General features: G+C 42.3%; 1 protein-coding gene and 1 non-coding gene across 2 annotated transcripts; one reads left to right on the top strand and one right to left on the bottom strand.

Moving 5' to 3' along the window:
• The first annotated feature begins 48,725 nt into the window (after positions 1-48,725).
• On the top strand, positions 48,726-112,745 carry LOC124619649. The gene is made up of 3 exons (XM_047146179.1): positions 48,726-48,876; positions 90,240-90,372; positions 112,497-112,745. The coding sequence occupies exons 1-3, from the start codon at positions 48,774-48,776 to the stop codon at positions 112,588-112,590; spliced, it is 330 nt and encodes a 109-aa protein (XP_047002135.1). The 5' UTR covers positions 48,726-48,773; the 3' UTR covers positions 112,591-112,745.
• Positions 62,633-62,707, bottom strand: Trnaa-ugc. The gene has a single exon. It is a non-coding gene; the product is annotated as a tRNA-Ala (tRNA).
• Positions 112,746-144,179: the final 31,434 nt, after the last annotated feature.

Here is a 144,179-nt window from a genome sequence, read left to right as displayed (position 1 = left end):
TATTCAGGTACGGGGGTCAATGTGTCATGAATGTTTCTATGAACCTTACCTATGTAAACGCACATACGTGATGGATGTTTGTTGCGTGTTAGTTAGTGTGTTTGTCTGTATACGCATTCGGTCTGTTTGGAGCAGCCGGCCGGTGTGGCCGTGCGGTTCTAGGCGCTACAGTCTGGAGCCGGGCGACCGCTACGGTCGCAGGTTCGAATCGTGCCTCGGGCATGGGTGTGTGTGATGTCCTTAGGTTAGTTAGGTTTAATTCGTTCTAAGTTCTAGGCGACTGATGACCTTAGAAGTTAAGTCGCATAGTGCTCAGAGCCATTTGAACCATTTTTTTGTTTGGAGCATTTTCTTTTTGTGTATCGTTTTGGGTACGTTTTCCTTATGCTGTTATCTTTGCCGTTTGCTCTCGTGTGCTTTTCTCTTTTGAGGTGAACCGAACATGGGCATCTCTCCGATCATCTGCTAATAATTCTAACAATAATATGAATGAATGAGTATAAATGAACATAAATAAAAGTACGCCATCAAATATGGAAATATACTGGTATGTATAGAGTTCGATAATGATCCTATGGTCAGAACAATGTAGAGGATTCCATCTTGACATTTTTTCTGACAGTATATGGTCTTTGCTATCATGATATTACAATATGGAACAATGTGAACATGAACAAGGATCATTTCCTTGTAAAGTGTCAGTTGCGTAGAAGATTGTCTGTTGTGTGGCTTATGAAACACTATCGGTAATCAAGACGATGAAGCATGTCTCACAAGGACTGTGAAAGTCTAGTGGACGCGTGAAAAACTGTGAGTTCCTTTAAGGAAAGTGATGAACAGTGATTATAACTGTGATCAGTGAACATATGAATGCTCATAGAGTGTTAATGTTAGCAGCAACGACATGTATGTTAAAAAACTGTTAACAGTAAGAAATTGGTATAAAATTCCAGATATCTAATAAAGCTGTTACGAGTCATTTTCACATTTCAAATATTATGAGACAGACTGTACTGCCAGCCTCGCAACATCAATACAATGCAACGCTGGTTCCGTAGCGTCAAGTGCAAATGTTTGCATACCGCAGAAAATAAACAAAGCACACGATGGACACTAAACTGAAAAACGGTCCAGCGTCGTATATGTGCACAGCTAATTACAGTAGACAATGAATCACGACATTCTATAACATTAACTGGCCACAAGTGTGCTATCGTTTACCAAATTGGTTTACTACGCAATATGCCCCAACAGAACAAATAGTCCTGCCACGGGAAAAGTCACGTATAACACTATTCTGCACCGTTTGGTATACAGATGTAATATTTGTAACCAACTGTGGTATTTAGATGAAGCTAAAGTTGCCCTCTGGGAGGATTTTTACATATTTAACCGTGAAATTCTTAAAGGATTTTGCTTGTCGGAATTGAAATTAAATTTACGAAAACGTACAGAAAGTAACAGATCTAATTTAGAAACTGTTTTAACTACTCAACCTTACTCAAATGAAATAGAATACGGTCGCCAGCCAAATTAGGCATAGAAGTATGTAACATCTCCTTTAAAAGAAAAGTAAACAGTTTTAGTGGACAAACACACTCTATACTTCTTTCATACAAAAGTGCAATGAACCCAATCACGAGCAGAAACAGTGGTAAAATGGATACTAACAGTTATTGTAAAACATGCCTGTTTTCACTAATGCAAAAGATTCTGTTACACTCATCAATTTTAAATACTTGGTCAAACTTGAGTAACTTCATCAACACAACAAATGCAAGCCAATACTAACTGGAAATTGGGCATGGGTCTAGAGTTCTTTTGTCAGATATTTTCTACACAGTACAAATTTAAATTAATTTCTCTTGCATAAATATTCACACTTATCTTTAAAAGCAAAAAAGTAACTGTATTCATGGATAATTTTATTCATTGCAACTTTATCTTCAGTGAGAATAAACAGTAAGTGGATGCTCATAAACTGATATTACACTTTTTAGCACACAATGTGCTCAAAACACAACATGAACTTCAAGAGCAGTGAGGATATTCATTAATCCAGTAACTTTATGTATTTTTAGCAACTTTCAATGGTGGGTCCCCTAATCTTGACTATTATAATAAAGCAAACTACACACACTTTCATGAACAATCTAAAGAATGCCAACTTAGGAAAACAGTTCACTGTTAATTGACTTACCTTGTGTGCATTTTTTACATGTCAATATGTTAACTAGGTACTACTTTTCAAACCAATCATTCAGAACATTTACTTCAAACTGACCTCAAAATGGTTTGTTATCTGTTTGTTATCATCCCAGTTGTTTACTTTTGAAACCATAGGTTAAGCAGTAATTTTAAGAGATCACAAACTTTAAAATGAAGAAGTTCAGTTACTGGGAGGCTTTCACAAAAGCTACACGTACTTCCTCCCCTGACTTCACCAAAATCCACAATAACTTTAGATAACTTACTTCACTCAATTCTGAACAAATTTAATCAAATATTTGTCTTTCTTTTTTTGATAATCATTTCTTGCAGTCTGGGCACTCGGAAATGATAGTTCAAAAGGAGAGGATCCTGATAGGTGTTATCATAGGGAAAAATCAAGGTAGGCACATAAATTTTGGTATGAGGTACCTTGTATTTGCACATTCTAAATGTGCTGATCCATCACTTAACAAATCTATGATTCCTCTTCTCTGTTACAGTGAGCGCGCCATATTGGTGGCGAGTATATGATGGCAGATGAACTTGCATTTGGAATCGAAATGCTCTGTTATTTCTTCATGGCGACTACCATCCGATTTTACAATACTTTCAGGTCATAGAGCATCATGTTAAATCCATTAACCCACCCGAGGCTTTGGCGTAACAAATCCAGGCACTAAAAGCTTCACTCGGCACCTGCGTAATGCACTTTTCAATCACTAGCTGCCAACTGTACGGTAGCTAGGCTCCGACTGATTGTCATGTCCACCTTTCCACTAGCACCAACCGCAATTTGCGCGCGCTAAATAACTTCCGTTTTAGAGGGGAAAAATTCCATCTTTCACCATAACATGAACCAAGAGCCCTACGTGTGGATTGTGCATCAGCGGTTACAAAGTAGCAACATTTTTAAGCAAAGATTGCGTTTACCCTTACTAACAAATCAATGCAAAATGATCCCTTTCTGAATATTGAAACACGTATGTAACGTAGCAGCGATGGCGAGGCATTGCAGAGTCTCTGACCAGAGAACCATTTATCGTGGCTAGTCTGCGCTTGACCGCGCGAGTGTTGCGAGCAGTAGTCAGTGGGCAGTCTGTGAGCAGTGCAGTCTGTCGGTAGTAGCAGCCCAGTGCAGTTGTGTGATGTAGTCTGTCGGCAGTAGTGGTCTAGTCCTGTCACGGTCGCTAGCGGGACGCAGTCGCAGGCGTCGACATGGGTCTCTGGTCAAGATGCTGAATGAGGTATATTGTCAATTAAGCTGCATTGCGCACATCAGATAATGTAAAGTTTATTTATTGTAATTAATTTTCAACAAGTGCCCCAATAATAATTTTGATTTCAAAGCAATATTTTTAACAAAAGAACTATTTAATTGAACGAACGATTTCCTTCCATTTCCTTTAAAGAAAAGTTTCAATTAAATTTCAAAAAAAAAAAAATATATATTACTTGCGATGCAGTTCCTCCAAGCAGTGGCCAACAATAAGAGCAGAAATTTGACATGCAGTTTCAATGAGGTAAGAAATTAATTATGATTTTTTTTTGCACAGGGCCAAAGACTGATATTTCGGTCTAATTGAGTTTACATTGTCAGTGAAGTTTCATTAGCATTGAATTTTTTTTTATTATTTTTGTGGGAGCTTACATCTTGAGTCAGATTGCGATTTTTCACATTTAATTGACATTGTCAGTAGATTTAATTGCAGGGAGGTTACGCTTGGCACCCAATTATTAATATTGTCTTTGAAATTTCGGTGGGGAGGGTACACTTGGCGACACCCAGTCCAGGATCGTATTTCGTTGAGAATCTTTTGAAAAACAGTCAGATATCTGCTCTTATTTGCTTAGATATAATTAGGATTTGGCGCAACGCTTTTACTAATCTTGTGACTTTCTTTCTACACGTCAACGGCAATTCGTTGCTCTGTTGTATTTGTGTGTTGTTTTTGCATTGTGCTTATTTGTTTTGTGAATAATTGTGACTATTGTAAAAATGCCGCGAAAGACTGTGAACAGTGTATCGCGAGGTATTATGAATGAAATTACCGACTCAAACAACTTGACCGATAGTAATTGTGACACGCAGTGTAATGATGACAATCCTGCGTTCACTGACAATCAATGCGTTCCAACCATTAATAATGATGTAGACCTTAATGATGAACAAACGAACTCGATTGTGTCTTGTGTTGATTTGACGACAATTGATGACGCGGGGCGCACTATTGTAATGAGCGCTGCCCAGCTTAACACAACCGGTTTACTAAATTCACGTGACGAACAGACAAATTTGTCTAATGAAAATGGACAGTGTTCTGAAAGTACGACGGATCCATTTAATTCAGAAATAATGACCGACAGTGTACATTCGACTGACAAACCTTTTGGTAAATCTCAAAATAACCAAATGGTTACAGAAAGCGAAACAATTCCAGATCCACCATTAAACAGCACAGAGAATAGAAATGCTGACTTCGAGTCGAATCCAATTATGGCATTGTTGCTACAAATGACTAAGCAGTTTAATGAAAGATTTGATAACAATTCCAAACAACAGAGTGAACAGGCCAAACACTTAAATGAAAAATTTGACAATAATAACGAAAAACTCAAACAACATTTAAATGAAAAATTAGACGACAATTCCAGACAGTTAAATGAAAAATTAGACGACAATTCCAGACAGCTTAGTGAACAAATTAGAGCCGTTGCCGCGCAGTGCCATGACACTAAGGAACAGTTGCGCGTGGAAATTGAGGCTTGTTCAAAAAAAAGTAGCGAAGAAATTAGGTCTGTTGCTCAGGAATTAAGGGAAATGCAAACAGCCGCAACAGAAACACTTAGAGACGAAATTAACGGAGTCGCTAAACAATGCTCTGAAAAAGCTACACAATTACGCGACAAGTTTAAAGCAATGACAGCAGAACTTTCGCGCACAATGGATGAAAAAATTGACGCGAAATTTGAACAGCAGAACACTCAAATTGACGAGCGATTTAGTCACCACATACAAAACAGTGATACGCGTTTCCGCAAATTTATTCAGGATCAAAATAAAATAAAACGTCAAGTCATGGAAACAATCACTGCTCAAAGACAAGAAGACAAACGTAAAATGTTCGCGAAAGCGAAGACATATGTAGACAACAATATTGCTACAGTGTCCGACGAAATTAATTCCATCAAACAGTCGAACACAGAATTACGTGACGAAATTTCTGACCTTAAATCGAAAACAGACACATACACAACCGATTTTCAAACAGTGACCGACAGACTCGAACAATTAGAACTAACACAGGATTCAGATGTCGTCAAAACACGTTAAAAAACTGAATGAAACTACGCGTAAATTGCAAAAACAGATTGATGCCTCTGACACTAAAACTGATGAGCAGGTAAAAATACTGACTGAAAATGATGAATTGGCCAGTCGTATTGACGTTATAGAAAGTAGTAATGACAACAAATCAGACGATACTTCACCGGTTTCATTCAGTCAAACACCGGAATTTCAAAATCTACAACAGACAGTCAATGAGATCGATTCAGCTAATCACTCATTACGGAGAAATTTGTCAAATTTACAGCAAGAGGTAACAGATATGAAAAATATTTCAGTTAATAACTCAACACAGCAGACGCCACTTAGTGAACATTTGCCAGACTTACGCAGCGCGTATAATTTGGGCAATCTGCAAAGAGTACGGGACTTAGATTCAGAACGGACACAGACAAATAGATTCTCTTACAATACTGAACCTGTTCCGTCATACAGAGATGATAATTTCGATTATAAACATTTTCTATCGGTGAGGAAATTTAAAGTGTTTAGGAATGACAGAACACAGATTCATCCGCTTGATTGGATACAACAGTTTAGTTTTGCTTTTCCACAGACTTGGCCTGTAACACACAAACTTGAATTTATTTGCAGTTTTTTGGAAGGCGAACCGGCAACTCGTATGAGACCGATCGCGAGGCAATGCTATTCAGTAGAAGAGTTTCAGAATGCTTTTCTGTCAGCGTATTGGTCGAAGACGACACAGCGCGGAATTAAAGATCAGTTAATTAGTTTGCCAAATTACGAGAACTCAAATTTTCCCAGTGTGACGCAATTTTTTGAGCACATGGTGCAACAAAACCAGTACCTAAGTGAACCGTACAGTGAATCCGCACTTATACAATTATGCATCTCTAAATTGCCACGGTCATTAAGGGTGTCACTTCTAACGGGCCAGCAAAAAGAAAACATTTCAGCATTCAGAGATTTTTTACAGTTTTTAGAAGTGCAGCAATCATACTATTCTTTCGTAAACAAAAACTTCACATATAACAACCAAGGCCAACAAACGTACAGCAATTATGATCAGACGCGTAATTTTAATAGAAAAGGTAACAGACGCTTTAGGAACGACAACTACCAAAACTTTAATAACAGCCAAAATTCTAATTATCAATATCGTCAAAATTTTCAGCAACAGGAACCACACTTTAGTAACAATAGAGGTGTTTCACGACAACAACATCAAAACCAGCCGGTTAGCATACCTAACCAACAATGGAATGCACAAGGTCAACCAGGCTTTAACGTTCCGCCGCGTGCACGTATAGTCCCAGATCCAACAAATAGTAACGCACGGCAGCAAGGAAAAAACTACGTACAGAGAAGACAGTACTTCAATTCCTATCGCAATACACCGTATAGGAATGACTATTACGACAGACGTAAAAATAATGAGAACAATTTTCAGCGTACATCTAACAACAGTCGGACATACCAACAGCAAAATTATACACAAGAACCTATTCTCATGAAGGAACCCGACAGTAGGTATCATCCAGAGCGGAATACGTCTGGAAGAAGTAATAGAACTGTTCAAATAGTAGAAATGCCACAGCATCCTCCTGATAACAATAACACGTCAGATAGAATCTGACTAGATACTGTACAGGTCGCATCTTCCAGTAACACGAGCACTACTTTAGACACGCAGAATGTTGTTCACGAAAATGTAATTACTTTTGACGATATCAGAGACACTCTTTTGCAGGAAAGACCAGTTGTTCAGAAGACTATTTCACATCCTGTCATCGAAATTAAAATAGGTTCATCGAAATTTTCAGCAGTAATCGATTCTGGATCACCTATGTCAGTTATAAATGAGGAGACTTTCAACGAATGTAACAAAGAGAATACGTATCCTACATTACCATTAGGCAAAACAAAAGTAAAAGGAGCAGTATCGAGTAAAGGTGTAGACGTTAAATTACAGACGCATTTATCATTTTGTATTGCAGGTCACACATTTCACTCAAATTTTTGGATTGTTCCTTTATTGACAACAGACGTTATTTTAGGTACGAATTTTCTCGTACAACACGACGCAGTGGTTGATTTTCAAAGTTCCTACTTGATGCTGAAGGATGAAAATGTACAATTGGCTTTGGAGTTTCAGCATTCATTGTCTGCGGAGGAACAAACAACCGCCCGCATCTCGTGGTCGTGCGGTAGCGTTCTCGCTTCCCACGCCCGGGTTCCCGGGTTCGATTCCCGGTGGGGTCAGGGATTTTCTCTGCCTCGTGATGGCTGGGTGTTGTGTGCTGTCCTTAGGTTAGTTAGGTTTAAGTAGTTCTAAGTTCTAGGGGACTTATGACCACAGCAGTTGAGTCCCATAGTGCTCAGAGCCATTTGAACCATTTTTGAACAAACAACCGCACAGAGGTCGTTTCCGCAACACGTAACATAGACTGTAATTCTGCATTGTTCACGGATGCGTGCGTACACAACTGTAATACTCCAGACGAGACTGACTACAACGTGATGCAGATGATTTCCGATAAGGTTAGACAGAGCAGTGCAACTACAGACGACGAACGAGCGCAATTGCGCGAAGTTCTTTTACAGCGGGCGCCAGGTTTCGACAACATTCCTGGTGCTGTGTCCGGTTTTGTGTATGAATTTCAAGTGAAACAGCGCGACACATTTGGAGCAGAGCATTGTCCCATTCCATATATCCACGGAGGGCGCGTTGGGGGAGAATTGCAGGATATGCTTGATCAAGGAATTATAGAGCCCGCGGTTGGTCCGTACATGGACCCGCTACATATTGTTGGGAAGGGGGATGGCTCACTTCGCCTTGTACTTGATTCGCGTCACATTAATGACATTGTTATTGATGAGACTGATCAACCACGGACATTGGAGGAACTTCTACAGAAATTTCGCGGTACAGCTGTTTATTCCACATTAGATTTGAAATCGGGATTTTGGCGGGTTCAGCTTCATCCGGATTGCAGAAAATACACGGCATTTCTTTGTTTTGGCGACTGTTATCAATTTTGCAAATTGCCGTTCGGCTTAGCTGTTTCTTCTGCAGCTTTTGTTCGCGGTTTGAACACAGTACTTCCGACGGAACTTAAGGACAGAATTACGACGTATGTAGACGACATTCTTGTCGCAAAGGCTAACTGGTCTGAACACAATCTGATTCTTGAACAACTGTTACAAACTTTTCGTGCACAAGGACTTACAGTTAATCTTAGTAAATCGCACTTTGGCAAAACTTCTATAAAATTTCTTGGACACGTAATTTCAGCAGAAGGCATTGCGCCTGATCCGGAAAAACTTCAAGCTCTACGTGACATTACTATTCCTACGACAAAAAAACAACTACGCAGTTTTTTGGGCTTAATTAACTTTTTTCGTAAATTTATTCATCACTCTGCTTTAGACACACCCAGATTATGCCAATTAACAGGTAAAAACACTATTTGGTCTTGGGATAAGCAAGCACATTCTGAATTTGTGAACCTGAAACATGCTTTGTTGAATGCACCACTTTTATCGCACCCAGACCTTACCAGAAATTTTTCCATTGCCACCGACAGTTCTAACACCGCTTTAGAGGTACATATTTTCCAGGAAATTGAAGAAGATGGCTCAACAGTAATTAAAAACATCGCATTTGCAAGCCGCATTCTGTCACCTGCTGAACGAAATTATTCCGTTACAGAACTGGAAACATTATGTGTTGTATGGGCTTTCATGAGATTTAGGCACTTTCTTTATGGCAGACATACCACCGTCTACACAGACCACAGAGTGATACAATTTTTACTTTCGGCTAAATTCACTCACGACAGATTAAGCAGATGGAAACTTTATTTACAGGAATTTAATTTTACAATAGTTCACATTCCCGGCACACAAAATGTTATAGAAGACGCACTGTCGCGTTCTCTGAGCAACAATCAGCAAGACGTAGCAACCAACTTCTGCAAAGCAAATTTCAGTGTCATGTACATTCAACAAGTTGCATTTGAAAATTTTATTTCGTCGTCATTACAGGACATAGCACAAGAACAAAATAAAGACAATGTGTGGAAAGAAATTAAACACCTTTGGCAAGATAGGAATAATGTTACGATTAGAAACCATTACACAGTAGGCAATGACATTCTGTTTCGCCGCTCTCATCCTGACAGCAACAACTGGTTATTATGCATTCCTGACGAACTGGTTAACAAATTAATCTGGTACACTCATTTAAGTTACGCACATTACGGAGCAAGAAAATGTTTTCTTATACTGAGACAGAACTGTTATTTTACCAACATGGAAAAACGTATACGACGAGTTTTAGCGTCATGTAAAATTTGCCAGAAAGCTAAGTCAGACACCACTTCACATGTTCCTCCATTATATCCCATTATACCTGTTAAATTAAGACATATGGCCGCAGTAGACATTTTTGGTCCAATTCCGAGAACTAATAGAGGTTACTGCCACATCTTTGTCGCTGTTGAACTCACTTCAAAATTTGTTACTTTCACTCCGTTACGCAAAGCTACTGCTAAAGCCGTTTCGAAAGCATTTGTAAAACATTTTCTATTTCATGTAGGCCATGTGATGAAAGTAATTTCTGACAATGGATCACAATTTCGTTCTGCTACATGGACACGTATGTTACGAGCTAGAAACATTTCTCCGACTTATATATCCAAGTACCATGCTTCTTCGAACCCCTGTGAAAGATTAATGAAAGAAATTGGTAAACTGTGTAGAATATACTGCCACAAAAGACATATTGATTGGGACACACACATATTCTCATTCCAAGATGTAATTAATTCCATTCCAAATGAATCCACTATGCTATCTCCGTATGTTATACTGAAAAACGTTGAACCACCAAACAAAATTAAAGAATTAGTAAACTTCCCTACCTGTCGTCGACTAAGACACCACGAAATAATTGACATTGCGCTGAACAACATCAAACGTGCCGCAGAGCGCCGGAGAAGACAGCAAAAACAGGTTTGTACACGCCGCGACTTTCACGTTGGACAGAAGATATTAGTACGTACACACTATTTATCCAGCAGAATAAAAGGTAAGTGCAGTAAATTTGAACTTCTATACGCAGGTCCATATCGGATTCGCAGCATCCCTCACCCCAATGTTGTACACGTCGAAACTTTGAGAACCAGAAAATCGAAAGGCAACCACCATTGGTCAAATATTAAACCCTTTATTGAATGAAGACACTTTATGATTCAACACACTATGATGCCATTTACTAATTTTTTATGACCACTTATGCAATTATATTCACATGACTAATTACTGATGATTATCGTATTTTTTCTTGGCAAGTGCCCGGCAAGGTAAGGTTAGCAGGTCGCTCTTCTTGTCGTTACACATCAGACCGTGCACATTTCCCATTTTTTTGTGTGTGTATGATTGTTTTCATGTTTTGTTTATATGCACTGTGAAATAGTTAAGTTATAACACACCAGTTGATTTGACATTCTTTTTGCCCTATGACATCTCAAGATCGTGACTGTTTTACGTTTTTTTGCTGCTGCATTGTATTATTCTGTGTACATTTTTGCATCTGAACACTGTCAATGTCTTTGACATATTACGTTTTCTGTCATGTTATGCTGTATGGTTAATTATGTCACCATAAACCAGTCATTATTTAATGAGTATATGATTTAAATGTAAGACATTAATCTCTGTTCATCAATTTCAGAAAGAAATGATGCGTGTAAGAAATAAATTCAACAGAAATGGGAATTTCACCTACGGAATAAACGAAAGAAGATGCAATAACTTTATGAGGAAGAGTAAATGGATCAGGATTAACAAGCATTAACAACAATATACTATACTCATCGTAGAACTACACATCTTAGTTTTTAGTGATGAAATATGCTAGAGATAAGGAATAGTTGTGTAATGAGTAATGAAGTGATTTTTTGCAGATGATAATGAATGCTGATGAATAATGATGAAGAATATGCTACTAAGAATAATGAAGTTTTTCTTTACAGGTGATGATGATAATGGAGTTTTGATGATATGGATAATGAAGTTTTCTTTGCAGATGAGGATAATGTTGAAGTTATATTTATGCTATGTAGTTATTTAAGTATTTGTTGCAGTTCGTTTTGACAGCAGATGTTATATTGCACAGTATAATGACTGAAGATTTTGGAAAGGACAGCTATGGAACACATTTTTTATACACATTTCACTACCTGTTAATTCGAAGTTCACTACTTTTCAGCATAAAATGCATTTCTCTTTTCAGCTTAATAATCCATTTTTATATATTTTTTGCAGGAGAAATTATTTATGCGATTAATGTGTTATAAGCATTTGTTCATTAAATCTATGAATGTGGTTACATATACTCTACTTGTTTCGTAATCTTGCCACAGCTGACTTATAACGGATGACGTTACACATTTTCATTTATACCAACAACCCAGAAGCAAATTCTTCTCTCTTGCTTTCCCCGACGCAATGCATTGCTAACAAAAAAATTTATTAACAGACCCAAATAATGATACCAGTTTAAGAGAGTTCTGAGTAATGCTGCTCAGCAATGAATAATATGTCACTTGGAAAATGATTAATTAACCATGCCATACTTTGTAACTGGAAAAGAATGTTATTATTTAATAATGCTTTGTAACTAGGAAAAGAAGGCTACTGATTCTATGTAAAACAATTAATGAACATTTTTCTGTAATACTACATACTTGGTACAGAAATGTTCAATAACTGGGCTATGAATGCCGCAAACTACTACTGTAATTCTCAATGAAGCCTATTATGTGACTTAATGTCCTTCCACTACTGACCTAACTACCCTGGATTACTGCAATATCCATTTTGTCCTGTCTATCCTAGTGATCATGGAGCACTATATTTGGTTTTTGCACTAATTCTACGTTGGTGTGCCTTGTAAGAGCGTGGTGTTGACACGACATGCTGTCCACCACCGTGAGCGATGAAGACGTTATTATGGTCCCACTGTTTGGTGTACTTAATGTACTGCCAAAATGAAAACATGGAACATTACTACGACAGTTCAGTGTCTTGGCTACGCTGATAAATTCTGATGGGAAAAGAACTTCAAATTGTGTCACTTGGTGTTGTACTTCTGTGGAAAGATATGGACTTTCAGAACAGCTGTGTGCAATCTAAAGTGCTACAACCATGATGCAATCCTTCCCTTTCCTATCCTAATAGTGAAAATCATTTTTTTTGCTAACATCATTTATGTTCATGGGCTATACATTTTTTCGATTTGCTGAACTCCAGTGCGAGTACACTTATGTCACTTGTCGACATGATTTTTTTGCCATTATGTTTATTTGTTGTGAAAATGCTAAAGACATTTTTTCGATTTGTTCTGAAGTACAGTATATGTGCACTCTTGTCTTTTATATTGTATATACATTTTTATTTTGATGATATGTTCAAAAGTTTTTCAGTGCATGTGCACTTATGTTATGTGTTAATATGTTTTCTACTGAACTTCAGTGCCTGTGCACTTTTCTCATTTTTCAATATGATTTGTACTCATTCTGTATGTTCAATACTTCAGTGCGTATGCACTTATGTCATTTGTTACTCACTGTATATACATTTCGTCATTTGCTGATGTGTTCTGAACTGCAGTGCATGTGCACTCATGTCACTTGTCAACATGATTTTTTGCCATTCTATTTATTTGTTCTGAAAATCCTAAAGAATTTTTTAGTGCGTGTGCACGTTATTATCCATCAAATAATTTGTATATACATTTTTCTGATCTGCGAATATGTTTTGTACTCATATCTTGTCTTTGTCTGAAATGTTTTGTACTCGGTGCATATGCACAACATTTAATTCATGTACTACATCTAAATATTCTGTAAATTGTAGAAGTTTATTAATTAAAGAAAAATTTTGCCGCGCTTGGCAAGTCCAAATGACTCACCATCGCTGCCAAATTTTTGCCCCCCCAGTGGAGGGTTATGAAACACGTATGTTGTGTGGCGGCGATGGTGAGGCATTGCAGAGTCTCTGACCAGAGAACCATTTATCGTGGCTAGTCTGCGCTTGACCGCGCAAGTGTTGCGAGCAGTAGTCAGTGGGCAGTCTGTGAGCAGTGCAGTCTGTCGGTAGTAGCAGCCCAGTGCAGTTGTGTGATGTAGTCTGTCGGCAGTAGTGGTCTAGTCCTGTCACGGTCGCTAGTGGGACGCAGTCGAAGGCGTCGACATGGGTCTCTGGTCAAGATGCTGAATGAGGTATATTGTCAATTAAGCTGCATTGCGCACATCAGATAATGTAAAGTTTATTTATTGTAATTAATTTTCAACAAGTGCCCCAATAATAATTTTGATTTCAAAGCAATATTTTTAACAAAAGAACTATTTAATTGAACGAACGATTTCCTTCCATTTCCTTTAAAGAAAAGTTTCAATTAAATTTCAAAAATAAAAAAAATTACTTGCGATGCAGTTCCTCCAAGCAGTGGCCAACAATAAGAGCAGAAATTTGACATGCAGTTTCAATGAGGTAAGAAATTAATTATGATTTTTTGCACAGGGCCAAAGACCGATATTTCGGTTTAATAGAGTTTACATTGTCACTGAAGTCTCATTAGCATTGAATTGTTTTTCATTATTTTCGTGACAGCTTACACCAGGAGTCAGATTGCGATTCTCATTTTTATTGTCATTAAATTTAATTGCTAGGGACCTTACGCTTGGCTCCCATTCATTTATTATTTCTGTCTTTTAAAATTTCGGTGGGGAGGTTACAATATAACAAAAGCAATTAGTCAGTAAAGAGGAAACATAGTACAACATATCAAAGAACACATATAAAAGAAAATACACTTTATGCAAAGCATAATTAATTAGAAGAAAAAAATTACATAACATCTTACTATGGTGTTACAATTCAAATAAACATGTTGAGATTTAGAACGTCGTCCGAAAATAGCCAGTACGAATCCGTGTGAATGAAAGTGAACTTGAAACTAACACTTCTTCCACAGGATGAATTTAATAATTACATTGTTACGGACAATCCTTTCCGACATTTCACGTACCCACCTCGTAGGAGAGGGAAGTGGAACGAGGGAAGCCAGACCTGCTGCAGTAATACTTCCAGACAGCAACAGATCCAGACTGGGGTGCGGCGACGGAAGCTGACGCTCCATCCAAGCGGTCGGGGGCATTCCAGCAGCGGTCTCCACCTACCTTAGATCCAGCGGCTCGACGTGGGGGCGGCTACACGACGTCGTCGGGGAATGGTCATATGAAGTTTTGTTACTTTGAACTACATTAACTTTTCATTTTCGTGTTAAACCCCGCTGAAAGAATCCTTTTACCACTGATACAACTAAACAGAAACATAAATACTTGTCGCTATTTTGTCGAAAGTCGACATGTTAAGAAACGTGGCTGTTGTACTTAAGGTTTATAATTTATGTAAAAAACAGGTACCAGCCACATGTATGGTTTAAAAAGGTTTATTATCTTCAGACCATGACCGGTTTCGGATTTTTCTTTACAAATACATCTTCAGATGGCAGATTACAAGCATTCTTAGTTGGACCTAGTTTTGTTTATGTTATTGTGTTCAAAATATTTTCTGTTATAATCATGTCAAGCCTGACACATAAGAGTAGGTAACAGTATTCTCTTGAAAACCCTTTGACGGTTTTGTTTCCGGTTTTCCGGCTCCAGCGAGCCCATAGGGGTGGGGGAATAAGTTAATCTGGGAAGTCTCAACGCATGTTACAAGATCTCACAGTTACTGAACTCATGTACACAAGCACATCAACACTAATTGTGTCATACGTTACTCAATGTTAGATCTGAAAATTTTCACAATGAGAACAGTGTGTTAATGAAGTGAAAGTGAATAATAAGTAACAGGGATGTGGCGGTATGGAAAAAAAATTATGTACAATACCATATACTGGGCCAAATATCTCACGAAATAAGCGTCAAACGAAAAAACTACAAACAACGAAACTTGTCTAGCTTGAAGGGGGAAACCAGATGGCGCTATGGTTGGCCCTCTACATGGCGCTGCCATAGGTCAAACAGATATCAACTGCGTTTTTTCTAAAAATAGGAACCCTAATTTTTTATTACATGTTCGTGTAGTAGGTAAATAAATATGAATGTTTTAGATGAACCACTTGTTTCGTTTTGTGATAGACGGCGCTGTAATAGTCACAAACATATGGCTCACGGTTTTAGACGAACACTTGGTAACAGGTAGGTTTTTTAAACTGAAATACAGAACTTAGGTACGTTTGAACATTTTATTTCGGTTGTTCCAATGTGATACATGTACCTTATCATTTCTGAGAACGCATGCTGTTACAGCATGATTACCTGTAAATACCCCATTAATGCAATAAATGCTCAAAATGACGTCCGCCAACCTCAATGCGTTTGTCAATACGTGCAACGACATTCCTCTCAACAGCGAGTAGTTCCCTTCCGTAATGTTCGCACATGCATTGAGAATGCGCTGGCGCATGTTGTCAGACGTTGTCGGTGGACCACGATGGCAAATATCCTTCAACTTTCCCCACAGAAAGAAATCCGGGGACGTCAGATCCGGCGAACATGCGGGCCATGGTGCTTCGACGACCAATCCACCTGTCATGAAATATGCTATTCAATACCGCTTCAACCGCACGCGAGCTATGTGACGGACATCCATCATGCAGTGAAACATCTTGTAGTAACATCGGTAGAACATTACGTAGGAAATCAGCATACATTGCACCATTGAGATTGCCATCGATAAAATGGAGGCCAATTAACCTTCCTCCGCAGGCCGGAGTGGCCGAGCGGTTCTAGGCGCTGCAGTCTGGAACCACGCGACCGCTACGGCGCAGGTTCGAATCCTGCCTCGGACGTGGATGTGTGTGATGTCCTTAGGTTAGTTAGGTTTAACTACTTCTAAGTTCCAGGGGACTGATGACCTCAGAAGTTAAGTCCCATAGTGCTCAGAGCAATCTGAACCATATCCTTCCTCCCACAATGCCGCACCATACAGTAACCCGCCAAGGTCGCTGATGTTCCACTTGTCTCAGCCATCGTGGATTTTCCGTTGCCCAGTAGTGCTTATTATGCTGGTTTACGTTACCGCTGTTGGTGAATGACGCTTCGTCGCTAAATAGAACGCGTGCAAAAAATCTGTCTTCGTCCCTTAATTTCTCTTATGCCAGTGGCAGAACTGTACATGACGTTCAAAGTCGTTGCCCGCAATTCCTGGTGCATAGAAATATGGTAGGGTGCAATCGATGTTGATGTAGCATTCTCAACACCCACGTTTTTGAGATTCTCACTCAGTTTGTCTGCTACTGATGTGCGGATTAGCCGCGACAGCAGCTGAAACACCTACTTGGGCATCATCATTTGTTGCAGGTCGTGGTTGACGTTTCACATGTGTCTGAACACTCCCTGTTTCCTTAAATAATGTAACTATTCGGCGAACGGTCAGGACACTTGGCTGATGTCGTTCAGGATACCGAGCAGGATACACAGAACACGCCCGTTGCGTATTTTGATCACAACAGCCATACATCAACACGATATCGACCTTTTCCGCAATTGTTAAACGGTCCGTTTTAACACGGGTAATATATCACGAAGCAAATACCGTCAGCACTGGCGGAATGTTACGTGATAACACGTACTTATACGTTTGTGACTATTACAGCGCCATCTATCACAAAGCGGAAAAAGTGGTCCAACTAAAACATTCATATCTATTTACGTACTACACGAATATGTAATAAAAAATGGGGGTTCCTGTTTTTAAAAACGCAGTTGATATCCGTTTGACCTATGGCAGCGCCATCTAGCGGGCCAGCCATAGCGCCGTCTGGTTTCCCCCTTTGTAGTTTTTTCGTTTGATGCTTATTTCGTGAGATATTTGGCCCGGTCACTATCAATGGACCACCCTGTATATTAAATTACTCAGTCCTAAGAATAGTAAAATGCCTAAGTGGGGAATATTCAGATTTTAATATTTTCAACATTTCGCGGCCATGTCAGCAACTGTATAAATATTAATTTTAAATTAACAACAGCTTCAGTTGCAATGTTCACCTAGATTTACCTAGGTCTCAGTTAGGATAACACAAACTTCTTCAGAATAAAAGGAATAGGGCGTCTTCTAAAGAACCAGGGGTTCAAGACAATTTTTTCTACGGATAATAGCCTGCAGAAGAACCTGATTCACACTTTAAAAAAGCCTAAAGATAAGTTGTCATTATCCGCAGTTTACAAGATTACATGTGGCAATTGCCGAAATTTTACATCGTCCAAACAGGATAGCCTTACTACCAAGATACAGTGAACATACCCCTACTAAAGTTGGAGATGTCACGCGTGGTTCGACATTCGCTGAACACTTAGTGCAAATGGATCATGCACCTAACCCTCCGGATAATAATCAGCTCTTGCACTGAGAAGTGAAGGATACGAGGTTGGATATTTTGGAAGAATTGCAAATTTTTAAACCCTTACTATATGACAAAAATAACCTTCTTAACGACCAGCTGCAGCTGCGAAACAAAAACTTTTTTGAAGGTTTACAACCGTTGCTCCATCCGCCATAATTTTAGGTAGTAATCATTATACCCTTGCCAACATGTTTTTAGCAGTCCCGTTTGTTGAATAGCTGGGATTATCTGGTATTTCAAACCAGTAGTTATTTGTCCTCATGCATTCAATTTCGATTATTGGCCCGAATAATCAAGGTTGGCTTCAAATAGTAAACGCATTGCTCCCTTCACTTTTGACGTCCAACAAAAAAAAAAAAAAATAAATAAATAAAAAATAAAAATAAAAATTACAAATGTTAAGACAATCGATATATCTTTGTTCCTTGAAGGATGACGTACACTTCAATTTCGTTAGTCGCACCTGGTTATTCATAAAAATTTTTAAGTTTAGGAGTACATGTTGGTACCAGTGTTAACAAGTACGCATGACACACTATCGCGCATGCGCTCTCGAGACTGCAGCCAGTTTCAGAACAACACCCGTTTCTGCCGTACTGCGGTCGCGAAGTGGGGCGTAGGCTGTTTCCCAGATAAGTTATTGCAATATGACGATGTATTACTATATTAGTCTGAAGTTTTTAGTTTTTGACGTTGTCCATTATGGACAAATCGTAGTTCCTTTTATTCCGAAGAAGGTTGGGTTATCCCAACGAAAACCTAGGTAAATCTAGGTAAACATTGCAACTGAGGCTGTTGTTAATTTAAAATTAATATTCAGATTTTGTCAGAAAGACAGCTTAGAAACCGCTTGTCCATATTTATATATACTCTTGGCATCTTTGGTTTTATATGAGTTTTCTGCGGGGAATAAACTGTCTTTCGTTTTTTAATTCAGAAAACTCGTAAACTGTAAGCCAGTCGCGTCGTGAACTTACTTCTGGTGTCCTTGGCTATATTCATCTTCTTCCGCCATAAGTATTTATCTATTGACCGTGTCTATAATTGCTAAAAATCGGGCTTCCTCTTCCATTTAAGGTTGCTGACATTGAGATGATGCGCGGAAGAAAGGAAAAACTTTCGTGGTTTTGCACAAAGTTCGGTGGCAGGAGGAACAAGAATTTTGGTCAGATGAATACAGGGTTAAAAATACAAAATCAAATAGGGGTAATGCAGGAGTAGGTTTAATAATGATTAAAGAAATAGGAGTCCGGGTAAGCTACTGCAAACAGCATAGTGAACGCATTGTTGTGGCCAAGATAGACACGAAGCCCATGCCTACTACAGTAATACAAGTTCATATGCCACCTAGCTCTGCAGATGACGAAGAAATTGATGAAATGTATGATGAGATAAAAGAAATTATTCAGATAGTGAAGAGAGACGAAAATTTAATAGTCATGGGTGACTGGAATTCGATAGTAGGAAAAGGGAGAGAAGGAAAGCAGTAGGTGAATATGGACTGGGGGAAAGAAATGAAAGAGGAAGCCGCCTGGTAGAATTTTGCACAGAGCATAACTTAATCATTGCTAACACTTCGTTCAAGACTCATGAAAGAAGGTTGTATACATGGAAGAACCCTGGAGATACTAAAGGATTTCAGATAGATTATATAATGGTAAGACAGAGATTTAGGAACCAGACTTTAAATTGTAAGACATTTCTGGGGGCATATGTGGGATCTGACCACAATCTATTGGTTACGAACTGTCGATTAAAACTGAAGAAACTGCAAAAAGGTGGGAGTTTAAGGAGATGGGACGTGGATAAACTGAAAGAACCAGAGGTTGTACAGAGTTTCAGGGAGACATAAGGGAACAATTGACAGGAATGGGAGAAAGAAATACAGTAGAAGAAGAATGGGTAGCCTCGAGGGAAGAAGTAGTGAAGGCATCAGAGAAACAAGTAGGTAGAGGACGAGGGCTAATAGAAATCCTTGGGTAACAGAAGAAATATTGAATTTAAGTGATGAAAGGAGAAAATATAAAAATGCAGTAAATGAGGTAGGCAAAAAGGAATACAAACGTCTCAAGAATGAGATCGACAGGAAGTGCAAAATGGCTAAGCAGGGATGGCTAGAGGCCCATATCACTAGGGGTAAGATAGATACTACCTACAGGAAAATTAAAGAGACCTTTGGAGAAAAGAGAACCACTTGTACGAATATCAAGAGCTCAGATGGGAACCCAGTTCTAAGCAAAGAAAACAGAAAGGTGGAAGGAGTATATAGAGAGTCTATACAAGGTCGATGTACTTCAGGACAATATTATGGAAAGGAAGAGGATCTAGATGAAGATGAAATGGGAAATACGATACTGCGTGAAGAGTTTGACAGAGCACTGAAAGACCTGAGTCGAAACAAGGCCACGGGAGTAGACAACATTCCATTAGAACTACTGACAGCCTTGAGATAGCCAGTCCTGACAAAACTCTACCACCTGGTGAGCAAGATGTATGAGACAGGCGAAATATCCTCAAACTTCAAGACGAATGTAATTCCAATCCTAAAGAAAGCAGGTGTCGATAGATGTGAAAATTACCGAACTATCAGTTTAATAAGTCATGGCTGCAAAATAAGAACGCGAATTCTATACAGATGAATGGAAAAACTGGTAAAAGCCGACCTCGGGGAAGATCAGTTTGGTTCCGTAGAAATATTGGAACACGTGAGGCAATACTGATCCTACGACGTGTCTTAGAAGATAGATTAAGGAAAGGCAAACCTATGTTTCTAGCATTTGTAGACTTAAAGCTTTTTACAATGTTGACTGGAATACTCTCTTTCAAATTCTGAAGGTGGCAGGGGTAAAATACAGTGAGCGAAAGGCTATTTACAATTGGTACAGAAACCAGATGGCAGTTATAAGAGTCGAGGGACATGAAAGGGAAACAGTGGTTGGGAAGGTAGTGAGACAGGGTTGTAGCCTCTCCCCACTGTTATTCAATCTGTATATTGAACAAGCAGTAAAGGAAATAAAAGAAAAATTCGGAGTAGGTATTAAAATCCATGGAGAAGAAATAAAAACTTTAAGGTTCGCCGATGACATTGTAACTCTGTCAGAGACAGAAAAGGACTTGGAAGAGCAGTTGAATCTTGAAAGGAGGATATAAGACGAACATCAACAATAGCAAAACGAGGATAATGGAATGTAGTCGAATTAAGTCGGGTGATGCTGAGGAAATTAGATTAGGAAATGAGACACTTAAAGTAGTGGATGAGTTTTGCTATTTGGTGAGCAAATTAACTAATGGGGGTAAAGTAGAGATGATGTAAAACGTAGACTGGCGATGACAAGGAAAGTGTTTCTGAAGAAGAGAAATTTGCTAACATCGAATATAGATTTAAGTGTCAGGAAGTCGTTTCTGAAAGTATTTGTATGGAGTGTAGCGATGTGTGGAAGTGAAACATGGACGATAAATAGTTTGGACAAGAAGAGAATAGAAGTTTTCGAAATATGGTACTACAGAAGAATGCTGAAGATTAGATGGGTAGATCACGTAACTAGTGAGGAGGTATTGAACAGAATTGGGGAGAAGAGAAATTTGTGGCTCAACTTGACTAGAAGAAGGGATCGGTTGGTAGGACATTTCTGAGGCATCAAGGGACCAGCGATTTAGTATTGGAGGGCAGCGTGGAGGGTAAAACTCGTAGAGGGAGACCAAGAGATGAATACACTAAGCAGATTCAGAAGGATGTAGGCTGCAGTAGGTACTGGGAGATGAAGAAGCTTGTACAGGATAGAGTAACACGGAGAGCTGCATCAAACCAGTCTCAGGACTGAAGACCACAACAACAATTCCTGGTTAACTTCAGAGTCGGTCTCGCGATCGTTATCGCATTTGTTCACAAAATACACCGTGGAATATGAATACTGTACTATGACACGGTGTTCTGGGTTTACTTTGTCATACCTTTTCGATGTGGTAATCAGGCTGATAGAAAGTCTTTGGTCCGTCACAAAGAAATGGCAGTTACCATTACCTATGTCTATTTGAGTTTTGTAGGTTCTAAGTGTGTCCATACCTACCAAGCAGTTGACTATAAGTTTGTCTACTATTAAAAAATTACACTGCACAGAAAATTGTTCAATGTTGACGGTGGTAAGAGCTTGGTATTCTACTAATTTTGTTTTGCCACCTGTAGCGGTTTGTAGTTTGCAGTTTTGCACTGGCAGAACAGGTTATTTATTCCGTCTTTTTAATTCAGTTAAAAATGCTTCATACATTAAATGAGTAGTGGACCCTGTCTCAAGTATTAACTGTATGTCTACACCAAACATTTTCACTCTGATTACTGCTTGCACTTGTTCTTCCAGTGTATTTTTCGCCTATATTAGTTCATATTGGTATAGTACGTCCTTTATGTCTTCTTATTCATCGAATCGTACGAAACATGTTTGCAAATCTGGTTTGCCCCCATCGCTTATAAGGACTATAGTATGCGGCTCAACTACGACCTATTCGGGTTTTCCTGCGGGCTAGTCTGATCTACTTCGATACACGGGACGTTTTCTGTCAGTTGTACTGTGTGATTGTTTCTCCAGTGTGTATCATTTCCAGTTCGCAACAGTTCTCGTGTGTTCATATGGCTGTTGTGAAATGTTGCCGTATTGTGATTTTGCTGCACAAACGTTGGCTGCGGTTCAGCGTGTTGTATGTTATTGTTGTTGTAGCACGCCGGGCACCGATGCTCGAAGTCAAATGGCTCTGAGCACTATGGGACTCAACATCTTAGGTCATAAGTCCCCTAGAACTTAGAACTACTTAAACCTAACTAACCTAAGGAAATCACACACACCCATGCCCGAGGCAGGATTCGAACCCGCGACCGTAGCAGTCCCGCGGTTCCGGACTGAGCGCCTAGAAGCGCACGGCCACCGCGGCCGGCGGCACCGATGCTGCTGACTGTTTTCATTTACACGCGGTGCATAATTTTGAGAGGAAGGACTGAAATTAGCTTGTGGATTTTAATAGTTACTGTTACACGGGAAGTTTTGTTTAAATCTCTTGTTCCTACCATTTCCATTCCCGCATCCATTACCACGGTTAATGTATCCTTTCGGTTGAGCGTACCAGCTTTCCTATGGGTTCGTGTCTGGCTTTTTGTATTGACCATTCAAGTTACGTTGTTGTGGTGTTTGGCTGTCTGACGCCCTTTTTGTTACTACTTTCTCTTCATATATTAGGTAGATTGAATTTAAAATGGATAGAAAATATTCTGTGTCGTGCTCAGGTGTAGTAATTAATTTTTCACAAATGTGTGATAGCAAACGACTTTTTAAAATTTTTAAAACATCCACATGAGAAATGGTTTTCGCCCAATAACGGGTTTTGTTGAGATACTTCTGAAAATACCTTCGCAAGCTACCATATTTGCTATTAAAAGGTGCGGGGTTAAAAAGCTCTCGCCAAAGTCTCTCCTGTACGGCTTCTGACCGCCGGGCATTGTGGCCGAGCGGTTCTAGGCGCTTCAGTCTGGGACCGCGCGACCGCTACGGTCGCAGGTTCCAATCCTGCCTCGGGCATGGATGTGTGTGATGTCCTTAGGTTAGTTAGGTTTAAGTAGTTCTAAGTTCTAGGGGACTGATGATCTCAGATGTAAAGTCCCATAGTGCTCAGAGCCATTTGAGCTTCTAACCAGTATTTGTCAACAAATGCCCGTTCAAATTGTAAATATCTGGTACAACGCTCAGCTACCTCGGTCACCCACGAAAGTACACCGCCTTGCATGTACCCTACAACAAACCTGATCTTTTGTGCTTCCGTCCAATTTCTAGGAAACACATGTCGAAAAGCACTAATAAACACAACAGTATTCAACTTCTTACCTTCACTCGGAAATGTTGGAAATTGACGGTGTCTTAATAGACCTTCCTCAGAAAATATAGTGGACAAGCTGTTTACATTTTGTGCTGTGTTTACAGAACTGTCATAATTATTTACACTTCTCGTAGGTACTGGTTCTGGTGTTATGCCATGTAAACTTACACTCTGCGTTCTGTCATTACTACTGGCATTGTTTGTAGGGTTCGCAATGATCTGTCTGCATACATTACTTTGGTTTGATGTGGCTGGCAATTTGTTTATGTGTACAACTTGTGTCTCTGCATCACTTTCACCTAAGTAGTTGCGTATCCTGTGCTCTGTAGCTTCCAAATTGGTGTTCACTTTGTCGATAATGTCATTTTCCTTTTGTTGAATAACCCTTTCAACTACATCATTGATTAATTTACATCCCTTCACTACCGTTTCCGCTGCGGTACTGGTTTTGTCTAAAGTACCTGCTTCAGTTTGTGAAATTATACGTCAGATAAATTTTCATTAATTTTGTCTCTTTCCTTTTTATCACAGACTGATTCGATTTCAAGTGATGCTATATTTAAAGTGAGTTCATCTATTGCTGCTTGTATATTTTCGTAATCCTTGTGCAGTTTGTTTACTACGGTAGAGATGTTCTTTACTGTGGAAGTTAACTGTGTTTGTGTAGCTTCCAGGTTCATATGTATGTGTGTCTTTCATCGCTTATATTTGCTGCTCTACTGTATCATTCTGCTCGTTAAGTGTGTCTAATTTCTGTTTTATACCCGTAATGTCATTGTTTACTTTGGAAAGCTCATCTTGTTTTAGGTATTTTTCCGTGTCTTTAGAATTTACATTCTTCTCCCCGCCAAAATTCTGTGTCTAATCACTGATCTGCTGTGTGAATGTATCCTCAAAATCTCTTAACACTTGTTTCTGCTCTTGCTTTATTTTGTTTATGTCTGTGTGAGTAAGGTAAGGTTTGGCGACAAATGTCAAATTGCTGTTCATATTTTTTATTTCTGCACGCAAACTGCTGTTTGTATTTTGTATGTCTGCACGCAAATTGCTGTAATTGGTGTTCATACTACCTAGTTTTTGAAGTATTACGGCAAGTGCGTCATTTTGGTTGCTTTTTAACGTATTTTGGTTGTCTGTACTGTACTGTACTGTACTCTGCAAATCAATATTTGACCTTCGTGTGATGGGTGATGGTAAGTGTCGTCAAAAATCATGTTATCTGCGCTTTCTGTTTTCCTGTGCGAACAGAATGTTGCTCGCAGAGATACGTGATGTAATTTCATCTATTGTCATCAACGTATCATCAATGTTAGAGCTCTGTGTAAGCTCACTAGCATTTGTCATTTCGGTTATGTTCATCTCTGAACTATGTAATACGACTAATTGTGGAAGACATGGCGCTGGTACTTCTGATGTTCTGTCCTGAAATGGTAAGCCATCTTGGCTCATTGCGTTTTCGCCATTGTCAACAATAATGGAAACTGACTTTTGTGCCATTTTGTTTGTTTGGAAAACAGAAGATTTAAATATATTATTTTTGTGAATTTAAACATATGATTTACGTGTCGTCAAGCGTTATTTACATCCTTTTATGACGCACGAAATGTTCTAACACAAAAAAACTTCAAACTCTTCTCTCGTTACTCATTATGTAAAATTTCTAAAAAATTGACCACAATGGATTTAGGAAGGGAAATTAAGGAAAGGGAAGTCTAATTACAACGCAGGAGGCGCTACCAGGCATAGCTGAGCAAGCGGTTGCGTAGCGGTCTTACCTTTGTTGCCATGAAACAAATAGAGTATATCCAAAATTTTCCGCAAATCCCGGTTTCTTTTTGATTCCTTTTTGAATTGGTTTTCTTCACAAGAATTTTTTGTTCTGGTTCTTTTACTCTCAGTCGTGATGTTGCACATGAAAATTTGAAAATAATTAATACATGCAAAAAAATCTCGTAGAATGTCATAAATAAGTTTGAATAATTTACACAACTGGTTTCATGGCCTTCTCAATGTCACGTCACAAGGTCGCCAGTTGTGCAAATTTAAATACCGTATACAGGGTGTTACAAAAAGGTACGGCCAAACTTTCAGGAAACATTCCTCACACACAAAGAAAGAAAATATGTTATGTGGACATGTGTCCGGAAACGATTACTTTCCATATTAGAGCTCCTTTTATTACTTCTCTTCAAATCACATTAATCATGGAATGGAAACACACAGCAACAGAACGTACCAGCCTGACTTCAAACACTTTGTTACAGGAAATGTTCAAAATGTCCTCCGTTAGCGAGGATACATGCATTCACCCTCCGTCGCATGGAATCCCTGATGCGCTGATGCAGCCCTGGAGAATGGCGTATTGTATCACAGCCGTCCACAATACGAGCACGAAGAGTCTCTACATTTGGTACCGGTGAAGCGTAGACAAGAGCTTTCAAATGCCCCCATAAATGAAAGTCAACAGGGTTGAGGTCAGGAGAGTGTGGAGGCCATGGAATTGGTCCGCCTCTACCAATCCATCGGTCACCGAATCTGTTGTAGAGAAACGTACGAAAACTTCGACCGAAATGTGCAGGAGCTCCATCGTGCATGAACCACATGTTGTGTCGTACTTGTAAAGGCACATTTTCTAGCAGCACAGGTAGAGTATCCCGTATGAAATCATGATAACGTGCTCCATTGAGCGTAGGTGGACGAAACTAAAATGAGCTCTAACATGGAAATTAAGCGTTTCCGGACACATGTCCACGTAAGATCTTTTCTTTATTTATGTGTGAGGAATGTTTCCTGAAAGTTTGGCCGTACCTTTTTGTAACACCCTGTATATATAAAATATATATATAATTAAACAAATTGCTTGTATATTCTTGGCATATTTGATTTTTTATGAGTTTTTTGCTGGGAATAAATTGTCTTTCGTTTTTAATTCATAAATCTCGTAAATTGTGAGCCAGTCGTGTCGTGAACTTGCTTCTGGTGTCCTTGGTTATATTCATCTTCTTCTGCCGTGAGTATTTCTCTCTTGACCGTGTCTATAACAGTTCTGAATCGGGCTTCTTCTTCCGATGCAGGCTGCTGACATTGAGATGATGCGCGAAAGAAAGGAAAACTTTCGTGGTTTTGCACAAATAATAATTATTATTCAAACAAGACAAATGGCTCCCACACACATCTTACAAAAATACGTCATCTCCACTCGAGAACTAAAGACAGAGTCTCTCTACTAATTGACAAAAAAATTGAATGAGGTTACCCTCATTTGTTACCGCCTTCCGTCGTAGTAAAATACACCTTTTGCTGACGCTTACAGCGGTCGCGCAAATTTTTTGTGCAAGTGATTTTCTTACGTACCAACACAAGCTGCTGAAAGAGAGGCGTGTGAAATACACTACTGCCCATTAAAATTGCTACACCACGAAGATGACGTGCTACAGATGCGAAGTTAACCGACAGGAAAAAGATGCTGTGATATGCAAATGATTAGCTTTTCAGAGCATTCACACAAGGTCCTCGCCGGTGGCGACACCTACAACGTGCTGATATGAGGAAAGTTTCCAACCGATTTCTCATACACAAACAGTAGTTCACCGGCGCTGCCTGGTGAAACGTTATTGTGATTGCCTCGTGTAAGGAGGAAAAATGCGTACCATCACGTTTCCGACTTCGATAAAGGTCGGATTGTAGCCTATCGCGATTGCGGTTTATCGTATCGCGACATTGCTGCTCGCGTTGGTCGAGATCCAATGACTGTTAGCATAATATGGAATCGGTGGGTTCAGGACGGTAATACGGAACGCCGTGCTGGATCCCAACGGCCTCGTATCACTGGCAGTCGAGATGACAGACACCTTATCCGCATGGCTGTAACGGATCGTGCAGCCACGTCTCGATCCCTGAGTCAACAGATGGGGACGTTTGCAAGGCAACAACCTTCTGCACGAACAGTTCGACGACGTTTGCAGCAGCATGGACTATCAGCTCGGAGACCATGGCTGCGGTTACCCTTGACACTGCACTACAGACAGGAGCGCCTGCGATGGTGTACTCAACGACGAACCTGGGTGCACGAATGGCAAAACGTCATTTTTTTCGGTGAATCCAGTTTCTGTTTACAGTATCATGATGGTCGCATCCGTGTTTGGCGACATTGCTGTGAACACACATTGGAAGCGTGTATTCGCCATCGCCATAGTGGCATATCACCCGGCGTGATGATATGGGGTGCCATTGGTTACACGTCTCTGTCACCTCTTCTTCGCATCGACGGCACTCTGAACAGTGGACGTTACATTTCAGATGTGTTACGACCCGTGGCTCTACCCTTTATTCGATCCCTGCGAAACCCTACATTTCAGCATGGTAATACACGACCGCATGTTGCAGGTCCTGTAGGGGCCTTTCTGCATACAGAAAATGTTCGACTGCTGTCCTGGCCAGCACATTCTCCAGATCTCTCACCAATTGAAAACGTCTGGTCAATGGTGGCCGAGCAACTGGCTCGTCACAATACACCAGTCACTACTCTTTATGAATTGTGGTATCGTGTTTAAGCTGCATGGGCAGCTGTACCTGTACACGCTATCCAAGCTCTGTTCGACTCAATGCCCAGGCGTATCAAGGCCGTTATTACGGCCAGATGTGGTTGTTCTGGGTACTGATTTCTCAGAATCTACGCACCCAAATTGCGTTAAAATGTAATCACATGTCAGTTCTAGTGTAATATATTTGTCCAATGAATACCCGTTTATCATCTGCATTTCTTCTTGGTGTAGCAATTTTAATGGCCAGTAGTGTATTTAGGAAGTGTGCCATGGGGGACTTCCAGGGAAAATAACTACTCGTCTTCGAGTAGATGACTTGCATCCTCTAACAGACCAGATTCCTACCGACTTCCCCACTCTACACTTGTCAATAGACTATTTTTCAGTCGATTTTGGGGCTACCGTAGGCTGCCCAAGAGCAGGGCATCATCGGAATCGCCAACTGAGGTAGGTTCTGCGGCCTCACTCTGCGATTCTCTGTCTTACTCCCTCTTAAAACTCGACAGGGTGCGCTAGAAGTGTGGTCCCAGGTGTGGGGAGACTAGTTAATTAATCGATAATAGAGGCAATTCCGAGTGGAGGAATAGGTAGAACGAGAGTGACGCAACACTCCATCGCAGTATCGAGAGGGACGTCACCGAGCGTCCTTGTAGCACAGCTCCAAGAAGGCATCACAACGCGCCATCGCTGAACCACAGAGCCATCGCAGCACGCCAGCACAGCTCCGAGACGGCGCTGCACCGTGCTGCCGCCGTGGCGTCACTTCACGCTGGCACTGCCACACGACCGTGAGCATTCGACTCCCACATCAGAGGGAACACATCAGGCCGGCAACATGAGCACCAAGTCCACCACGCCAACGACAATCGACAAGGTTAATGACAATGGAAGACAGCGATAATCCCTGTAGCACAACCGCCAGGGACGTGACAGACGAAAATGCTCTTGATAGTGCTCCAGCAACCGAGAGGGGTCAGGTGTACCTGAGTTACAGTGAAGCAGCTAAAACAGTTCTGAGAAAATTTGATGGAGATAGGGACCAATTTTCTGAATTTATAGACAACTGTGATAATGCCTATAGTTTAATAGAATCTAACGCTAGGACAGTTTTCTTAAAATATACACTACTGGCCATTAAAATTGCTACACCAAAAAGAAATGCAGATGATCAACGGGGATTCATTGGACAAATATATTATACTAGAACTGATATGTGATTACATTATCACGCAATATGGGTGCATAGATCCTGAGAAAACAGTACCCAGAACAACCACCTCTGGCCGTAATAAAGGCCATGATACGCCTGGGCATTGAGTCAAACAGAGCTTGGATGGCGTGTACAGGTACAGCTGCCCACGTAGCTTCAATACCATACCACAGTTCATCAAGAGTAGTGACTGGCGTATTGAGAACAACAGTAAGTGAATGTTCACAGTAACTCACGCTCTGTCCTTCCTTCCTATTGATATCGAATCGTGCTCCCATTCTACCGTTTTCTGCTGCTGTTGATATTACCTTACATTCATTTGACCTTTCCATTTTACTTCACTGACCCTTACCATATATAGAATGATCTTGAGTATTTTCCTTTTCAGATATTCTTCCTTCCCTACCACGTTCAAATTTCTGACATTCACGTCCCGGTTCTTAGACTGTGACTCTTTCCATAGTCACCTCTCCATTGGCAGTCCCCTCTCAGAGATCAGAATTTCTTGTCAATGGACAGGTCATCATGACAGTTGTTCAAGTACAGGCCACATATCGTGTGGATACACGTTATGCAGCTGTTGCACTGTAGCTAAAATACACTTGGGGCAGAAAGACATAGGCGGAGAGGATCATATTGTGCACACTTTATCTATTACAAATTACGTCAGTTCTATTACGTCATTCGAGGTACCTCGTAGCTGGGTAAGTACTCCTAATAATTTTATGTATTTTTTTCCACAACAAAAATCCTGTAAGCAACTCTGTGAGAGTTTGTGCTAGTCTGTACGACAATACTGAGCCAGCAGCAGCCACGAATTACTAACGGTAACAACTGTTCCAAAAAGGGACACTCCGGAGCGGGACGGCATGGAGGAAAAAGGATCAGTTTGTGACTACAACAATGTCATTCGAGGCACCAGACACACATATATATATATATATATATATATATATATATATATATATATATATATATATATATATATAACTGCCAGGACAAGTTTTTCGTATTTATCGATAGCAAACTTCTATAATCATTACTGATTTCTAACCAAAGATAACGTATAAGAACTACCAATCCCTGATTTTTCTTGCAAAGCCATCCCTAAAATGCTAGATTGGGTGACATCGAATTCAGATCTTTAGCGAGTTACCTATTGTCAAACAAAGGTGCTGCGTAGCACTGCACTAGAGAGAAATACACACCTTCTATTCTCTGTCAAATTACGTTCAGTAACACCACTCAAGTTCTGTTACATCATTCGAGGCACCAACCAGATGTCTCACAATATTTATTTACGTATTTATCCGCGTTTCCGTATTATTTTCCATGATTCTAAAAAAAAAATCCACCGATAAACAGGAAGAAACACTGCAAGTCGTCGCTTGCTTTAATCATAAATATACATCCTAGTGATGGTTAATCTTATTATCTTTACATAAAGAAAAGTCTTATCTTCTCAATAACCTTCAAATCGTGAGCTACACCCTTAGTTTTTGTATATGAAATTAGATAACTTACTCATGGCAGTTTTGTTGCCTATATCTGCGGTCACTTTCAGAACTAAAATTAATAAACAAATTAACTCATTTAATAAAATTGAACCTTTAACTGCTGGTGTACCCATGTATCAGCACAATAAAATAAAAACAGTGAATAGTTGAGGGGGTAAGAATGAGAGCAGTGTCGTTATTAAATTTATTAAAATAATGACAAGTCTTTATTAATCCTTTTATAACTACAACGAGCTGATAAATCTTACAAAAAATGAGAAACATGAATCAGGAAAGGGATGGTACTTTACTGGCAAAGCATTCATTGGGGTGGAAGCTATACCCGGAATTAATCCCTTTTACAACGCAATCTCACTTTGTTTAAGTGAATCCACTGTGAACCCGAATTCCATTCAAAGGGAATCAACTACGACCAAGTACACCACAAACTGCGGTTCACTGGAGAACAGGGAGTGGTGAATCTCATTTAACAACCCTACGCCGCTGCAGCAGTATTTTACTCTTCCACTTTGATTCAGGCGGCAGCAGAAAAAAGCGTGCCGTGAGCTAGTGGTGACGCGCTACGGCAGCTGTAACGTTCTGACGCGTCCACTAAAACTCACAGACTATGCGGACTGGTGATCTGATTACTAGAGCGCGGGAAACTTTCAGAGCCCTGATATTCCTGCACATTTCAGCGTGAAGTGCACCCGTTCGCTGGTGTGGTTAAACCAATTTGACTCACAGGCACAACGGTGCGTGCTGGAATTGTCAAATGTCAGACTGTCGACTCAGGACGAATAAATTCACTATCGTGACGTCTAACATGTCCGAGATGACTTGCGGATACACTGTCGGTACAGCTGGAAACTGCCACTGGCTCTTAGTTCACCACAAGTTGCATACCACAATTCACGCCCACCAGCGAAACACCTGAAGTTCTCCACCAGGGGAGGACCGGAAGACGAAGAAAGGCAAAGAATCACAACCACTTTTCACCAAGCCTCGGTACGGGAGCCGAATTAGCAAAAACGAAACGGCTTCCACATTGTACACACCAACTGAACTGTCACCTACACACTGAATCTCCCTTTTTGGCAGTTCTGTTGGCCCGGTAGCCAATCCAGACACAGCACTGGTGTTCTTACGCTGGGGGAGCAAGCCTACACTTCCCATGGCCTAAGAGGAGCCAACCAAAGATTCAGAATTTCTCTTGTCTGAAAAAGAAACATTTTAAAGTAGGGAGGCTTCATTGTCACGGTAAACATGACCATCTTTCGGCAAAAAAAGTCTGCCTAGACGGGACCGCAGTCCCTCATAGGAGATTTTAATCTTTCCAGGTCGACCTTCGAGTTTCTGAAAGAAGGCTGTTAAGCTTCCAGACAGTCGTACCCGTGAAATACATATTTTTGCCGCTCGCTAAAAGGACTTGACGACTTCCTAGCGTCAGGGGAGTTACAGCCTTGTCTCCACTAAACATGTCCAACAACTGCTCTGTCCGTATTGTCCCACGTTCTAACGTGAGAATGCACAGAGTTTTATAGCCTGCCCACAACAGTCCCTCTTAAATGACTTCCTCCACCCACTTTTCACCAACTGATCATCTTCGCAGCAGACTGTTGCCTGGCGCAGGTAAAATGTTTTGCGAACTGGCACCCTCCAGCTCTGACAGTAAGTGGAAAGCAGAGAATGCCATGGCCCAAGGTCCCTCTGCAGGTACAATCCACAGATCTCCGCTTCCCAGAATCACTCGCACAGCCAAGTCGTTGGCTTCAGCATATATGGCCCGCAATCCATCACCCCCCCCCCCCCCCCCCTGTTCTCTGTCGCCGCCCCTATGGCCCCTAAGGTACAAGTTCCGTATAGACTAAACATGCAGTTATATGAACATTCTTGCCACAATTTCCTAATGTAAAAATGGTCGTAAACCACAGATGCCAAAAGTAGTGCTGGGGAACACAGGAACCATGATCCAAAATACGAATGTTAATCCGACTGACAGTGTTTTTAAAGTGAAAGAGTGGTGCGGCACCTCTTTACACAGTATCACAAACACTATAAGTAAAGTACCACGAGACTGTGTCCTATGGTCTGCCCAGGACCACAATGCAATAGCACTGCCGCGTACTCCGCTGTAGCCGTAGTTATGCTATTATGTATCCCAACCATAGAATAGGGTGTGAAATGCACTTCATTTTAAAAAAGAATATATGTGTCGCAGTCCACAGACGACTCTGGCGGCATCTGGCTGTAGAAACAAAGAGAGAAGCAGTCACTGTAGGCTTCGGCTGAAAAAAAAGAGGAAGCACAGAGTCACAAAACAATACAAGCAATGAATCAAAATACGCACATGCTACTTTCTCCGTGGATTATACGTCAGTTGCCCTCTCTGCCCAGCCACAGTGTAGAATAGGAAATGTACTTCATTTAAAAAATACGGTGTGAGGCAATTAAAAGTGGCCTGGAGAACAGAGTTCCAGGGAAAGGAAACAGAGTACTATTTATTTTTATTTTTTTTATTTATTTATTGCCAAATTATAGACCTGTTACCTGATGTTTAAAACAGATCGTACATCTTACAATTTTCGTTTTTCATCTTTTTACAGTTTTCTTTCCTTTTATTTTATCTACAACATTTACACAGAATGATACTTTTCAAAATAACAATAATTTAAGGTTGAAATATAAATAAAATTTCGTTGTTTATGACTGACGGTGAATACCTCGGAATGGTTTCTTCGAGCCGTTGACCGCCAGTCACACACACACACACACACACACACACACACACACACACACACACACACGCAAATGGTTTTTAGTAGAGAAATTATGTTGCTTATCCTATTTATTACTAACCCTATGTATTAACTACTTTAGGTGCCCATCCATGTACAGCATTTGGTGTTTTCTTTGCTAGATTTCCAGCACTTTTGCTTATTTACTGTCACATCTCAGCTTCCTCCTCCTGTTCCTCCTCATTGTCACTATTTTCGTTGTCACTGTGGGTATCGCTGTCCATCCTCTGGAGACTGCTGTTACGCTGCACATAGGCATGTCTGTAATGTCGTGTCCGCCTATATTCTTCATGTGTTGTTTTTGAAATACTGTTTGTCAGTGCGTTTAATTGTGCCCATTGTTCTTCGTCTCTTATTGCTGCATATATATCTATGTCTGTATCTGTGTAATCTAAGAGTAGTGTATGTCTATTGTTCGCGTATTGCCCGCAGAAAAAGACAGTGTGTTCTGGGGAACCTTCTTCCCCGCATGTGCATGTAGGTGTCTGCCTCAGACTCACGCGGTTTAAGTGCGTGGGATAAGGTCCGTGTCAGGGTTAAGAAATGTACCATGCCGCGGCTGGGATCGATATGTTTCATTCTCAACCGCTCCCTTATGTCAGGGAGGAAGTTGTGCAGTCTACGTCCCTTATCACTGACATCCCACTTACCTTGCCATGTATCCTAACGCCAACTTTTAAGGTGACGTATCGTCTCTATGGGCACACCGGTTATTGTGTGTACCTTATCTAGTCTCCCCACCTTTAACCAGTACCTTGCAGCTCTGTATTTGATCGTGATATCTATGGGGCATATTCCGAGCACCACACACAGTGCATCTGCTGAGGTGGTACCGAAGGCTCCAGATAGCCTAAGTAGGACACTTCTCTGAATTCGTCTGGCGGATGCTTTGTTGGTGACCACGTTCAGTCTAAGTGCCCACGTGTTAGCTGCGAAGCTGAGTACTGATTCGAAGAGCGCACAGTGGTATGTACGTATGACTGGTAGAGGTAGTCTGTACTGTTTTGAATTTATCCTCATCAGTTTGTGGAGTATTTTTTCTGCTTTGTCTGTTGTTAGCCTTATGTGTTCGTGGAAATTCAAAAAAAAAATGGCTCTGAGCACTATGGGACTTAACATCTTAGGTCATCAGTCCCCTAGAACTTAGAACTACTTAAACCTAAGTAACCTAAGGACAGCACACAACACCCAGTCATCACGAGGCAGAGCGTGGAAATTCAATTTTTCATCTATGTGTACCCCAAGATAGCGCGAAATGAGTGCTCGTTTGATGTTTGTGTCCCCAATTTTAACCGAAGGATTCCTTTGGAGTGATCCTTTCAGTATAGTGTATGTTGTTTTGTTTTCGGCTATCCTGAGTTTGTTGTTGTGACACCACTGAGTAATTGTTTGTAGTATTCCACTGGCTGTCTCTTCTAACTGGGCTCTGTTGTTTGCAGTGACTACAACTAACAGGTCATCTGCGTAGGCGAAAATTCCGTCTGACCTGTCATCCCCATTCAGAAGTTGTAGGAGGGGTTCGATTGTTATGTCCCAGAAGATGGGGCCGCAGATCGACCCCTGAGGACAGCATTTTGTAATTCTTTTAATTACTTTCCGGCTGTCCATCTGCCATTCGACTACTCGGTCTTTACAGTAGTCTAGAAAACTGTTGTACAGTGACTGCGGTACCTCCAGATGTCTTAGCCTCTGAAACAGTGCGGGCCACCAAAGATTATCAAATGCTCCGGCAAGAGTACTAACCAGACTTTGGCAGATGTTGAAAGTGACCTGCCGGCCGGGGTGGCCTAGCGGTTCTAGGCGCTACAGTCTAGAACCGCGCGACCGCTACGGTCGCCGGTTCGAATCCTGCCTCGAGCACGGATGTGGTTGATGTCCTTATCTTAGTTAGGTTTAAGTAGTTCTGAGTTCTACTGGACTATTGACCTCTGAAGTTAAGTCCCATAGTGCTCAGAGACATTTGAACCATTTTTTTGAAAGTGACCACCATTCGTCTCTTGGCACTTTTGGGCCCTGGTCAGCAAGTTGCCGAAGGTGGATCGAAGTTGGGCTGCTGGAATTGCTGCAGTCTCATCCGAAATGTTCTGCTGCAATTCATGAAGAGTATGAGATCTGTTGCCGTACGCCTCAAACTTGAGAGCTCCCCACACAAAGTAATCGCACACTGAGACATCAGGTGACCTGGGTGGTAAGCTAGGGCCGCGACCAGACTGACCTCAGCTAACAACTTTGTCAGGCGTGAAGACTGTGTAAACGTTGTCCGAGGTTCGGCCGGCTGCATAGGCAATTCCTCCATCGTGTTGGAAATAACTATAGGTCTTTCTTTCCTCCGTAATGCTCCCACAAATTCACGTCCAATCGCATCCACTCGTGCAGGCCACTTTTATTTGACCCATCTCGTATGTACGTCGCAGTCCTCGCCTGGTCCTTTTGGCAAGCTGATTGTAGAGAAACTGATGCAGTCTGCTCCGTCCGTGGACGAAGAACTCTCTGCTACCTGACAGTGGGCACGAAGCTGCCAGTCATAAGAAGCACAACGCTACAGACGTTAACATAAACTGTATGAAAACGTTAGTAACTTCTTATTGCAGAAATCTGTTTGTCACACAAAATGAAACGGTGAGAGGGAGAGAGGCAGCCTACGCGCAATAAAAATGTCATTTTTTGCAACAGAATCTACGTATGTGTATTTATCCTTTAACTGAGTTTGCTTTTTAAACGTACGATCCGTTCTCTGTATCGTTGTAAGATTCAACTGTGGAACAAACTGGTTAGCATCGATTCATTAGAACATCAAATGTACTATAAACTTGAGTGCTTGGTCTTGGGTTGCACACACACACACACACACACACACACACACACACACACACACACACACAGTGGAATTAAAGTTCTATTTGATTTTAAGCAAACGAATGTTAAGAATATGGAAGATTCTAGTAACAGTAATTCTGACAATGCCAAGGTGAGCCCCATCTGTCTTGCCTTCCTGATTCATAAAGGAGGGTTTGTTTGTCGAGTAGGCTTTAACCCATTACCTATTAAAATTTTCTTTTTGTAGTCCTAATCTTGAATCATTTCGTTTGATCTGTTACTTCCTGCAGAGCTGAAACTGGGAAGCATGCATTATTATGCGTCGAAACGGCAGATATTGAGGTAACCGATCACGAAATTGAAAACCAGCTGCAATCGCTTAATAGTGTAAAGGCTTCAGGACCAGATGAGATATCTTTAAGATTCTATAAAGATTATGCGAAAGAACTTGCTTCCCTTCAAGCAGTAATTTATTGTAAATCGCTTGAGCAACGAAAGGTACCTAACGACTGGAAAAAAGCGCAGGTCATTCCCGTTTTTAAGAAAGGCCGTAAGACAGGTCCACACAATTATAGACCTATATCGTTGACGTCAATCTGTTGTAGAATAATGGAACATGTTTCATGCTCAAGAACTATGACGATCTTGGAAAATGAACAGCTCCACTAAAAAAATCAACATGGATTCCGCAAACACAGATCCTGCGCAACTCAGCGCGCTCTGTTCCTCCATGAGATCCACAGCGCAGTGGACAACTGCGCTCACGCTGATGCCGTGTTCCTTGATTTCAGTAAGGCATTTGACACCGTCCCGCATTGCTGTTTAATGAAAAAAATACGAGCTTATGGGGTATCGGAGCAGACCTGCGATTGGATTCAAGATTTTCTTGCAGATAGGACTCAACAAGTCGCTCTTAACGGAACTAAATCGACAGGAGTAAAGGTAATATCCGGAGAACCACAGGGAAGTGTGATAGGACCGTTGCTGGTCACGATACATATGTAGTAGAAAGCGACAGATGCTCTTTAAGGCTATTCGCAGATGATGCGGTTGTTTATACCAAAGTAACAACGCCAGAAGATAGTAAGACTTTGCAGAACGACTGCACGGAATTGACGAATGGTGCAGACTCTGCCAGTTGACCCTGAACGGAAATAAATGTAACATATTGCGCATACATAGGAAACGAAATCCACTACTGTACAGCTACACTACTGATGACAAAGAGTTGGAGACAGCGTCTGCAGTAAAATATCTAGGCGCAACTATCCAGAGCGACCTTAAGTGGAATGACCACATAAAACAGGTAGTGGGAAAAGCAGACACAAGACTCAGATTCATCGGAAGAATCTTAAGGACATGTAACTCATCCAAGAAAGAACTGGCTTATAAGGAGCTTGTTCGCCCGATTCTTGAGTATTGTTCATCTGTCGGGGATCCCTATCAGATAGGACTGCTAGAGGAGATAGAGAAGATCCAACAAAGAGCAGCGCGTTTCGTCACGGGGTCGTTTAGCTGGCGGGAGAGTGTAACGGAGATGCTAAACAAACGCCACTGGCAGACATTACAAGAGAGTCGTTGTACATCACGGAGAGATTTAATACTGAAATTTCGGGACAGCACTTTTCAGAAGGAGTCAGACAATATATTACTCAACATATATCTCACGTATAGACCACGAGGGGAAAATTCGAGAATTAGAGCCAATACAGAGGCTTACCGACAATCTTTCTTCCCACGCACTATTTGCGAGTGGAACAGGATTGGAGGGATCAGATAGTGGTATCGAAAGTACTCTCCGCCACACACCATTAGGTGGCTTGCGGAATATGATGTAGATGTAGATGCGTTAGCAGTTATGACTGACAGGTGTGTGTTATATGTCACCACAAAATGCTAATATCCATATAATGCTGTAAATATATACCTTAGAGTCCATAATTACCACATGCATTGGATCCTTAGGATTTTCGTGGTGTGTATTACGACAAAATACTTGATTTGATCAACTGTCGAATACACTTGTCAGGTTGGATTAATGGACGTGGCTGCCTCCATCGAGTCTATTTTAGTGTTTGCACAAGCATAATACGGAGCAAATAGAAGGCACATATTCGATTACCTGTATCGTAGCAGCACACACACAAAACAGCGTGTAACTGGATTTTCATGACCATTCACGTTTAGAAGGTGTGGCCAGAAGAAGATGATATGTCGTCATCTTCTTGTCATGCTAAGACATAGATAGTCCTGTGTCTCTCCTACAGAGAATTAAAGTACATACAACTGATTTCCACTTACAAATACAATGTATGGCTGTCCACCACTGCTATTTTCCTACATTAAATGCGAGCCCCCCCCCCCCCCCCCCCCATGTGTTTAAACCAGCATGTAAATCTACATCGTATCCCTCCAACTGTAGTGTTTATAGTGTCCCTTAATCCAGTAAACGGTCTCGACTATAGTGCATTCAGAATTACGTAAGGATTGACAGTTCGGAAGTAGCACAGGTGAGCGTGGAACAGAGTTGTCAAGTCCCGCACAGAACTCTCACGTAATCTCATTTTTCATTCAACTCGCTCACAGACACGAACTAGATCTTTAAATGTGGTGCCGACTGTAATTCGTTGTGAAATAGTTTCACTATGTGATGGTTTCATTTTTATTTTTAAAAAAGTTTATGTAGACAGTAAAACGACAGTTTTCAAAAACAACTTTCCGACGACATTATCAAATTTTCTACATGCGAGAAAGTTTTTTGTTATTGAAGTTAGGTGCACACATTATGCGAATGAAATGTCCAGAAAACATCAAATTTTCATCTGTTTCAAACCTTAGCGGTGTCGAAGATTCCTAACGCGAGATACAGGACTGTAAATAATATGACGCGCAATCGTCTGCTCGCGTACTGTAGCGACAGGCAGCAGATCTCTACATTTGTAAAGACCTGATATATTTCTGATATGCGTCCTTATTTCTAAAACAACAAAAAATAAAATAATGTTTGTTTGGTATTTAAATAGGACAACATCTATTCTGAGAAACAAAAACAATACAAAAACGGCCAATGTATTGCAGACATTATTTTGTATACTGTAATATTTATGCACAGATTCTATTCTGGAAATGTACTTTCTTTGGAATTAATATTTGATAATGCCGCCATATTAAAATTTCAAAACTTAGTGTGAATTAATTTAGTTATGCCAGTGCTTACAAGTGCAAACTGTGCACTCCAAACGTGGAGCTGAATCCGTTTGTGCTGCATCTCTATGTGGATAATGGTAAAACTCCATTGAGATCGCTCACGTCGCTATTACAGACACTTGAAGTTTCACTGTCACTACTGTCATTTAAATAGATAATCATCTCTTCCACTGAAGTCTCCAAAGCGCCTTCATCCAGCCATGCTCTTTCCATAATGTTGTGTATGTGTGTGTTTGACGGCTTTCTTCCAGTCTTCAGAGGTAACGTGAGTAATAGCTTCTTTAGTGCGTGCTTCTACTGCGGAGAGCGTAAATTTTTTGTTCTTCGATATAAAGAGGAGTAGACAGTTTGGTACGAAACCTTGTGAGGTGCCTGCATGCAGTAGAATCAATCTGCCCCCCCCCCCCCCCCCCTTATCGGACGGCGTCTGCATTGTTCCTTTAATCGTGTTGTCTGTCCACTCCTGATTAACTACGTGACCAGAACTAACCCACGTTTCATCGAGCCAAACCACGTCATTAACATTTATGCTAAATATTTCCCTTAAAAATCGGCATCGTTATGCAGCAATATCCTCCGTTTCCATCAATAGCTTACGACCGCAAAACTTTCCGTAGTGAAATCCTACGTTGTGCAAAGCTGTGAATAACGACGTTTGACTGCCCTGAAAAAGTCCTGATTCTTCAAGTTTCACCAATAACTTTGAGAGTGTGGGATATTCCTCTCTGGGACAATAATCGTAAACATGTCGACGAATTGCATCCTCTGTAAATGAATCTAAATTCGTAACACACTTATCCATAGAACGTTTCTTCCTGGGAGTACCAAGTTTGGATTGTTCTCCAACTTCCTTTTCTGTCTCGAACAGTTCCTTCCCAATTTTTACGACAGTGTTTCGGTTGATATTCAGGGCTGCTGTCATGCTGTCTACTACCTTGCTAACGGAGAGAGTGGGCCACCATTAATTTTTTTATTCTCAAAGTAAGCTCTTAAGGAACAAACCATTTCTCTACACTGTCCTCGTAAAGCAAAGACCTGTCAACGAAAACGACGTCGAACTTTTCCACTTCTTACTTTCGATGTACTTTCTTCTGGCATGTTAAATAAGACAGAACAAATGTCACAGAAACAATACGGTAGCTCCTAAACTGCAGCCGGCCGGTGTGGCCGAGCGGCTCTAGGGGCTTCAGTCTGGAACCGCGAGACCGCTACGGTCGCAGGTTCGAATCCTGCCTCGGGCATGGATGTGTGCGATGTCCTTAGGTTAGTTACGTTTAAATAGTTCTAGGTTCTAGGGGACTGATGACCTCAGATGTTAAGTCCCGTAGTGCTCAGAGCCATTTGAACCTAAACTGCAAAGAAACAAACACAGCGCGCAGCGATCGCACTGACTTACTCACTGCAACTAAATCGCGGCACCAGCGGAAGTGTTGTGGACTGAGATTTGGCAACTCAGGGGTCACGTGCCCGCTGGGCTGCGGCTACAGTCATCACGGGATTGGCTGAATCCGAGCCGTGCCTCCGGCGCGGCATTCTCCCTACCACTTCCGTCGCAGCTATCAATACAAAAGTAATTTTGAATAGACTATACAACAGTTTTGATTAGCGCACAGTGTAACTGCAACTACTGCTTTTAAATCTATGCGCAGGGCTTAGTACATGACGTACTCTGATTCCCGCAATGAGATCGTCGTCACGTTTAGTTGCATAAATTGTTTTTTCTCGTGTGCCCCTGCAGGTAGTAATCGTTTATGATTCCAAACGGTAGTCCAACTACTAGTAGCAGCTACTAAAGCTGGCAAAAGCATCGCTGGTTTTCTTTGCTAGTGTTAAGAATAAGGACAACTATCTAGTTGGAGAAATGTAAAGACAGCTGAAGATAGGTCACCACAGCATTATGAACCGGTTTTAAACTCTGCAAACGGTTGTTATGTTTTTAGATGTACAACATCTCCAGTACAACAAGTCCAGATGTGTGTGGAACATTATAAACAAAGTTTTGTATATATACCTTAATATGGTAAATGGTCTCAGTTTTAACATTTTTCACTAGTGCACTAACATATGGCCGCCCACCACTGCTGTTTATAGTATTTGCCACGAACTACCTGTTTATAGCTTTAATAGTTAGTTTCAGTCCTTCTTGCAAATCTTCTACCTGAGAGCATTCGGGAAGTTTAATTCACCCTCATACCTCCTGTATAATAGAGCTGTTAAAGCACGCCACGCTGCCAGTTCTTTTGTAGTTCATTCTTGAGGAATATCTATATACAACTTTAAGTTTACAACTTTTGCAAACGATTGTCCATTAAATGCAGTTATACCTTGTACTCTCCAGTCACAGTCACATTTCTACATACGCTGTGTTTAAAGCAGTACGTAAGCCTTGTCTGCAATAGGTGCCTCTTTTTTTCTAATTGCTATTTATATTCAGCGCTCTAGACATATACACCAGTTTTTGTTGCCGTGCACATAACACATTAACTCGAGGGATAACATTTCTTGTGGTAGCCAGAGCTAATTCGAAAATGTCTATATTTGATGGTAGCGTGGAAAGCATTGTTCTAGACTGAGATAAATATGCCACCCCTGCTTTAATATATCAGTTCTGTGTAGTACATATATCGTCTTTGTTGGAGTTGATGTTAAGATTCGCCAAGTAGTTTGCTGGTAGATAATTAAAACTGTCGGCAGTCAGGACATAATTTATAAGCTTATCTGATATGTGCATAGCAGTCAATTCTCGTGTTTTCTTATTACAGCTGCAGAACGTTAATAAACACCGTGCTGCAGCTATTCTGTAAGATATTCGTTCATTGACGCCACCTGGAAGCAATTGGCTTGGAGTACATTGTAAATACAACGTTCTTTTTTTGAGCAGAGGAGGACATATAAGTTTCTCGTAGTCTGAAACACTTTATAAAATCTATCAGGAGGTTACCGACAACTTTTCTCACTCCCAGGTTTTTGATTTGATATATAAATTTGTTATATATCTTTAGTCCGCACCTGGAGCTTAACCACATTACTTCACCTGCTCTGTACATTAGTAAATACTGTTTGTCAGCCTCTAATACATTTCCACAGTGAATTCTCTTCTATCGGGTTGTGGGCTGGTAGAGAACCATTAGCTCAATATTGTGGGAATTACATGTCTTTCTATTCTGTATGGGACCCATGGCGGATCTGATCCACAGTCAGCATTCTCGCAGTATCGCATTTACGAATTTACGAGTCTTATATCATCGTCACAAACTAATAATATTTCCGGGTTTACTTGTGTAAATATCTACTTGTTGTAAGATGCGATGTTACTCATTATTCTTAGTAAACAGATAAATTTTCGTAGCAAATACTGTAGTGTCCACCGCGATTCTTTGGAATTCTATGCATCTTTCGAAATTACTTTAAGAACGATCATCATACTCGGTTGTGGCCGACAAAAAGGAGTGCATTTCTCACGAAACACTATAGGGAGGGAATATATTCGACGAGTATGATTCCAGAAGAATATAATAATTCCAATCCCAAAGAAAGCAGGTGTTGACAGATGTGAAAATTACCGAACTATCAGTTTAATACGTCACAGCTGCAAAATACTAACACGAATTCTTCACAGACGAATGGAAAGACTGCTAGAAGCCGACATCGGGGAAGATCAGTTTGGATTCCGTAGAAATATTGGAACACGTGCGGCAATACTGACCTTACGACTTAACTTAGAAGAAAGATTAAGGAAAGGTAAATCTACGTTCCTAGCATTTGTAGACTTAGAGAAAGCTTTTGACAATGTTGACTGGAACACTCTCTTTTAAATTCTAAAGGTGGCAGGGGTAAAATACAGGGAGCGAAAGGCTATTTACAATTTGTACAGAAGCCAGCCGGCAGTTATAAGAGTCGAGGGGCATGAAAGGGAAGCAGTGGTTGGGAAGGGAGTGAGACAGGGTTGTAGCCTCTCCCCAATGTTATTCAATCTGTATATTGAGCATGCAGTAAAGGAAACAGAAGAAAAATTCGGAGTAGGTATTAAAATCCATGGAGAAGAAATAAAAACTTTGAGGTTCGCCGATGACATTGTAATTCTGTCAGAGACAGCAAAGGACTTGGAAGAGCAGTTGAACGGAATGGACAGTGTCTTGAAAGGAGGATATAAGATGAACATCAACAAAAGCAAAACGAGGATAATGGAATGTAGTCGAATTAAGTCAGGTGATGCTGAGGGTATTAGATTAGGAAATGAGACACTTAAAGTAGTAAAGGAGTTTTACTATTTGGGGAGCAAAATAACTGATGATGGTCGAAGTAGAGAAGATATAAAATGTAGACTGGCAATGGCAAGGAAAGCGTTTCTGAAGAAGAGAAATTTGTTAACATCGAGTATAGATTTAAGTGTCAGGAAGTCGTTTCTGAAAGTATTTGTATGGAGTGTAGCCATGTATGGAAGTGAAACATGGACGATAAATAGTTTGGACAGTAAGAGAATAGAAGCTTTCGAAATGGGGTGCTACAGAAGAATGCTGAAGATTAGATGGGCAGATCACATAACTAATGAGGAGGTATTGAATAGAATTGGGGAGAAGAGGAGTCTGTGGCACAACTTGACGAGAAGAAGAGACCGGTTGGTAGGACATGTTCTGAGGCATCAAGGGATCACAAATTTAGCATTGGAGGGCAGCGTGGAGGGTAAAAATCGTAGAGGGAGACCAAGAGATGAATACACTAAGCAGATTCAGAAGGATGTAGGTTGCAGTAGATACTGGGAGATGAAGAAACTTGCACAGGATAGGGTAGCATGGAGAGCTGCATCAAACCAGTCTCAGGACTGAAGACCACAACAACAACATGATTCCTGTACGTTGCCACCATCGTATACCTGATGTAGCGATCACATGCGAGAACTTCTCGATAAGGAGAGCGCCATTTTGGTATAATCTGTGTTGTCAATGTCAGTAACACGTCAGTCCTATAATAAATACAATAGAAAGCATTCCACAATTGATGTCAGTAATTACTTTCTGGTTCAGTGTTCGTCGCACGTCGGAATTAAAGGGCTGACTACCTAGCAGGGTTGTTTGAGATGCAGTTCATCTCTCTAGATGCGTATTTGGTAGCGCTGTGAGACGCAACACAAAGTATCTTCGGTAGAAAGCGTAAGACTTTTTATTTTTGTTTATTCCCAGCCGATGTGAGAATGTTTCTTTAACACATACTGCTATTGACGGGATGGCTTTGTTAGAGTTTTTACACCGTGTTATGATATTTCTGCTAGATCTTCGCCTCTAAATCACTGTGATTGATGGATATGCTGTAATACATTTTTTAGGACATGGCTTCGATTATCGACTATAGGAATACTATTCTAGCAGCGACAATGTGTTATTTCCGTTTTATTTTGTGTGAGAAATAGCGGGCTTTAGTAATAAGAACTTAGTAACGTCTTAACACGGTATACGTTCACGTCTGCAGCGTCGCGCTTCTTAAGACCAGAAGCGTCAATCCGACTTATGACGGCACTGCTAGGGGGCACATAGTTCAGGGTCCACAGTCGAGCTGAGCCTGTCGGTTTCTTTCCAGCCAGCCCAGCTTACCAACAGGAACTGTGAGGTACATATTTTTTCAAAAAAACAAATTGTATTTCCTATCCTATGCTACGGCTAGGGAAAGACAGTAGGGCAAAATAACTGATGATGGTCGAAGTAGAGAGGATATAAAATGTAGGCTGGCAATGGCAAGGAAAGCGTTTCTGAAGAAGAGAAATTTGTTAACATCCAGTATTGATTTAAGTGTCAGGAAGTCATTTCTGAAAGTATTCGTATGGAGTGTAGCCATGTATGGAAGTGAAACATGGCCGATAAATAGTTTGGACAAGAAGAGAATAGAAGCTTTCGAAATGTGGTGCTACAGAAGAATGCTGAAGATTAGATGGGTAGATCACATAACTAATGAGGAAGTATTGAATAGGATTGGGGAGAAGAGAAGTTTGCGGCACAACTTGACCAGAAGAAGGGATCGGTTGGTAGGACATGTTCTGAGGCATCAAGGGATCACCAATTTAGTATTGGAGGGCAGCGTGGAGGGTAAAAATCGTAGAGGGAGACCAAGAGATGAATACACTAAGCAGATTCAAAAGGATGTAGGTTGCAGTAGGTACTGGGAGATGAAAAAGCTTGCACAGGATAGAGTAGCATGGAGAGCTGCATCAAACCAGTCTCAGGACTGAAGACCACAACAACAACATCCTATCACGGGTCAGGGTCAAATCGCAAGTCGGATAAAACTTATCGTGGAACATACACTGTCACTCTAGTGAGGCATATATTGCCTGTAAGGATGGATGCGTAATTGTGTTGAACCGTTGTGCCTTCCAGAATGACAAGATCATCCAGGGAACGCCATTTTAACATTTCCCAAACCATAACACTCCCTGCTGCAGCTAGGTCCCTTCCAACAGCTGTTGCAGGGTGTCTGCTTTCTGTCCGACGGAACACAAACCTCACTCATCTAAAAACGCGACCCCCCACCACTCACTTGGCGTCCAGTTGCGAATACTGGAAAATTCCAGACTTCGTCGCCGATGAACCGTAGTCAGCATGGGTTTGTGTACCAGACGCTGCGGAAGCCCGTGTGTAGCAACTTTCGCTGAACGCTCGCTGAGGAGACACTGTTGGTAGATTCTTGGTTCGTCTGGCATCCTCAACACTTGCACCTCTATTCGTCCGTACGCATTGTAAGGTGGGCACGTCATTTTCATTTTTGTAAGTTATTGATTTGCACGTCAGAGAGAGAGGAAGTTATTTTAAACCGTCATTGGTCTTGTTTCGGCACAGTCTTTGCCTCTGCGCAGTCTGACACACTCGTAGTTGACGTGTGGCAGGTGCCGGACGTATTCAGGAGTGCTCTTTTGATTTGTGATGGTATCTGTTAGATGAAGAAAGTCAGCTAGTTAACTTTGTTCACTTGCTCAGAATTGAGAGTAAGACCACCCCACTTCCCTGAGTCACCCAATCAAATATCAATTTATTAAGCTGTTCTCTGTTGACATTATACTCTTTTTAAATCACTGTTCACTTTGTTCAGCGTAGTATTGTTCAGACTAATGTTATGTCTCGAGATCACGAGAAGTATTACTCTGTATTTTTGAATACATATGGCATTCTGAAATCGTTGTCTTGGAATATCATTTCATAGGAATAGTTGCTCTCCCCATCCCACTGTTTATGATTACATATTACCACATTACACCATGTGGTAAGCAACATTTTGAATACTGTTTGGAAATTTCATTTAGAAATTTCAATCTAGCTTAGCCGCTCCCTGATTGCTGTTTGCTTTAGAGAAATCTGCAACAGTGTTGTCAAGACGCGAGGTAAATGGAAATTTTGGTTTGGACTACGTAATTGTTTTACTTCAGCTGTACATTTAATATAAAGACAAGTTGTATTCAGATCAGTTACAGTTCCATTCAGGTTATTTGTATTTAGTCAAAAGTTAGCAGACGAGTTTAAGTTGGATAACATTTTGTTGTTTTGGTAATAAATAGACCTTTTATATAGTGGGAGATAAATTTCGGATAACTTTCATACAGGAACACGTAGTGGGGAATGTAAACGTAGGCTTTCGCGGCCGTTGTCGCAGTCAATAAAATTCTTCTGTGTTTGAGGCCGCATTGTTAACTGTAACATTGCGACGTTTCGGCAACTATTGCAAGATGCCTCCGTCAGGGTGTATTGGTAACTACTGTATGAGCACTAATTTGGTTATTTATATACTATGGAGGAGTGCTGTCATTGGATATGAGGCTGAGGAGGAAGGGTATTGGGTGTTCTTTTATTGGTCTATGCATTGCTTGTTGTTATTGGCGCAAATAGGCGTTTTCCATTGGAGCTTCCTTCATTGCTTGCCACTGGTGGAAATCGGAGAATAGGAAACTGAGCGGCGACTGCAGCTCAGCGTTCTTTACTACCTGTCTAGTGTTGACTAGGGCGCGTCAGCGGTGGAGGGTACACAGAGTGCTGACGCACTCTAGTGGATGCTAGACTAGTCGATGCTAAACTAGTGCTCATTCAGCAGTTAGCAATACACCCTGAGGGTAGCGCCATTTCGCCATGCACAGTCTACTTTAACGACGGCAGCGGCACGGAAATGCTTCCAGCTGTGGCCCGAAATCCAATGATGATACTCTTTCGGACGTCAGATAAAGCACTCGGTTCGCGCATTCCGACAACGACTTCACTGCTTTCCGCGTCCCCCCCCCCCCCCCCCCCACACACACACGCTTTATGTACCCACCACTGCTGGTGCTGCCAGCTGCTGTCTGTGAGTGGTTACTGCCCGCTGAGATCGATCATAGCCGGTGATCACATTAATGTGACTGGACGGTGTAGTTCAAAGTGATTTTATTCAGTTACCTGTCGTTGTTCTGTAAATTTTATTCGTAACTGTACGCGATGGCCTTAAAAAGTAGTACGCTACGGCGCACAAGTCGTCTGGTAGTAGATACTTAATGCTGCCCGTATGAAGCCGGGCCGGAGTCACTACTTACCGTGTGTTTTTAACCTCGTCAGTTTTCGCTAACTCTCCGTTCTGTTCCGAGAAAAATAAAAAAATAAAAAACAACAACATGAAACGTCGAAAGTGATGGAGTTAACTTGTGGTGTCATCGCGTTCCCAGGTACGAGAACTTCTCAAGGCCAGCCACCTTGCGTGAAAAATAAGAAGACGGGAAAGCACCGCCGCTGAAGTAATGGCTGCTGCTGCTGCTGCTGCTGCTGCTGCGGTGTTAAAAGCGCGCGCCGCTCTGCCCGCTGGTCATTATTATCCTGTGAAGCACCGGCTGAGCAATGCGCGCATCCCGTGTCCTGGTGTCGGCGCTGGCGCTGATGGCGGCGGCGATCGGCGTGGTGGAGGCAGCGCAGGCCATCAAGCCGCTGTCACCCAGTGCAGGTGAGCCCCCGGCGCTCGTACCGACCACAAACAGATTAACGCTACGAGTAAAACCACAACTTAACCTGCTACTTAATTATGATTTACAGCGCGCTCCATCTACCGGGAGATCAAAAAGTCAGTATAAATTTCAAAACTGAAAAAATCACGGAATAATGTAGATAGATAGGTACTGCAACGTAACCTTCCAGTACTGGTGGTGGTATAAGTCCACCTAAGTAGGTAGATTACCGTCGCTTTGACATGTCCTACCGCTCCTGCAAGCTACCGTCTGTAGTAAATGGTTTCTTAAATTCGCGTGGTCCACGAAATTACTGACCCCTGCGAGTTATTGCTGGGTATTAATAATTTCTAACGGACGGTTTTAACGAACCGGTAGATTTGAACGCAACAGATAACCCATTTTTTTGAACCACTACAGAAGGCACCTACACAGGGCTTAATAGGCATTATATAGCTTTTATTTGCTTTCATGACCCAGAATTCGACTGTGGTACTGACTGCCGCCTATTCTTTATGATGGAAGGAGTAAATAATCAGTCGAGGGTAGAGATTAATTGATATTTATTCAGTACCGATGGTATTTCAACAACTAGTCGTGTTTCTCTTGCAATGTACATCATCAAAACTGGTCTCTAGTTAACATGGTTCAGTTTCGCCACGTAATTATGGAATGGGACAGAGGAGCGCAGACCTGGTTTCAATCTAATTCTATACAACCGCACAATTATACCTAAACCCTCGGTCATTACATTCAGTTACTATAGATTACTCAGAACAAGTTCCGCAAGGATAATACAAGCAAAACTAGATCAGGGTGGAAGAGTATTTTGCAAATCTTTATCAAATCAGTGGGCATTAAAATCCAATACTTTTCCTAGTGGAACGAGTATTTTACTTAACGCACAACATCGCCAACAAATCAACTCGTTATGGGGGTGCGCAAGAAACATCACTTCAATGCTGTTCAACCCACATGGCCAAGTTTCAGTAGCCAACAGAAACCCAGAAAAATATGGACACACACGATTATTCCTTCCCTATTTTACATTCGCTCACTATCGTATGATTATTCATCGTGTACAATATATTTTCAGACCGAAACTACAATTTATCAATGCGGCGGTTGCTCCAAACGACCACGTGGCGCGAAAGCAAGTTCACAAAGAAAACATATGGAAAATAAATAAAAACCCCCAAAATATTACTCTAAATGAAAGACCAGATTAAAATACATTGAATGAGTGAATTTCCGTTAAGCACAGAGCAATAACGTGACCGTGAGCTTAAGGCACATGGTGCGTTGCCTGAACAAGGCACTAACGCAAGGTCTGCTGAAATTCGAGTAAATTAAGAAAATCCATTCCCGTGTGGGGTTTCAGTGGTAATTTCGCACCTGATTTCAACATCTGGACTTCATTACAGAGCAGATTTCAGACAATCTAATACCTACGTTAACATTACCAAAACGAGAGCTTCGTGTCCATGTCTGTCCAGCACCACGACCCAGGAACAAGTGCTCTTCCAACCGAATTCGCCTAACCGTTCCACCTACAAACATGGTGGGGGTGGCACGCCAACCTGACAGAGCCAATACGCGCGCCTACGTGTCATCTTTGCCCTGACCTGCAAACTTGGTCTCTGCTAAACTTGTTCACGCTTGGGAGGTTGGTACTACCCTACCCCAGAAAGACCATTCATGCAGTGTTACAATCTGTGCCTAAAGCTTTCTGCTAGTTCACACACTCACTCATTTATACCGTCCAAGCCACACAAAGGAAAGGAAAATGGGAAACGAGGTACACAACAGAAAAAAATTCAATAAATAACAATGTTTAGTCCATTCTCTCCTTTTGGATACCAGCTGAGGTATTACCATCAAGAGAAGAAACTCTTGCTAATAATTTCTGCGTGCTAGAAATTTAATAAAACATTGGAGCGGTACAACAAGTTCTGTTTCAGTACAAATTGACACACATGCTTGAAATAACATGGGGTTTTATTAGAACCAAAAAATGGAAACGTTCAAAAAAATTTCCGACAGATGGCGCTTCATCTGATCAGAATAGCAATAATTAGAATAACAAAGTAAGACAAATCAAACATGGTGTTCTTTACAGGAAATGCTCAATGTGTCCATCATCATTGCTCAACAATAGCTGTAGTCGAGGAATAAAGTTGTGAAAAGCACTGTAAATCATGTCCGGAGTTATGGTGAGGAATTGGCGTCGGATGTTGTCTTTCAGTGTCCCTAGAGATGTCGGTCAATCACGATACACTTGCGACTTCAGGTAACACCAAAGCCAATAATCGCACAGACTGAGGTCTGTGGACCTGGGAGGCCAAGCATGACGAAAGTGGCGGCTGAGCACAAGACCATCACCAAACGACGCGCTCAAGAGATCTTTCACGCGTCTAGCAATACTTTGTTGTTGTTTTTTGTTCTAATAAAACCCCATGTCATTCCAAGCATGTGTGTCAATTTTTACCTCTCTATCTACATTATTCTGTGGTTTATTAAGTTTTCAAATTTATACTGAGTTTTTGATCACCCAGTAGATCCACACGTACTCTGCAAACATGGCAGAGCATACCATGCATCACTACTAGTCATTTCTTTTAATGTTCCACTTGCAAATGGAGCGAGAAAGAAACGACTGTACAAATTTTTTTCAGTAACACAGTAGTGGAAATCAATGTAACGGCCAGGTTCCTACGCATGTATGAGGGTCACTCCAAAAGAAACGCACACTATTTTTGTAAAAATACAGTTTTCAGTCTGCATGTGTGAAAGTTTTACAGTGTGTAGATACATCCTTCCCGCTTGTTTTCAAACTTAGTTCAACCTGTTCCCGTGAGTGCCGCCGTCACAGCATGTCTTCAAGATGGCTGCTACACTTCGTCAGAAGCAACGTGCTGTCATAGAATTTCTGTGCTGTGAAAACGAGACAGTGGAAAACATCCACAAGAGGTTGAAAAAATTGTATGGAGATGCTGCTGTCGATCGCAGTACAGTTAGTCGGTGGGCAAGCAGGTTACGTGATGAAAGCGGGCACGGCAATATTGAGAATTGTCTTCGCAGCGGCAGGCCCCGTACTGCACACACGCCAGACAATGTGCAGAGAGTTAACGAATTGGTCACTGCTGACAGACGCATCACAGTGAACGAATCGTCATGCTATGTTGGGATAGGGGAAGGAAGTGTTCGCAGAATACTGAAAGTGTTGGCGTTAAAAAAGGTTTGTGCCAGGTGGGTTCCCAGGATGTTGACAGTGGCTCACAAAGAAACAAGGAAAACGGTATGCAGCGAACTTTTGGAACAGTACTAGAATGGTGGAGATGAATTTCTTGGAAGAACTGTGACAGGTGATGAAACATGGCTCCATCATTTTTCACCAGCGACAAAGAGGCACTCAGTGGAGTGGCAACATGCAAATTCACCCAAGGAAAAAAAATTCAGAACCACACCTTCTGCTGGAAAAGTTATGGCTACGGTGTTTTTCGATTCCGAAGGACTTTTGCTTGTGGACATAATGCCAAGTGGAGCCACCATAAATTCTGATGCATATGTGACGACACTGGAGAAACTTCAAGCTCGACTGAGTCGTGTTCGACGACATCGGCAAAAGGAGGACAATGCACGGCCACGTGTCAGTCAAAAATCCATGGAAGCGATCACAAAACTCGGATGGACAACACAGTCCTGACCTGGCTCCATGTGACTGTCATCTCTTTGGCAAACTGAAAGACTCTCTTCGTGGAACAAGCTTTGAAGATGATGACTCCCTTGTGGACGCTGCAAAACAGAGGCTCCAACAGGTTGGTCCAGAATTTTAGCGTGCGGGTACACAGGCGCTGGTTCCAAGATGGCGTAACGCAGTTGAGAGGGATGGAAATTATGTGGAGAAATGAAAGTATTGTTCCTAAAGGATGTATCTACACACTGTAAAACTTTCAAACGAGTAGAATAAAAGATGCATTAAAAAATAATAGTGAGAATTTCTTTTGGAGTGACCCTCAAAATACACAATGTCTGAAGCATACATGTATCGAATTTATTGTGAAAGTGGTCGCCTGCTTCGCTATGTGCTTGCCTACCATGCAGAGGGCCCGGGTTCGATTCCCGGTCGCATTGGAGATTTTTCACCACTCGTGGGCTGGCTGTTGTGTTGTGTTGTGTTGTCCTCATCATCTGCTGCAAGGCGCCCAATGTGCCGCCAACTTTGCACTTGGCGGCCAAACCCTAATGGGACCTCCCGCCCAACAATGCCGTACGATCATTTCATTTTTTTTCTTTCATTGTCAAAGTAGTAAATACACGGAAGACATAATCATGACGGAATTACGTAGTTCGTTTCATAAAACGAGTTACAAGATAAGCTGTTTGCATTTCTTGGATGGAAATTGATATGAAGGCACTCACTGTCCTGTTGAGTTATTGCACGGTTCGTAGCAGGAGGGTTCCTGTGAAGTTTGGAAGGTAGGAGACGAGATACTGGCAGAAGTAAAGCTCTGAGGACGAGGTCTGAGTCGTGCTTGCGTATCACAAAGTGTTGAGTGCTATTGACCAGGGATTTCAAATTGATTCCTTATTTCTGGATTTCCGGAAGGCCTTTTACACCGTACCGCACAAGCGGCTTGTAGTGAAATTGCTTGTTTATGGAATATCGTCTCAATTATTTGACTGGATTCTCGATTTCCTGTCAGAGAGGTCACCTTTCGTAGTAACTGACGGGAAAACATTGAGTAAAACAGAAGTGATTTGTGGCGTTACCAAAGGTAGTGGGATAGGCCTTTTGCTGTTCCTTATCTGTGTAAACGAGTTTGGAAACAATCCGAGCATCCGTCTTAGGTTGTTTGCAGCTGACGCTGTCGTTTATCGACTAGTAAAGTCATCAGACGATCGAAACAAATAGCAAATCGATTTAGAAAAGATATCTGTATGGTGCGAAAATTGGCAACTGATCCAAAATAACGAAAAGTGTGAGGTCATCCACATGAATGCTAAAAGGAATCCGTTAAACTTCGGTTACACGATAAATCAGTCAAACCTAAAGACCGTAAATTCAACTAAATACTTAGGAATTACAATTACGAACAACTTAAATTGAAAGGAACACATAGAAAAGGTTGTGGGGAAGGCCAACCAAAGACTGAGTGTTATTGGCAGGACACTTAGGAAATGTAACAGATCTACAAAGGAGACTACACTATGCTTGTCCGTCCTCTTCTAGAATACTGCTGTTAGGTGTGCGATCCTTACCGGATAGAACTGACGGAGTACATCGAAAAAGTTCATAGAAGGGCGGGACGTTTTGTATTATCGCGAAATGGGGGAGAGAGTGTAACTGAAATTATATAGGATTTGGGATGGACATCAATAAAACGAAGACGTTTTTCTTTCCGAAGTAATATTCTCAAGAAATTCCAATCAACAACTTTCTCCTCCAAATGCAAAAATATTTTGTTGACACCGACCTACATAGGGAGAAACGATCATGATAAAATAAGGGAAATCAGAGCTTGTACTGAAAGACATAGGTGTTCGTTCTTTCCGCGCGCTATACGATATTGGAATAACAGAATCGTGAAGGTGGTTCGATGAACCCTCTGCCAGGCACTTAAATGTGATTTGCAGAGAATCCATATGGATGTAGATGTACTTTGTCCACCCTCTGTTCTTTCTAATTACGTCAAAAATTCTCTTCGATATTGATTTTTGCTAAGGTAGTGAAACTGTCACTTTTCTCGTGTCGTTCACTTCAGCTCACATACGGGTTCAGATTGTCTTTTATTGCGACAAACGCGCCTTGCAAGTATTTCACAAAGGTTTGCTACGGGTTTCGTATCCAGGCTACGTGCAAGCCAATACAAGACATCGATATCTTTATCTTCAAACCACGTTTTTGTTGTACAGAAATCTGTAGAGATCCATTATCTTGTTGAAAAATTAGACTTTCGTCCCTTAGTTGCTTGTACATTCTAATCCATTCTGTCTCGAGAATCTCAGCACATATTACAGTTCATTTTAGTGGTCACCCAAGCAATGCGTGATTTACATTTAGTGCAGAATGCTGCCGAAATAATAACACTTCCACTGTTCATTTCTACCTGCTACTCTGCCCACAAATGACGTCAATCATATTTAAATTCATCCTACCTATCTAAATTAAACTTCTTGTTATCACTGAAGATGAGTTTGTCTCATTTTGAAGTCCAGGGCACACGTTTTTCAGCAAACTCCAATCTAACCTGTTTAGTTTTGGTGTTATACTAGATTTCTGCAACGTTTCTTGAATGCAAGATGTTTTCATCTGACAAAATTTGTCGTAAACGTAAGGCAGTTACTGGCAATTGTAAATGAGCAGCTAGTTGAGAAGAATAACGGTTTGTTGCCCTTACTTTGCGCAAAAATAACCGTTTCGATGCTTGAGATAATTTATTACTTTGCACATATTTTCCGTTTTGTCCGTATCGTGGGCCGAATCTAACCAAATTATAAATCACTGTATTTGAACGGTTCAAGAGTCCCATTGTCTTCCACGCACCGATTTTTGATTTTCCATTACATGATAATTGTTTTGCTAGTGGCTACGTCACAATCGTTGTTTGTGTACACGATTCGCAATGTCACTAAAGGTGTCTATTTCCTATCTGCAGGAAATGCATGTACGCACACACTAACATCGCACGGAGCCGACTGCCTTTATACTAAGTTCCACGTTCTGACATCTAAATCGTTGAGTTCTTGTTGTGTACTGTACTACTGACATCAGTTGCGATACTATCTGACTGCATTAGTCAGTATACTGTATCTCATACTATTGCAAATACACTGCGCGCAACTATCCCAACCGACAATGTTAATTTTTCTGGAAAAATCCATACATTTACACTATTTCCCACTATTGAAACTGCTGCCAGTCGCCTTTTTGACGCTACAGTTTTTATTTTCCCATTACGGGTTTCGAGTCGCCCACCGACCGATCATCAGATAGTACGCAGTTCTTAGTGATTGTAGCATTGTCAGCGTCGTTGTGTAGCTGCGGCAAGACGGGAAAAAATTTAAACAAATAAGAATTCATTGTGGTGATCTGAAAATATTTTCATTGTTAGATGGAGCTGTGGCAGTAATTGTAACTCTTTTAATTCATGGGATTAATCCTGCCACACAAAAATATTTGGGAAACATAGTTTATATTTGCTAGTTATGTTAATTACGCGGCACTGCATAAACTTTGCCATAGGTAACTGATTTATTTAATTCCGGTAATTTCAGGTGAGGGCTGTTTATCTGCCACTTTTTTCAAAAAACTAACAACTGACTAAAACACCTGCCGTTATTTCATGCAGTACAACGCAAGAGTACACACTGCAGATGCGTGTATAACAGTACATTATCTGATCAAATGGATCCTGACACCTGTTAGTGGACATTAATGTAGGGCCTCTGCACCCCTTGGCTTTATGACGGCTTGAACTGTTCTGGAGGCACTTTCAACGAGATGTCTGAATGTCCATGGAGAAATGAACGGTCATTCTTTCTCAAAAGCAAAACTAGAGAAGGTAAGATGTAGCAAACCGGTTTCGGGAACGAAGTCGACGTTGTAACTTATCCGAAAAGTGTCCTGGGCAGGAACATGTGTAGTTGTGCAGGCCAGTACATTTCAGGAACGTTACTGTCGAAAAACCATACCCTCACAGGTGCTGCTTTACGGCATCATGCGCTATCACGCCGATTCGAGTACAGTCATTGTCTCCTCTACCATGCGCGTAACACTATTCTGTAAAATGTCTTCATATCCTTCAGCATTTAGCGTTTTGTTAAGCGCAGTTTGGACACCGCGAAAACTCGCCGTACAGTAAACTACCCCTTCCGTACTTCACTGTTGGCAGTACACATGATGGCAAGTAACGTTTCCCAGGCATTCACTAGACCCAAAAACTTCGATTGGACTGCTACAGGGCCTAGCGTGATTCGCCATTCCAAACCACTTGCTTCCAGTTATCCATCGTTCAGTGGCGTTTACTTCAATCGTCGCTCAGTATTGAGTACAAAGATGTGCGGCTTATGAGAAGCTGCTCGAGAACTGTACCCCACTTTTCTTAACTCCCTATATAGTGTTCCTTTCCATATATTTGACATGAACAATATAAATAACTACAAAAGAACTATACATGCATAATGTTGTGTGAACTTAAATGCCTAATTATAATACGGACAAAGTGACGAAATAACTTTAAAGACAATTTATCGATTCTGATAATAGAAAAAAGACATTATTCTCCGTGATATAAGATGAAATGTGTAAACTAAAGAACACTATAATCTTTGTTATATTATTAAAGGACGGAAAGGCAATGAACTTAGTCGTCTTCTGATGTTTTCTTGTGTCTTAGCTATTGTTTGAGTGCAGAAAGTACGATTGTATTGCGATAGCTTTTGTCTTGCTCTCGTTTAATTACTAGAACAGAATTGATGTGTAAAAGAGTTACGAAAATATAATATCCTAATCTGGAGTGCAGAGTAATCATTTAAGGAACCCACGCAACATTTGTTATAACGTAAGAGTTTGTGTAGCATTTTTTGCAGCTGCTGCGGAGCTAGCTGCGATCATCTTTGACTTAGAAAGTTGGCCGCCATTACGCGGCGCATTTAAACTTTTTATTTCCACAGGAAATACGACGAAGCCGGAGCAGAAGAACTTATTTAAAAATACTATCAAAATTAATTAGCATCAAATCACAAGATTTATTTTATCATAAAGTGACTATTTTCAGTGATACAATTTATTAAGCGTCGGGTGCCTCTTTGCATAAATTTTATTACGCTAACGTATGTGCTATTATTTGTAGGGAACCTGGTGCTCGTTTTCAATCAGAATTTAAAGTTTAATTTGGCAAACTGCAAATATAGTATTGCTTATTTGTAATTGTTTCTTACGAGGTTTTATGAAAGACAGCTTTACGAAATTTCAACTTCACGAACTTAATAGAATCCTCATATAGCTTATAGCAGAAAGAGACATTACACCTACATACTGTCGTTGTTTTAACTGGACTGCCGTTGACGCTTTGCAACTCACGAGCGATTATTTCCATTGATTGTATCCCGTTTTTACATTCACCTTCAGCCGCGCTCGACAGTCTGTGTCCTTTAATAGGTGAGGTCTGTCTGATCTCGATTTAGCTGCAGTTGTTCCTTCGCATTTCCACTTCACAGTCACATAGCCAACCGGGCAGCCTTTACAGTGGTTGAAATGTCCCTAATAGATGTGTTACCCCGGTGCCACACAATGTCTACTCCACGTTCAAAGTCACCGAACTCTCATAAGCGACTTATTCTGCTCTTTCTGATTTTCTACCCTCAACACAATACTCTCCGCCATCTTCTGCACTGACAGGTCCTCCTCTCGTGGAATCTGGTGGCCAATATGCTCTACGTAGGGGTGTCTGGATACTTTTGTACAAATAGTGTGTTACGAGCTTGTTATCACATGGTATCTCCGAAAAAACCATGAATAATAGAAAAAATAGTCCATCTGATCAATGGATGAAGGAAGTAAAAATGTTCAGCGAAATTCAGCAATACAGAAATACTGTACAAGTCAATTGGGAATGAAATAAATCAGGAGCACAGGGCAGCTAAGGCAAGCATGAAAAAGGTGAAGAAATCGAAGCAGAAATTACTGTTGGAAGGACTGACACAGCATGCGGAGCAGTCATAACAACCTTCGGTGAAATTAAAAACATTGATGGTAACGTTAACAGTGCAGTGAGAATACCACTATTAAATGCAGAGGAGAGAGCGGATGGATGGACGGGTTACAATGAAAGCCTCTATGAGGAGAAGACGTGTCTGGTGACTTGACAGAAAAAGAAACAGAAGTCGATAGCGAAGAAAAAATGGTTCAAATGGCTCTGAGCACTATGGGACTTAACATCTGAGGTCATCACTCCCCTAGTCCTTAGAACTACTTAAACCTAACTAACCCAAGGACATCACACACAACCATGCCCGAGGTAGGAATCGAACATGCGACCGTAGCGGTCGCGCGGTTCAGGACTGAAGCGCCTAGAACCGCTCGACCACAGCGGCCGGCGATAGCGAAGAGATAAGGGATCTAGTATCACAATCAGAATTTCAAAGAACTTTGAATGACTTAGCGCCAACGGCCCTGCCACAGTGGTAACACCGGTCCCCGTCAGATCACCGAAGTTAAGCGCTGTCTGGCTGCGCTAGCACTTGGATAGGTGACCATTGGTCTGCCGAGCGCTGTTGGCAAGCAGGGTGCACTCAGCCCTTGTGAGGCAAACTGAAGAGCTACTTGATTGAGAAGTAGTGGTTCTGGTCTCGTAAGCTGACACGGCCGGGAGAGCGGTGTGCTGACCACATGCGCTTCCGTATCCGCATCCAGTGACGCCTGTGGTCTGAGGATGACACGGCGGCCGGTCGGTACTGTTCGGCCTTCCAAGGCCTGTTCGGACGGAGTTTAGTTTTAGTTTGGTTTTGAATGACTTAAGATCAAACAAGGAAGAAGATACAGATAACAATCTATCAGAATTTCTAAAATAATTGAGGTAAGTGGCAACAAAACGATTATTCACGTTCGTGTGTAAAGTCTATGAGTCTCGCTATATACCAACTGACTTTTAGAAGAGTATCATCAACACAATTCCGAAGATGACAAAAGCCGACACGTGCGAAAATTATGGCACAGTCAGTGTAACAGCGCAGACAAGAAAAATATACAGAAAAGGAAAAGAAAACTGATCTGTTCGATGACAGCCAGTTTGGCTTTAGGAAAGGTAAAGGCACCAGAGAGGCAGTTCTAATGTTGCAGCTGATAATGGTAGAGGTACATAAGGTAAATTAAGAAACGTACATAGGATTTGTCGACCTGGAAGAAAGCGTTCGACAACATAAAATGGTGTCAGATGTTCTAAGGAAAATAAGGGTAGTCTATAGTGAAGGACTGGTAATATACAACATATACAAGAACTAAGACGAAACAACGAGACTGCAGTATCAACGACGAAGTACTCGGATTAAAACGAGTATAAGACAGGGATGTTGTCTTTCACCACTACTGTTTTAAACTCGTACATCGAAGAAACAGTGACAAAAGTAAAAGAAAGGTTCAAAAGTGGGATTAAAATTCAAGGCGAGAGGGTGTCAATGATGAGAGATTCGCTAACGACGTTGCTATCCTTAGTTAAAGGGAAGAAGAATAACAGGATATGCTGGATCGAGTAAACAGTCTGATGACAACAGAATATGGATTGACAGTAAACCGAAGAAAGACGAAAGTAATAAGGAGTATCGGAAATGAGAACTAAGAGAAACTTAACATCACAATTATGTACGATGCAGTAGACGAAATCGAGGAATTCGTCTACCTAGGCAGCAGAAATGGTTAACCGACCAAGGGGGGATATAAAAAGGAGACTCGCACTGGCAAGAAGGACGTACCTGGCCAAGAGAAGTCTACTAGTATCAAACACAGGCCCTAATTTGAAGAAGGAATTTCTGAGAACGTGCGTTTGGAGCACAGAAATATGGACAGTGGGAAAACCGGAACAGAAGAGACGTGAAGAATTTGGGATGTAGTGCTAGACATGAATGCTGAAAATTATGCGGATCTGCAGAGGTAAGAAATGAGGAGATTCTCCGCAGAATCGACAAGGGAAGGAACTTCTAGGAAACTCTGACAAGAAAAAGGGACAAGATGATAGGACATCCGTTAAGATACAAGGTAGCGACTTCCATGGTATTACAGGGAACTGTAGAGAGTAAAAATTGAAGAGGAAGGCAGAGATTGGAATACATGCAACAAACACCGAAGTACCAGGCAAAGGGAGGCAAGTGGGAACCACCCTTCAGTGCTCCTCACCATGTCACCGTCTGTCTAGGGGACATGCTTGGCTCTTTTGCTCCCAGCAAGTCCCTCCAGCTATTGTCATACACATACCCCCCTCCCCCGTCTGGGTATTTTTTCCCGCTTAATGCCACACATAGCACTAGCATCATACCCGATGCAGCCTGTAATTCTAGTGTTAACTATAATTTGGCGACTACGAAAGAGGATTTCTGAGGGAAGCAGAAGAAGCAAATCTGGCCCCTAGATACACAGCAACCCCCCTGTGAGCAGGTATCGAAACCGCTGTTTCATGCTTCCATGGAAGCAGAAGTCACAAACTGAAGTACAGATCGCTCATGTATTGTTCGTAATCGAAACTGAAATTATCTCATTAACGACATGATCAGCGAATTTATTAATTGCAACAATTACATGCACTTACTAAATGGAAAGCAAACAGTACCATATAGAAGTAATACTATCATTTTTTAATGGGTGATCCCGACAGCCCGAAACAAGTAGTGCATATAAATATAGGGAGTCCTGGGTATAAATGTACATATTTCTAATGATGACTGAGGTCGGTGTCTTGGACAACATTACATCAGTATTTACGCCGTTTGCAGACTAATAATTACAGCTAATACAAGTTTTGTTTTTAGGTTGGATAGTACCTACACGTACACGTGGCACAGGCAAGCCACTAATGCTTGTTTTCCCATGGACAGAAGGTCATGTATTGAAATGTGGACGTGTGTACGCAAAACTTACTTAGAGGTGTAGTTTCGGCAGTGCAGAAAACGTCAGGTCCTGAAGTTTCTGAAGTGTTTGTGTAACAACTTTTCGAGAAAGACCAACCAACACACTGATGTGCGTACATATTAAGGCTTCAAAGTGGTTCAAATGGCTCTGAGCACTATGGGACTTAACTTCTCAGGTTATCAGTCCCCTAGAACTTAGAAATACTTAAACCTAACTAACCTAAGGACATCACACACATCAATGCCCGAGGCAGGATTCGAACCTGCGCCCGTAGCAGTCCCGCGGTTCCAGACTGCAGCGCCTAGAACCGCTCGGCCACCACGGCCGGCCATATTAAGGCACCACGTATAAAAATATCTGTACTTACACCTGTTACACCTTGTATTTCAACTACAGCCTGATGAGTTATGTCTTTCTTCAGAGGTAAAACTTGCAACACAGTGCATGGAAGACGTTTTCCCTTTTATTGAAGCTGTCATACTTTACATACTGGTAACTTTGCACAACCATTTCACTTTCAGTCGTGCTTAGGTAGCTCAGACGGTAGAGCACTTGCCCGCGAAAGAAAATGGTCCTAAAATCGAGTCTCGGTCCGGCACAAAGTTTTAATATGCCAGGAAGTTTCATTTCACTTTTACCATCATCCACTTGCGTGTGTGTGTGTGTGTGTGTGTGTGTGTGTGTGTGTGTGTGTGTGTGTGTGTCTGACTCATCATCACTTACTTCAGATGTGATTGTTTTCAAGATAAATTCATCGACAGCAATATAGTCAACAACAGCCCAGCGTTATTCCTCTGTCTCTTGCACGCTTTTTGCAGTATCCGTCACAATCTTCAGCAGCAACTGATGGAAAAGAAGTGTCTACGAGACTCCGTACATTTGCGGCAGACACGTACCCTGATATGTTGCGCACCCTAACAAGCCCTTTCTTTTTCGCCGATGCTAATTCTGTTACGTTTAGACCGCAATTATAAGGCGACGAGTGTCTTCTTTCAGCCAACTAGTCCTCAGCATATGATTTTTCAGTTGTCCTATTCTCATAAACTAATACACGAAGTGAAATGATAATTAAATGAACACCCTAGCTGCAAACAGGCGTTGATGTTCTTCATTGGGGACATATTGAAAATGTGTGCCCCGACCGGGACTCGAACCCGGTATCTCCTGCTTGCATGGCAGACGCTCTATCCATCTGAGCCACCGAGGGCACTGTGCAACAAAATTAAAGGATCACTCACTTGAATGAACCCTTCGACGTATAGATTTTAAATTTGGCTCAAAGATTCCGAAAATCTTTCTCTGTACGCGTGGGGCCCTACGGCGTCACCCTCGGCCTCGTCGATGCTTCTAATAGTCAGGTGTCGACACATGCAAAGAAAAACCACAGCTCGTAAATTCACGTGAGCTGTAAAGTGAGTTTATGATGTCACATTGGCACCAAATTTTACTACAATTCTGCCCAACGCCACAGTGCATGTGTCACACGATGAGAAAGTTGTCAGAGCTCCTGTTACACACATTTCACCTCTTCTTCTGAGGTCCGAACAACGACACCCAGCCTTGAAGTCACGGAGCTTGCTAACGAGTAGAAGAGGAAAAAATTTCAGACACACCGCCGCTTAGAATCGACATGAAAAGGCCTCAGGAGGTGGCATAGATGTCCTCAATAAAACCACCCCTGGCCCTGGGGCGTTGGTTCCCACACATTTCACAGTTTAAAACAACAGTTCGCAGAGTTTTGTGTGACAGGAAGATGTTCTTGACAACTTTTGGCACCGATGAAACCCTAGGGCGTTTCAACCCTTCTCGAAAGACATTGTGAGGCTGCATTCCAATTGAACGTGTTCACAATTTCTGCTCTCGTGTACAGGCTGGAACCACTATAGAGCGTTCAAAACCATTCAACGAAATATTAACGTGATCCGAAGCGGCAAAGGGTACTTCAGCTTTTTCAGCCTTCATATTGTCCGGTTTGCTGTGGTGCAACTACGCGGGAGTCCAAGATGAAGACGTGTGTGAATGAAACGACAGAGGGTCCCTCTAAGACCCCCCTCCTCCCCCACCCACACCCCAGTACAAATGTACCTGTCAGAAACTTTGACACCAGTTTAGCTTCGCGGCTGCTCTAGCGCCTGAAGTCAGGCAAATCCCACCAAAGCGGTATCGGTTGCCAAATCCTCAGGCACCAGTCCTGAAACCAGGCCATTTGTTGTCGAAATTCCTGAAGGTACATTTCTAACGTGCTCAACAGTGGTGCGTGGGTGTTATCGAACAGGGGGGCGGTGTTAGAGGGAACCTTTGACGTTTTATTCACACACAAATTAATGTTTCACACCCGTGCGATCACGCCACAGGAAGATTGAAAAAGCTTAAGTGCCCTTTGCTGCTTCGGTTCACGATAACATTTCGTTGATTAGTTTTGAACGGTCCTTAGTGGTTCCAACCTTTACACGAGAGCAAAAAGAACAATGGGGATGCAGCCTCACAATATCCTTCGACAAAGGTTGAAATGTCAGACGTTGTCAAGAACTTCTTCCCTTCGCTCAACGCACTGCGAACTGTCGTTTTCAGCTACGAAATGTGCTGGAAACAACGCCCCAGGGCAAGTGGTGCTTTCATTGACGCCATTTATGCCACACTCTTAGGCCTTTTCGTGTCGATTCTTACCGGCGGTACGTCTGAGACGTAATCTTCTGCCACCCATTAGCAAACCGCATGACTTCTACGCTGGGTGTCGCTGTTCGAACTTCCATCGTACAGACGTTAAAAGAAGGAGTGAAATCTAGGTAAGAGGGGCTGCGACGAGCTGCTCATCGAGTGAGATCCACAGTGTCATTGGGCAGAATTATGGTGAAATTTGGTGCCAATGTGACATCATTAACCCACCTTACAACTCATATAAATTCCGATCTGTGGCCTTTTTTTCACAAGTGTCGACATCTTGCTGTTTGAAGCATTGTCGAACCAGAGGTTGACGTGCGGGATTCTACGCTTTTCTACTGTTACAGTAGAAATGGGAGGCAAATATTGGGTTTCGAAAAAGTGAATCTTGAATTCAGTTGGGCAGTGTACATATTCAGGTCTGTGGTGCCTATCACCGAATTTACAGTTAACACACTGTATACACTTTCAGATACCCCGGCTATTGTTTTAACTTTTCAATAAAAAACAGTGTCAAGAACTCTAAAATGAACCTTTATCTCAACGATGATCCCCTCATTCGAGCAGGATTTTTTACCACTGACCCATTTCTTCATAATTTCAGTTCTTCATATTTTAGAATGAGAGCACTTAGTGACTTAGAACAGAGTTTACGCATAATTTCAAAAAATTACGATACCTTTTTCTCGACGACGACCTCCAAAAAATGATGAAAGCAAAGAACTTTATTGCCTACTACATTTTCGTGGTCTTGCAGAAAACTGCCGTATTATGCGTGACGTTTAAATTTATTACTTTTTTTTACTACTACCGCTAATCACGACAAATTTTGCAGATTGTATTCATATGCGCCGCTAAATATTCTTTAAATACGAAATGAATTAAGCGTGTGGAATCGTTGGCTGTGAGGCCCCATCCGGGGAACTTCGGCCGCCAAATGCCAGTCTTATTTCAGTCCACGCCACATAGGGCGACTTGCGCGCCGGTGATGGAAATGAAATAAGGATGAGGACAACACAACACCCAGTCAACGAGCGGAGAAAATCTTCAACCCAGCCGGGAAGCGAACACGGGCCTGCTTGCACGGGAGGCAAGCACGCTACCACCCAGCTAAGCAGGCGGACAGTTACAAACTATATCGCTGTAGGACACATAGTTCAGGAGATATTACGTCACAAACTTTGAGCTGTGTCAAAACGAAACTGCAGGGCAATATTCGCTAGCGATACAGATGAAATATGAGTACAAATATCTGTGAAACCTAGACTACTGGCCATTAAAATTGCTACACCAAGAAGAAATGCAGATGATATACGTGTATTCATTGGACAAATATATTATACTAGAACTGACATGTGATTACATTTGCACGCAATGTGGGTGCATATATCCTGAGAAATCAGTACACAGAACAACCACCTCTAGCCGTAATAACTACCTTGATACGCCTGGGCATTGAGTCAAACAGAGCTTGGATGGCGTGTACAGGTGCAGCTGCCCATGCAGCTTCAACAAGATACCACAGTTCATCAGGAGTAGTGACTGGCGTATTGTGACGAGCCAGTTGCTTGGCCACCACTGACCAGACGTTTTCAGTTGGTGCGAGATCTGGAGAATGTGCTGGCCAGGGCAGCAGTCGAATATTTTCTGTATCCAGAAAGGCCCGTACAGGACTTGCAACATGCGGTCGTGCATTATCCTGCTGAAATGTGGGGTTTCGCAGGGATCGAATGAAGGGTAGAGCCACGGGTCGTAACACATCTGAAATGTAACGTCCACTGTTCAAAGTGCCGTCATTGCGAACAAGAGGTGACCGAGATGTGTAACCAATGCACCCCATACCATCACACCGGGTGATACGCCAGTATGGCGAGGACGCTTCCAATGTGCGTTCACCGCGATGTCGCCAAACACGGATGCGACCATCATGATGTTGTAAACAGAACCTGGATTCATCCGAAAAAATAACGTTTGGCATTCGTGCACCTAGGTTCGTCGTTGAGTCCACCATCGCACGCGCTCCTGTCTGTGATGAAGCGTCGAGGGTAACCGCAGCCATGGTCTCCGAGCTGATAGTCCATGCTGCTGCAAGCGTCGTCGAACTGTTCGTGCAGATGGTTGTCGTCTTGCAAACGTCCTCATCTGTTGACTCAGGGATTGAGACGTGGCTGCACGATCCGTTACAGCCATGTGGATACGATGCCTGTCATCTCGACTGCTAGTGATACGAGGCCGTTGGGATCCAGCACGGCGTTCCGTATTGCCATCCTGAACCCACCGATTCCAAATTCTGCTAACAGTCATTGGATCTCGACCAACGCGAGCAGCAATGTGGCGATACAACAAACCGCAATCGCAATAGGCTACAATCCGACGTTTATCAAAGTCGGAAACGTGATGGTACGCATTTCTTCTCCTTACACGAGGCATCACAACAACGTTTCACCAGGCAACGCCGGTCAACTGCTGTTTGTGTATGAGAAATCGGTTGGAAACTTTCCTCATGTCAGCACGTTGTAGGTGTCGCCACCGGCGCCAACCTTGTGTGAATGCTCTGAAAAGCCAATCATTTGCATATCACAGCATCTTCTTCCTGTCAGTTAAATTTCGTGTCTGTAGCACGTCATCTTCGTGCTGTAGCAATTTTAATGGCCAGTAGTGTATATGACGCGTGTATATGCGGGGAAAGGCATGTGAAAAAAGTCGTTCTAAGCCCGTGAATCGATTTGAACCAAACTTGCTACACATATTGCCTACCATCCAGAAAGAAATACTGTAGATGTAACTACCATCTACCTCTTATTGTACTGGGGGTGTTGACATGGCGAGAGAGAAAGGTGGGGGAGGGAGGAAGAGATGTGAAGAAAGAGGGACGGCGGACACTGACACAGATGTGAAGTGGGTGGAGAAATGAACAGAGAAAGGGAAGAGGAGCCGATTGGCAGATAGAGAAGGGGGAGAAATAGATTGACAGAGGAAGGAAAGAGGAGGACATGGATAGAGAGAGGAGGAGGAGGAGCAAACAGAGAGAGAGAGGGAGCAGGAGATGGTTAGAGAGATGGAGAGGAGAAAATGGATACAGAAAAGGCATAGTAGATGACCAGAAAGAGAAGGCATGAGGAGATAGTTGGAGAAAGGGGAGAGGAGATGTACGGAGAAAGGAGAGAGAAGGAGTGAGGAGGGTGTGGGGGGGACTCAGTGGGAGGAGAAGGAAATCGGCAGAGGGGAAGCAGCAGACGGACATAGCAAGTAGGAGGAACAGATGGAAATTGGAGGAGATGAACAGAAAGAGGGGAGAGGAGATGAACAGAATGATGAGGGAAGAGATAGACTGAGAGGTGGGAAGAGGAAATAGGCAGAGAAATAGATGAGGAGATGGAGAGAGAGGGAAAGGAGAAGGAGGTGACAGAAGGAGGGGAGATGGACAGAGAGAGAGGTCAGCAGGTGATGGAGGCAGGGAGGACCAGACGAGGCAGGAAGAGTTGGAGTCAGAGGAAAGCAGGAGATCTACAGAGGCATATGGACAGAGAGAGTGGATAGGAACATAAGTACAGAGACATGGTGAGTAGGAGATGGACAGAGAGGAGGAAGGTGATGCGCTAATAGAAATGTAATAAATACATACCCAGTCAATGCTGGGCACTCAGTCACCAGGCTAAAGTACCGAGCAGAACATGTCGCGTGTTCCTAGGTACACTATCCTCTAGGTACAACACTCTCCCATACTGAAAATCGACTCGCATAAGGATGAAAGTTTAATTAATAGACATCTCAGACATGGAAATGCTGCAACATTAGTTTAGTGACGTTCGGTCGAGGTGTCCATGGTGCGATATTACTGATTACCGTCATTGTAGAACGCCTACTTGCTTTAACACCAATGAACAAAGATTACAGCATTATGTATAAATCCTGCAAACACTGTATAATTTGCACCACAAACGTTTAGTGATAAATGCTTTTGTTCGAATGTCTCAGAATTCGAGTTGAGCAATTCAGGGAGAAAGTGCGAGTCTTTGAATGTAGTTACTACTGAACGTGATTCTCTTTCTAGACGATTTATCTCTCAAATCATTGCAATCAAACGACGCAAATATACGTAATTCCTGCAGCTACCGTGAGCTGAAGGAAGCCTTCGCGCCACGACGCGGAATGGAATTTTATTCTGTGGTGACTTTGTTGTCGACGAGAGGTTAAACCTCAGTCTTCGTTTTTCGAAGTGCTGTTTGTCACGTGGCGAGATATTGGTTATTAGACTCACAACGTTCGTTTTATCTTTAGAGTAAGATGGCGTGTACATATGTGTTGACAATGAGATGTTGTAATGCTTATTACCGGGAGCTACGATTTATTACTCACCGACTCACCTCTGCCCTCCACAAACCGTCCAGTTACTGGCGCCAACTTTCGAAACAGCTGACCTTCGCTATTATTAGAGGCTGATCGCAGCAGCATTTCACGGTTAAACCCCACCTCTGAGAAATTCCAGCTACACGCTCCTCGGCGTCTTGTTAAAGTCACTAAGAAAACAGCATGAAAAATACTACCGTGATGCTTCAGAGACACTCTCTTCGCCTTATTTCTGAAGTCACTAACATAACAACGTGAAACACTTTAATGCCTCTTAGTTCGTAAATATTTAAAGAACGTAGTGTTTTACCGCCAAGAACTGCTCATAAAACGTATTTAATGAACAAGCAGTCTCGGTCCACAGACCATTATCAGATTCATAAAACGTTTGCAACATCATACCAGGCGATATAAAAGTAGTGGAGAATTCATCCATTTTATTGTTTGACGCATTGTTTGATGCAAATGATTTATGAATTTGATGGCGTTCCGTGGACCTAAACCAGCTTTTCAATAAAGAAACTTCATCAGCAGCTCTTGCCGGTAAACAGTTTCGTTCTTCAAAGAACGAAACGTACTCTTGTGTCCAACATTCTTTTCCCATTGACACAGGACATCCACAATTTTCCGTAACAGTTTTGTGAATGCCAGCTCCAGTTGCACCAAAAAAATTTATACAGTCGGTTATTGCCCCTTATGCAATTTTTGCTTGTTCGCATCAGACGACAAAAGGCAGAAAAGAAATATCTTCTTCTTTTCTTGCGTTACGGCCTCTGTAGGACCACGGGTGGACTGCATTTTCCTCTTCTTCACCCAGAATCTCTTCATTCTTTCTCTTCTTCTCTCCCGCTCTTCTTCCGAGATCTTCAGTGTCCGTTTCCCCTTCAAATGGTTTAAATGGCTCTGAGCACTATGGGACTTAACATCTATGGTCATCAGTGCCCTAGAACTTAGAACTACTTAAACCTAACTAACCTAAGGACATCACACAACACCCAGTCATCACGAGGCAGTGAAAATCCCTGACCCCGCCGGGAATCGAACCCGGGAACCCAGGCGTGGGAACCGTTTCCCCTGTCGACTCCACTGGTGACACTCTAATCTTTTCCTATATTCTTCTCTGTCATTGATCTCCGGCATATTGGTCGGTGTATATTTGTTCCTCCAATTTTCCTATCCTTCGATCCTGATCCCCAGTTCCAGCCAGTCCTTCCGAAGTTCAAAAACACACTTGGTTCCTGTCTTTCCCCTTGTCCTCCTTGTTGTTTCCCACACGCTCTTCGTCATTCTGTCCATACTCATCCTAACTACATGTCCAGCAAATCTTGCCCTTTTGTGTCTGATTTCCTCGGATAGTGTTCTCCTTCTTCTCGTACAATTCTTCCCTAGGTCTTCGCATCAACCTCTCCCCACCTCTTTTGGGACGTAGTATTTTTCTCAGTATTTTTCTCTCTTCTTTCTCTAGTTGTTCTGCCCCATTTCTCCCCAGTGTCATCGTCTCAGCAGCATATAATACTGCATTCCTCGCCGTTGCCTTGTAGTGGCTTATCTTTGCCTCTGTGGATATATTCTTTTTATTGTATATCTCTCTCGTCATGCAGAAGGCTGACCTCATCTTCTTTATCCTCTCTGTTATTTTCGAAAAGAAATATCCTAAAGAAATGCGCTTTCAGTTATTTGTGGCATACTTAGCATTAATGTAGCGTGACATCTCGTCTTCACTGATACACCTCCCTTGAACGTGCTTTTTGATATGGTTCATGAACAATTTTAACATGTAAAGTCTCTGTTTAGACATCGAAGCAATTCAGAGGCGTACTGCTATATTTGGTACTGGTAGGTTCGAACAACACGTAAGTGTTACGGAGATGCTTTGGAAAGTCAAATGGGAATTCCCGAAGGGAACGCGACGTTCTTTTAGAGAAACACTGTTGAGAACATTTAGAGAACCGGCATTTGAAGCTGACTGCCGAATGGTTCTACTGCTTCCAACATGCATTGCACGTAAAGACCACGAAGATAAGTCCGCCCCCGGTAGCTGAGTGGTTTGCGCGGCGGACTGCCACTTGAAGGGCCCCGGGTTCGATTCTCGGCTGGGACAGGAGAGTTTCTCCGTTCAGGGACTGGGTGCTGTGTTGTCCTCATCATCATTTCATCCCCATCTCCGACGCACAAGTCACCCAATGTGGCGTCGCATGCAATAAGTACCTGCTCTCAGCGCCCGAACTTCCCCCAATGGGCGACATCCGACCCACAATGCCGTCTTTCTCTCGCTCTATTTGCGAGTGGAATAGAAAAGGAAATGACTAGTAGTGGTACAGGGTATCCTCCGCCACGCACAATATGGTGACATTCGGAGTAGCTATGTAAATGTAGATGTAGATGTAGATATGTCACTTTCAAACACTGTCCTATTTATACAGGGTGAACCAGAACTCCACTGTCAAAATTTCGAACGTTGTTCAGGGATATTTTTCGAGTATCTCAGTAAAAGGGACTGCGGTCTCCGGTGGCTGGTTATGAAGTAATGATTTAATTATCATTTTTTTGGTTTATTACCTCAGTTACCTTTATTTATGGGAAAATATCTTCACAACAGTGAAAAAGTCTGTAATACGATAGCACAAGACAAGGAGTAATGCAACAACAGACCAACAAATGCAAAAATAGGATGGTAGGGTTATGGCCGAGGGGAGAACGTTGTGACCGTACGTCTCACAAATATAGACATTTTTATCGGTTGGAAACAGTGAACAATATTGTTAAGGATGAACCAAAAATTATTTCTATTTTACGTATTTGTATTTTATGAACATAATTAGTACAAAAGATACAGTTAATGTTCTTGAAACAACTGATATGCAGCGATAATTTAAAAGTAGCATCTTTATTTAAAACATGTCTATGAAAATAAAAAGGGATAGTAAAGAGACGCGATTGTACGACCGCGGAGGAAGGACGTACTTTATGGTACTCACACTGTTTTGTTTCGCGATACGGAAGGCAGCCATTGAGCGGCTATACATATTTTATGTAAGTTATTCTGTATTGTGCTAAAATAAACTAATTATTGTTATCACAAAATGAATTTATTTGTAACAGTTGTCACCTCAAATGGTCACAGCGGCTAATTATTTTTAATAAGCATTGTTTTCAGTAATTTGTGCTGCGGGAAGCTCAACTTCCGATGCAGCCTCTGGTCGGCCATTACGCCCGGAAGTATGAATTTATTTTTCAAAGTGTTAACAGTAACTGTAATTGCGAGAGATTTCGTTGTAAGAACCTTTTTAGATTGCAACAGACAATTAATTTATATTAAAGTTCATTTTTTAAATTATACAGATTCCATGAGTTCAGTAAGTTTCATCTTGGCCGCTCCACGGCAACAATCGAAATTCTCTCAAGCCTTGGTTTGCAATCAATAAATAGAAATTAACAAAATTACATTCAATTCAGTTAACGGCAACTATATTTTAGTCATCACGTCCAAAACCTAAAGTTGGTACATGAATAACAGCGGCCCTCCAAGAACCCGTTTCACATTTACTTATGCACGTAAGTAAAGGTGATAACAAAAGATAATATCCCTGAGAGAAAGAATATGCTCTAACAAAAGAAAAATTCACCTGATAAATTAAAAATAAATAAAAATTATATATATATATATATATATATATATATATATATATATATATATATATGTATACAGGGTGAGTCACCTAACGTCACCGCTCGGTATATTTCGTAAACCACATCAAATACTGACGAACCGATTCCACAGACCGAACGTGAGGAGAGGGGCTGGTGTAATTGTTTAATACAAACCATACAAAAATGCACGGAAGTATGTTTTTAACACAAACCTACGTTTTTTTAAATGGAACCACGTTAGTTTTGTTAGAAAATCTGAACATATAAACAAATACGTAATCAGTGCCGTTTGTTGCATTGTAAAATGTTAATTACATCCGGAGATACTGTAACCTAAAGTTGACGCTTGGAACCTCCGACGTTCAGCTGCGTATTGTAACAAACACGGGCCACGGTCGGCGAGCAGCATCTGCAGGGACATGTTTACGATGACGACCGTGTTTACGAGTGTGGCTGTAGTGCACTGTTGTGATTTGGTCTAGCTGTCGCAGTGTCCGCATGTAGCGCTTGCTGCTATTATTATTCTGCATTCGTCTCCGCACGCAGACCAACTGTAGTACACCGTGTTACCAGACGTCTGTGATAGTGTAGTGTTGTAGGAACTGTGACCATGGTGTATTCGAACTCTGAAAAGGCGGAGATGATACTCATCTACGGCGAGTGTCGACGAAATGCAGCTGAAGCCTGCAGGTTGTATGCAGAACGGTACCCGGACAGAGAGCATCCAACGTGCCGCACATTGCAAAACATCTACCGCCAACTGTATGCAACAGGTATGGTCGTAGCACGCAAACGGGTCCGTAACAGGCCCGTCACAGAAGAAGCGGGTGCAGTTGGTGTGTTAGCTGCTGTTGCCATGAACCCACACATGAGTACACGGGACATTGCGAGAGCCGGTGGACTGAGTCAAAGTAGTGTCATGCGCATACTGCATCGTCACCGCTTTCACCCGTTTCATGTGTCGCTACATCAGCAATTACATGGTGATGACTTTAATCATCGAGTGCAATTGTGTCAATGGGCATTAACAGAGATTGCGTTGCAGTTCTACCTGTTTACCGATGAAACGGGTTTCACAAACCACGGGGCAGTGAATCTACGGAACATGCATTACTGGTCCGTGGACAATCCTCGCTGGCTCAGACAGGTAGAGCGACAGCGACCGTGGACTGTAAATGTATGGTGCGGAATCATTGGCGACCACCTCATTGGTCCTCACTTCATTGCAGGGGCCCAAACAGCTGCAACATACGTCGCGTTTCTACAGAATGATCTGCCAACGTTGCTCGAAAATGTCCCACTGGAAACGCATCGACGTATGTGGTATCAGCATGAGGGTGCACCTGCACATTCCGCAATTAACACTAGGCTGACCCTTGACAGGATGTTCGACGGGCGTTTCATAGGACGTGGAGGACGCATAAATTGGCCAGCCCGTTCTCCTGATCTTGCACCTCTGAACTTCTTTCTGTGGGGTACGTTAAAGGAGAATGTGTACCGTGATGTGCCTACAACCCCAGAGGATATGAAACAACGTATTGTGGCAGCCTGCGGCGACATTACACCAGATGTACTGCGGCGTGTACGACATTCATTACGCCAGAGATTGCAATTGTGTGCAGCAAATGATGGCCACCACATTGAACATCTATTGGTCTGACATGTCGGGACACACTCTATTCCACTCCGTAATTGAAAACGGAAACCACGTGTGTACGTGTACCTCACCCCTCATGGTAATGTACATGTGCGTCAGTGAAAAAGACCAATAAAAAGGTGTTAGCATGTGGACGTAATGTGCTGCTCCAGTCTCTTCTGTACCTAAGGTCCATCACCGTTCCCTTTGGATCCCTACGTAATTCGGTGCTCTCCGATACACACGATCGAACAGCGGAGGAGTGGTACTCAAGCGTCAACTTTAGGTTACAATATCTCCGGATGTAATTAACATTTTACAATGCAACAAACGGCACTGATTACGTATTTGTTTATATGTTCAGATGTGCTAACAAAACTAACGGGGTTCCATTTAAAAAAACGTAGGTTTGTGTTAAAAAATATACTTCCGTGCATTTTTTTATGGTTTGTATTAACCAATTACACTAGCCCCTCTCCTCACGTTCGGTCTGTGGATCGATTCGTCAGTATTTGATGTGGTTTACGAAATACATCCAGCGGTAATGTTAGGTGACTCACCCTATATATATATATATATATATATATATATATATATATATATATATATAATTTTTTATACATAGAACGTAACAAGTGGCAACGTAACAACGTCTTCTTTTGTCGCTCTACCATTGAATTCAATGAGACCACTCACGAGCTGCATTTTAGCAAACTCGTCATCATTAAACCTATCCGTACTGCTATATACCGCTGTTAACGAACAACTAACTCAGAACCTAGCAGTACTAAATGCAGTCTAGGGGTTGTAAAGCAGGCTTCACTATTGTCAACAAGTGCCGTGAGTGAACGGAATATGTTTTACCAAACAGGACACACAGTGTGTACCGCCGACATTTGCAGTGTTATACTGATATTTTCAGTGCATTACAGACACAAATATAAATGAGGATAAGAAATGGACCAAGCTCCTTTCGAATAGGCATTGAAGGCCCAACGGAACCGACCGACCGCCGTGTCCTCCTCAGGCCACAGGCATCACTGGATGCGGATAAGGAGTGGCATGTTTTCGTGACGGGAGAAGCCACTTCCTACTCAAGTAGCTACTCAACTGGCCTCACAAGAGCTGAGTACACAGCGCTTACAAATAGCGCTCGGCAGTCCGAACGGTTACCCATCCAAGTATGCCCAAGCCTGACATCGCCTAACTACGGTGATATTACGGGAACCAGTGTTACCACTGAGGCAAGGCCGCTGGAGTAATAAACGAAATGAAGTGCAATTACTCTGTAACGAGCCAACGAAAGGCACGGGTTCCGTATACCAAGGTATTCGGAAAATATCCCTGATCAACCACTGAAATTTTATCAGTGTGGTTCGGTTCACTCTCTATTATATTGCTGTAACGTCATGTGATTTTAAATTGTGGTTGATAAGATTTATCTGTACTCAACTTTTGTTTAGTCCGATTTCTCTGCCCTCTGCTGGCTCACTCTGCTATTACCTTTAGTCGTTATTAGTATAACAGCTTCTCCTGCTACACCAAGCGCGTTTTCAACACTTCAACTGACAAAAGGGCTCCCGTTGTCTAACTTTTATAATTTTGTCAATACGCATTGTACTTATAACTAGTTGGACACATATTTTACTTATGATCAATTGTTGTGCAACATTATGCAAAATAGCTGTTGCTGATTGTTTTGGGATACTTGTCTGTCTTTTAAAGTCAGTTATGAACTCTTGAGAATGACCTAAGGGCCGGATCCGACCTTGTAAAATTTTATTTTTCAAGTAGAGCCTCCATTCGATAAGAAGAGAATGAAAAGCATTCCTTGTAAGGATAATTTGCCGACGTAGTAATAGTTAACCTGGAAGCTATATTGCACAGTACGGGAAGTATTGTTCCATTCATTCCAGCAGACAGCACTCACGATTTCTGTTTGTACATGACCCAGTCTTCCGCAGATGCGACTAGCAGAACCTGAAGTAAGAACATTCTTTCCGTAAGAACACTACCGATTGGTTGCCTGAGATGAAGGCTTCACTCTATGTAGTGTCACCACCCCCGGATATTTTGTGCTAACATTAAGAAGATTCTGAGGACACTGAGGCCAGAGCAGTGAAAGAGACAAGAGAATCGCCTTCCTGACACATGCTGGCGCAGCCTCCGAAAGAGCGTCTAAACAAGAGAGAAACCGCACCCATCTTCTGACCAGTTGCAAAAATAGAAAATGATTTTGGCACTGTGAAAAATAATATAGAGCTTCGGATAACTAGCTCTATTGCATTCCTTGCTAATGCATCAAGTCTTACTTCGGCTTGACACAGTGCAGTTTGCACTGAATGTAAAAGTAACGTAAGACTCGTCCTGGTACGTAATTCGTCATCGGCTGAGGACAGCTCAACGGAGGAGCACTCATTAGATTTCGATGAGACCTCTGTTACGTGTCCTACGATTCTTTTCTTGGCCAGTGTTATTTAGGAGGCAACTGAATTGCGTGTGATACCAAATCTTGTTAATTGTGACAGGGGTTTCACCCTCAGTGTAGCTTGGCAACCACCGTTCGAAGAAATAAGGCGGAAGCGACGACAAGCTTCTGCATTTCGGTGTCCAAAGTGGATGGTATGACAGACATCTAAAGGATGTGCGTTCGTAGGCTTTTCGGGCGTCATAAGTCTTGAAAGTCTCTTCGGGTTTGCTGCCGGATCCTAAAATAAACCCGATTCAATATTTCGGCGATCAACTGTTCGCCAACTTCAGGAGAAGGCTGCTGCTGCTGAGTCCTGCTGAAAACTGATGCCAAGGCTTTTTTTTTTCTTTATTGCATTTCAATTCCCCATCGGGGCGGGCTGGCAGCAACATATGCGCTGCTCTTCAGCCGAAAGACATAGAACATACATAGAAGACATTTAAAAATAACATAAAGGAAAAATATGGTGTACATAGATATAAAAGGAGAGGGGAACTTTGTGGAAGGCAACAGACAAAAAGAGGGTGACTGTAAAATGGAGATAAAAACCGTAAATAAGTAGAACACACAAAAAATACACACTGTGACAATTAAAAGAACACAACGCGAAGTATCACCGGAGCATAGAAGTATTGACGGACGGCGTAGCACATAATAATCGTTGACAGTAACACTACGTACAAGTCCAGCACACAATTAAAATCACAGCTCTCGACGCACAGGAGAACAGCACCAAACACAACACTGAAGTAGCACACTGATGACGATGAGCAAAACACAGGATCTGCGAGGGGCGTGGAGATGAGGGAGATGGGGAGAAGGGTGGGAGGGGGGTAGAGGGTAGAGGGGGAGGGAGACTGGCGAGGGCGCGTCGAAGATGGCTGGGGAGGGAAGGACGTGTGAGGGACGCAGTATGCCAAGGCTGCAAATCGACGTCCTATATACGCAGTTACTACCTGCCTTCCGCATGGAACACGCCTATCTCACCAATGACTACTAGTGTTAGACACATACGGTTGCTGTCAACAAGTATGGGCCAGAAGATGATGATGTAACAACATCGAAACTAGTTGCCAATAAAACCAACACCTTAATACAGCTGGAGGAATTTTCTCATTTTTTAACATATATTACACAAGCTGACGTCCCAAGTCGTTCGTTTCAATTTTGGATATACGAAGATCCTATATAGGCCTCCGTACCGTACACGGCGCATGCGCCCCCCAACCACAGTTGCTGTCCTCCAAGACTGGGCAAGTGGCGCCAGCCTAGTACGAGGTGCATTCAAGTTCTAAGGCCTCCGATTTTTTTTCTCCGGACTGGAAAGAGATAGAAACATGCGCATTGTTTTAAAATGAGGCTGCGTTCATTGTCAATACATCCCAGAGACGGAAACACCGTACGGCAGATGGAATTTTAGCGCCAGCGGCGAGAATGAGAACTGTTTTAAATACTTAAAATGGCGACGTTTTCCTTACTTGAACAGTGTGCAATCATTCGTTTTCTGAATTTGCGTGGTGTGAAACCAACTGAAATTCATCGACAGTTGAAGGAGACGTGTGGTGATGGAGTTATGGATGTGTCGAAAGTGCGTTCGTGGGTGCGACAGTTTAATGAAGGCCGAACATCGTGTGACAACAAACCGAAACAACCTCGGACTCGCACAAGCCGGTCTGACGACATGATCGAGAAAGTGGAGAGAATTGTTTTGGGGGATCGCCGAATGACTGTTCAACAGATCGCCTCCAGAGTTGGCATTTCTGTGGGTTCTGCGCACACAATCCTGCATGACGTCCTGAAAGTGTCATCCAGGTGGGTGCCACGAATGCTGACGGACGACCACATGGCTGCCCGTGTGGCATGTTGCCAAGCAATGTTGACGCGCAACAACAGCACGAATGGGACTTTCTTTTCGTCGGTTGTGACAATGGATGAGACGTGGATGCCATTTTTCAATCCAGAAACAAAGCGCCAGTCAGCTCAATGGAAGCACACAGATTCACCCCCACCAAAAAAATTTCGGGTAACCGCCAGTGCTGAAAAAATGATGGTGTCCATGTTCTGGGACAGCGAGGGCGTAATCCTTACCCATTGCGTTCCAAAGGGCACTACGGTAACAGGTGCATCCTACGAAAATGTTTTGAAAAACAAATTCCTTCCTGCACTGCAACAAAAACGTCCGGGAAAGGTTGCGCGTGTGCTGTTTCACCAAGACAACGCACCCGCACATCGAGCTAATGTTACGCAACAGTTTCTTCGTGATAACAACTTTGAAGTGATTCCTCATGCTCCCTACTCACCTGACCTGGCTCCTAGTGACTTTTGGCTTTTTCCAACAATGAAAGACACTCTCCGTGGCCGCACATTCACCAGCCGTGCTGCTATTGCCTCAGCGATTTTCCAGTGGTCAAAACAGACTCCTAAAGAAGCCTACGCCACTGCCATGGAATCATGGCGTCAGCGTTGTGAAAAATGTGTACGTCTGCAGGACGATTACGTCGAGAAGTAACGCCAGTTTCATCGATTTCGGGTGAGTAGTTAATAAGAAAAAAAATCGGAGGCCTTAGAACTGGAATGCACCTCGTAGAACACATGCGGCAACGACATATCGCACTCAGAGACTATTTTCGAACACTCGGACTGGCCGCACCGGGTAGTACAGGGTTCCACGTCCTCTTAAAAGGAAACCCATTGTCTCAATTAATCAAGTTATCTGCCAACCTAATTTCAATTGTCTTTTTATGAACACTGTAACAAAAACCGGAAGTATTGGCAACAATCACAGTTTCGTCAAATTTCATCCCGTGTCCCTCGTTTAAACATGAGTCATCTAAAGGCATTACCGTGAAAGCCATTAGTTATTATGAATGCATACGTACTTCCAGCATATTTCCTTCAAAAGTGGATGATAGCTAAAGTTATTATAGTCCAAAATCAGGTTAAGACTTGAAGCAGTGTTTCAGTTATCGTGCGATTAGCCTTCTAAACTCAAGAAAGATTACTTTAAAAAGAATAAATGTCATGTTATCGGAAAACGCTTCTATCCGTGCAAAACTGTTCGTATTTAATAGAAAACTGTCACAGAAATGTAGGTTCTTCGCCTTAGAGAACAGATAACCATCAATTTCAATGAATCAAGAAATGCTCGGCTCTTTTCCCAAACTGGGAAAGAGTATACGATAAAGTGTGGCGCACTCTGGAAACATCTGAAGACTGCAAAGACAGAGTAAGTTACCACATCATAGAACAGAAAGCCGGCCTCTGTGGCCGAGCGGTTCTAGGCGCTTCAGCCCGGAACCACGCTGCTGCTACGGTCGCAAGTTCGAGTCCTGCCTCGGGCATGGATGTGTGTGATGTCCTTAGGTTAGTTAGGTTTCAGTAGTTCTAAGTCTAGGGGACTAATGACCTCAGACGTTAACTCCCATCATGCTTAGAGCCATTTGAACCATTTAAAACAGAAAAACAGAACTAAATTAAATGCAGACATAACCACAGCGCTATATTTACCCAAAAAGGAAAAAGAATGTCCGCAGCTAAAACAAAATCTCCGAATATTAGACACAAACACCCATGGTCATCATCTGTTAATACTTAGGTAGCATATCAGACGAACAACTGTTTCTGTGTACAAAAGGCCAGTACACGTCGCCAGTGTTCCTTAGCCTAGATCTTAAAACGAGAACATAGCTTCGTCTCTACAAAGTGACAAAAGTGCCTATCATGTTATATGGGTGTACAGTGTATGGAATCACATTAAAAACCCCAACTGAGCCAATTACAACATATCGAAAACATCGAACTGTGACGGATTTTGAGAGCCTATCCCTGGGAGACATAGCAGAAGTACGTCAAGTTGTAGGTATATTGCACTGGTTATACAAATCAGAACCGTCACCGCAAAATTTTATCATAAGTTTAGATTTTAATTAGAGATAATACTAGTACTGAATCATTAATGCCGCCAAGCACAAAAACGAAACAGTGGTTCAAATTGCCAGCAACAGTGGTAAACCAGGGTCATGAACAGGAAAACAAGAACCACATACCGAGAAACCAGAGGACTTAAGACAGGGATCCTTGCAAGACACTCTCCTTTCTCTCCACAGTTGGATCCATACCCATACGTACTACACAGTCCGGTCGCATTAATGTGACAATCTGTAAAATGCCTGAATAACAACCTCTTGCTACGCGGACGTGCTGGAAAAGAGTCAGTGAGGTTCTGGAAGGTTCCGACAGGAGTATGGAGACATACAGACACTAGTGCCATAGGCAGCTGCGCTAGGTTTCTCTTTCGAGGACCCATGGCGCAAACAGCCCGACCGTGGTGGTACCATGGATTCTCGACTCGGTTTAAATTCGGGGAGTTTGTTGACAAGGGGAGTACGGGAAACTCATTCTGGTCGCTTGTGCTTTTCGAATAACACACGCACACTGCGAGCAGTATGACAAACGCTGCGCTGGTAGGTGTCATCGTGCCGAGGGAAAAAGACACTATTTTTAGGAGTGGACATGGTCCCCAAATATAGATGCATACACTACTGGCCATTAAAAGTGCTACACCACGAAGATGACGTGCTACAGACGCGAAATTTAACCGACAGGAAGAAGATGCTGTGATATGCAAATCATTAGCTTTTGAGAGCATTCACACAAGGTTGGCGCCGGTGGCGACACCTACAACGTGCTGACAAGTTTCCAACCGACTTCTCATACACATACAGCAGTTGACCGGCGTTGCCTCGTGAAACGTTGTTGTGATGCCTCGTGTAAGGAGGAGAAATGCGAACCATCACGTTTCCGACTTTGATATAGGTCGGATTGTAACCTATCGCGATTGCGGTTTATCGTATCGCGACATTGCTGCTCGCGTTGGTCGAGATCCAATGACTGTTAGCAGAATATGGAATCGATGGGTTTAGGAGGGTAATACGGAACGCCGTGCTGGATCCCAACGGCCTCGTATCACTAACGGTCGAGATGACAGGCATCTTATCCGCATGGCTGCAACGGATCGTGCAGCCACGTCTCGATCCCTGAGTCAACAGATGGGCACGTTTACAAGACAAAAACCATCTGCACGAAGAGTTCGACGACGCTTGCAGCAGCATGGAGTATCAGCTCGGGGACCATGGCTGCGGTTACGCTTGACGCTGCATCACAGACAGGAGCGCCTGCGATAGTGTACTCAACGACGAACCTGGGTGCACGAATGGCAAAACGTCATTTTTTCTGATGAATCCAGGTTCTGTTTACAGCATCATGATGGTCGCATCCGTGTTTGGCGACACCGCGGTGAAAGCACATTTGAAGCGTCATCGCCATACTGGCGTATCACCCGGCGTGATGGTATGGGGTGCCATTGGTTACACGTCTCGGTCACCTCTTGTTCGCATTGACGGCACTTTGAACAGTGGACGTTACGTTTCAAGTGTGTTACGACCCGTGGTTCTACTCTTCATTCGATCCCTGCGAAACCCTACATTTCAGCAGGATAATGCACGACCGCATGTTGCAGGTCCTGTACGGGCCTTTCTGGATACAGAAAATGTTAGAATTTTGCCCTGGCCAACACATTCTTCAGGTCTCTCACCATTTGAAAACTTCTGGTCAATGGTGGCCGAGCAAATGGCTCGTCACAATACGCCAGTCCCTACTCTTGATGAACGGTGGTATCGTGTTGAAGCTGCATGGGCAGCTATACCTGTACACGCCATCCAAGCTCTGTTTGACTCAATGCCCAGGCGTATCAAGGCCGTTATTACGGCCAGAGGTGGTTGCTCTGGGTACTGATTTCTCAGGATCTATGCACCCATTTTGCGTGAAAATGTAATCACATGTCATTTCTAGTAAAATATATTTGTCCAATGAATACTCGTTTATTATCTGCATTTCTTTTTGGTGTAGGAATTTTAATGGCCATTAGTGTACTTCTGTTGATCCATTCTGTCTTCCAGAACGACGAAATCACCTAGGGAATGCCACGAAAACATCCCCCATACCACGACGCTCCCTCCTCGGGCCTAGACACTTACGACGATTGTTGCAGTGTCATATACGCCAAGGGACATATGTCGGGTGCGCACAAAATGTGATTCATTTGAAAAGGCCACCTGTCGCTACTCAGTGGACATGCATTTACGGTATTGGCGTGCAAATTCCAGTCTTTGTCGCCCATGAACAGCGGTCAGCGTAGGTGCACGAAAGCAGACGCCTGCTGTGGAGGCCTATATGCAGGAACGTTTACTGAATGGGAGTTGAAGAGTCAATACTGGTAGCCCCTTGGTTCATCGGGGCGGTCAGAGACTCAACAGTTATGCATCTTTAAACATGGTAAAGAGCAACAATCAGTCTTCATTTCCGTTCTAGCCGCGCGGGATTAGCGGAGCAGTTTTGGGCGCTGCAGTCATGGACTGTGCGGCTGGTCCCAGCGGCGGTTCGAGTCCACCGTCGGACATGGTTGTGTGTGTTTGTCCTTAGGATAATTTACGTTACGTAGTGTGTAAGCTTAGGGACTGATGACCTTAGCACTTAAGTCCCATAAGATTTCACACACATTTGAACATTTTTTTCCGTTCTAGCTTTATTAGAGCAGATATAGATTTCGGCTAGTAACTAGCCATTATCAATGCATTATTTCGGAGTTTTTATACATGCCCTAATACGTCTACACCTACTCAGGCTATTGTCAAATGGCTCTGAGCACTATGGGACTTAACTTCTGAGGTCATCAGTCCCCTAGAACTTAGAACTACTTAAACCTAACTAACCTAAGGACATCACACACATCCATGCCCGAGGCAGTATTCGAACCTGCATCCGTAGCGGTCACGCGGTTCCACACTGCAGCGCCTAGAACCGCACGGCCACCCCGGCCGGCCCAGGTTATTGTCACAGTTCATTAAAGACTCGAGCCTTCAATAATGTGTGGTAAGAGCATAAACAACAGGTGTAGCTGTATTAAGGCATGTATAACAACTCCGAAATGTTGCACTGATAAACTCTAGTTACTAGCTGTAATCTGTATCTCCTCTAATAAAGCTTAAAACGGAAACGACAACTAATTTTTTGAAAGTTATATCACAATCGTCGAGCTCATTCCATTTCCCTAATGAAAGGTAGTTTGATGAGTTTCGCATCTATTTCACTGTACACATCTCTTCAACCATCATTCACCCCTGTCATCTATGGCTGTGGCGCGCCATAGTGGCCTCAGCACCGCTTCTGGTTGGGGCCATTTTGCCACGTACAATGTTACATATCACGTACTATCGAAATGTTCGTAGATATACAGAAAGTAAATATGCTGCGTTGAACTAACTATTCTAGTGTTGTCAACAGGTATATAATTTCGTAAGGGCAGGAATATTGTGCTAGCAGATGAACGTTAGTTATCTTTCTATGACTGCCTCGTTGTCTAGAATGTCGGTTCCTGTTTATGCTTTCCAATTAATAGGCTCTAGGTTTTTTTTGTTTCAGTGGAAGTCGCTGGAATATTGTTGCTTTTTGACATCGTTAGTATTTACTGATAAAACGTAACACAAGGACTTGATAGTTACGTTGACCAATCTCGACAACTGACGTTATTATGGCGCGTTTGGTACCTAAATTTTCTGTACGTATTACGAACGTAGCTTCCAGATCCTTCTAGAACAGGATGTAGTTCAAATGAATTTTATTTTGAACGTTTTAATTGAAATTATTTTTCAGATATAAATTACATAATGTTTTCTGGGACTAATTATTAATATATAGATTTATGCTTTTAATAATTAATAATGAAAGTTCCAGATCTTAAAAATATAAAAAATTTCATCTTCCTGTCTTTGTATCTTTATCGATTGAATTATCAATGGTAAAATTAATGTATAAAAATTAAAAATTAAAACAGAGATATTGCTTGTATGAAAATTAAAGCATAATAGCATTAGTTTCACTGTAAAGTTGTTTTTGACTCACGTAAGTTAACAACTGTAGTTACTAATTTTCAAGGTACAAGATCGATGTCGCTAAATGGATCGATATGAAGAATAAAATTATGTTATTAGAAAAAAAAGGGTTTTGGTGATCAAATACACACATCAAAAAGTTTTGCATCACCCCGGTTCCCAGAACTCCTGAAGATAGAAGTTGACTGTGGATATTGTATCACAGACACAGTCCCCTTGACTGTTCAGAGATGTCAGTAAACCCGCCCAGTCCGCAGCTCGTGGTCGTGTGGTAGCGTTCTCGCTTCCCGCGCCCGGGTTCCCGGGTTCGATTCCCGGCGGGGTTAGGGATTTTCTCTGCCTCGTGATGACTGGGTGTTGTGTGCTGTCCTTAGGTTAGTTAGGTTTAAGTAATTCTAAGTTCTAGGGGACTGATGACCATAGATGTTAAGTCCCATAGTGATCAGAGCCATTTTGAACCAAACCCGCCCAGAGATGTAAACAACCATGTATGAGCTGTGCCTATTACACGGAGGGGGGCCGACAGCCGATCAGTTCCAGTCATTCCACCAGGAAGGAGGTACAAAGCTCGTGTTTTCTGTAGTTCAACAATGCCTAGCCAGTCAATACCGCGGATCGGTCGCGTCCGCACTGTTACTTTGTGCCAGGACGGGCGTCTCGGAGTGAACCAAAGTGATGTTGTTCGGACATGGAGGAGATACAGAGAGACAGGAACTGTCGATGATATGCCTCGCTCAGGCCGCCCAACGATACTACTGCAGTGGATGACCGCTACCTACGGATTATGGCTCGGACGAGCCCTGACAGCAACGCCACCATGTTTAATAATAGTTTTCCCGCAGCCACAGGAAGTCGTGTTACGACTCAAACTGTGCGGAATACGCTGCATTATGCGCAACTTCACTCTCGACATCCATGGTGAGGTCCATCTTTGCAACCACGACACCATGCAGCGCGGTACAAATGTGCTCAGATGTGTGTGAAATCTTATGGGACTTAACTGCTAAGGCCATCAGTCCCTAAGCTTACACACTACTTAACCTGAATTATCCTAAGGACAAACACACACACCCATGCCCGAGGGAGGACTCGAACCTCTGCCGGGACCAGCCGCACAGACCATGACTGCAGCGCCTCAGACAGCTCGGCTAATCTCGCGCGGCTGCGCTGTACAGATGGGCCGAACGACATGCCGAATGGACCGCTCAGGTTTAGCATCACGTTCTCTTCACCGATGAGTTTTGCTTATGCCTTCAACCAGACAATCATCGGAGACGTGTTTAGGGGCAATCCTGTCAGACTGAACGCCTTAGACACACTGACCAACGAGCGCAGCAAGGAGGTGGTTCTCTGCTGTTTTGGGGTGGCATTAAGTGGGGACGACGTACGCCGCTGATGGTCATGGAAGGCGCCGTAACGGCTGTGCGATACGTGAATGCCATCCTCCGACCTGTAGTGTAACCATATCGGCAGCATATTGGAGAGGCATTCGTCTTCATAGACTAAAATTCACACCCCCATCGTGCACATCTTGTGAATGACTTCCTTCAAGACAACGACATCGCTCGACTAGAGTGGCCAGCATGTTCTCTAGACATGAAACCTATCGAACATGCCTAGGATGGATTGAAAAGGGCTGTTCATGGACGACGTGACCCATCAACCACTGTGAGGGATCTACGCCGAATTGCCGTTGAGGAGTGGGACAATCTGGACTAAGAATGCCTTGATGAAGTTGTGGATAGTATGTCACGACGAATACAGGCATGCATCAACGCAAGACGAAGTGCTACTGGGTTTTAGAAGTACCATTGCGTACAGAAATCTGGACCACCACTTTTGAAGGTCTCGATGTATGGTGGTACAACATGCAGTGTGTGGTTTCAATGAGCAACAAAAAGGGTGGAAATGATGTTTATGTTGATCCCTATTCCAATTTTCTGTACAGGTTCCGGAACTATCGGAACCGAGGTGATGCAAAACTTTATTTGATGTGTATATATGAAATCTTCATATGTGGAATGTATAATTTAAATATAAAAATTAACTCAAGTCAGGCCGAAATGTATACGGAATCTAACATTCAACTGAAGCACGAAAGTTCTGAGAAGGCAAGTTTCATTACACATACAAAGTATATTTGAACCACGGCGGCCTGAAAACAGTTTACAAACTTAGCCGTTTCGAAAATGTTACGACATTGACCTGAAAGTTAATGATAATGTCGTTTTGGACGCCAGATAAATCGCTCCATTTCCGCATGACGACAAAGGCTAAATTATTCCCCCCCCCCCTTTCCATGGCTTACGTCGAATGTATGCGGTGGTCTCATTAGCATGACTGGACCGTGTATAAAAATATATGTGTGTGTGTGTATGTATGTATGTTACACAACTCCTCCTAAACTACTGGATCGGTTTCAGAAAACTTGGTACAGGTACCACTTAATGTATGGAAAGAACCACTGTGGCGCTAAGAAGTACCTAACTCTCAAAAGGGTAGTTGAGAAAGGAGCGCACCTCACGAGGCGAAAACAGAGTATATCCCGACAGTATTTTCGAATGAGAGCACTTTGTGACTTCTAACCAAATTTACACATAATTTAAAACTTTTAAGAGACGTTTTCTCGCTGACACCGTCACAAAATCGTTTTTTATGCATAAAACGTACGCATTAGGCATGACCATTTATTAGTTCTTTATTATAAATTCGATTTGCAACACATTTTGCTGACAGTATTCACATATGCCACTAAATGAAATTGCGAACTGTATCATTGTACGACACATAGTTCAGGAGATATGACGCCATTAACATTGAGCTGTGTGAAAATGGTGAAATACGTCTACAAATACCGGGTGATCAAAAAGTCAGTATAAATTTGAAAACTTAATAAACCACGGAATAATGTAGATAGAGAGGTATAAATTGACACACATGCTTGGAATGACATGTGGTTTTATTATAACAAAAAGAAAAGTTCACAGAATGTCCGACAGATGGCGCTGGACAGCAAGACGTCAGTGACTGTGCATGACAATCGTGTATAGAAGGAGCTGTAATGAGAGAGAGAATCAGACGCGCCAGCAGTCGCAGCATGTTGACGTTACCTGAAAAGGCGCTTTTAGTGAAGCTGTATTGTCAGAGTGGGGAATGTGCTAGTTCAGCGCTACGACCCTATCGCCATAGGAAGGGTATTCGAACGGGTAAAGGTCCGTTGATAAATGCAGCTGTGACGAGAATGATTTCGAAGTTCGAAGCCACGGGTTGTTTAGACGATAGACCCCGTAGTGGCCGACCGAGCACAAGGCGTAATGCTGCTGAGACAGTTTAGGAAGAAATGGAGACTGTAGCGGGTTTGTCCATGCACGGGGAAGCCAGCGCTCGTGCAATCACACGGCGCATCGGCCTCCCATACACTACTGTTTGGTTGGTGCTGAGGCGTACCCGCCGATGCTATCCGCACAAAATCCATCGGCATCATGAACTGTTACCTAGCGATTTAGTGAAGCGGAGGCCATTTGCAGTGTGGGCGTTTCAAAAGATGGCAGAAGATGACGATTTGTGGAGTAACGTGTTGTGTACCGACAAAGCTCATTTCACGCTCCGAGGGTCTGTCAACGCCCACAACTGCAGAATTTGGGCTACCGAAAATCCTAGAACTGTCATGGAAACTCCATTGCACGACGAAAAATTCACGGTATGGGTTGGATTTACCACATCTACCGTTATCGGGTCTTTTTTCTTCGAGGAAATGCGTGATTCTGGTTTTTTAACTGCTACCGTGACGGGTGAGAGGTACGCCGGTATGTTACAGAATCGCATCATCACCAGCCTGGCTGATAAACACCTGCTGGAACGTACGATGTTTATGCAGGATGGCGCTCCATCCCATATTGCTAGACGTGTCGTTTGGTGATGATCGTGTGCTCAGTAGCCACTTTCGTCTTGCTTGGCCTCCCAGGTCCCCAGACCTCAGTCCGTGCGATTATTGGCTTTGGGGTTACCTGAAGTCGCAAGTGTATCGTGATCGACCGACATCTCTATTGATGCTGAAAGACAACATCCGACGCCGATGCCTCACCATAACTCCGGACATGCTTTACAGTGCTGTTCACAACATTATTCCAAGACTACAGCTATTGTCGAGGAATGATGGTGGACATATTGAGCATTTCCTGTAAAGAACATCATCTTTGCTTTGTCTTACTTTGGTATGCTAATTATTGCTATTCTGATCAGATGAAGCGCCATTTGTCGGACATTGTTTTAACTTTTGTATTTTTTTGGTTCTAGTAAAACCCCATGTCATTCCAAGCATGTGTATCAATTTGTACTTCTCTATCTACATTATTCCGTGATTTATTCAGTTTCCAAATTTATACTGACTTTTTGATCACCCGGTATGTGTGAAATACGTTAAATATATGTGATATTTGAGTATGCGGGGATAAAAAGCTCCACCTAGACCCTTAGATCGATTTCAACCAAACTTAATACCCATGGTACTATCTGGCAATAAATACTGTCGGTGTAAGAACCAGGAAACTTCCATTCAGGTGGGGGTGACAATGGGGAGAGAGGAGAGGGCAGATAGAGGAGGGAGCAGCACGTGGACGAGAGTTGTGGGTGGAGCAGGTGGTGAGAGAGAGGGGGGTGGGGTGGGGTGGGAAAGAGGAGAAGATGGAGTAATTGAAGCGTAGAATAAATACTTATCCGAACAACGCAGGGAACTCAGCAAGTTTTTTAAGAAATAAAAACCTAGCCTAACATCAACATCATCAAAACGTGCAAACCGTTTGAACAGCAATAACTGAGAGCGAGAGAGACAAGGGGAGAGAGAGAGAGTTGTTTAACATGCAGAAATTTCAACTACATACAAAAAAAAGTCAGGCCACTAACGTTGGCCTCCAAACTTTTTAGGCCTTTAATTTGAAATTCAATTTTACAAGAATTGTACTCCAGCAAAGCAAAGTACAATATTTCAATTAGGAATGCTGATAACAAATAAATTTATGTTCATGAAGATAATAATCAAAGTTCTTAAATGCAACGGCACTTTCTCTACAATTAACTCATTGATTAGAAATTACAGAATACAGATAACGAAGGAAACGCCAGTAAGGGCCAACATCTTAGCGATGATGTGTTGAACCTGGGCCTCACGTTTGGTGACAGTGGGCTACATAAGGTGCCAGAGAATCACGTAGTACAATTCTGTCGTATCTCGGCCATTGCATACGTTCCTTGCCATATTGGACCAATGTGTGGCGTAGGTTTTAGCAGCTGCCAGTCTGCCCACATGTGGGCAATAAAAGGCGCCAGCCAGAAGACAGAAGGAGATTATATGCTTTCCAAAACATAGAAGACGTGTTGCGAATACAAACAGCAAGAAATCCAAACGTTAGAATGTTGCTTCTGTCCTCTTTATTTGAACAGAAACAGTAGCTACAAGTACGGTACTGGTTGAGAGTTCGTCGCACAACACAAACTTGTGGATGGCTGTTATGTCAGTAATCAACACTACGAAATACAGCAATTCCGCGAATAAAATCCAAGTCCGTCGTACTGCTAAGAGAAATCTAGCCAGTCGAACACCAAACATAGTCCAAACCCGCAGCGTAGGTTGTCAGCAAGAGGGAAGCCGGTGCACATGTCATATGAATAAGATGCTGGTTTTCTGTCGCTGTGTGGCCAATTTTATCCCGCTCCGTAGACCACGGTCATGACGTGACATGGCGAAGGAGACGCGTCTCCGGGTCACTGTCATGTGTTCGCTGGCTGCTGCACCACACATTTATGTGCCCATAATTATTTTGTGTCATCTGAAGATGAAGCTTTAAGCTTCGCTACTGAAGCGGATTTTTATTCTATAGACAGAATGATTGTCATTGTACGCTACCTGTAACGTAGGGCGTACACTTCGCTCTGATGCACCAACGATATGAATATCTCGTAGTTACCAGACAGCTGTTAAGCAGTATAGTTAACAACTTGTAAGTAGCTTGTTTCGTACTTTGTAGACCATCCGGGGAAGTGCTACGACCCAGAGAATCAGCTAGTGCTCGCCCCTGGTGAAAGCGCTCCCGCCAAAGGAGACTGCGTGCGCATCTCGTGTGGGACTACCGACACTGGCTTCCAGCTGTTCTTCAGCTCGTGAGTACTAATGTGCATGTTGTAGTGGTTAATTACTCACTCAATTTCATGTTATGTAGATTTTTTAGATTTCTAAATGCATTGCACGATTATGACATGAAAACTCTCTTTAAAATTCTGAGGCGTTTCAGGGACAAATACAGGGAGCGAAACGTCATCCACGACTTGTACAGAAACCATACTGCATTTGTAAGAGTCGTAGGATATAAAAGGGAGATAGTAATTGAGAGGAAGTTAATCATTGTTACAGCCTATCTCCCATGCAATTCAGTCTGTACATAGAGGTCGAGTCGTTGTAGCCTGTCTCCCTTGCAATTCAGTCTGTGCATATAGTTCTTGTACCCAAGTGTATAAAAGAATGCGAAAGAAATTTGAGGCTCTGTTAGATGAGGTCAGTTTGAGTTTAGGAGAGGTAAAGGCACTAGAATGGCAGTTCTGACGTTGAGTTTGATTCTGGAAGCAAGACTGAAAAAAAAATCGAGATACATTCTTCGGATTTGTCGGCCTGGAAAAAGAGCGTTTCAGCAGTGTAAAATGGTGCAAACTTTTCGAAATTATGAGAGAAATTGGAGTAAGCAATAGGGAAAGACGGGCAATATAAAATATATAGAAGAACCAAGAGTGAACAATAAGACTGGGAGACATGAGTGAAGCGCTCAGCTTTAAAAAAAAATTGTAATACAGAGATATAATGTTTCGCCCCTACTGTTCAATCTATACATATGAGCAATGAGTGAGAAAAGGAAAATGTGTGCGATTAAAGTTCAGTGTGAAAGAATATCAATCATAAGATTCGCTGATGACACTGATAATGTCGGCGAAGGTATAGAAGATTTACAGGAGCTGTCGAATGAAATGAACAGTCTAAATGAGTACAGAATATTGACTGAGAGTAAATCAAAGAAAGACGAAAGTAACAGACAGACGAAAATAATTAGGAATAGCAGAAACGAGAACACAGACAAATTTTAAATCAGAATTTGAGATCATGAAATAGACGAAGTTGAGGAATTCTGCTTCCTTGGAAGCAAAAAACCCGCGCCCGGCGAAGGAACGAGGACACAAAAAAGCAGACTAATTCAGTCGTAGAGGGCACTCTTGGCCAAAAAAAGTTCACTAGTTTTCAAACTTAGGTCTTCATTTGAAGACGAACTTTCCGAGGATGTACTTTAGAGAAAAAAAAGGTTCAAACTGCTCTAAGCACTATCTGAGGTCATCAGTCCCCTAGACTTAGAACTACTTAAACCTAACTAACCTAAGGACATCACACACATCCGTACCCGGGGCAGGATTCGAACCTGCGACCGTAGTGGTCATGTGGTTCCAGACAGGAGCGCCTAGAACTGCTCGGCCACATCAACCGGCTTGTATTTTAGAGCAAAACGTTATATAGCAGTGAACCATGGACTGTAGAAAACCGGAACAGGAGAGAATGGGAGAGTTTGGTACGTGATGCACGTAAGAATGTTGGAGTGATAAGGTAAGAAGTGAGGAGGTTTTCCGCAGAATCGGGGAAGAAACAAGCATATGGAAAATACTGACACGAAGGAGGAATAGGATGATAGCATTTGTTAGGACATTAGTGAATAACTTCTATGGTACTGGAGGGAGCTGCAGAAGAAAGAGGTCGGAGCACATCCAGCAAATAAATTGAAGGCGGAGGTTGCAAGTGCTACTCTGAGATGAAGAAAATGGCTCAGGAGAGAAATTCGTAGCCTGCAGCATCAACCTGTCAGAGGACTGATGACTCAAAAAAGAGAAAGGAAACAACGCAATAAGTAATAAAGGAAATAAAAATGGAAAGAAAATTGGAGTTCAACATGAATAAATAAAAAAATTTAAGTTTTACAGTTGACACTGTAAGTCCGTCGGAGACAGAAAAAGATTTATAATATCAATGAACATCACTTAGTAATTTGCAAAGATGTTATGTGATAAGCATCAACAGAAATAGAACAAAAATAGCGAACTGCAGTTGAAGTACGCCAGTTGATGTCGGGAGAATTTGAATCCTGGTCATTTAAACTACAACACCATGAAGGCGACAAACATCAAACCTGAATATACAGATGATTTGCATTTCATTGATAAGATTGTAGGTGTTACTACTGGATATACAATACAGTCACTTCTGGTAAGTATAGCCAATAACTTGGATGGTAGCTACTACGTTTCTGAAATATTAAGCCCAGTAGCTATGTCTTACCTTTGAGACCTCTGTGACATCGTGCTTCAATGAAATAATACCAGACCGCATGTTGTCCATATTGTCGTAGGCTAGGATAGTGTATGTACTTTTATATGGATATCAATGCTTACATTTGGCCTCCCGAAGGTAATTCCTAATCACATTTCTTTTAATTTACCTTTTCTGTCCACTGAAGTTATTTCCCACAAATACATCAAATGTTAGGTATATGAAGTAGGAGCAGTGAGTGACAGATCCTTTCTGCCTTACAGATCAACATATTGTATAACTTATCTTGTTTCTTAACAAAGCTCGAACCTTTCAAACAATTTGTTGAATGCAGAGGAGCGTTCCCATATATATTATGTAGTGGATTATATTAGATATTTTGTCATATTTTTTATTAGAAATAGGAAGTGAATGTTCAGGGGTTGAATTTCAAGTGTAATTACAGATGGAGTAGAACTGCTTGCTAAACTCTAGCAAAACATAGTGTCACTGAATTACATGGTAACTCCTGTTGTCACAAAACTGTTTATCCAGTTCCGCCCACATGCAGATGACCGAGTGGGTTCTAGCAACGCCTAATTTCAATACGAAGTTTCAAGTACTTCTTCTAACTTAGTGTTTCAGTAGTTGAACATAAAGTAATATTCGATGGCCAAGTAAAAAAAAATTAACCTGGAACAACGTACGATTTTGGGTCTCTTAACCCTTTGTTTCCTGACATAAGAAAAAAATTACTTTTTATCATTTTCTTTGCAGAATTTATGCTATTGTGGCCTCAAATGACGGTAGGATTTTTTGTAAAATTTTATCTTATTTTTCACAACTTTTTTCTCTCCTGGTACTCAGAAGTACCGTCAGACTCCCTGGACAGAATCACAATATGCGCAGAAAAATGATCCAATTTTTATAACTAGTACTTTATTCCACATAAACATTAAATATTTTTACATTAGAAAATTAATTAACAGAAATATGATATGATATTTCCGAATTTTTTTTTAAATTTCTCATAAATTTATTCTAGAGCAACTTCACAATACATAGTAACTTAGCTATACATATCACATATTTCGTGTTAGTGATACCTCATGAAATTGTAGGAAACAGTTCTTTTTCTCATTGGAGCACAAATACACTTTACATGTACTACATTGTGAATGTGGTCTCTACTGAATTTTAATTTTCGCACACATTTCGCATCGTCCTCTTTTACAACTGAACACTGCAAAACGGTTTTCTCGATTGCCAAGATGTACATTCTTCGGAACAGAAAAGTTATCCTTCCTTCTCTTTGGGGGAGTTATTTCATCTTTACCAGAGTTTCTCTTTTTGAGATTTGGCACTTGCTGTTCATTCATTAGCCCTAGTGCCACAGCACTCCTGAATTCCAGCAGTGGCAGTGCCCCATGTAGATCACTGAAAATGACGTAAGCATTGACAAAAGCAATTTCTATTGCTCCCCAGAAGAGACGGTGCCACCATTTCTTTGATCGCCTGTCAAGACCATAAGTTGAACGTAATCTGTCTGTATGATCCACACCACCCATGTGTTTATTGTAATCACATACAATAACCGGTCGTGGTATAGTCATACTAGTTCCATCTTTCTATTTTCTTGTCACTACGCTCTGTTCAGTGCCATGGAAGTTTGACGCAAAATACACTACTTTATTTTCCCTCCATTGAAATACTGTTAGGTCTAAAGATGACTCTCTGTGATTTGATTCCCCATGGTTTAGACATTTTTCTTTAGGTAAATTCCCTGGAAAACCTTTCCTGTTTGTTCTAATTGTTTCTGTGTGAGAAAAAGTGAACAGAACAACTAGTGAGAGGTAACGCATTGTTGCCACAATAAAGTGTTCGCACAACCTGACGGTACTAATAAGTCCGACTTATATTTTCCACCTTATCTCATTCACTTGTAACGTAATGCTTCAAAGTATTATAAAAAAGCAAAGAAGGTAAGAACGTACAATGGAAAACTCAACGGAAGTTTCAATAAATTGCACACAAACTCAGGTAACACCATTGAAACAAGCACATACAATCTTCTGTTTTCACAGCAGCGCGCAAAAAACAATTTCAAGCTCTGACCGCCAGAGAGGTCTATGTATTGCACAATAACATCTATGAAACAGTAGAGCAGAGATACTGTTACGTACCGACAGGCTCTCAGATCACGAAACTGCACCACGAGAAAATAATGAGAGTCAAAACTTACTGGTACTTTTAAGTACCGTCAGGCAACAAAGGGTTAAAATACTGGTGCACCACAGTTGGAAACATGTCACGTCATTGGAATAAACCCACAATCTGCTGCAGAAAATTTATAGAAATGAGGTCATCAGTGTGAGTAAGCGCACAAGGTTTATTACCCATTTAAAATGCAAAACAAGAGTTTTGACATCACAGTTGCAAGGGGCTGAGTATTATGAAAAATGTGTGAAGGTCCCCTATGGTTACTGCGGAGTAGTTGCTCTTCAAAATAGCCTCCCATACGAGCAGACCAGTTGTCTCTTTACCTGTGGTTACTCCTATTTTAGGCACTTGGTCTACGTCCGGATCTGTTTAAAAAGAATAGCTCGACCTAGTCATAGAGTCGAGTTGCGCACGTCTGCTTTCATGCCCCGCAGAAAATTCGCCGCAAATAATAAACTGTAGCTGTGATTCTGCAGTCAAACAATCTATGCATTGGATAGAATTGAAAGTTTATGAAATATACAGAAATGCAAAATAAAATTTAAATGAATAACTTAATAACAAAGGTTCTGTTCTAAAGTCTGTAATTGATTATGTTGAACAATGTTTATTCTAGAAAGGACATCTCAAATAAAAGGGAAGTGGTCCTACGATATATAGTTGAAATGCAGAGAGGAAATACACTTATCAAACGCAGTAAAGCCGCGTTGATGGCAATACGAGGATGGTAGCGAAATGCCCAAAGCAAATAGTCATGAAAGATTCACTAAAACGAAGTCCATTTCGTTATCACAACACACGAAACATTCATCAGCTCAAAACAGTTCAAAGTTCAGCGTGATGATTCACAAACTGACACACGCAAAGCAACGAATAGTTACTCATACTCTGTCTATGGTCAGTTTCGTGATACGAGCAGAAGTTAGAGCCCTAGTCGGGAGCACATTCAGACCACCCGAAATATAAGGTCTCTTCACAAGTATGATAGTGGACGCTCACCACCCAGAATCAAACACTTCCTTGATCTAATTACGCACGTTACCGCAGGCAGGTCTGTCTTCTTCAAAACATAAAGTGTCCGGAATCTCTCCCTTGACTTCTTCATTCGAGAAGTCCCGGTCTTCTATCGACTCCCATAGTATTCCGCTACTATGTGATTTGCCACTGGCTGAAGGCCATCCCCACCAGAAATACATCGTTCTTAATTTGGCCTAGACGCGTGGTCTAGGTGTCAGTCCGGCTTTCGCCGCCGTGCAGTGCGGACGTGTTGTTATTTCCGCCTGCGGAGCGCGCGCGCTCGCTGTTGTTTACATTTCAGCGGCCGTCACTTACGTGTCGCTTACGTGCATTAGAATCACGGCCAACCGTTTTCGAAAATCAACTTTACGTTTCAACTTCTGCAACGACTACGCACGACCAAAGGCCTTGGAAGTGGAACGCTTCCTACGCGACGTTGCTACGATCCCAGCTTCCGACATCTTGGGCATCCATTTGTCCATATTAAGCAGTACTGTGTACGTCAAAGTCGGAAATGACGCGGTATGTGAAAGAATACTTCCTGACACCAACCATGCATTACGCTTTTGCCACGCCGACGGCAATGTCGGAGCGGTCACTGTCGACCATGCCGGCTTAGGAATGCGTACCGTACGAGTTTTCGAACTCCCGTTCGAGCTTCCGGCGGAAGACGTTATCGCGGCTTTCCGCCCCTATGGCACTGTACATGGCCATACTGCCGAACGCTGGGCGCAATTCCAAACGTACCCCGTTCTTAACGGTGTATGGCAGATCACCATCGACCTCCATCGCCACGTGCCATCATACCTGCAAATTAGCGGGTGCCGCGCGGTTGTCATATACGACGGCCAACCCAAGACCTGTTCCGGGTGCGGCAAAGAAGGCCACCTCAGATCTGAGTGTCTTCAGCGAAGAATAACCCAATTGCCAGCCGCTACCGTGGCACCTCCGGCTCCGACTACGGTTTTACCGCTCCCCTACGCATCGGCGCTCTCTTCTCCTCCCACCGGCCGCCGCCCATCGGACCACGTACCGCTGACCCTTCCAGCTGCTACGGATACCGCCGGGGCCGACCCGTCGCGCATAAAGCCTGACGCTACTCCGGCGCCACTACCAACAGCGACGACTTCCGACACCCACCCGCACGACCATATGGACGCCCCTTCATTTGACGTTCCCGCGACGGCCTTCCTCTCAGAGCGACGCGACTTCCTTCCGTCTTCCGACACGGAGGGACGAACCCGCAAACAACGTTCACCTAAGAGGCGCAAGAGGAGGCGCCGTACGGTCTCGGGACGGGACGGATCACCTCCCCCTGATGCTCCAGAGGCCGTCCGACCCGAAGAGGCCTCGGAGAACCTACACGACGATACGAATGACGACAACATGACGCCGACTGTGGATGTGTCGATGCCTACTCTACTGGCTCGCTCAGGTGCTCCTGAACCAATGGACTCCACCGATGCGACTGCCGCCGAGACGCCCTCCGCCCCTACGACCGAAGTGGAACGTACGACCATCACAACGACAACGCCTTCAATGGTGTGGAGTGAGGACGTCGATGAGGAGCCGGACCACACGCTGGGGACAGAGTTACCCCAGACGGAAGCATCGTTACGCCGCTGATAACGCCGTCAGGCCGCGTACGGCACGACTCGCCGTTGCCTCGCCCCTCTTCATCCTCCGCCGGTGGAGTACCCATCCACGGCGGGGTACGGCTCCAAACCTACCGAATAGCGACGATCAGCACTAACACCATTAGCTCACCCGTGAAACTTCAACTGCTGCGAGAGATAATATGGGCGTCAGACGTCGATATCGCACTGCTACAGGAAGTACACTTGGCCACACTTCCAGACGTCGCGGGATATAACACTTATCCTTCTCCTGGTGACCACCTGGGACGCGGCGTAGCTATGTACGCCAGAGAAGGCATTCCAGTGACCGATCTCACGTACCTTCCATCTGCCAGAGGCATGGCCGTCACCGTCATGGGGACGCGTGTCGTCAACATTTACGCTCCGTCAGGCTCCACCCGCAGACGCGACAGGGCACTCTTCTATTCAGAGGAAATCGCTCCTTTGTTTCTTGGACGCTGCGACCATTACTTGCTTGGGGGTGATTTTAATTGTGTCTTGCACCCCAAAGATCAAGTGCCCCACTACAACACCTGTCAAGAACTGCGTCTTGTCGTCCGAGATCTGTTGCTCCGCGACACTTGGGAAGTTCAGCACGGCGACGCGCCTGGACAAACTTACCAGACGAGTCACTCCGCGAGCCGCCTTGATAGAATTTACGTCTCTCGGGAACTCACACCTGCAGTCCCAGGTGCAGAACTTTGGCCCCTGGCCTTTTCGGACCACTGTGCCTACATCTGCAATATTCTCTTCCCCAAGCAAGTGATCTGGCGTAGTCGTGCACCGTGGAAGCTAAACTCCTCCCATCTTCATGATCCCGAATGTCTTCAACGTGTTACCGAGACATGGGCCACCTGTGAACGTCGCTTACCTAAATACCGCACGACCTTGACCTGGTGGCTGGAATGTGCCAAACCTGCCATTCGACGTACTTTGATTCAGTATGGAAAGGAAGTTGCTATGTGGCGCCGGCACACTACCGACTATTTCTACGCCGTTCTCCGCGACCTGGACGCCCAACCGCCCACCCCCGACACCCAGATGGAACGCAGCAGGATTAAGGCGCAAATTGTAACTTTGACACGCCGTAGACTGCAGGGGGCTATGGTGCGAACCCGATGTCAAGATTCGGCGGAACAAGAACATCCGACCATGCATCATATTGCCCCCGATAGGAAACATCGACGACAACAACTCATCACCGAGATCACCACCTGTCGCGGCCAGCACGTCACTTGCCAGGCCGAAATCGTCAGTGCCTTTGTCGACCACTACCGCACAATGTACCAGGAGGAGACTACCAACAACCACGCAGAGGAGTCTGTGTTACCACACGTAACTCGCAGCCTCACCAGCTACGAAGCGGACGAGCTGATGGAGCCCATTACGCGTGACGAAATCCACGATGCAATCAAAAAAAAACCGAGGTGGCGCAGTGGTTAGACACTGGACTCGCATTCGGGAGGACGACGGTTCAATCCCACGTCCGGCCATCCTGATTTAGGTTTTCCGTGATTTCCCTAAATCGCTCCAGGCAAATGCCGGGATGGTTCCTCTCAAAGGGCACGGCCGACTTCCTTCCCCGTCCTTCCCTAAACCGATGAGACCGATGACCTCGCTGTCTGGTCTCCTTCCCCAAAACAACCAACCAACCAACCAATCAAAAAAGGTGCTCTGAATAAGTCACCTGGTGTCGACGGATTGCCGATAGAATTTTATCGCGCTTTCTTCACACTAATGGCGTCACGGTGGACAACGACGTTTCATGAACTGCTGACGCCGTACCGCCGTCCTTCGTCACGGGAATTATTATACCCATCCACAAACCGACACCAGGTGTGACGACTGCACATTACCGTCCCATGACTCTGCTTAACGCAGACTGTAAAATTTTTACACGCCTACTGGCAACGCGATGCCGCAAGGTCCTGCCTAGCGTTCTATCCCCGGAACAGACAACTCCGGGCGGCTCAGTTAATATACACACGGCCACAGGAGAATGTCGCGATTTAATTGCACTGACAGCGGCGTGCAGACTCCGCGCCACAGTGGTTGCCATTGATTTTGACAGCGCATTCGACAAAGTGCGGCATCTTTTTCTGTTCTCAGTGATGAACCGCATAGGTTTCCCACCAGCCTTTATCGACGTGATCCGGCGCCTGTACGGCACCGCCGAATCTCTGATTCAGGTTAACGGCCGTGTGGCGGGACCAGTGGCGATCCGGCGTTCCGTACGGCAAGGCTGCCCACTTTCGACCCTACTCTATGCCATGAGTCTGGAGCCACTCATCGGGAGTCTGACGCGCCACCTTTCTGGTCTCACTTTGCGACAGCACAGTTTTCGAAGTCGTGCGTATGCGGACGACCTCCTCCTCTTGATCCGCTCACGGAGTGAAACGCACACGGTACTTGATTTGATATCAACGTACGGCACTGCAGCGGGCAGTAACATGAATGTGGCTAAATCCGCGGCGATGCCCATTGGACGCGGCCTCTCACACGACGACTTAGCACCTCTCCCGTGTGTACAAAAACTACGATACCTTGGTATCATTTTCACCTCCACCGTGCGCCGCTCCGCTGCCATCAATTTTCGGCGTGCACTCCAAACCATCCGCACGACGGTGCGACAAAATCTTCTCCGACGACTCGATTCTTTACAACGTGTCCAATACCTCAATCAACATGTCCACATTGCACAGGTCCTCCCGCTGCCATCAACTATTGGCCGCAGCCTCCAGGCTGCCTTCGGATACTTCCTTACGGCCGGTACGCTCTTTAAGGTCCGCTACGACACGCTCACCCTTCCCCCGCGAGCCACGGCCTTGTCAATGTGCGACTCCGCGCGGCGTCCTTGTACATGTCCACCACGCACAAGCAGTGGCACGGGGGCACCTCCCTTACGCGCAGCTTGCTGGAAATTCTTGTGCCCGCGACCATAACACCACCAGTACCAGTCGGACACATCACGCACCAGCTGACGCACATTTCTGATTTCATCGTCGACTTCAGTTATGCTCACACACACTTACCGACCACGCGTTCTCCTCGACCTAAATATTTTTACACCCCACTCCTTCGTTCCATATCCAGCAACAATATCGAACTGAGACATCCGTCCACGCGGTGGCCCACGGTTTGGCGTCACATCCACGAGCCTTCTCTTCCCTCCAACGTCCGGGCAACATGGTACCAAGTCGCAAATGAAAAATTCTCCACAAATCATCGTCTTCACGCCATCGGACTAGAGGACTCTCCACTTTGTTCCATTTGCCACCTCGTGGATGACGACGTCCATCAACTGACTTGTGCTGCCACCAGTGACATCTGCAAACTGGCCCGACAGTTCGTTGCCTGTTACCTCCGCATTCCGCCGGACTCGATTGACCCACGGACTTTTATCCATCCTCAGAATACTTATTTCCCCGCCACCAAAAATCATGCGATTGTATGGGTCAAGGGATGGACGATCACCTACATGTATAATGATGGCGACAAATCTCGCCTTGATTTGTGGCAGTACTTACAAACCGCCCACAGTGAAGTCGAACACCGACAGCGCTACCGCGCCATCTTCGCCAACTACCTACATGCGATCTTTACGTCACCCCCGCTCAGTTGGATGGTGCCCCACACTGACAACACGCCCGCCCCCCCTGCTGACATCTGAGACCCCCCAAGCTACTTTCCACATTGTAACCCACAGTGGAGTAGGCGCATGGACACGCGCCTCCTTTCTTTTATGCACTACGCCAGAAAACACTAGTTTTTCAAAATGGGTCAAATGGCTCTGAGCACTATGGGACTTAACATCTGTGGTCATCAGTCCCCTAGAACTTAGAACTACTTAAACCTAACTAACCTAAGGACATCACACACATCCATGCCCGAGGCAGGATTCGAACCTGTGACCGTAGCAGTCGCGCGGTTCCGGACTGAGCGCCTGAACCGCTAGACCACCGCGGCCGGCACTAGTTTTCCCCTCACTCCACTGTATATTGCTTCACACCTTTTAACTTGCATCAATATTATTATTCTTTTTTTTTTCTTTCCCTACACCTTGTTCATAAAAAACAAATTGCTCGCCTTGTACGAGTGTAATTGTCTTGTGTTATTTTCGCCGGAAGGATGGCATTTCTGTTGTATTTAACTTTGTACCAATAAAGATCTTTTGTTCATTTACCCTGTTCCTGGTAAAAAAAAATGAGGTAGCGTCTTTGATTCATAATCAAAACGTCTTCGGTCCCGGGTTCCATCCCCGCCACTGCCTAAATTTTGATAAATAATCAGCGTTGGCGGCTGAAGACTTCCGGCATAAGAAGTCAGCCTCATTCCGCCAACGGCCTTGTCAAAGAGGGCGGAGGAGCGGCTAGAGGGTCAGGGCACTCTCTTGTCCTAGGGGTGGGAAATTGCCCCTAAAGGCGGAAGAATCAGCAATGATCAACGACATGAGGATGCAGAAGGCAATGGAAACCACTGCATTAAAGACACGTAACGTGTATCCACAGGACATGTGGCCTGTAATTGAAGAAGTGTCATGAAGACCTCTCCATTGGCAAAAGATTCCGGAATAGTCCCCCATTCGGATCTCCGGGAGGGGACTGCCAAGGGGGAGGTTACCATGAGAAAAAGATTGAATAATCAACGAAAGGATAACGTTCTACGAGTCGGGGCGTGGAATGTCAGAAGCTTGAACGTGGTAGGGAAACTAGAAAATCTGAAAAGGGAAATCCAAAGGCTCAATCTAGATATAGTAGGGGTCAGTGAAGTGAAGTGGAAAGAAGACAAGGATTTCTGGTCAGATGAGTATCGGGTAATATCAACAGCAGCAGAAAATGGTATAACAGGTGTAGGATTCGTTATGAATAGGAAGGTAGGGCAGAGGGTGTGTTACTGTGAACAGTTCAGTGACCGGGTTGTTCTAATCAGAATCGACATCAGACCAACACCGACAACGATAGTTCAGGTATACATGCCGACGTCGCAAGCTGAAGATGAACAGATAGAGAAAGTGTATGAGGATATTGAAACGGTAATGCAGTATGTAAAGGGGGACGAAAATCTAATAGTCATGGGCGACTGGAATGCAATTGTAGGGGAAGGAGTGGAAGAAAAGGTTACAGGAGAACATGGGCTTGGGACGAGGAATAAAAGAGGAGAAAGACTAATTGAGTTCTGTAACAAGTTTCAGCTAGTAATAGCGAATACCCTGTTCAAGAATCACAAGAGGAGGAGGTATACTTGGAAAAGGCCGGGAGATACGGGAAGATTTCAATTACATTACATCATCGTCAGACAGAGATTCCGAAATCAGATACTGGATTGTAGGGCGTACCCAGTAGCAGATACAGACTCAGATCACAATATAGTAGTGATGAAGAGTAGGCTGAAGTTCAAGACATTAGTCAGGAAGAATCAATGCGCAAAGAAGTGGGATACGGAAGTACTAAGGAATGACGAGATACGTTTGAAGTTCTCTAACGCTATAGATACAGCAATAAGGAATAGCGCAGTAGGCAGTACAGTTGAAGAGGAATGGACATCTCTAAAAAGGGCCATCACAGAAGTTGCGAAGGAAAACATAGGTTCAAAGAAGGTAGCTGCGAAGAAACCATGGGTAACAGAAGAAATACTTCAGTTGATTGATGAAAGGAGGAAGTACAAACATGTTCCGGGAAAATCAGGAATACAGAAATACAAGTCGCTGAGGAATGAAATAAATAGGAAGTGCAGGGAAGCTGAAACGAAATGGCTGCAGGAAAAATGTGAAGACATCGAAAAAGACATGATTGTCGGAAGGACAGACTCAGCATACAGGATAGTCAAAACAACCTTTGGTGACATTAAAAGCAACGGTGGTAACATTAAGAGTGCAACGGGAATTCCACTGTTAAATGCAGAGGAGAGAGCAGATAGGTGGAAAGAATACATTGAAAGCCACTATGAGGGTGAAGATTTGTGTGATGTGATGGAAGAAGAAAGAGGAGTCGATTTAGAAGAGATAGGGGATCCAGTATTAGAATCGGAATTTAAAAGAGCTTTGGAGGACTTACGGTCAAATAAGGCAGAAGGTATAGATAACATTCCATCAGAATTTCTAAAATCATGGGGGGAAGTGGCAACAAAAGACTATTCACGTTGGTGTGTAGAATATATGTGTCTGGCGACATACCATCTGACTTTCGGAAAAGCATCATCCACACAATTCCGAAGACGGCAAGAGCTGACAAGTGCAAGAATTATCGCACAATCAGCTTAACAGCTCATGCATCGAAGCTGCTTACAAGAATAATATACATAAGAATGGAAAAGAAAATTGAGAATGCGCTAGGTGACGATCAGTTTGGCTTTAGGAAAAGTAAAGGGACGAGAGAGGCAATTCTGACGTTACGGCTAATAATGGAAGCAAGGCTAAAGAAAAATCAAGACACTTTCATAGGATTTGTCGACCTGGAAAAAGCGTTCGACAATATAAAATGGTGCAAGCTGTTCGAGATTCTGAAAAAAGTAGGGGTAAGCTATAGGGAGAGACGGGTCATATACAATATGTATAACAACCAAGAGGGAATAATAAGAGTGGACGATCAAGAACGAAGTGCTCGTATTAAGAAAGGTGTAAGACAAGGCTGTAGCCTTTCGCCACTACTCTTCAATCTGTACATCGAGGAAGCAATGATGGACATAAAAGAAAGGTTCAGGAGTGGAATTAAAATACAAGGTGAAAGGATATCAATGATACGATTCGCTGATGACATTGCTATCCTGAGTGAAAGTGAAGAAGAATTAAGTGATCTGCTGAACGGAATGAACAGTCTAATGAGTACACAGTATGGTTTGAGAGTAAATCGGAGAAAGACGAAGGTAATAAGAAGTAGTAGAAATGAGAACAACGAGAAACTTAACATCAGGATTGATGGTCACGAAGTCAATGAAGTTAAGGAATTCTGCTACCTAGGCAGTAAAATAACCAATGACGGACGGAGCAAGGAGGACACCAAAAGCAGACTCGCTATGGCAAAAAAGGCATTTCTGGCCCAGAGAAGTTTACTAATATCAAATACCGGCCTTAATTTGAGGAAGAAATTTCTGAGGATGTACGTCTGGAGTACAGCATTGTATGGTAGTGAAACATGGACTGTGGGAAAACCGGAACAGAAGAGAATCGAAGCATTTGAGATGTGGTGCTATATACGAATGTTGAAAATTAGGTGGACTGATAAGGTAAGGAATGAGGAGGTTCTACGCAGAATCGGAGAGGAAAAGAATATGTGGAAAACACTGATAAGGAGAAGGGACAGGATGATAGGACATCTGCTAAGACATGAGGGAATGAGTTCCATGGTACTAGAGGGAGCTGTAGAGGGCAAAAAACTGTAGAGGAAGACAGAGATTGGAATACGTCATGCAAATAATTGAGGACGTAGGTTGCAAGTGCTACTCTGAGATGAAGAGGTTAGCACAGGAAAGGAATTCGTGGTGGGCCGCATCAAACCAGTCAGTAGACTGATGAGCAAAAAAAAAAAGTTCTACAGACTCGATTTCTACATCTACAAGGATACTCCGCAAATTACATTCAATTGAATGGCAGACGGTTTATCGAACTACCGTCACAATTCTCTGTTATTCCAATCTCGTACAGCGAGCTGGAAGAACGAACATCTATATCTAACCGTGCGAGCTCTGATTTCCCTTAATTTATCATGGTGATCGATTCTCCCTATGCAGGTCGGCGTCAACAAAATATTTTCTCATTCACAGGGGAAAGTTGGTGATTGGAATTTCTTGAGAAGATCCCTCCGCAACGAAAAACGTCTGTGTTTCAATGATATCCATCCCAAATCCTGTATCATTTCAGGGACACTTTCTCCCCTACTTCGCGATAATACAAAAAGTGCTGCTCTTCTTTGAACTTTTACAATGTACTGTGTCAGTTCTATCTGGTAAGGACCACACCAGTCTGCAGTATTCTCAAACAGGACGGACAAGCGTACTGTAGACAGTCTCTTTAGTAGATCTGTTACATTTTCTGAGTGTTCTGCCAATAAAATGCAGTCATAGGTAAGCATTTCCCACAACATTTTCTATGTGTTCCTTTCAATTTAAGTTCGTAATTGTCATTCCTAGGTATTTAGTTGAATTTACGACCTTTACATTTGACTGATTTATCGTGTAACCGAAGTTTAACGGATTCCTTGTAGCATTCATGTGCATGACCTCACTCTTTTCGTTATTTAGGATCAAAAAATGGTTCAAATGGCTCTGAGCACTATAGGACATCTGAGGTCATCAGTCCCCTAGAACTTAGAACTACTTAAACCTAACTAACCTAAGGAAATCAAACACAGCCATGCCCGAGGCAGGATTCGAAACGTAGCGGTCGCGCGATTCCAGACTGAAGCGCCTAGAATAACTCGGCCACGCCGGCCGGCTATTTAGAGTCAATTGCAAATTTTCACACCATAAAGAAATATTTTCTAAATCGTTTTGCAATTTGCTTTGATCTTCTGATGACTTTACTTGTCCATAAACGACAGCGTCATCTGCGAACAACCTAAGACGGCTGCTCAGTTTGTCTCCCAAATCGTTTATATAGAAAAGGAACAGCAAATGGCCTATAACACTACATTGGGGTACGCCAGAAGTCTCTTTTGATTCAAGCTGACCACTTCCCGGACTAAACTAACGCATGACAGCAACATTTAAATTAAGGACTTTTATAAACATTCTGTCACACTCAGATAATTTATAGTAATTATAAGTCAAGATTTCTCCATTAATAAATAAGCCACTATTCTTGTAAAAAGGTGCTCACAATAAATGACAACAGATTGTCTTTCTGTACTGTTAGGCGTGCTTGACACAAGTGCCTTTTGGATCTCTGTTCAATTGTGGTGTCGACTTGCACACAGGACTGGCCATTTTTAAATCAGCACAGTTCTTTTAATATTAACTGCAATCAAGATTTAAATGAAGTTACTGGCAAAATAGTACACACATTTCATTAAATAAATTCGCAAGTACGACAAAATGTGAGGTATTCTTGCTGTCTCATTTGCTGTGTAATGTGGAGGGTACAATGTTCTGACAAACATTTGCGTAACAAACAACTTATAAAAGACGTCATAAGTCCATATACAAAATAGATACAGGTGAGTGGCTTTCAGGTATGATAGCTGCCGTCCAATGATATCATCTAATATATCGTTTGTTGTTATTGCATGAAGCGATTAAAATTGTTGATCGGAAGTTCATTGTGAAAATGTTTATTCGCTGTGAAACATTAGTTTCTGTAGTTTTAAAGATATTGAAATACTGTTGTGTCATTGGATGTGCCTCATTTTTTCTGAGATCGAAGATATATTAAGATTTTCACTACTATTTGACTGTGAGTTATTGTAGATTGTCAAAGAGCTGTAAGAGGAAATCATTCAATTTGTCTCAGCCCACCATTGCTGTGAGATTAGCCGGTCCCCCTAAGCGATCGATGCGTTGTCGAAACGGGATTTTCCTCATTTCCGAAGAAGCCTTTGCGCCCACCACACATGTGCTCGCCAGCAATGGCGGCTGCCTCTCGACCAGCTGCGGCACTTTGAGATCAAAAATGGTTCAAATCGCTCTGAGCACTGTGGGACCGAACATCTCAGGTCATCAGTCCCTTAGAACTTAGAACTACTTAAACCTAACTAACCTAAGGACAGCACACATGTCCATGCCCGAGGCAGGATTCGAACCTGCGACCGTAGCCGTCGCGTGGTTCCAGACTGAAGCGCCTAGAACCGTTCGGCCACACCGGCCGGCCACTTTGAGATCCTGGGGCTGTCCACCAGCGCTCAGGCGTGCAAGCAAATTCATCTCTTACCGGTACTGGGGTGTTGTTTAGCTCGCCTAATTTACGGGTAACTTTACAAAAGGAGGAAGGGAGGAAAGGTATCAGCATTGGTCTTGTTAAACAAATTGCTGCAGTACTTGCCAGAAATGTTTTAGGGAAAACATAAATGAAATATCACGTGGAGTTATTATGCTGTTTCTCATATTGCGCACTCCATGCTTGGGAGACCTTAGATCTCAATAGCATCCTGCTTACCTGGTATAACTATTACCACGCTGTTGTTCAGTTTAGCTCATAAGAATAAAAACTAATAGTGTTAAATGTAAAAGCTGTTAAGGCATTCGTGGCCGCTTATTGAGAAACTGCCTGCTAGCTTCTGTCTCGGGTTCTTCGGCCGACGTTGGTCTGATGATTTTTCCCAAGTTTCGCCAGCATGAGTGGTTGGTATTTTCAAGCCCGTGTGGATTTGCTAGTCTCCCATCGGGCGCCTCCCCGGGTGGCGGATAGGGAAACGCTCACCAGATATGGTGGGTACTGGGGAAATAAAATACCCAGGGCGGACCAAAACTAACAAGCCTCCGCCCCTCTAACAAGGGAAGGGGGTTGGCGGCAGGAAGGGCATACAAGAGAGCAGACTAAGGTGGTACGGACACTTACAGAGAAAAGGGGAAGAGTATATCGGAAACAGAGTTGAAGATATAAAGACTGAAGGAGCGAGAAGGAGAGGAAGACCGAAGATGAGGTGGAAGGATAAGATATCCGGGACCTAAGGGAGAAAGGATGGAAGAAGGAAGAGGCAACGGATAGAGTACTATGGAGAAGAAGGATCCAGAAGAGCAACGCCGACCCTACGTGACGTGGGACAAGGCGACGATAAAGAAGAAGAAGAAGAAGAAGAAGAAGAAGTGGCTTGCATTTTCAAAGTTTCACCCTCCATTGCTGGTGGTTAACTGGAGCCGAGCTCGAGGCCACAAACCATACCGTACATGGCACGCCAATGTCCAAGAGCTTCTCCGCGGTCATTTCCGGTACGGCTCTCTTGCTACCTGCGACGTCGGCCGAAGAATCCGAGACAAAAGCCAGCAGGCAGTTTGTCAACAAGCGGCCATGGAAGCCTTAACAATTTTTGTATTTCGCCGCTACGGGGAGGAAATTTGCAGATTGTACCGACGCCTTGACCAACGACGGAGGAAGGAAGCGCGATTGATGTCCTCTCTCTCGCCTTTCTGTCGTGATGCCGGGATGAAGGTGCTACACCGAAGTTCTTCAAACCTAAGCGCCTATTCACTACCGATCAAACACATCGTATCTACTACAGAATGAACGAGCTTTTCTTCGTGAGCGAATTCATACAACACGGAGAGACTTGGCAAGAACGGATCAGGAACTTTTGGACATTTTCTATCAACTATGCAGCATCATGCATCGAGACGACTGGGACAAAATCGACAGCATCACCCACAGGAGCATGCAGAACGAAATCTTCAAATGTGTGTGAAATCTTATGGCACTTAACTGCTAATATCATCAGGCCCTAAGCTTACACACTACTTAACCTAAATTATCCTAAGGACAAACACACACACCCATGCCCGAGGGAGGACTCGAACCTCCGCCGGGACCAGCCACACAGTCCATGACTGCAGCGCCCAAGACCGTTCGGCTAATACCGCGCGGCTATGCAGAACGAACTCGAGCGTTGCACTGAGCAGCAGAAGAAGAAACTTGCAAGATGCCGGCAGCAGACTGACAAGGCGATTCCCAACATGTCACGCACAGTGGTCAACCTCACTGAACGACAACTGACCGAAGAGGAAGTATCCGTGCTTCGAAAAGGAGGTAATTTCGTTGTCATCCCGAGAACTGTACCTATCAAGGACATCATTGCTAAAACCGAAGCTGCCATTCGGGGCCTTCCTTGTGAAAGAGCAGAGGAAATATGCACTGAAACAGCCAGAATACTGCGCCGAGCAAAATCACCGGCTTGGAACCTGAAGAAACAAGAGGTACAAGCTATCAAGGATCTTAACGCCGACAAGAGGATGTGGTACTGCCTGCTGATAAGGAAAATGCCACCGTCGTAATTAAGACGGAAGATTATGAGCAGAACATCCGGGACCTATTAGATCCGACGACGTGCCGAAAACTAAGGATAAATCCTCCACAGCGTATCGCAAGGGATACGAATCGGTTAATCAAGGTGTCTTGTCTGCCTGCGGACATACTGAGGAACCTGGGCAACACAGAAGCCCAACCACCTCGGCTGTGTGGATTACCTAAGATGCATAAGAATAGCGCTCCACTAAAACCGATTGTTAGCGCTCCTGGCTCACCGATGTATAAACCGTCAGAACACTTGGCCTCTCTGTTCCAGCAGTAGGTGGGGAATACTGGCGCATGCATAAATGACTCACAACATTTCATTGAGAAACTGAAGGAATTCAAACCTGCACCAAACGACATGCTGGTCAGCTTTGGTGTTGTTTCTTTGTTTACGAAAGTGCCGCTCAGTGACTCTCTGAAGCACATCGGTTCATTTTCCCGCAAGATATCGTAAAGCTCTTTCATCCATGTCTCACCACGAGCTATTTCAAGTAGAATATTAACTTCTACAAACACTTGGAAGACGTCGCCATGAGTAGTCATCTTAGTCCAGTGGTGGCCAATTTCCTTGTGCAACATTTCGAAGCATAGGCACTGGATTTGGTACCTTGTAAACCTATGATCTGGTACAGATACGTCCATGATACCTTCGTCGTGTGGAGCCATGGTGAAGAACAGCTCGCTGACTTCCTAAGAAATTTGAACTGCCTCCATGCCAAATCAAAATTGACCATGGAAGTAGAAAAGGGCAAAGAACTGCCATTTCTAGATGTGCTGGTCACAAGGGATGGTGAAAGTCTGAGACACGGCGTGCACCGAAAACCGACACACACAGACAGATACCTGCACAAACTTTCAAATCAATAACCGAGCCAGAAAAATGGCATGATTAATACGTTCGTAACGCGAGCAAGACGAAAATGTGAGCCACTGCACTTCAGCCGCGAAACACAACACTTGGAAAGCGTTCTGAGGAGCAATGGATACTCCACAAGTTATATTAGAAGTACAACAGAACCAAATACTCGGCGAAATGACAAATTAGAAAAAGAAAGACAGACAGAATCGGCCGTATATGGCGCAAACACGGCGTAAAGACTATTTCAAACCGACAATGAAGATGAGTGTCTCAGATCGGCAGAGGAGAAAAGGGACCCACTTGCAATGTCGGTAATATACTGCATACCACGCACATATGGATAAGTTTATGTCGGAATGACTGGACGATCAATTAACACCAGGATCACAAATCATAAGCGGCATTGCAAGTTGGGTCAGGTGGAGAAATTGGCTGTGGCAGAACACGCGCTGTGTGATAAGGACCACGTAGTAAAATCCGCCGCCAAGGAAGTTGTGGCTGTAGAGAAGAACTAACACATCCGTTGCTCAGAGAAGCTGTAGAAATACATAAACACAAGTACAGCTTCAACAACAAAGAAGAAAGTCTCAAGGCACACGGGTCCTGGATTCCCGTGGTGCAGCGAACGACCGTCGCAGACAGCAAGAGGAGAACCGCACTGGAAATGACTGCGGAGAAGCCCTTGGACGTTGGCGCGCCAGGTACATAAAGTTTGCGGCTGCGAGTTCGGTTCCATTCCACCACCAGCAATGGAGGGTGAAACTTTGACAATGGCAGCCACTCGTACTGGCCAAACGTCAGAAAAATCGTGTGACTAACGTCCGCCGAAGAACCCGAGAAAGAAGCCAGCAGGCAGTTTGTCGGTGGTATATGTCTCACTGTAAATATCTCTCAATTGTCTTGAAACTAAGCTGAATTAAAGAATAAAAAATATCCTGTTGTCATTTCAATGATCCTACCAAACCCTTCAATTGCGAACGTCATAAAAGTCTAAAATGGTACAGCATCGAAGACGTTTCCCTTGTATTGATGGGGTAGTAGCTTCAGAACAGAAACAGGGTCCAGAAGAAAAACTAATTTCGGAAAGACGATACTCTTAAATGGTTTCCTCAGAGAGTATGATGCCTGGCGCACTCCTGTTCTTGACCTACATTCTTGTGATTTGTTTCTCAAAGACAGTGGATGACTTTTCAAGTCCAGTGACATTGGCTGATGATACAAGTACACTGATATGGAGGGTAAAACACATCCATAACAGTCACCCCAACGAGAATAATGGATAAAGCTACCAGTTCTGGTATTGTGCTTGTGCATTTCATAGTTCGTGCTAAATCCACTCAGTATTTAGTATAAATACTATTAGAAGTAAATGTGTTGCCACTCAAGTATGAGAATCACTAGGTCCCTAAAGATACTTTCAAGGTGTTCAGCTATCATTACACATGCCAGGAATACTGTTTGCAATTTCACACAGTGAGAAAGATTTTTAAGTGCAAAGCAGGCAGAACTGAGCTTTTTGGGTAACGTATGTACTCATATTCTCGTGCTACCTCAGATTATTATCTGGTTAGATTTGTAAAAACTTGACAAAAGTTTTGATTGACTGCAATCTAATTAGACATGGTGGGTTGCTTTTTGTACACTACCGTTTTTTTATCTTTGTAGTCATTGTCAGATTAGAACAAATTTTTGTTTGTTTCTCTTGTTATTAAAGGTTTTGAAATAGTTGGTTTTATGTTGCTGGTTATTCCGTTTGAAATTGAAAGTGTCACACATATGGACATGGCACGTTTTAGACAACCTTTTTGATGTAACTTTGTTAATTTATATATAGTCCACGCTTATCTGACGGTCATTTTCAATCTCTTAAGTAGAACCAACGACATATAGGATGCAGGGTTTACAGTACGCTGCAAGCTGACATTTATTTTTTCATGAGTGGTACATTTACTCTTATTTACTTCACCACTTTAAAAATTGTCATAAGTTCCGTGTTTTGTCTATAAAATTTAACTTAAGGCAGTTTTCCGTTCTTAGTTTGCTCTCAGAGCTGAAGATACTTACTTAGTGAATTGATACTTGTCATCACACGTTATTGTTTTATAATGTACGTGATCTAGACAATTAAAAATATTTTCTTTTAATTTTTTTTTTACTTTTAAGACTTCACCACTGCCATTTCTAGCTCCAGTTGCTGGTCTACAGCATTCACTGCTTTATATATTTTATGTAGTTAAGTCATGGTTATTATATTCTCTTTCAAAATTTGTTATTTTGTTGCAGATGTGGTAGTATAGGTGTTGCGGCTGGATGTGTATTGGACACACCGAATCCCAACTTGCCATACCCACAGTGCTGCCCACAGTTAAAATGTTGATGGCAGCAACTGATATCTCACATTACTCCCACGGTGGACCTTACAGCCATGTGTATTCGTAGTAAATAATAGTTTTAGAATACCAACATTTCTTATGTAACTTTTTTACTATCTGTAGTGTACTAAAAATTTAAATAAAGCTGGATTTTCATTTCCATGAGTGTATAGCAGTCAATAAACGTACAGCATTTTTTGAATGAAGGAAAAAAGCAACATAAAATACTTAATTACATTCTTTACTTACTGAAATAAAAATGTAATTGCTCTCTTAAGACACAGTTTAGAATTGGGTAGCATGTAATACTTATGTTTATTTGATTGGTCTGTTCGCTACTACACAGAAATTTTCAACGGGTTTTCCTCACATCAGTAACTTACGACATATCAAATAAACAAACTTTCTAAATTATTTGTTTAATATATGTTAATGTTATTGTTATACAGTTGGGCAAGTCATTCACAGTACCAAAGCAAAATGAAGATATAGTGAAGAGGTGATAGCAACATTTTAACCATAGTCATGCTACACCAACTAAATCATTTTATTTCGTTTACAGATGTGTTGAGGAACCAAAGATCATGAAGCCAAAAAACAGAAGATCCAGATCTACATTATAAAACGTAACAATATATTTCCTGATGTCTTACTCCAGTGAATACTTTATCTGTACCATTTTATGCAACAAGTTAAAAATGGAAGAAATTGAAGTCATTCATTTCCCTATATTGGTGCACAACGATTGTTTTCCAAGTCATAACACTTTCATCTCGTTCGATGCTGTTTCATTCTGAACATACCTGTATACCAATCATCTCATCTATTCATAAACAGAATCATATGTTCCATTAGCTTGGTAAAGAACTCAAACAACTTAATACACTCGGATATCATAGCTCATCAAACCTCCTGACATACGAAGCCATTTCTGTTTTGGAAGGATCCTCTTACATACGTCAAATATTTGAGTTTTAATAGCTACAGTGTAAGGATCAAGATGAAATGAAGAACATCACTTTTCTCAGAATGCGTAATATTAGAGGAGCTGTATATGGTATACTTTCACGGCGGATCTAATGAATTTACAGTTTCAGGACTTACATCAGATTGGAACATTAGGTCAGTGTGAACTGGCAGGAGATACTGATCTGTTTATTCTGCATGCAGTGAGCCATACACGAACGTGTTTACAGCAGGACTGAGCATGACTGCCTTCCATTTTCACAGACTGTGTCAACAGCAGATATCTGTAGTAGAAATTAGATAACAGAAACAATTATGTGGTACCTGAAGATGCTGAATCTTGCTAAAATTAATTCTCGAACATTAACTTTATAAGGAAAGAAACTTTCTCTTCATAGTCACAGCACAATCTCTGACTATAATCAGACTGTAACTAACACAATCAGATTATTAAATCATTACTCACTATTCCCAACAATTACTGCAAAACTCTAAAGATTGATATAAGAAAGGTGTTTCCTCTTCAGCACGCACTGTACCAGAGTATACAATATATATATTATTGGATCATTTAAGAAATTTGTAGTGTATGCCTGTTTTTCAGGTATACATGGAGACTGAAGGAATTTATGGTACCTCATTCTATGCTTATAAATGTGAGAGGGTTAATGCAATATTTAGTGCAGTTCTAGCAAGGATGTTTAACTACTGTTTTGTGATGGTCAGCTTAAAATTACAGCTTTTTAACCTCCATGAGAATCCAAGGCTAGGCTCAAACATTTAGGGTGTCGACACCAGTTCTGGTTTAAGGCACAAGCGACAAAAGCTGACGCTTGCGGCGCCAAGTTGAGAGTGGTGCCAGAGGCTTACATACAGGACATACAACATTTAGTAGTGCCTGTGGGGTGCGCCAAGTTGACACAAGCGCCAAGACAGTCCATGTGCAAGACATGTACAACAGTGCGTATCACAGCAGCGAAAATTTACATGGTTGAAATTGCGTGAGGGGAAAGAGGGAGACCGGTGGGTAGGTGGAGGGAGTCAGACGCCTAATGATAAGGCACGTGTGTGGAAAAATGGTCTCGAAACGGCCCCGATCATCACTACCAGATATTCTGCTTATAGTGTTATAGAGTTCACCAAATACTTAAAGCAAATAATATTTAATTTACTTTCCCTACTTAGCTTCGCTTACTAAGAGAAGGTGGCAGTAACAAAAGAGTAATAGGTCTGTGCTGTACCATGGTGCTGGGTATGGATTTTAACAAGTATGTTCTACGTCAGTTTGATGTTTTGTATTGTCCTCCCATAGTTGTTGTGCATAATGTCAACTACAAGAGATTTACTGTTACGTAACTGTCTGGGATTATAGTAGATGACTTGAAAAAACATGAGGCATATGGTCTTACAGAGAAAAAGGAAACATTAAACGTATTTTTAGATCTGCAAGTCTGTCAGTTGTTTAAGTCTGATTCATCATCATTCATCATTACAGATATGGATTAGTCAGGGACAACCATAACCTTGAAATCTTCTATTTTTATAATCATGTCAGTATCGCCACACCACGGAGTATATTTTACTGTCGTTACAAGTAATGACGTCCAGATTGTGTTCCATCAGCTCATATAATCAGTATGCTGGAGTGCTGTTTCAAAGAAATAGAGCAACGCAAAATACACTGCCGAAAACAAATTAGTACTCCGCGAAAGACGACGTGGATTTTGCTCCGATGACAGCATATGCCACTTGGAGACTAGTAGATGTAGTGATAATAGTTTTGTCGTTGTCCGCCAACAGGCAGCTTACAAGGGGAGGCCGCCAATTGTGAAATTCAGATTCGATTCATACGGCGCATGATAAAAGCTCATGGCCAGAGGTGTAATGTGGCAAAGCACCAAGATGCACTTCTCAGCCGTTGTCGAGAAAATCGACAGTTAAAAGAAACCGTTGCGGTGAAATACTCTCTACCATTAATAATTTTCCACAGCGTCGTGGTTCAGCGGTAAGCGCTCGGGCTTGTAATCCGAAGGTCGCCGGATCGAATCTCGCACCATTCGACTTTTTTTTTTTTTTAGTATTTCTTTTTTGTAATTCAATTGTGTATATACACACACACACACACACACATATATATATATATATATATATATATATATATATATATATATATAATTCCCGGCAATCTGATGCAACAATTATGCATATAATAAGTTGTTGAAAGTCGTTTGTAGTGGAAAAACTGGCGACGTCGAACATCATTATGTTTTCCGCAAACAAAGTTGTATTTCACAAATGTTAGTAATTGTCTTCATAATGTTAACCACGTATAGTTAACGGAAGACGTAGAAACGATATTCCGAAACGAATACGTATAGCGTAAGTCAAACGTTCGAATTAGAATCGAGACCCCACGAACACAAATTCGCTGTGGCAGGTATGAAATATAAACTCCGTTACTCGCTCGTTACACTTGAAGGACAGATGTTGAATGGGCCGAAACGAGCCGCCGCATAACAGCGTAGTTGCCTGATAACTTCGAAAGAAGGTAAATGCGGTCCCTAGCGCAACTTATAACATCGTCGAAAATCAGTGCGGACGGGAGAGCTTTCGTACACCCTGTTAAAAAAACGGAAAAATGGAGGCGGTACAAGTGGAGAGCGATCCGCCTTCACCAACATGCATAAGCAATTCATTAATATATATATATATATATATATATATATATATATATGAAATACAAAAAACTAATAATAAAAACATGTTGCATGGCGCGAGTTTTTTTTTTTTTTCATTTTGTTCGTTACTGATCGTTGTGTATGGTCGTTGCGGGCGTCGCAAGACATCCTGTTCAAGTTCGGTGGTTGATCCTTCGACTCAGTCTTTTTATTACAGAGGCCAACCGGCTCTCTGACCGAACACGCTGTGTTGAACAGATCGCCTCCAGAGTTGGCATTTCTGTGGGTTCTGTGCACAAAATCCTGCATGACGACCTGAAAATGCGAAAAGTGTCATCCAGGTGGGTACCACGAATGCTGACGGACGACCACATGGCTGCCCGTGTGGCATGTTGCCAAGCAATGTTGACGCGCAACGACAGCATGAATGGGACTTTCTTTTCGTCGCTTGTGACAATGGATGAGACGTGGATGCCATTTTTCAATCCAGAAACAAAGCGCCAGTCAGCTCAATGGAAGCACACAGATTCACCGCCACCAAAAAAGTTTCGGGTAACCGCCAGTGCTGAAAAATGATGGTGTCCATGTTCTGGGACAGCGAGGGCGTAATCCTTACCCATTGCGTTCCAAAGGGCACTACGGTAACAGGTGCATCCTACGAAAATGTTTTGAAGAACAAATTCCTTCCTGCACTGCAACAAAAACGTCCGGAACGGGATGCGTGTGTGCTGTTTCACCAAGACAACGCACCCGCACGTCGAGCTAACGTTACGCAACAGTTTCTTCGTGATAACAACTTTGAAGTGATTCCTCATGCTCCCTACTCACCTGACCTGGCTCCTAGTGACTTTCGGCTTTTTCCAACAATGAAAGACACTCTCCGTGGCCGCACATTCACCAGCCGTGCTGCTGTTGCCTCAGCGATTTTCCAGTGGTCAAAACAGACTCCTAAAGAAGCCTTCGCCGCTGCCATGGAATCATGGCGTCAGCGTTGTGAAAAATGTGTACGTCTGCAGGGCGATTACGTCGAGAAGTAACGCCATTTTCATCGATTTCGGGTGAGTAGTTAATTAGAAAAAAAATCGGAGGCCTTAGAACTTGAATACACCTCGTACATCCAAGTTAATACAGTTAACAGTTTAAAGGAAATTTCAGCAACAGAAAATGTTTTTTTTTCCTCCAGAAGAACATGCAGCCCCACTCTGAAACATTACATAAAGTTACTGTTAGTAAAAGGTATATCATGTGCAGTTGTCAAGACCTCAAGAATAGTTTTGGTTCAACATAAGGTGAAAACACCAAAAATGCACATCTTCAAAACAACTTGCAAATAAATAATTTAACGCATCACTCACAAAACTACACGAATTATTTCACACATACAGTCTATTACGAGCTCAACAGTCATTTCTGCCAGCTGTGTGATACCTAAATTTGATTGATACAGAATAAACACAGCTCAAAACAATGATCTTCCAACATACTATAAAACAACTTTATAATAAAAGGTGACTGCTTTTTCTCCCATTCAAATTTTTCCATAAAAGTTTTGTACTAACAACCTACAGTTGCTGCCTCTTACTTGCTACAGACAGACAAACACATCCGTCAATAAATGATTGATTATCGAGGTGGCACTTCAGAGCTAGCAACATCTTGTAACAACTGATTCTCAAATGCCGCCACGAAAAACATTCTACAAAACAGAATCACACGAATTGAAGTTCCACTCACTACAAAATCCAACAAATCATGCAATATAAATAATGGTCAATTCGTAGCAATGGAACTAAAAAACATTACACACTCAAGTATGCTTCTCACTCACAACAGTTCTTTTAAGTGCTTACACAACACAGCTCAAAAACTATATTCTAAGCAATATTAGTAGAATTGTAAATTTGCAGTTTAAACGCACCAAGTTTAACAAGATCTAATATAATAATAGTAAGTATGAAAATTTCGACCTTAGCCAGGTGACGAGAACCACACCAATGCAGTTTCCTGTTACACTCCAGTGCTAGGCCGAACAAACAACAGCTGGTCATGGAGAACCATGCTAAGCAAGCGAGCACTTCGTCCTCCCCACATGCTCGCAAACAGCCACACTAATCGCAGTCCTTAATCGGCAGGCACCAGCTGACCCACCATACTTGCTCCGGACACTGCGAGAGGGCTGTACAAGCAATGATCACACGCACGGCACAGCGGACACACCAGGAACTGCGGTGTTGGCCGTCGAATGGCGCTAGCTGCGCAGCATTTGTGCACCGCCGCCGTCAGTGTCAGCCAGTTTGCCGTGGCATACGGAGCTCCATCGCAGTCTTTAACACTGCGACAGCGTGGACGTGAACCGTATGTGCAGTTGACGGACTTTGAGCGAGAACGTATAGTGGGCATGCGGGAGGCCGGGTGGACGTACCGCCGAATTGCTCAACACGTGGGGCGTGAGGTCTCCACAGTACATCGATGTTGTCACCAGTGGTCGGCGGAAGGTGCACGTGCCCGTCGATCTGGGACCGGACCGCAGCGACGCACGGACGCACGCCAAGACCGTAGGATCCTACGCAGTGCCGTAGGGGACTGCACCGCCACTTCCCAGCAAATTAGGGACACTGTTGCTCCTGGGGTATCGCGAGGACCATTCGCAACCGTCTCCATGAAGCTGGGCTATGGTCCCGCACACCGTTAGGCCGTCTTCCGCTCACGCCCCAACATCGTGCAGCCGGCTCCAGTGGTGTCGCGACAGGCGTGAATGGAGGGACGAATGGAGACGTGTCGTCTTCAGCGATGAGAGTCGCTTCTGCCTTGGTGCCAATGATGGTCGTATGCGTGTTTGGCGCCGTGCAGGTGAGCGCCACAATCAGGACTGCATACGACCGAGGCACACAGGGCCAACACCCGGCATCATGGTGTGGGGAGCGATCTCCTACACTGGCCGTACACCACTGGTAATCGTCGAGGGGACACTGAATAGTGCACGGTACATCCAAACCGTCATCGAACCCATCGGTCTACCATTCCTAGACCGGCAAGGGAACTTGCTGTTCCAACAGGACAATGCACGTCCGCATGTATCCCGTGCCAACCAACGTGCTCTAGAAGGTGTAAGTCAACTACCCTGGCCAGCAAGATCTCCGGATCTGTCCCCCATTGAGCATGTTTGGGACTGGATGAAGCGTCGTCTCACGCGGTCTGCATGTCCAGCACGAACGCTGGTCCAACTGAGGCGCCAGGTGGAAATGTCATGGCAAGCCGTTCCACAGGACTACATCCAGCATCACTACGATCGTCTCCATGGGAGAATAGCAGCCTGCATTGCTGCGAAAGGTTGATATACACTGTACTAGTGCCGACATTGTGCATGCTCTTTTGCCTGTGTCTATGTGCCTGTGGTTCTGTCAGTGTGATCATGTGATGTATCTGACCCCAGGAATGTGTCAATAAAGTTTCCCCTTCCTGGGACAATGAATTCACGGTGTTCTTATTTCAATTTCCAGGAGTTGGTTGTTTGGTCGGTTTGGGGAAGGAGGCCAGACAGCGAGGTCATCGGTCTCATCGGATTAAGGAAGGATTGGGAAGGAAGTCGGCCGTGCCCTTTCAGAGGAACCATCCCGGCATTTGCCTGGAGTGATTTTAGGGAAATCACGGAAAACCTAAATCAGGATGGCCGGACGCGGGATTGAACCGTCGTCCTCCCGAATGCGAGTCCAGTGTCTAACCACTGCGCCACCCCGCTCGGTTTTCCAGGAGTCTATATATATATATATATATATATATATATATATGTGTGTGTGTGTGTGTGTGTGTGTGTGTGTGTGTGTGTATATAAACACAATTGAATTAAAAAAACAAATACTAAAAAAAAAGGTTGCATGGCGCGAGATTCGATCCGGCGACCTTCGGATTACGAACCCAAGCGCGTTCTGCTGCGCCACGACGCTGTAGAAAATTATTAATCGTAGAGAATATTTCACCATAACGGTTTATTTTAACTGTCGATTTTCTCGACAACGGCTGAGAAGTACATCTTGGCGCTTTGCCACATTACACCTGGCCATGAGCTTTTATTATGCGCAGTATGAATCGAATCTGAATTTCACAATTGGCGGCCTCCCCTTGTCAGTGCACAAGCCAACAGCGACTGAGGCTTAGAGCCGAGCGACTAGCATGCGACTGTCTGCCTTCTGACTGACTCTGTCGCCGCACTGCACCGACTCCCAGACTGGGCGACTAACTGACTGACCGGACTCGCCGAGGCTGACTGACTGATCCTCTCGCCATCTCCCGAACGAGCCGTCCTCCAAAAACTCTTCCTTCGCGCACGCCATCGAATCGAAATGTCTAAAAATTTGTAAAGATGTAAAAACACAATTTTGTGAGTATTTTCAGCCTATTTTTTTCGCGACATAAAAACGCATTACAGAATCGTAAAGCAACCATAAAAGAACTGCAGATCACTGTTCACGAAAATCACGACACTTTGCAGGCTAAAACTGACTCAGTTTTACCGATACGGTCGCGCAAGTTCTAAAAGATCAGGAAAACTTAAAGGACACAGTAGATACTCTAAACTTGATTTAGAAAAACACATGGATGAAATCAGCATATTATCCGAAAAAGTAGCCGAACTTTCGGACCAGTTAACAAATTTATCTACTAAGGTAGAGGATGATTTGAATGATACAAGACCGGTAGCCTTCACTGACACACAGGAGTACAAGGAAATTATGAAATTTAAACAAAGTCAAACTCTAAGTAATACGCTACACGAAAGAGAAATGCGGAAAGTACAAGATCAGTTGGCACATGTGACACAAGAATTACATTTTTCAGAGGTTATTCGCACTCCGACACGGGAAGTGGGATTTAGAAATATGGAAAAGTCACAAAGCAATAACACAGGATATTTCGGAGATTCTGAAAGGGGTCGGCAAGGTGCAGCGAGCCTTTAAATGGAACCGCCAACACGAAGTAAGAATGACCGATTTGCGACTCACTTACATGATGGCTTTGACTATAAGCTCTTCATCACAACGCGCAGATTTAAAACATTCAAGAATTCCAGTAATGACATTCATCCGCATGTTTGTCTTCATCAGTATTCTCATTTTTTCCTCCTAATTGGTCATTAGAGCACAGATTAGAAATCATGTGTGGTTATTTAGAAAATGAACCAGCCGTAAGAATGCGTTCGGTTATTCGTGACTGTGACAATGAAGAAGATTTTTATCATGCCTTACTTTCTGCATATTGGTCTCCGGCTACTCAAGATCGAGTAAAACACAGCATTATAATGATGAAGCATTTCTAACGGTCAGAATGTTCCAGCCCTATAAAATATTTTGAAGATATGTTGCACAAGAATCAGTATTTGTCAAACACGTACAGCCCCTGGGAACTATTCGCATTTGCTTCATTAAGTTTCCTGAACATTTAAGACATATTATTTTGGCAGGACGTTGTGAAGATGACATCGAAGCTTTTCAGGGACTTTCGCAAGAATTGGAAATTGACACTGACAATCGCATGATGCGAAAACGGGAAAACAAAAATTGCAGGTCACATCAGTCACGATTCAGTGACAACGGAAATAATAACCGGACAAGACAAGGCTATTCTTATAACGCAAATCGTGATCAAATCAGACACCACTCGTATGACAACCATTGGCAAAATAATAATAGTTACAGAGAAAGATCACATTTCCATGGCGTTGACTACGACAGAGATACGGGAACCAGAACAATTATTATCAACGGAGACAAAATGACTTCAGACGCAACAGCCCACCTCGTAATTACGATTCTGGGAGAGATTCTCCACCATGTGATCGACAAGGAAGAAATTTCAGAAATTACCGACACGACGACAGACGCTATAGTCATGACAACAGACCTGAATTTAATCAGAAATGGCGCGATTCAAATAGGGCAGGAGTCTCTCGACAAGCCTATATTGTAGAAATTAGAACTCCAAATCCCAGTAACGACAAGCGACAACAAAGAGATAATATACCATGACTCACACCGCAAGCAGCCACAAAACGTACCTATGAAACTGACGACGTAGCAGGCATGAATATCAATTAATACAGTAAATTCACGAGTTCACTTTTATAGGGAACAGACGACAAAGTCTCATTGTGTGTACATTTTTTCTTGTTAGTTGCACGATTATGTAACGACTATAAGGTTTACATTCTTGGAAGATATACTGCTAATGTGGTTTTATTGCAACATTTTGGTTTACCTGAAAAGACATTTTTATTTAAAGTACTTTCTGAGAGGTCACAGATGATAGAGTATTTGGTTTGTTTGATAGCTACACGATTATAGTACGACATTACTTAGTAGTGTCACAATCTTCATTACTGCTTTTGCGCTGTATCTGTTTTATGTCTGCACAGTTTTTCTACGTTCTTCTGGAAAGTAAAACATGTTTTGGTAATGACTTTTGTGGCACAGTTACAATGAGACAGGTATTTTTCATAACACAACAATACGTTACAGTATAGTACTTTCAAGGTCACGACAATGAACGTAATACCTATGACATTTACATGTATAGTACTTTACTTTTGTGTGTGAGAAAGGTAAGTACAGTGATTTTTGGAGAACTTTGCTTATGAATGACGATAACTACGACACTTGGTACATTTTTACCGTTAGCCAATCACAGAAATTATCTTACAGCAAGAACATAGTTTAGCGCTACAGGACACGCATTTGAGTGATTAATTTTTGTACTTGGAATATTTTTAAAAATATTTTTGAATTACAATGGTAGAGAGAAGGTTTTTCGGTGATACATCTGAATCCACAGTTTTAATCTGTGACATCTAACGTATAACTACATTATCCCTCATGGGGGAACATCTACTTTGTGTGCCATGCATGTGGAAAGCATAAGGAGCCCTAGCTAATATAGTATTTGCTTATACAGTTTTATATATCGGTATCATAATTCTCTACCATAGAATTACACAGCTATCTCGTCATTTAACTGAGAGAAATAAACATTTTATTACGTCATTGACACATATTTACGTAATTACACAGTTCGATTACTTTGCATTTATGAACTTGTACTTTGTCTGTACTTTGTAAACAGTTCATACATTTTTGGAACCATTGTGATATTGAGAGAGCTTTGAGAGATGTATTTTGTATGGAATAATGATTATTGAAGGTACCTGTGGTCTAGGGGTAGCCGGCACGGTAACTCAGCGTGTTTGGTCAGAGGGCTAGCTGCCCTCTATAATAAAAAAGCTGAGTTAATGGGTCAACAGCGAACTGACATGGGTGTCTTTCGACGTCCGCCCCGAGCAGATACAACGAACGAAAACGAACAAAATCATATTCACAAAAAAAAAAAAAAAAAAAAAATTATCAGCATTGGCGGCCGAAGACTTCCGGCATAAGAAGTCAGCCTCATTCTGCCAACGGCCTTGTCAAAGAGGGCGGAGGAGCGGATAGAGGTTCAGGGCACTCTCTTGTCCTAGGGGTGGGAAATTGCCCCTAAAGGCGGAAGAATCAGCAATGATCAACGACATGAGGATGCAGAAGGCAATGGAAACCACTGCATTAAAGACGCGTAACGTGTATCCACAGGACATGTGGCCTGTAATTGAAGAAGTGTCATGATGATCTCTCCATTGGCAAAAGATTCCGGAATAGTCCCCCATTCGGATCTCCGGGAGGGGACTGCCAAGGGGGAGGTTACCATGAGAAAAAGATTGAATAATCAACGAAAGGACAACGTTCTACGAGCCGGGGCGTGGAATGTCAGAAGTTTGAACGTGGTAGGGAAACTAGAAAATCTGAAAAGGGGAATGCAAAGGCTCAATCTAGATATAGTAGGGGTCAGTGAAGTGAAGTGGAAGGAAGACAAGGATTTCTGGTCAGATGAGTATCGGGTAATATCAACAGCAGCAGAAAATGGTATAACAGGTGTAGGATTCGTTATGAATAGGAAGGTAGGGCAGAGGGTGTGTTACTGTGAACAGTTCAGTGACCGGGTTGTTCTAATCACAATCGACAGCAGACCAACACCAACAACGATAGTTCAGGTATACATGCCGACGTCGCAAGCTAAAGATGAACAGATAGAGAAAGTGTATGAGGATATTGAAAGGTTAATGCAGTATGTAAAGGGCGACGAAAATCTAATAGTCATGGGCGACTGGAATGCAGTTGTAGGGGAAGGAGTAGAAGAAAAAGTTACAGGAGAATATGGGCTTGGGACAAGGAATGAAAGAGCAGAAAGACTAATTGAGTTCTGTAACAAGTTTCAGCTAGTAATAGCGAATACCCTGTTCAAGAATCACAAGAGGAGGAGGTATACTTGGAAAAGGCCGGGAGATACGGGAAGATTTCAATTAGATTGCATCATGGTCAGACAGAGATTCCGAAATCAGATACTGGATTGTAAGGCGTACCCAGGAGCAGATATAGACTCAGATCACAATATAGTAGTGATGAAGAGTAGGCTGAAGTTCAAGACATTAGTCAGGAAGAATCAATACGCAAAGAAGTGGGATACGGAAGTACTAAGGAATGACGAGGTACGTTTGAAGTTTTCTAACGCTATAGATACAGCAATAAGGAATAGCGCAGTAGGCAGTACAGTTGAAGAGGAATGGACATCTGTAAAAAGGGCCATCACAGAAGTTGGGAAGGAAAACATAGGTACAAAGAAAGTAGCTGCGAAGAAACCATGGGTAACAGAAGAAATACTTCGGTTGATTGACGAAAGGAGGAAGTACAAACATGTTCCGGGAAAATCAGGAATACAGAAATACAAGTCGCTGAGGAATAAAATAAATAGGAAGTGCAGGGAAGCTAAGACGAAATGGCTGCAGGAAAAATGTGAAGACATAGAAAAAGGTATGATTGTCGGAAGGACAGACTCAGCATACAGGAAAGTCAAAACAACCTTTGGTGACATTAAAAGCAACGATGGTAACATTAAGAGTGCAACGGGAATTCCACTGTTAAATGCAGAGGAGAGAGCAGATAGATGGAAAGAATACATTGAAAGCCTCTATGAGGGTGAAGATTTGTCTGATGTGATAGAAGAAGAAACATGAGTCGATTTAGAAGAGATAGGGGATCCAGTATTAGAATCGGAATTTAAAAGAGCTTTGGAGGACTTACGGTCAAATAAGGCAGAAGGGATAGATAACATTCCATCAGAATTTCTAAAATCATTGGGGGAAGTGGCAACAAAACGACTATTCACGTTGGTGTGTAGAATATATGAGTCTGGCGATATACCATCTAACTTTCGGAAAAGCATCATCCACACAATTCCGAAGACGGCAAGAGCTGACAAGTGTGAGAATTATCGCACATTCAGCTTAACAGCTCATGCATCGAAGCTGCTTACAAGAATAATATACAGAAGAATGGAAAAGAAAATTGAGAATACGCTAGGTGACGATCAGTTTGGCTTTAAGAAAAGTAAAGGGACGAGAGAGGCAATTCTGACGTTACGGCTAATAATGGAAGCAAGGCTAAAGAAAAATCAAGACACTTTCATAGGATTTGTCGACCTGGAAAAAGCATTCGACAATATAAAATGGTGCAAGCTGTTCGAGATTCTGAAAAAAGTAGGGGTAAGCTATAGGGAGAGACGGGTCTTATACAATATGTACAACAACCAAGAGGGAATAATGAGAGTGGACGATCAAGACCGAAGTGCTCGTATTAGGAAGGCTGTAAGACAAGCCTGTAGCCTTTCGCCCCTACTCTTCAATCTGTACATCGTGGAAGCAATGATTGAAATAAAAGAAAGGTTCAGGAGTGGAATTAAAATACAAGGTGAAAGGATATCAATAATAAGAATCGCTGATGACATTGCTGTCCTGAGTGAAAGTGAAGAAGAATTAAATGATCTGCTGAACGGAATGAACAGTCTAATGAGTACACAGTATGGTTTGAGAGTAAATCGAAGAAAGACGAAGGTAATGAGAAGTAGTAGAAATGGGAACAGCGAGAAACTTAACATCAGGATTGATGGTCACGAAGTCAATGAAGTTAAGGAATTCTGCTACCTAGGCAGTAAAATATCCAATGACGGACGGAGCAAGGAGGACATCAAAAGCAGACGCGCTATGGCAATAAAGGCATTTCTGGCCAAAAGAAGTCTAGTAATATCAAATACACGCCTTAATTTGAGGAAGAAATTTCTGAGGATGTACGTCTGGAGTACAGCATTGTATGGTAGTGAAACATGGACTGTGGGAAAACCGGAACAGAAGAGAATCGAAGCATTTGAGATGTGGTGCTATAGACGAATGTTGAAAATTAGGTGGACTGATAAGGTAAGGAATGAGGAGGTTCTACGCAGAATCGGAGAGGAAAGGAATATGTGGAAAACACTGATAACGAGAAGGGACAGGATGATAGGACATCTGCTAAGACATGAGGGAATGACTTCCATGGTATTAGAGGGAGCTGTAGAGGGCAAAAACTGTAGAGGAAGACAGAGATTGGAACACGTCAAGCAAATAATTGAGGACGTATGTTGCAAGTGCTACTCTGAGATGAAGAGGTTAGCACAGGAAAGGAATTCGTGGCGGGCCGCACCGAACCAGTCAGTAGACTGATGGAAGAAAAAGAAAAAAAAAAAAGAGTACGTTTAAAGTAGATGACACTCTTGAAACCAGCAGAGAACTTTTTAGAGGTTTTGAGATTATTGAAGGAAGCTAAAACGATTTTGAGATTTGATTGATCTGTTATGGTGATGTTGAGATATGTTTATGATCAATAAGGCGATGCCATATGAGGAATGTGATTATGGTACATGTTTTTTGTGATGAAGTATTGAAGCAGTATCGACGTATATGTATATGAATATGAATAATGAGTAGGGTTTATGGTCTCTGGTTTGTGGAAAAGGATGTTGGAAACCAAGAATTGTACTTTAAGAGTTATGAAATGTGAGTATATATGTGAACATGAGTACCACAATGCCGACGGAAATTTTTAGACACTGTTATTCATGAGAATTTGTTTCTACACACTTCTCCCATAATATTTCAACCTGTGAAATTTTTTATTTTTATGAAACTGTTATTGTAGCAGACACTGTTGTCGTAAATATGTAACCTTGACGTAATGCTCTGCTGCACCCAGCTGCGAGCTAGCCACCTGGAAAAACCCATTGTTGTGTTGTCTTTCAAATTTAATGGTGTTGCTTAAGCCGCTTTTAAGCTAATGTCACTCCCACAAGCGATCGCACAGCTGTAGGAAAGAGAGACCTTTGACCTTTCTATTCATATTTCTTTGCAGAACACACCACAACAAACATGACACATTATTACTTGGAAACATATGAATACACTGTGGTTGTACTTTGTGCTACTTACTGAAATGCTTATGAAGTGATGAGAAATATTCTTACGTGTACACACCTGATTATTTAGCCGTGGTAAAAATTGATGTTTTGAAGAGCAAGCCGCAGCACGAAGCATGAAGCAGTCGCCCTCCGTTTCTGGCGGTGGCGCCGCTGTGGAAATCACAGCTTTGGTGTCTCCCTCTGGTGGGAAGGGGAAAAGGTTGCCTGTTCACGTGCATTTAAGGGACGCTATGAGCTCGCCATTTGGTCAGTCTGGGTGATTATGGAGTCAGTCTGGGGTCAGTCTCTCATCCCCAGCTTGCTAGTCTGTCTCTCGTCCGAATTTGTGGGGCAGTTAGTGTCTGTCTGTCTGTCTGTCTGTTGGTCTGCCATACGTTAATAGATGCCCCTGTCATGTTTGTCGGATTCGGTGTTAACGAATTTATTGCTTGAAGTGTAACGGCCGAATTCCTGAAATATGTTTTTATCTTGCCTATCATCTTGAGAGGCGGTATATGTGTAATGTAAAGCATGTTTGTATATTTTATGTAAGACTACATTTCATGGGTTTTTATTTAAATGATCCTTTTAGTATATAAAGTTTCCACCCTTCCACCGTAAGAGTTTTTTTTTTTTAATCTAGTTGCACGTTCGGTGGCAAGTTAATTTTTTTAAAGTTAGTGTTTTGTACCATTTCCATCCCTCCTATGGGGTGCATAGTTTACGTGTTTGTGTGAGTTGTTAAAATTTTTAGTTTAAAGTAGTCTGGTGTGTTGCAAATTTACACCAGTGTACTCTCAGAGGTTGTTGTGAGCGGTCGTGACTACAGCCGTGTCAGAAGGGAGTGGCAAGGTTCTCAGCCCGAAAGCTCGTACTGTCAAAATTTGTTCTTTCTGCCTCTGAATAAATTGTAACTTGATATTTAGAGGGTGGGGAGCAAGATAACTGATGATGATTTAAGTACACAGGATATAAAATGTAGACTGGCAATGGCAAGAAAAGCGTTTCTGAAGAAGAGGAATTTGCTAACAGCGAGTATAGATTTAAGTGTCAGGAAGTCGTTTCTGGAAGTATTTGTATGGAGTGTGAAACATGGACGATAAATAGTTTGGACAAGAAGAGAATAGAAGCTTTTGAAATATGGTGCTACAGAAGAATGCGGAAGATTAGATGGGTAAATCACGTAACTAATGAGGAGGTATTGAATAGAATTGGGGAGAAGAGGAGTTCGTGGCACAACTTGACTAGAAGAAGGGATCGGTTCGCAGGACATGTTCTGAGGCATCAAGGGATCACCAATTTAGTATTGGAATGCAGCGTGGAGGGTAAAAATTGTAGAGGGAGACAAAGAGATGAATACACTAAGCAGATTCAGAAGGATGTAGGCTGCAATACGTACTGGGAGATGAAGAAGCTTGCACAGGATAGAGTAGCATGGAGAAGTGCATCAAACCAGTCTCAGGACTGAAGACCACAACAACAACATTCAGAGTGTGCTTTCTGATTATAATTTTAAATCCGTTTAAAAAAAGGGCTTTTAGGAATAAAATTTCCATTTGTTGAAAGAAATTTAAGTTGTTTTCATCAGTTACCCACTGGCAACTACTTCCACGCTCACATAGTGTGATTATGTGTGTTAATGTTCTTGATGGATAGCTAGTTAACTAAGTAAATTCCTAAGAAACGGTTTTGAAAGTAAATTCACGGTTCATTTATGACAAGTGTCTTTCTACGAGAGTTGAGAGAATTTTTACTGACTTGTGAAGTGCCATATGGCTGGTGAATGGAGTTTTTATGCTTTGCTCTGTACACATTTGCTTATTTTATTTAATAACTAGTTTCTAGGTGCCCTACAGGATTAGTTTTATAAAATAAAATTTAATACATGTGCTAATGTAAACACTTTGTCAACAGATACATTAAATAATAATTTGATGATACACATCCCTAAAAAAAGAGCACTTGGAAAGGAAAGAGCAATAATAAGCAGAAGAGACTAGTAACAGGAATTGCAGGCATAATTTCCTTTTCAAGGACTTGGTAATTTTTTGGTAGAATCAGTTGTTGTGGTGCACCACTCTAGTGTTACGATATGACATCGACATTAAGATGTGAATAGATATTTCCCTTATCTGCATTGCTTACTTTACCGTAATATTTTTTCTGCTTGTGCTTTTTCATGTTTACGTATAAGTTGCTGCGTTTGCTGCTGCTATTTGTCAGGCATTGTCCTACTGAATTTTACATGGTACTATTGTGTTAATCTAGTTTTACCACTGATTTATTTTTCTTGTTTTCCGCATATTGCCTTATATTAGTTGTAATGCTGCATTTTCTTTACTAATTTAGATATGCTGCTTGCTTTGCCCCATTGCATTTTTTATCATTGTTGTTTGTGCTAATCGTTTTGTATGCCTGCATTGCCTTGTTCTCTAGTTTATGTATCTGACCTTTTAGCTTAAGAGGGGGTATGCTGTATAAGAAAATGAGTTGTGATGAGTTGGGAAGAAATGCATTGACAAGCCATAAGGAAAAGGTTTGGACAAAGAGTATTGTACAATGAGGAATAATTGTTTTGAAAGAGGAACTGAATGGATGCAAGTAGGGAATAGTGACAACAGGTTTAGGTAGGATTTTCTTCAAAAAGAATGGTGAGGTAAGAAGTGTGTGAAAGTGTAAGTACAGACAGCATGCTTGGATGGGATTTTTTTCCGAACAAACGTTGAACTAAGGGAGATCTCTGAGAATTAAATGAAGTAGTTTTGGCTGAAAGTCAGAGGAATCAGCACGAAGGATATTATTGAAAGTGGAAAAATGCAAAAGAGGTATACAACGCTCACCACAAGTACTGCAGTACCTAATGTTACACTGAAAACAGACCCTGTCCTTTCCTTTTGTGTTATTACGCTATGTGTTTGTGTATACCCCTGTGTTTTTGTGTTATGCGTGTCTCTGTGTGTTTACCTGAAAAAATAAATCTGGTAGATTTTTTTTTCCTTCTAATACTAAACAGCATTCACTATGATGAGGAATTTAATCTGTTTTTGTAACATATTCTTTACTTTGGAAACGTGTTCAAACAGTATTTATTCTGTTATGTTTTCTTTTAATTCTCATGTGTCAAGTCAATGTTTCTAAGGATATTCTCGTTTTTCATTTATTTGGTTATGTCATAATTCCTGTAATATTCGTGTATATGTTTATTTTTATTCTTTTTCTAAAGCTTGTATTGCTGCAAATGTTATTTGTATTATCATGTTCTTGAGTGTAATGATGTTTTCTTTACCTTTGTAATTGTATTCTTATGCTGTAAAATTGTAATTGTATAGACACCGGTCCTCCAAGTTAGCTAAATATTAGGGATTCATTTGACAGCACACATTTGTCTGTTGGTCATACTATATGTATAAAATCTCAGAGAATTTATGACTGTTAGTGCTTGCATGTGTGTTGATAATTCGGCAAGGGTCTGGTTAACAGCATTTCTGGTTCTAAGGATATTACAAAAATTAGTGAGTGCACAAGTGGTGGTTCATGGACTTGCTATATTATCCTCAAGACACGTCAACTGTGATTGTGCACCCGTACAGTCGCAACAGATGCCTGCTGGCCATCTCTACAAGGACTACAGCGGGTCTGGACCTTTGGTGACACACTACTACCATAATCTCTACAAGAATTACAGTGGATCTGCACCTTTGGTCACCCATTAATCCCAAAATTCTACAAGGACTACAATGGATCTGCACCTTTGGTAGCCCAATACTACCTTAATCTTTACAAGGAATACTGTGGGTCTGCTCTGTGGTGACCTACCAATTCTACCAATACTCTTCAAGACTTCGACTGACTCTACTGTGCATCAGCTCTGTTGTGGCACATTCCCAATCTTCTCAACTGCAATCTTCATGTCAGGACTCAGCACTGCGTTTCTGTTGGGAGGACAACACTACTTCTTCAAGACTGCTTGGAAGTCCACTATTTACACGTGCATTTTCTTTTACTGCTCAGACTTTGTGCATAAAATTGTCATAAACTACTCTTCTGATGAATGATTTTAACTGTCTTTAGGGACTGTGAGGACAATTTTTGCTTTATTGACCAGCAGTATATTACTAATTGTGTGCATCTGATCTACTTGATATTGTTAATAGAAAATTTTTTAACAAATTAGTACTGGCCACTGCCCTAAACACATTTTTGAGAGGAGCAGGGCGCTATGTAAGTAGCCTGTTTAATGTTTGTATAATGGCAGCACTTTAGACTGCATTAATATCACTGACAGCGCTGTGAAGGTTAGAAGCAGTGTTAGCGCGAGCGGACGGTCTGGACGTGTGTGTCATTTGTTGGACATGGATTGTACAATGTGGGTAATGCAATTATTGACGAATATATAATTTTCCGAACTGGATGTCACATGATTAAGGTAAAATCTGCTAACCACATGCCTGTTAGTAGTTATAGCCTACAGTAGTCAGAACCTTTTTATTTAACTGGCTGTATACTTGCTGTATTTGTTGTAGTTCGTGTCATGAAGATTTTATGTGAAGTAAGTGACTTGTGAAATGTATGGGTTATTGTTAGGATTTCTTCTAATTCAGTGCTATTCTTTTGAGTTTACGGGGAGCCGGAACGATGAAAATGACAAAATTAACGTTTTTTGGTTTTTTTTTCTGAATAAAACAAATCAAGTTTCACCCTTCTAAGTGAATTCTAAGTGTGTTTTTTATCGCTGTAAACACGTAAACGGTTGACGCGACTTGCTGTGTCACCTCTAACAGCGCCACTCACTAGCTGCAAGCGGGTTATCATTGCGGAATTAGACAGGGTTTTGTTTTCCAACGTTGTGTGGCTTTATCTCTGTGACAAGTGACTGTTCATATCAGTAAACATAAACGCTATACCGTGTGTGTTGAGTTGTGGAGTTTGCTTTGTGTTGTTTAGCTGTTCAATTTTGCGTATATGACGAATTTTGCTCGCACCTGTTTTAAGTATTTGGTTTGTGGATATCAATATGCCCCATTTCAGCGAACAAGTGTTTAAGAAAAGGCACAATGAGTGGAAGAAGAAATCCTTTGTTTCGAAGGGAGATGCTGCTCAGACTGCTTCACCAACTACTCCAAATGAATGTGATAGAACTTCTTACAGAAAAAAACTTTGTGACAGCAAACAAAAATTTAAAAACTATGAAAGAGACAGTAACGTTGTGAATGAAGTAAGTAACATTTCCTTGCTCTCTAATATTTTGAAACACAACATATTATGCCAAGTTTGCAAAGAAAGAGGACTGGAATTGAAAAAACTTCACACATTAGTTTGGCATGTAAAATGTTATTGAATTGTAAGAAGTCTGCTGCAGAATTTCGTTTTCTAATTCTAATAGTATTCCTGGTAGTGTTAATAGTGGAAAGAAGGTGTACGATATAAATGTTAGGCTAGTGTATGGATTGCATTGCATTGGCAAGGGCAGTGCTGCAGGGACAATGTTATGTGGAATTATGAACTTGCCAAAACCACCAACCAAGTTTGGATTTTATAATGAATTGGTGGGACCTTCTGCTGAAGATATTGCTCAAGCAACAATGAAGAAAGCAGTTGAAGAAGCTGTGACAGATAATGGGAATTGTAGAGATTTAACTATTGATTTAGATGGATCATAGCATCATAGAGGCCATAAATCTGTAAATGGAGTTGTGACAGCTACCAGTGGAGACAGTTGCAAAGTAATTGATGATGCTATTCTATCAAAACATTATAGATGTAGGGGCAATACCAAGGACGAACATAGTGAAATTTGTGAAACAAATTTTCACGGCACGAGTGGAGCAATGGAAGTAGAGGGAGTCAAAGCAATTCTTTCCAGATCACAGTAGTGGTATAATGTACGATACACTAAATATCTAGGAGATGGTGATTCTAAGTGATATAAAGCTGTAGAGGAACTCAAACTTTATGGCAATGAAATGCACATTAAAAAACAGGAGTGCATTGGACATGTGCAGAAGCGCATGGGGGCTCCCTTGTGCAAACTAAGGCAGACATTAGGATCCCAGAAGCTTAGTGATGGTAAGACCCTTGGAGGAAGAACCGGCCGGAGTGGCCGTGCGGTTCTAGGCTCTACAGTCTGGAGCCGAGCGACCGCTACGGTCGCAGGTTCGAATCCTGCCTTGGGCATGGATGTGTGTGATGTCCTTAGGTTAGTTAGGTTTAATTAGTTCTAAGTTCTAGGCGACTGATGACCTCAGAAGTTAAGTCGCATAGTGCTCAGAGCCATTTGAAGCATTTGAACCTTGCAGGAAGAGGAAGATTGACAGATGAAGCAGTTGATGGATTGCAGAGGTATTATGGGTGTGCAATTAGGCAAAATACAAGAAGAATTGAGCATATGAGGAGAGCAGTATGGGCATTATTTTTTCGTACTGCATCGACAAATGAGCACCCACAACATGCACTGTGCCCCACAGGTGATGACTCATGGTGTAAGTACCAATCAGGAAAGGAACATGCCCATAAAAACAGTTTGCCAAATGTTGTAATTGATGTAATTAAGCCCATATTCAGTGATTTATCACAGCTAAGTTTATTGGAAAAGTGTTTACATGGGAACACACAAAATCCAAATGAAAGTGTAAACAAATTTGGATCAGGACTCCCAAAAGAGTGTTTGTACAGATAAAAACATTACATTTTGGAGAGTATGGTACAGTGATAACATACAATGAAGGAAACATTATCAAATGTGATGTACTGAAACGTTTAGGTTTCCAACCAAGACACAAGACCATTTCCACAATGCACCTAATTGATGACGAAAGACTAAGAGGTGCAGTAAGAAGGGACAAAAGCCTAACACATGCAGCAAAAGGGAAGAAAAGACCAGTGAAAAGGAAACTAACACTGGAGAAAGAAGAAGATGCTGATAATCCACCATATGGGGCAGGAATGTATTAAAAAACTTTGGAAGCCATTTCCTGCAACTTTAAAATTTTCATCTTTGAGGAACATTTTCTCAAAAACTGCTGACAGTATATCAATGAAATTTATACACAATATTCTTTACTTCTTTTCCTTGATTTTTATAACAAATTGTAAAAAAATATTGTATAATTCAGGATTATTGAAGAAAAAGTGAAAATTCTAGAAAAGAAAATAAGCATCTGTTTAAAAAAATTGTAAAACAAAAACCAATAACTATTTCTTAACAAGGCATTATAACATTGTCAAGACATATTCACTGAACATGTAGTCCAAATTTCAGAGCAATATGTTTAATGGTTTTATATAAAATGTTCCTTCTATTTGCTAAAATTAACATGGAGATGGATCGTTGCGGCTCCCATTAATAGTCAGATTGCGTTGCGTTTGTATATTGTGGGTCATAAACGAATAAAATAAGTTTGAGCTGTATTTGTCATGCAAAAATGTTGAAACGATAAAGACAAGCAAAGTGACAGTACATCCAGTTTCACTCAGCAGTTTTAGAAGGTTCAGTTGCATTAGGCAATTCAAGTAAAAGACATAGAAGTTTCACCTTCTCAGTTATTTCAGTTTAAGTAAAAAAAATATATTTAGAAGTTTCAGAGTGGCAAACAAAATTATCAGATGGACATAATGTAATCGTGTTGTGGCCTCTGCATACAACAGAAGTATTATTTGAATTGTTCAGCTTAACACAGTTAGGTCTGTAATATATGTGCAAATAATGTCACGAACAGAATACTGTATATTAATTTGACAACGTGATTATATATATTCCGTGTGTATTGTGACTGACGTTGATACTGAACTGGCTACATCATAAGACACAAGCCTAAATAAATGTGTGTCGTGCATAAAGAAGTGTTCTGTTGTAAGTGCGGTATCGACAGCGTCTTCATTGCCACTCACAGCTATACGGAAGAGAGACGGCATTTCCAAGTCTCCCAACGGCACACCGCCGGGCGAGATCGCTCTCGAATCGCTTGTGTGTGCGACGGAGGGCGTCAGGCGTACACGCCGCCAGAGGACGCAGAATTCTGATGAGCTCACTGACTTTGATGGCAGTTGGTGGCTGGAGTATCTTTTCAAACACCTTCACTCAGAGCTTCATCTGAGATTCAGTGAACTTTCAGACTAAGATCGACCTCAATAAGGAAGAATACAATCAGAAAATTATGACGACGTAGTACAACACTACAAAGAATTATTAGTTGGCAGTGTCTCACTGCATTCTATCAGCGTTCAAGCCTTTTTCTACTAAGAATACTCTTATTATCAGCACCACAAAAGAATCCCACAGCTATACAAAGTTATGTATACCTCAATTATTAAGTGTACATATTGTAAATAAACTAATGTGTTCCCTTTTTGTAGATTATTGTACTTATTGGCCATCTCAACCACTGACACCACTAAGTGGAGTAGAATAACCACTTATTCAGCCAAAGTCGTTCTGCTACATAGTACGAAAGTCACAAAATGTCACGGAACAACAAAACAGATGCTGCACAGTAGGTGAAAAGCAACAGTACACTGCTGAAGCTTCAGTGGAAAGTGTCAACAGGTACGTGAAATAATGTAGATTTCTCTATTGTTCCATAAGTTTGCTGATGGAGAATAAGCAAATCAGTGTCATCCACAAGCATGTATTAAGGAAGGATAGATTCTGTAATATACATTAAGAACATATCGATACAAGGTTAACTGAAATTTGTGATACCTCAGTACTTGCTGTGTCCCTATACAATTTCCAAGTTTTGTGTTTCCAATGTTTTGTATCATTCACAAAAAACAGGTTGGGATGTAATTAGTCAATATACTCGGTTATTTCAATGAATTTGCCTCGATACTGTACCGTAAGGCTCTTTGTTGATGCTAGTAATGTAAACAAACATAGTTATTCATATACTTACAAAACCGGCAGAGCCGCACGGAATTAGCCGAACGGTCTGAGGCGCTCCAGTCGTGGACTGTGAGGCTGGTCCCGGCGGAGGATCGAGTCCTCCTTCGGGCAAGGGTATGTGTGTTTGTCCTTAGGATAATTTAGGTTAAGTAGTGTGTAAGCTTAGGGACTGATGACCTTAGCAGTTAAGTCCCATAAGATTTAAAAAAACCGGCAGAAGGGTAATTTAGCATCAAATAACGCATAAGAAGAGTACAGGAAATATAAACTAGGAACTGTTACGTTATAGAGAAGTGATTACCTTTTATACTTAGAAGGAGAGACAGCAATGGTCGTATTTTTTTTTTTTGTTTGTTTTATTAACCGCAAAATCGATTTTCGGTCACTTAGTGACCATCCTCAGTGCTAGAAGTTAAAAATTTTCACATAACGATCAGAGAGTATAAAACAGAAAATCACAACTACATCTGCATATGAACATAACAGTTGGTAGGAACATACCTGTAATATATAATTTATATTGGTAGGCACTGGTGTCAACAAGCTTAGATCGATCACATAAACTGAGAACTGAGGCCGCTGTTTACATGCACCTGTTCAGCAGACCTCGGTGTGACAGGGCTTGGAACGCCCTCTATGTGACATGTGTCACATGAAGACTTAATATTACTGGTTTTGCGAGATATTAACACTAAATAACTCTTGTGCATTTGTGAATCATGAATTAATTCAAATTCAAAATGTACGTAAAACACATAGCAGACGAAGGGGGAAGGAAACATCTAAAATACATTGGCGTATTGTTTTTAAAAAATAAACTTATAAAACATAAAACATATCGATAATAAGTTGTCAGAGTGCAGGACAGGCAAAAGAGAAAAAGACAATAAAAAAGAATAATATATGAATAACATGAAATGAGGTATAACACAGGTTTTTTAAAAAAAACATAATACCCACCATCTGGCGTGGGAAGTTAGAAGTACAACGTTCGTGATATACATAAGATGTTACGTTAAGACTAAGGAGTCAAATATATAAAAAATAGTAATAGTACGAAACAGTCCTTACGTAATAATTAAAATGCCGTGAAACACAATGTTCATTGCAAAAAAGTTTGTAGGTGTGGATAAACAATTTTGTTATCATATTTAACCGACATGCTGATGTACGTCTCGTTTGTCCCTTTGGACAAGCTAGCATTGTTATAACCGTGGTTATAGGCTTCCGCATAAGCACTGGGTCAGAACCCATACATACATATACACGGTTGCTTACTGTAAAACATAGCACCCATCATTTGGCGTGGGAAGTTAGAAGTATATCGCTCATGATTTACGTAAATATTACGTTAAAACTGAGAAGTCAAATATATAAAAAAAATATAAAAAATAGTAATAGTACGAAAATGCCATTAAGTAACAGTTCATATGCCATTAAACAATATTCATTACAACAACGAAAAAGGTAACAATTTTGTTATATTTAACGACGTGATAATGTACATATCATTCGTCCCATCACTGGTTGTACGCTTCCGCATAAGCACTGTGTCAGAACCCATACGTACAATCACAGGTTGATAAAACAGTAATAAAATTGCCAAGCAACTGGTTTTAAATACTAATAAAATAATTTGATTTTACATAACTTATAGTAGCAGTGGGACATATATGAAATAAAAGCAGAATTGAGAAGTACCTATAATTCTAATTGTGTTATTGAAATAAATTTAAAAATATAAGGTGCGAACAAGTAGTATGCATCAAACATTGCGAAACCATCATGAGGGAAGACAAGTGATAGTGCCACTTATATCAGAAATATACATCGTACTTTAGAGAAATTAAACATAGGCTATGTACGATATCCAGCACTTATTCAAACAGAAAAGGAATTGTTAACATACATTAAATATAATTACGTAAAGCAATAACCGATTCATATTACTTTGTGTCAACGCCTAAGAGATGTCGACTGTAATAAAATTATGTTCAGTAGGCGTCCATTAGTTGTGAAAATTACGGAACGAAAGGGAGCATACTTTTTAAAAACCGAAATTAGTGATGTTATTGGAACAAACCGAAACATGTGTGTCAATGTGTTGAGATAGTTGGAATAGTGGCCATTGTAAGTGTTCTCGTAGCAACTATGACTGAGGCTTTGTATATAAGGGATAACAAGCAACTGACTACGAGTTGCTAATTGTGATAATTGGCAACAAGTTGTTGACTTTTCTCATAGGAAATCGGAGAAGCATTCCCAAAAATGTGTGCTTCTCGATATCGTTTGCTCGTTAAGTAGCGAGATATCTGGAGATTTATGATGGCAAAAGATCTCAATCTCTTCCATAAGGTCGAGAAAGCGTCCTTTTTTACCCTTGTGCAACAACTTCAATTGTGATGTCAAATCTGGAGTTGTATGACCAGTAGCTACAAGATGGGCTGCGGTTAATAAAACAAGAAAAATACGACCAATGCTGTCCATTATCTGGTCGTGTTGCACAGGACACTCCATGGAGTCGCCAATCAATAAAAGATTACCTTTTTATTGTATTGTTAAGACAACTTAGATCTCATATTTACACAAGTTAGCCAGTGCATTTCTTTTAAACGTATTACGTACGAAAGTTCATATAAAAACTCTTCTACATTTACTAATCAATTATTTAAAATTATATAACTTGAATACTGGATTCCGAGTTAATAATTTTATAGGTAGTGCGTCTCAAGTAGCCTGACAGTGCAAAAAAGATGGAAGCACAGGCAACATTTTTATGGGGTAGCTAAAAGACAAACCATCCACCCATTATTCAATGATGGACGGCAAGTGAAGTATTGAAGTGTCAATTTGACATGGTAACATTTCAAAGTAGTGTGTAATTCTGCTAGGTACTGGGAACTTCAGATATGACATACAATGAACAAGGAAACAACAGTAGTGGTTATATTACAATGTGTTGCCGCATCCCGTCCATCGTATCTTGCTGGGATCGTCATTGGCATGCTGTAAACAAGATTTTCGAGTCGTTGCTCTTCCATCTTGCCTTCTGTTCGATAGCGTGCTTTAGTTCCTTGGGCGACGTACTGGCAAATTTAACCTGTAAAAGAGGAAAAGATGGAGCATAAGCTCGAAATATTTCAAAGACGGGGAAGGAAATCGATCGTTCCATTTCAAAGGACAGTTTATTGTATTTTATTTTAATTTTTGTTCTTAATTTGGATCAAGCATGTTGAAAAGTATTCGTCTTCGCAGATGCCGCCGGATATTCCATTTATTTTATCCATGACTCGTGGAGGATGGCGTCCACGAGGTAGCCGAGATTTGTTCTTGCATTGTCGTCTCGAAAACATTGCCGAAATATTGACCGTATGGCTAAACAATGTTGGATCATCCCTACCCGATACTGCACAGCCCTCAAACTGTCCTCGGCGCTGATAAGAGGCCTCCGATATTCAGACAGGATGCTGGTGCTAAACACGACTTAACCAGCTCCACTGTGGGGTTCCACGTTAAAAGTTAAACCACACTGGTGGTTTGTCGTGATAAAATTGAGTACACCCAAAAGCTGTTTGTCAGAAACTACTAAACGAGTTAGACCTAGGAACAAATCACGGAGCAAATAGTGAATAGGACGCCAATGTGAACAGGGATCCAGCTATGCGGGTTTTGGGAACAACTACTCATTTTGGACTTTTTTAGTTATAATTTTTGTTATAATTGGTTGTTTATTGAGTGCTTTTCCTCTTATTCACAATTTCTCTCAGCTGCTGTTGCCCTCCGCTGCAAAGTTGTTCTGTTATGCAGTGTCTGGCCAGCATCGACTCCTCAGTTGCCTCCAAAAAGGGAGTGGCCTTTTCTGTTCCTTTCTACTCGAAATGTCTACTAGCCATAATATCTGGGTACTGATCGTCAGATGGTGTTCTCGGTCGCGAGCGATGACTTCTAGACCATTCTACGATGAACTGTGTCTCGTAGCATCGGCATTACTGTAATGTACAACAAGTCTGCGGGCAGTTTGTTGTGCTGACAACCCTTGTAACGTTAAGTTCTAATGAGTGCACAGTCTAAACTACGTTGGAGGGGTATCGACCCACTGAACAGTATATTGAAGCTGCGTTGCCTCGTTCACGACTGGAAAAACAGCACGGTCGATTACAGTGCACAGAGAGTACATGTTTAATGTTACTTAAAATCCGTCTTGATTGCAAATTTTTTTTCTATTCATATGACCGGTTTCGGTTCATTCAGAACCATCTTATCTGATATTTCAGTTACAGGAGCAACCCGTCCAAATCCAGCTACTTTCACATGCTACGTCACATGCTACGTCACATGTGACGTAGCATGTGAAAGTAGCTGGATTTGGACGGGTTACTCCTGTAACTGAAATATCAGATCTGAAGATGGTTCTGAATGAACCGAAACCGGTCATATGAATAAAAAAAAAAATTGCAATCAAGACGGATTTTAAGTAACATTATAAAATCACTGATTGCTGTTATCCCATAAGACATTATGTCTGTTTTTGCAAAGTATATGTTTACTGTTACCATCATTATACATTCAATGTACCTAGTTATTTTTTGTGGGCAGAAGAATACTGATAAAACGGTCTCCAATCAACAAAACAACGTGAATTACGAGGATGGTGTAAAACCTTTCTTAGGCAGCTAGGAGTAATACTGTGAGACTGTTTTACAGTAGTAACATAGGCTACATAATTAGCAGTTCTCTTACTCATTATTTATTTTATTTAACTAAATTTTGCGAGGCCCAATCTGTTCCAAGTTTCTATAATCTTGTAATGAATACACGAAGTCCGAAAAAAAGTGAAGCATCCAGAAGAGAAAACCAATTGAAACTTCACAGACTGAGATCGTATGCGATGTTATTTCAGTGATCATAAAATCGATCCAAATTTACAAGGAACTTGACAACATTAGTCCTTTTATCATTATGAACATTAGTCCTTTTATCATTATGACGTTGCAACCCCTACGGCTTGCTGATGAGTGTATTGATTGGGTTGGGAAAGGTGTCATATGACTGTAACATCCTCTTGTGGATCGAGGTGCCTCACGACTAATGTAACTGCTCCTTGATATCCTGAAAGCTGGTAAGGGAACGGAGCTGATGACTGAGCTGGTTCCACACATGCTCAGTGAGCGACAGACGGAGATCTTCATAGCCACGGGAGTTCCTCAGCATCAGGAAGTGTGGATGAGCGTTGTCCTGCTGAAAACGGCACCACGGTACTGCCGCGTGAGAGGTTACATATCTGAATGCAGGATGTTTGTCGTTTACCGTTTGTGCCACCAGAGTTAGTCACTAAGAGCCTTGAGCTGAAATCAAACCTGATGGCTTACCCCACCATAATACCACGAGTAACACAGCTCTCACTCTTGGAATAAACAGATCACTCCCCAGTTCGCCACCATACCCATCGACGATTGTCATCTGGGGTACTACATGACAGCGATTCATTGATGAACATCCTTCCCGGTCAGGTCACCAATCCAAACGCAGCCGTTTCAGCATTATGTGGCGATCCTCCCGTATGGTAGTCAAACGTGATCGACTGGAACCTTGATGGCGAGTAAGCCTGCCCTCATGTTCCAGTGCACTGCGACACCTGACCACTGTCACACGGGAATGTCCCACAAATCTGGATGTTGCTTGAATCGCCAACTGGACAAATAGACACATCACTATGCCCCTGTCAAACTGTATCAGATGCTGAAGTTAAAATCTTCTGTGTTATTAGGCCGCGACATGTTTCTTGTAAAATTTTCGACGTTTCGACCACTCTGCTGGGACCTTCCTCAGGGTCTTTTGGTGTCCACTACTGCTATAACCCTGCTAGAGTGTTCTAGCAGTAGTGGACACCAAAATATCCTGAGGAATATCTCAGCACAGTGGTCGAAACGTCGAAAATTTTACAAGAAACATGTCGCGGCCTAATAACAGGTCCTCAGGATATTTTGGTGTCCACCACTCTTAGAACACTGTAGCAGGGTTTTAGCAGTAGTGGACAACAAAAGATCCTGAGGAAGATCCCAGCAGAGTGGTCGAAACGTCGAACATTTTAGAAGAATCCCAGAAGATTTCAACTTCAGTGACAACGGCCACGAAAGCCTGCAGACTTCTATCCGATGCTGCTAACGCTGTCTCACATAAGTTCGCAGCCTCTTCATGTCCTTCACACCGGTCACTAAAAATGGCTCTGAGCGCTGTGGGGCTTAACATATGCGGTCATCAGTCCCCTAGAACGTAGAACTACTTAAACCTAACTAACCTAAGGACATCACATATATCCATGCCCGAGGCAGGATTCGAACTTGCGACCGTAGCGGTCTCGCGGTTCCAGATTGTAGCGCCTAGAACCGCTCGGCCACACCGGCTGGCTCACCGGTCACTCAACATCTGACACTGCTCACCCCACCTGTCACAACTGTTTACGAACTGGCCGATGGTGTGTATGACTATGAAGTTACACTGACATTCGACCGCGTTTTCTGGTTTGGGAGCTTATTTCTTTTTTTTTTTCTCTCTTTTTTTTTGGGGGGGGGGGGCGGAGGAAGTGTAGTAAAAGGCAAAAAAATTACAGTGTATCCTGCATCGTCACATGTTGTTTACGCACCACCTTACCAGTGTCTCCTTTGATATACTCCCTGTTGTTGTAAAATTGCCCAACGGTAAGCCCTACCTCTACGCTGCGACTGACAACCCTCTACGTGACAAAGTCATCGCGATATACCTGCTGATTTCATCAAACAATGATGTTTTGTTTGAGTAAGTTCAGTCTGAAGGGGAGTTTAGCAACTAACACTGATGTCATTTTGTTGTCCACACTTCGTTTAAAGGTTACTCGTTCGTCTCATCCGGAGGTAAGCAGAATGGGCATTTTCAACACCTTTCAGTAACAATGTCTAGTTACATTACAGGTCACTTGTTTTCTCCAGAACCTATCAAAAATCTGGTCCATTAATTCCAGAATGAGATTTTCACTCTGCAGCAGAGTGTGCGCTGATATGAAACTTTCTGGCAGCTCAAAACTGTGTGCCGGACCGAGACTCGAACTCGGGTCCTTTGCCTTTCGCGAGCAAGTGCTCTACCGACTGAGCTACCCAAGCACGACTCACGCCCCGTCCTCACAGCCCTACATGAGCCATTAATTGCCTTGAAAAAGTGTGGCCCGTTGATGAAGATTGGTGTGTGTTTCCTGGGTTTCTATTAGTACTTTCGTCACTGTAGGCAACTCATGTCAGATGCCCTTTATTATATTAATTTGTTTAGTAGCTCTCTCATTACTCGCAACATTTAACAGGTGTAGCATTAACCGTAAACAGAGGACAGTAGTTACCACGTAATACTCGCGGCAACGTCACAAAGGTGAGATCTAAAGATCAGCAGGCAGCCCAGAGGATCAGCCGGCCTTTGGCGGCCAACTAAACAGAGAGCCTCTAAACACGCTACTTTACGGCAGCCCCGCATCCCGGCCGTCGCTTCCAGAGCGCCGCTAAGTACGTAAGAGGCTGCGGCCCTGCGAGCCACTCCGGGTCGCCCTTTCTGCCTGCCTAATTACGGAGAGCGGGCGCGTGCGTACAAAGGCCGTCACTGGAGCAGACTAACACAATAAAGTCGCCGGTGGCCACTACCGGCGCACGCACGACGCGCCAGTTGCGTCTCGCCTGCCGTGGACACTGGCTGTGCAAGCGCTGAT

The sequence above is a fragment of the Schistocerca americana genome, chromosome 6 (genome assembly GCF_021461395.2).
Source record: "Schistocerca americana isolate TAMUIC-IGC-003095 chromosome 6, iqSchAmer2.1, whole genome shotgun sequence".
In the NCBI taxonomy this organism is placed as follows: Eukaryota; Metazoa; Arthropoda; class Insecta; order Orthoptera; family Acrididae; genus Schistocerca; species Schistocerca americana.
The sequence above is the reverse complement of the archived record's forward strand: the minus strand, read 5'-3'. Positions and strand labels throughout refer to the sequence as shown.

Bases quoted from the DNA above. Each gene is read 5' to 3' on its own strand.
- LOC124619649 (XM_047146179.1), top strand. From the start codon at position 48,774: ATGCGCGCATCCCGTGTCCTGGTGTCGGCGCTGGCGCTGATGGCGGCG. The intron at 48,877-90,239 runs GTGAGCCCCCGG...CGTACTTTGTAG, and splicing joins GCCGCTGTCACCCAGTGCAG to ACCATCCGGGGAAGTGCTAC. The intron at 90,373-112,496 runs GTGAGTACTAAT...ATTTTGTTGCAG, and splicing joins TTCCAGCTGTTCTTCAGCTC to ATGTGGTAGTATAGGTGTTG.